At 40.0% G+C, this 144,179-nt stretch overlaps 1 protein-coding gene across 1 annotated transcript; it reads right to left on the bottom strand.

The window, feature by feature from the left end:
• Nucleotides 1–36,298: 36,298 nt before the first annotated feature.
• On the bottom strand, nucleotides 36,299–112,757 carry JPH1 (junctophilin 1; the record flags this gene model as incomplete). Its single annotated transcript, XM_084230241.1, is given in 6 exon segments — nucleotides 36,299–36,379; nucleotides 42,503–43,149; nucleotides 53,840–53,858; nucleotides 53,860–53,986; nucleotides 106,188–106,947; nucleotides 112,379–112,757. Coding segments are annotated over 6 exon segments (2,013 nt in total).
• Nucleotides 112,758–144,179: the final 31,422 nt, after the last annotated feature.

Below are 144,179 nucleotides of genomic sequence, written 5' to 3'. Positions count from 1 at the left end.
TTAGTTTACCATAGTAAATAATCCTCTGACATTTATAAGAAGCATTCTTATTGCAGTCTGGAATAAATATTATGTTGCATGCTAAACTATAAATAGGGTGAATACTGGTGTCAGGTCCAGTTTTTAAAATGCTATGGAAAATAAGTGATCTCTGTCTGGGTGAAATGGGTGTTTCAAGTCCTCTATACCCAAGTGTCCAGTTGCTGGCTCAGGCAGCTATAGCTGCTGTGGAAACTTGATGATTCATCTCACTTTCCAGCATGACTCTACAAGGTAGCTGAAAAAGTGAGTGAATGTTTCTCTTGGAAAAAAAAAAATTACAGAAGAGGAAGGAAACAAAAATTGTAACTGACTTAGGTGGATTCTGTGTAGCATTAAGAGAATGGAGAAAATGGGGCTTTCAACATAATGGAAGTTTGAATTTCTATTTGGAGCTTAGATGATTTAAAGACTTTTGATAAGGAAATCTTGTTACCCCAATCACCTTATTATAGTTGATCTTAGCCTCCACCGTCTGTGTACTCTGCAATATCTTCAAAACTGCGAATCAGATGTAGCAAGAATAAAGTCCAGAGCAGAAAACTGAATGATGAAATAGCATGTCTACATGGAGAAAATTTGTTGAACCCACATATTCAAGTGAAACATAAATGAGGTGATCAATTTTAGACCTAATTAAGGTAGAGTGAAGTGAAGAATGGAAAGAAGAACCAGTCAACATAAAAAATTAATATTCTTGATTGGCAGTTTAATTCACAGTATGTTTTCATTCTGCACACTTTATGACTAGAAAAACAGTAGAGATGCAACAAGAAAAAAGTAAGTGTATGTATGTTTGTGTAATAAATGGCCCGACATTGGTTTCTAAAAAGATATGATAGGATTGCTTCTTTCTCTTGGGAAAGTGAGTTTTTCAACTGCTCCTTGACTTCCCTGCTGTTTGGATCAGAATGCTTCACTGTTTTAAAGTTAGGAATTTTTCCCTCCTTTGTATTCTGTTCATGGAATGGTTCATTACCAGCTTCTTCATGAAGTTCTTTTAAATTTACTATCAAGGGGCTTCGAAGAAAGATTATGCAGGTGACGGCAAAATCATGATACATGATTGTCTGATGGAAGACGAGCTTCCAAATTCTTTTTCACGCCTAACATGTGGTGAGGACACCCCAAGCTTATTGCTTCCCTCACACAGATTTTCCTGGAATGTGAGGAGTTTAAGTGTGGTCAGCTCCAGGTAATCCCTCTCCTGGGGAGTGACCTCCTGCATTAGGAGATGACAGAGCAGGGCAGGGCTAGAATTCACACACTGGTAACCCTGATCCCCAATGAGAGGATCAGCTTTTAATTCTCAGAGGCTGCAAAGGGGTATAGCGTCTCTCTGAGGCTGTTCAAGGTGCTGGCTATTGAAGGTTTCCTTTATGTTTTGGTTCCTGCTGTCCAAGTGCATTTGCTTGGGGAGGGAGCTCCGGGTCACAGGGGTGGCTGAGATGGACTTCCAATGGGGAATATTTGGGCTATCTAGGGTATGCTGCATTGTGGTGGTTGTGAGGATGCCGCCCCCTACTTAGACCAGGGACCTTGAGGGTGAAGGCAGTGTCTCACTGGGGAAGTTGCTGGTGTCCTGCTTTGCTCATTACTGTGAGGTCACCTCTTCAGACCCACTCTATGCCCCTTCAGCAGAAAAGCTGCCAAGGACAACAGCATCATTTTCCAGGGAGCCCTGACCTAGTCACCTATCTTTTTGGGATAGATGATGAGGGACATCCCTTCTTACCTCCCATAGATTCCCACCTGTAGGGAAAATGGAGTGGTTCGGGCTCCCCCCCCCCCACCCCCCTTCCTGCCACTGGCCTCTCAGGCCAGCACCTGTGGCCTTGCTTTCCTCCCTGGGTTCATTGTTGCGCAATATAGTTTGTTAATGCAAAAAGTGCTTGGGAGAGAGAGTACAGGGTTTGCCCAGATGTTCTGGGCTGAGAGGCGGGACATGGGGTTCCTATACCTATGATTATGGGCACCTGGGCCGAGAGAGCAAGGGTGTGTGCCTGTGTGAAAGGAGCTCCTTGGCTCTAGTGTCAATGGCAGCCCCAGGCTGGCCTGCCTGCTAGTCTGCCTATTGTACCTGGTTCCCTGCTTTAGCAGTAAAGGCTTGTAAAATCTATTGAGGGCTCCAAGATTCCTTTACCTGTCTGCCAGAATCGACAGTGAATCCACCCACCCTGGGCCTGACTGCCCTGGGCATGCTTCCCCTACACCACCTCACTGAAAGAAAAACCCAGACTTTTTGCCTTGGCCTCCAGGGTCCTGTGTACCGTAGCCCCTGTGGTTCTCCTTTCCGTCACTCCTTCCATTGCTTAACTCACACCAGCCCACTGGCTGCTTTGCTGATCTTGGAATGTGAGGCAGGCATCATCCTGTCTTGGGCATTTGTGGATTTTGTTCCCTCTGTTCTTCAGACATCTGACCAAATGTCTTATCACAAATCAACCCCCCCTCCCGTGGGAGGACTGTGTATTCCCTGCATACCTTGCCTCTCCTTCACTTCTCACTCTCTAACCCCTTCCTGGTGTTATTTCTTTTCACAGAACTTTCTAGCCACCTGACATATATTGTGTGTTCAATAGGATATGCTAAGTGTCCCTCTCCCAAATGTAAGTTACAGAAGCACTGCCCCTGGGCATCTCCATTGCCCTGAACAGTACATGGTCCATAATAGAAATAGCCAAAAATATTTTGGATTGGTTGTTGAGTGGGTCAGGGTTGTCTTTTTTTTTTTTTTTTGTAATGTGCGTTCACCGTCTGTCGCTATGTGTTCACATTTTACTTTGCAACTTGCAGCAACTATGCTTCACTTTTGGCTGATTGATACCTCCTTACATTTATTCAGCCTTTTCAGTTCCTATTTGACTTGACATTTTTAAAGTAATGTATGCTGTGAAGCCAGTATTATGAACTCTGGAGTCGGACAGGTTTACTTTAACCCCATTTCACCACTTAGTAGATGTGTAATCCTGGGCAAGTTGTTTCATTCTATGGGCCACAATTTCCATTTTAGTTAAATGAGGGTATTAATACCTAGCTATGGGATTTTTTTCCAGAAGTATTAAGTGAGAGAAGAAATGTAAAACTGCTGGCACAGGGCTAGATACACAATCAGAGCTCAATAAATGTAAGCTCCATTGCTTCCTTCCCTCCTGCTTTCATGGTCAGTGACTCCCTCTTCTTGCTTTTCCTCTTATCTCTAGTTACTTCTCTGTCTGCCTTGTACACTTTTCCCCATACCTAGAATCACAATTGTTTTCCAACTCTGTCCCACTAAGCATTTTTTCTCAATTTCTGGCCTGTGTAACCCCTGCTTATCTCATCCACACTGACCCCAGTTACCATCTGTATGTTGATGATTCCAAAACCCTTCCCCTGGCACCTGCCTTTATGGTAAGACAGCTCCACTGTCACCCACTGATTGTCCTATTCCATGCACAGTCCTACAGATTGGAATGTCACTGGGCATTCATCTCTAATCCCCCAGGGTTTAGCACAGTGCCTGGCCCTCAATAAATGGTGGTTAGTATGAATGGTGGGGCTAGTGCTGTTTTAGTGGAGCAGCTCACACTGGCCTCTCTCATCCTGTAGAGCACTGAAGCTAGGTAAATTGGCCTTTGCCAGATTTTGCCCTTGTTCCCCTATTACTTAGTGCATGTGATGGTTTGAACTTGCTTTCGGCTTCAGTTTTTGTTTTCTTTTTTAGAACTAGCTCAGTTTTTCTCCTAAATCAAATTTGAAGGATATATCAGATTCGTTCACCAATAAGTTCCTGTCAAACAGTGATATGCCATCATTACTTCCAGTGAGAAAGTTGGAGACCAAAATCATGTACCAGTTCTGCCAATAAGCAGCTTGTAGAAGTCATGACCTCTTTGACCTTCAATTTTCTCTTGTGCAAAATGGAAAAATGTTCTAAGTATTTGTGAGGATTAACTTAAATAAAGTACATGCAACTTCAAATGCAGGGTAATATCTTTAGAGTGTATGCTACGTATTTCTACATTTTATGCCATCTTGAAGTAAACAGAGACTAATGTCACATGGCTGCCTGCTCTTCCTTTTCTGAATCAGGAGTGTCTGAATCACAAATTGTAAGTTAAGTCTTGAGGAAATAGTGCAGTCCTTAAATAACCCAGAGTATTCAGGGCATGCTAGCAAGCTTTCTCAGAGGCGAGTTCTAAGAATCCCTCTTTTGAAACCCGAAATGGGATTCCCTATGGTGGGCCTGTGAGTATGGGGATGCACTCATTGTGCTGGGTCTCTCAATTCTGTTCTGGGTGTATGCAGGCCATTACCCTGGAACATTCTACTCATGTCTTATATGAAATCATTGGCAATCTCAGATGAAGATGTTGCTGCTGTGATTAGACATCTAGGAAGTTCTGAAAGAATGTTCCAAATATCAAAACCCAGAGTCTGTCTGGTGTCAAAACTACAGACATGAACTTGGAGGCAGGAGACCAGAGCAGGGATTCAGCCTGTGGACAGACCAGTTTATTTGGAAAAATTTACTCCACCATTGGTGCATGTCGGGTCCTTGGCATGTTCTTGGATTTCAAAGAATAAGAAATGGCCTGCACTTGTAGTGGAAGAAATTGGAGAAAGGGTTTGGCATTAGCAGAGTCTGTAGGAAAGGATTGCCCCAACAAAATGGCCCTTCTCTCAATGGCATATACCACAGAGAACCTCAGAAATAAGGGACCAGGTTGCCTTGGATTAGGGTATTTGAGGGAATCTGGCCTGGTCACCACTCCATGCAGCCACTCCCTAGGAACTGTGAAAGTGACCAGATGCCTGTCCTCTCATCTCTGTATCCTGGTGACCTGGCTGTCTCCCTAGGTTCAGAGGAAGAACCGCAGGTACGGGTTGAACTGTGAGGAGCCAGAGTTATTGCTCACACATGTGGTTCTGCTGGATCTGCACCAAAGGTCTTCCCACCTAGAAATAACTTCCCCAGCAACCCATATTATCTGTGTGTTCACTGTTACAGATTTATTCCTTTAGACAACTGATGATCATTTGCAATGTGAATAATTTTGTAGCTACTAACAAGAGCTACATTGATAATCTTTGTGAGATTTTTGTTCAACTATGAACTCATTAAATTCTTACCACAGTCTAAAAGGTAGGTATTTTTGTTATCCCCACTTTTCACAGAGCCAGTAAGTAACTTGTCCAAAGGTCATACAACTAGAAAATGAGACTGGAATCCAGGTTGACTATTAATTCATGCTAATAATCTCTATGCTATTTTATAAAAAGCAGCATTAAGCATTATTAGTATAACTAGTTCCTTAATTTAAATGACAGAAGTTAATTTGTAGTGAGCATTTATAGTCTTCCAGGTACCACACTAAGTGGTTTTTGTTTATTATTTATCATCAATAAAATCCATGAGGGTAGGTGCCATTATGGCTATCATTCCACAGATGAGGAAGATAGAGATTTAGCTTGAGGTCACGTAAGCTGGAAAAGTGGAGCCAGGGCTTGAAAACAGGAAGTTTTACTACAAAACCTGTGAGTCTAACACTATACTGTGTACAGTTGGGTGGGAGCAGATACCTGTGAATGGGAATGCCCAGCAGGAAAGTTTTTGCAGGCAGAGAGCAGGCCCTGGGGAAGGTCAATTTGAGGGCCCTGGAGTGTGCTTGGGAAGAATGGGTGGGGCAGTGGGAAAGCAACATCTCTCTCTCACTCCTCAGCTGCAGCTGGGGCTGAGCTGTCTAGCTCTCCAGTTCAGAATTTGGGGAATAGTTTTTTCTACTAGAGCCTCACTTAATAAACATTCTATCACTGAACTTTGAAGTCGAAAAAGTTAGGAATCTTCTATCTCAACATCCTACCTAATGCTGTAACTTCCCTGATAGATACCAACTCTCTAGATTCTCACTTTACAGGAGTTTCTCAAAATAACCTCATATTATTGAGAGCTTTTATCATAAATAGGTGTTGAATCTTGTCATATGCATTCTCTGAATTATTGATCCGATCATACGACTTTTATCTTTCTTTTTGTTGATATAGTAAATAACATAAATTGACTTTTATTTTTTTATTTTTATTTATTTATTTTTTAAAAAGATTTATTTATTTATACCAGAGCTGGGGTACAGGCCTGAGGCATGGGAGGGTGAGAGGAATCACCAGAGACAGAGTGGGGAGCAGAAAAGGCAGATGGACTTAAGATACTGCTGAGGGGAGCAGCAGGCGAGGTAGGAGAGGTCTGCCACGCCATGTGGGTCTCTCTCTGGACTGCCAGGAATTGAACCGGCGCGTCAGAGTCTGTGGACAGCTTCACAGCTCTGCGCTCAACCTGCTGCGCCACTGGAGAGGCCCTAATTGATTTTTTTATATATATATACTACTTTATTTTATTTTATTTTATTTTTTTAATAATAAATTTTATTTTTATATTCCCCCATACAATTGCAAACCCCCCATTCTGACCCCAATCCCTCCCCTCCCGCCCCCCACCCCCCAAAAAGTGTCTCTGTTTCATAGTTTTTTGTTGATTTTGATTTTCACTTTCTTATAGTTATTCATTTTCCTGGTCCCTTATTTAAGTTTTCTAGATTCCTGCTATGAGTGAGACCATCTGGTATTTTTCTTTTTCTTTTTGGCTTATTTCGCTGAGCATGATCCCTTCCAGCGCCATCCATGTTGCTGCAAATTGCATGTGTTTATCTTTTTTGAATGCTGAGTAATATTCCATGGTGTATATGTACCACATCTTCTTGATCCAGTCATCTATTTTTGGGCATTTGGGCTGTTTCCAAAGCTTAGCTATTGTAAACAGTGCTGCTATAAACATAGGGGTGCAGGTGTTCTTTGGAATTGATGTTTCTGTGTCCTTTGGGTAAATACCTAGGAGTGGAATTGCTGGATCATATGGAAGCTCTATGTTTAGTAGGTCCAGAAATCTCCACACAGCTTTCCATAGTGGTTGGACCAGTTTGCACTCCCACCAACAGTGCAGAAGAGTTCCTTTTTTTCCACAACCTCGCCAACATTTGCTGTTGCTAGTTTTTTTAATATGTGCCATTCTCACTGGTGTAAGATGGTATCTCATGGTAGTTTTGATTTGCATTTCCCTGATTACAAGTGATGTTGAACATTTTTTCATATGTCTGTTGGCCATTTGCATTTCCTCTTCAGAGAAGTTTCTTTTTAGCTCTTCTGCCCATTTTTTGACTGGATTATTTTCTTTGTTGTTGCTGAGTCTCATCAGCTCTTTGCAGATTTTTGTGATCAGTCCTTTATCATTAGTGTTGTGTGCAAAAATGTTCTCCCAGATGGTGGGGTTTCTCTTTGTTTTTGTTATTGTCTCTTTTGCTGTACAGAAGCTCTTTAATTTGATGTAGTCCCAGCTGTTTATCTTTGCCTTCACTATCACTGCTTTGGGTGATGTGTCTGTAAAGATGTCTTTGATGTGCATATCATGTAGTGTTTTGCCTATATTTCCTTCCATGTATTTTAGGTTTCAGATCTTATGTCTAGTTCTTTAATCCATTTTGAGTTGATTTTTGTGTATGGTGTGAGGTAGTGGTCAAGCTTCATTCTTTTGCATGTAGCGACCCAGTTTTCCCAGCACCATTTATTGAACAAACTTTCTTTGCTCCATTGCATAGTCTTTGCTCCTTTGTCAAAGATTAGTTGACTATAAATCTGTGGGTTTATTTCTGGATTTTCTATTCCATTCCATTTTTATACCTAGAATACATTCCACTTTGACATGATGTGTGATTCTTGTAATATATTCTTGATAAGAATTTATTGGTAAGATTTGATTGAGAAATTTTGTAACTGTGTTAATCAGAATTCCCATCTGTTTTATAGAATATTTTCTGGCTTCCTTGAATCATATTTTCCAGCCGGTCCAAGAATCCTCCATCCTGATTATTAATAAGCTAGGGTGCATACAGACATTCCTTAAGTATTTGTTCCCAAGAATGGGAACAACTTATAAATGCTGAGAATCTCAAGAAAAGAAAAAACACTGAAGATATATAGATCAAGGTTCCCTTAGGTTCTCTCAATTTTCCTTTCTGTGTGTCAGAAATAGTGATGAATTATTGCCATTTTTTTTGTTCTCTTGGAAAATTCCATGACTAACTTCACACTGACCTTTTATAATATCTCACTACCCCACTTGTACTACTTAGATTGCTGAGGATTTTTATTAATTACTGCTAATTGTCTATTGGTTAATTTGTCAAATCCTTGTTGTCTGTTGCCATATAGATTGTTGAAGGGTCAGGACCCAGAAGCAATGTGATTAGAAAAGGCTAAGTTTTGATCATAGAGAAGCTGTCTAGAACCTTAAAGTTTTTAGAATGTGAAGGCACTGGATTCTGGGCAGAGAGAACTCTAGCAAATGTTAGAAGATTTTGAGCCACAGCTAGTCAGAACTGACTGACTATTGGACTAGGCAGTAGTATTCCAATATGTGCTTTGTCTTGCAGAAGAGTGGGGTGTGTGTGTGTGTATGTGTGTGTGTGTATGTATGTATATGTATATACATATCCACCCTTGAGTATGCAGTTCTTTAAATCTGGTCCCAAAACATGCATACTTACCTGAATTTTCACTGCTTCTCCTTCCCCATGTCAGAGCAGCCTGGAATGAGGGACAGAGCTCTAGGCCAGGAGGGAAAAAGTACTAGGATCCCTTCTGGGCTCTGCATTGCTCAGCTGGGCAATCTTGGGAACTATAGTTTACCTCTCTGAGTCTCAGTTATTCATTTCTGAAACAAATAGCTTGGAACACATGGCCTTCAGCTGTAGAATTCTGTGTGTACTGTGGGTTTACCATATGCTGGGCATCTTTGTGGTATTCTCATTAAACTCCATTTTCTTTTTTTTTTTTTTTAAAGATTTATTTATTTATTTTATTTATACAAGCACTGGGTACAGTCAGAAGCGCGGAGGGTGAGAGAATTTACCAGAGCGGGGAGCAGAGCAGGCAGAGGGACCGAAGTGCACTGCTGAGGGGAGCAGCGGGCGGCAGGAGAGGTCTGCGCGCCATGTGGGACCCTCCTCCGGTGGCCGGAAAGCACCCGGGGATCGAACCGGCGCTGCAGAGGCTGCGGGCAGCTTCACAACCCAGCGCTCAACCGCTGCGCCACCGGGGAGGCCCAAACTTCATTTTCTTATTTAATTCTTTGTGGAGCTGGTGTCATCCTTGATTTATAGATGTAGAAAGTGAGCCCAGAGAAATTGAGTTACTTGCCTAAGGTCACTTAACCATTTAGTGTTGCAACCAGATGGCATCTGTAGACCTGGCTCTAAGTTCAGAGCTATTTGTCGTTTCCCCAGCCATTCTCCAGCCCTTACCCCATTTTTACATCTGCTTCTCACCTCACTCCTATGTTCCATCATTGGGGGCTGTACCTTGACTTTGGTGGGGAAACCTGTAGATAAGAAAAGGAGGAAATCCTGTCTAGATGAACTGTGTAATCCTTTTTAAAATCCCTATAGGGGCTCCCCGGTGGCGCAGTGGGTTGAGTGCTGCACTGTGAAGCTGTCCGCAGCCTCTGCAGCACAGGTTTGATTCCTGGCTGGCCAAGGAGAAACCCACATGGGACAGCAGACCTCTCCTGCCTCGCCCGCTGCTCCCCTCAGCAGTGTCTTCAGTCTGTCTGCCTGTTCTGCTCCCCGCTCTCTGTTGAATTCTCTTACCCTCCCGCGCCTCTGACCTGTACCCCAGTTCTTGTATAAAGAAATAAATCTTAAAAAAAAAATAAACAGGAGAGTGTTATTTAAAATAAATAAATAAATAAATAAAATCCCTATATCTACACCTTATTCCATGCTGGTACCAGCTGGTCAGCAACATTGAGGGAAAAGGAGAGTCCCAAGTACAAATGGTGAGCACAGAGGAACAGACTTGTTAGCAAATCTGCTAGATTTTCAGAGACTTGCACAGTAGTTGTCATGCTCTAAAATACCGAAGAATGGGAAATGGTTTATGTAAGTGAGATTAATACTAGATTTTAAAATTCTGATTTTTTCCTGATTGTGTCAGGTCTTGGGCAATGGCTCATTCAGCTCACTGACCTGCAGTTTTATCATCTGTAAAATGAGCAAATAATGGTAATTATTTCCTGGGATTTTGGTAAAGATTAATGTCTATGAAAGTACTTTGCAAGCTGTAAGGTGCCAAGCAAATGTTATTATTTTGTAGTAGGGTTTATGCTATATCAGTTACTGGATATAAAAATTGAAGAGGACACTGCTGACAATTAAATGTTGTTTTCTTGAGGCCCTTGTGACCAGGTGATCTTTGGTTTGGGTGTTCTAGCTGCTGCAGGTCAATTTCCTATTTCTCTCACCTCCTGTAGTTGATGTTTACATGTAGAGCCGATTGAGTTGATTTAAGGCACTAGCTCCTTTACTCCCAGGCAAAGCTCTAATCTCCTAGTGTAGATTCTCCTACCAGAGTGCTTCCTAACAGCAGCATTTATTTGTCAGCAACAAGCTGGATAACTGGTGGGGAGAAGCTCCCCAGAGTGGCTTGGCCCAGTGGAGGTTAGAAGCTGAGGGTCCTGACTAACTCTGTCCAGATGTAAAGGGTGAGGGTAGCAGAGACAATCACCCTTCTTCCATTGTTGAGAAAGCCCCAGTTTACGCTGGGCACATGATGGCCAACCCCATTACCGTAGGTGTGGCTACACTTCAGTTCTGTGATGTGAGCAGAAGGGATGAATACAACTTCTGGGTTGTGCCTTTAGAGGGATGAGGTCTTTTTTTTTTTTTTTTTAGCTGTTTTTTTTTTTTTAATTTTTTGACATCATTCTTCATATTTTTTAAAAGATAAGTTTATTTATTTTTAAGATTGATTTATTTATGCATACAAGAACTGGGGGACAGGTCAGAGGTGTGGGAGGGTGAGAGGATTCATCAGGGATAGAGTAGGGAGCAGAACAGGCAGACTGACAAAGTACACTGATGAGGAGAGCAGTGGGCAGGACAGGAAATGTCTGCTGCCCCATGTGGGTAGCTCCCTGGCTGGCCGGAGATTGAACTCATGATGCACAGGCTGCGGATAGCTTCATAGTGCTGTGCTTAACCCCTTGCGCCACCAGGGAGGCCCCATTCTTCATTTTTATACAATATTTGCTTTTTCATCTCAGGTATAGTCCCTGTGGAATTCCCACCACCAATTCACCCGTGTACCATCACCACTGTCCCTTGTGTTCTTTCTACCTCTGTTTTGATCCAACTCCCTCCTCCCCACACTGCAGAATGTCTCTGGTTTATAGTTATCTGTTGGTTTTGATTTTGATTTTATTATAATTGCTTTCCCCCCCTGATCCCTTATTTTGATTCCCTACATTCCTCCTATAAGTGAAACCATCCAGTATTTTTCTTTTTTTTTCTGGCTCATTTCACTGAGCATGATCCCATCCAGCTCCATCCATGTTTCTATGAATGACATGAGTTTATCTTTTTTGATTTCTGAATAGTATTTCATTGTGTATATGTACCACATCTTCTTGATCCAATCATCTATTTTTGGGCATTTGGGTTGTTTCCATAGCTTACCTGTTGTAAATAGTGCTACAATAAACATAGGGGTGCAGGAGTCCTTTTCAATTAATGTTTTTGTGTCCTTTGGGTAGCTTCCAGGAGTGGAATTGCTGGATCACATGGAAGCTCCATTTTTAGCAGTTTGGGGTACCTCCATACATCTTTCCATAGTGATTGGGCCAATTTGCATTCCCACCAGCAGTGTAGGAGAATTCCTTTTTTTCTCCACATCCTCACCAACATTTGTTGCTAGTTTTTTTTTTAATATGTGCCATTCTCACTGGTGTAAGATGGTATCTCATTGTGGTTTTGATTTGCATTTTAGAGGGGTGAGGTCTTTACTCAGTTTTGCCTCTTATTTGTAAACTGGAATGTTGACATGATGGCTGGAGCTCTAACAGCCACTTTATACTACAAAATGGAAGCTGCATGTTAAGAATGGCAGAGCAGTAAGATCGAAAAAGCCTGTGTCCTCAACCCCATAGGGTCATCATTATTAGTAAAGAACTACTAACATATTTTCTTACAAAGGGGAAAAAATGTTCTTTTTTTTAAACCTCTGTTATTTCAATATTTGATAGAGCAACTGTACCGTAGCTAATTCAGAGAAAAAGCGTATTTGGTGCCCTGTAAGGATGGATACCTCTATATATAATGGGAACTATCTGATGAGGTGGTTGTAATTAGTGGGGTAAGCTCAGACATTGACTTTGAAAGATTAATTTTGCATTGCCAGATAATAATTATTGGGGAAGTTGTTAACTTCTCTCTGTCTTAGTTTCCACAACTGTAAAATAATAATGACAGACATAATGGTAACAACTTCTAACATTTTATTGCTTAGGTGCCACTTATTGTTTGAATTAAGTGAAACAAAAGTTTTGAACAAACGTAATGCAAATGTTAATTATTTTAAACTTTGTTATACATACATGAGTATTATATGATTTTCCCATATCGTTTTATTGTTTATTCAATTGCTTATGGTTATTGAATATTCCTGAGGTTTTGCATTCCATAAGAGACCTAGTTCAAAATTGAGCACACAGTAGATAATTATTGTGTGTTAAAGTTAAAACCAATTTTTAAGTGGGATACTTCCATTTACAGAATATTTTTATCTTGATTTTTAAAAATTTTAACTGTTTTATGTATATAATATAAATTTTACCATTTTAATTATTTTTAAGTGTAAAATTCAGGGGCATTAGGAACCTTCACACTGTTAAGCAACCATCACTGCCATCTGTCCCTAGAAATTTTTCATCATCCCTAGCAGCAGCTCCACACTCATCAGTTACTCCCCCATGTACCCCCCCCTTTCCTGTCCCCACTAGCCTCTATTCTACTTTCTGTCTTTATGAATTTGCCTAGTCTAGGTACCTATATGAGGTGAATCATACAGTATTTGTCCTTTTGTGTCTGGCTAACTACACTGGCATAATCTTGTCAAGGTTTATCCACATTGTAGCACATGTCAGAATTTCATTCCTTCTAATAGCTGAATAATATTCTGTAGTATGTGTACATCACATTTTATTTACCCATTCATATATGGATGGACACTTGTGTCATTTGTACCTTTTGGCTATTGTGAATAATGCTGTTATGAACACAGGTGTACAGGTTCTTGATTTATTACTAAAGCAGCAATTTTGATCTCATATCTGGACTGGAAAGCTCTGTTTCTCTGAGGTGATGCAGCACCGGGACTTGCCTGCACTATTCCTGTTGGAGGTATGCTTAAAAAATTGAAAATCACTTACTGATGCCTGGATACAACATTTGGTTTCTGGCACAGTGGTGAGAATGTTCGCATTGTGCTGTCATCTCTCACTTTGCATGGAAGGACTTGAAGGCACAGTGAGAACGTGGGGAGAGTGACACTGCTGTGTGTGGGCACAATGCATGTTTGTGCTCCATGTTAGTTCCTGGATAGAAGAGGTCCAACATGATCTCAGCCTATTGGATGAGGAAGGGGTACCTTGAGTCAGAGACTGGTATCTTGAAACTAGAGGTCAAACCTCTATACCCTGGTCCTGTAAGTGCAGTATGTGTTTGTCCAATAATCCCTTGGTCTCTCAGAGCTGCCTCTCTATTGTAGAAACAGAAACTGATGACTTTGAGGCCGTGTTACAGGAGAATGCCTGAGGAATGTGGCCATTACTCCAACTTCTGAGAAATGCAATCATGAGGATTCTCACTTAGGTCATCTAGCGCCAAAGACATGGCTCCTAAAGCCTGCAGATTTTATATCGGCTGCCAGTGAATTTTAGAATCCGTGTCAACATAGAAACCACTGCGTGGCCTGGGAGTCTCATGCTGATCCTGCTGTCTGGGATATCGGATTCCAGGACGATGGGATTTTGACCGTCTCTAAGTTTCAGGCAAAGTCAGATGAGGACAGCCCAGGCAGGTGTTCTCACATGTCCTTGGTTTTGGGATCTTTCCCTTTGGGTTTCGATCACTCAGTAAAAATTCAGATCCTTTTATGCATTGTGGTTTTAAACTTTCTGTTTTTACTGCTTGCTAGACTGTGTAAAAGGCCTAATAAGATACACCAAGAAAAATAAGGATGTTGGCTATGGTAGAAAAAAAGGACTTACATTTAATTTTTGGTTAACTGCGGAAATAAAAGACTTGGTGGAACAGAATAGCTCCAACTTCACTAACTGGGGTCCTGTGTCATCTATTTGGCTTACTTGATTTCAAACACATAGTTTTTTTTTTTTTTTTTTTAATTTAAAAGTGTATACACATTGCTTTAGCCTAGGAGACAGAGCTTGAAGAGAAGCCTCAGTGCTAGTAATTGGGAGGTACAGTGACATGGTGGCCAGAAAGAGGGCAAAGGTTGTGGAGGGAGAGGAAGAAATATAAACTGTGTGTAACTCTACAGAGACATAGACTGTGGATGCTGCTTCACTGATGGGTTATCTGGTTCTCAGCCCCATGGGATGACTCTGGACAAGATGTGCAGAAGCACCATCCCCTGGAGTAGTCCATCAGGGAATGAATGAGAAAGATATTGACTTGTTGGCGCTCTCCCATCTCTGTTGTTCCCTAAGTTGAAGTTCATCCTGGGGGTGTTTTGCCCTTGCACTCCTAGGTTGGTTCACCTGATCCCATTGCAGCTCTAGAGAAAGCAGACCCCATGGTGTGGTGCTTCATCTGAAGTGGCAGGGAGCTGCCAGAGACCCTGACCTGGGAGAACCAGCCTGTCATGGTGGTGACTGGGGTCAGGATGGGAGGTGGGGCAGGCATAAGAAGTCCAGGAGAGAGCTGAGCTAGAGACTCTGAGGCTGCCTCTAAGATATGTTCATATGGACGTGGTCAGCATTCAAGTGATTCAGGAGAATATCCCATAAATAAGTTTCCTTTCCACCACAGACCTTCAAGTCACTGTCTATAATTGGCCATAACACCCCATGTACACCTAGCGTTCATCGATGTTTATAAGATTATATGGATTAGAAAAAGATTTTACTGCTTCTGGCAGAAACCCCAGTGATATGACTTAAACAAGATGAAAATATATTGTTCTCTGTCATGTGAAAGTTGGAAGAAGGGAGATGAATGACATATTGTGGTTATTATGTTCCATCATATTTAGCATGGTTTCTGTCAAAGTTGCTCTATGTTCCAAAATAGTTATGGGCATTCTACTGTCCTCATTCATGTACCAGGCCAAGAGAAAAAGGAAAAGGCAAAAGGGCATACCCTCCTAGCTGAATTAACCTCTTTGAAGCAGTTCTCAGAGACCCTGCTCTGCAATCCCACTTATGTCTCATTGGCATCTGTAGTACAGATGAGACCTGGAAATACGGTCTTTTTAACAGACACTTTGCTGCCCAGAGTAAATCAGGGCTCATCTAGTAAGAGTGAAGGAGACAATGAATATTGGGTAGACAACTGGCAACCTCATTTCATACAAATTCAGCACCATGGTCTAAAAAATGTATTGTGTCTTGGGTATTACTCCAAAGTAACACATATAGACTTATTCATTTGAATATCTGCTGGCATTCTGTTAATGGAAATACTAAAATTTACCCAACTTGTTCCCTATGGGTGGAGGTATTTTGATCATTATAAACAGCATGTAGTTAACATTTTTATCCATATGTATTTACTTGTTATATCCCCAGGACAAATTTACAAATGAGTACTAGCTGGATCAAAAGACTAGCTGTACTTGACATTTTACTACATATTGTCAAATACTGTTTCAAAGTGTTGGCGTGAATTTATATTCTGCCCAATAGGTAAGAGTGCTTATTGCCTGCCACTCAGATAACATTATTATTACATTTTATGACTTCCTCCAACATAAAAATGGTATTTTGTCAATTTGAATTCATCACTTGTCTCATTAGATTCTTAAAGAATCATAGAACTTATTAATTCTATCTAATACCTGGCCTCATACCAAAAATCAATGGATTAATGCTTCAAGATTCTGCATTTAATGATTAATGAAACTTAAATAATGTTATAATTATTTTAATCAATCAAAAGATTTTACAGAAAGATTTAAATTTGGGGTACACAAATGCTGTGTAACCTTACCACTATCAATACTCAAAACACTTTCATCATTGCGAATGTAAAATTTATATCCATTAAACAACTCTTCTTTCCAACCTCTCCCCAGCTCCCAGTAACCTCTATTTTACTTTCTGTCTCCATGAATTGCTTATTCTAGGTACCTTATATACATGGATATACATGTATGTATTGGATACATGGATATACATGTATATATTGCATACAGATATACAAAATCTGACTAGCTTATTTCATAAAGGTAGTGTTCTCAAAGTTTTCCCATGTAGTAATATATATATCAAAATTCCATTCCTTTCTATAGTTTAGACATTTTATTTGTCCATGAATCGTTTGATGTACATTTAGGCTGTTTTCACCTTTTGGCTATTGTGAATAATGCTGTTATGATCATTAGTATATAGCTATGTGTTTGAGTTTCTGCTTTAATTCTTTTGGCTATACCTAGGAGTGGAATTGCTAGTCCATAAAGTTAGTTCTCTCTTTAATTATCTAAGGAGCCACCAAACATTTTTCCTGCGGTGGCTGCATCATTTTACATTTTACAGCAATATATGAGAGTTCTAATTTCTAATTTCTCTACATTCTGACCAGCGCTTGTTATTTTTCTTTCTGGTTTAAATTATAGCTATCCTGTGAAGGCAAAGATAAACAGCTGGGACTACATCAAATTAAAGAGCTTTTGCACAGCAAAAGAGACAATAACAAAAACAAAGAGAAACCCCACCAACTGGGAGAACATTTTTGCACCCAACACTAATGATAAAGGACTGATCACAAAAATCTGCAAAGAGCTGATCAGACTCAACAACAACAAAGAAAATAATCCAGTCAAAAAATGGGCAGAAGAGCTTAAAAGAAACTTCTCTGAAGAGGAAATGCAAATGGCCAACAGGCATATGAAAAAATGTTCAACATCACTTGTCATCAGGGAAATGCAAATCAAAACTACCATGAGATACCATCTTACACCAGTGAGAATGGCACATATTAAAAAAACTAGCAACAACAAATGTTGGCGAGGGTGTGGAGAAAAAGGAACTCTTCTGCACTGTTGGTGGGAGTGCAAACTGGTCCAACCACTGTGGAAAGCTGTGTGGAGATTTCTGGACCTACTAAACATAGAGCTTCCATATGATCCAGCAATTCCACTCCTAGGTATTTACCCAAAGGACACAGAAACATCAATTCCAAAGAACACCTGCACCCCTATGTTTATAGCAGCACTGTTTACAATAGCTAAGCTTTGGAAACAACCCAAATGCCCAAAAATAGATGACTGGATCAAGAAGATGTGGTACATATATACCATGGAATATTACTCAGCATTCAAAAAAGATAAACACATGCAATTTGCTGCAACATGGATGGCGCTGGAAGGGATCATGCTCAGCGAAATAAGCCAAAAAGAAAAAGAAAAATACCGGATGGTCTCACTCATAGCAGGAATCTAGAAAACTTAAATAAGGGACCAGGAAAATGAATAACTATAAGAAAGTGAAAATCAAAATCAACAAAAAACTATGAAACAGAGACACTTTTAGGGGGGCGGGGGCGTCAGGGGAGGGATTGGGGACAGAATGGGGGGCTGCAATTGTATGGGGAATATAACAATAAAATTTATTAAAAAAAATAAATTATAGCTATCCTAGGAGATATAATGTTGAACACCTTTCCATGTCCTTAGGGTCATTTGTATGTCATCTTTGGAAAGTTACAAACTAAAATATGTTGCCCATTTAAAATTTTTTTAAAATTGTTCCAAAGAGTTCTTTATATATTATGAGTCAATGTTACTTATTTTTACAAAATTTTTAAAAATATATTACCTCATTCTTCATATTTGTACAATGTATGATTTCCCTGTGAAATTCCCACCACCATTTCACCCTTGCATCATCACCATAGTCCCTTGTGCTCTTCCCACCCCATCCTGATCCTTCTCCTTCCTCCTCCCCTACAGAGGTCTCTAATCTGTAGTTGCCTGTTGATTTTGATTTTTACTCTATTATAGTTACTTTTTTTTCTGATCCCTTATTTGGTTCCTCTACATTCCTCCTATAAGTGAAACGATCTGATATTTTTCTTTTTCTTTCTGCCTTTTTTCACTGAGCATAATCCCTTCCAGTTACATCCAAGTTGCTGCAAATGGCATGAGTTTATCCTTTCTGATTGCTGAGTAATATTCCACTGTGTATAAATTGGATCAATGTTACTTATCAGATAGAAGATTTTCAAGTGTCTTCTATCCTGTGGTTTGTTTTATTTTCCCCCTTTTTCAATGATGTCCTTGAAGAACAAAAGCTTAATTTTGATGAAAGTCCAAGTTAGTTTTTTTGTGCATTTTTTATTGTTTTTTACTATTTTTTTGTGTGTTTTTTATTGTTATACTTAAGAACCTGTTGTCTAAGCCAAGATCATTAATGTTTATTCTCATGGGTTTTTTTTTTTTTCCTAAAAATTTTGTATTCGTAGCTCTTACATTTAGGTCTATGATTCATTTTGAATGAATTTTTGTGTATGATAAAAAGTTTGGGTGAAACATTTTATTTTATTTTTTTAAAGATTTATGTATTCATTTATACAAGAACCGGGGTATAGGCCAGATGTGCGGGAGGGTGAGAGGACCCACCAGAGACAGAGCGGGGAACAGAACAGGCAGACTGATGAAATACACTGCTGAGGGGAGCAGAGGGCGAGACAGGAGAGGTCTGCCACACCATGTGGGACCCTCGCCGGCCAGCTGGGATCAAACCGGTGCTGCAGAGACTGTGGACAGCTTCACAGCGTGGCACTCAACTGCCTGCGCCACCAGGAGAGGCCATGTGTGAAACATTTTAAAAATGATTTTTATAAAGTGAAAAGCCCTTCATCAATTTTATTTATTTTTTTAAAGACTTATTTATTTATGCATACAAGAACTGGAATACAGGCCAGAGGTGGGGGGTTAAGATGATTCACCAGAGTGGGGAACAGAACAGGCAGATTGAATGAAATGCACTGCTGAGGGGAGCAGTGGGCAAGTCAGGAGAGGTCTGCTGCACCATGTGGGTCATCCTCCTGGCCAGGGATGGAACTCATGCTGCAGTGGCTGCGGATAGCTTGATAGTGCTGCATCTTAACCCCTTCTGCCACCAGGGAGGTCCCCCCCTTCATCACTTTTAAGCAGTATATAGTCTCCCTTCATTTTAATGCATTTTCCTTCAGTAGAGATTTGTTCATTCATTCTTTCAACAAGAAATCATCAAGCAAATGCCTTGTGTTAAGCTCAGTGATTGAATGCAAAGGGAATAAGGGGTGGTGTCTATTTCCAATGAGCAAACAGCTGGGAAGGAAAAAAGATAAGGTAATCAACAATTATGGTTACTTGGGCAAGTGGTAGGGAATGTTTCTCTTCAGACTAATGATTGATTTAATCTTTGAAGAATGAGGTAAAGTTTGTGATCAGGTATGGTGGGAGGAGGATGACATTCCAGAAAGGTTGAAAGCATGTGTAAAGAAAGTTCTGGAATCTATGAGGAGGCATTTTCAAATGTGAACATAGGTCACTCTCATGTGAAATATTGTATTGGGGATCTGTATTCCCATTCTGATATCATAAATCAGAATGGGAGCAGATCTTGTTTCAGGAAGCCTTTGCTATCATACAGGTAGGCTCAACCAAAGAGAGGTAGAAATGGGGGGAGCTAGGGAGTCAAGCAATACTTAGTAATGTTAAATTAGTGGGAGTTTGTAATGGATTAGACTTGGCCTTTTAAAAGGAGGAGATACCTAGGATTACAGTTTCAGGAAACAAAGGGAAAGGGTATGGGTCACTAAAATGATAAATGCAGTTAGGGACCTAAATGCGGTTTATAAACTTCTACCACATTTTAAGTAAACTTGGACCAGGTTCAACACTTTCAAAAGCCTCAAAGAAGTCTTCTACTCTTCCTTCAAAGTCCAATTTATTTTCTTCCATTTGAACTTTTAAATAGGTTCTTGTACTATTGCTAACACATCATTGGACCAGGTTTATATTCCTTTCTCTCCATCCCTTCCTCTTTCTTTTTTCCTTCCTTTCCCAGCACTCTGGCAAAATTTTGTTGAAGTAGCCTATTCTGGGCCAGGGAAAGAAAGAATCCAGGACTTTATTTCCAGCACTGCATTTTCCCCACTGTCTCTCTGTGCTCTAGCTCTGCTTCTGCTTGGAGAACTCACCACATCCAGTGGTTAACAGAGGAATTGGCTTTCCTGTTGGTCCTTGGTAAGGGCTCTGCATGGAACTAGCAGACAAAGGAAAAGCTGTCATTAGAACAGGAAATGCAGATCATTGGCATGTTTCCTTTCATGGAAACAAATCGCCATTGAGAACAGTCCTTCCTCTGCAGCTGTAGCTCCCAGTACGTGGGTCTGTTCTTTGGGAATTAAAAACACATTGATCTGAGCTGTAAAAGCTGATAGCTAAAGGTAACCCAATTGCATATGTTATTTGACAGACTCTAACTGATGTGTTGTTTGGTCAACAGAACTGCCAGGGTGACGAATGAGCCAGCTTTGTGCTGCTGCCTTTCCTTTGCTGGGACCCAGCATTTCAAAGGCAAGATTATGGGCAGGGATACCTTCTTCTGAGGGCCAGGAAACCCGGGCAAACTGAAGTCAGTGCTTGTTGGTTTCCTTTGTTAGAGCCTTTTGATGTCAGAGTAGTGGAATTTACTTTTGTATTCCCCATAGTACACAGCACAGTATTTTTATAGAAAAAAGGTAATTTAAGTTGATTTGGCTAAGCAATCTCATTCTGAGAAGGTGGTAGCCTGGCTGTGCCCTTGATTTTTCTCTCCCAGCTAATTCTTAGGTGAGCTGATGGGGGCCTGGAGCTGGTGTGTTGGTTGCCCCCTTGAAGGACTAGCCTCTGGCTCACATAACATTGAGTGGACAGCAAGACAGCTGCCATGGAGTTGTGGAGCAGGGCTCAGAGGAGGAACCACCCATAAGAGCACCATGGGGAGGGCTTCCTGGTGGAAACTGACCTCTCCCTGTGCTTTCCTGAATAGAGGGAATTCCAGGTGGTAGATAGTGGGGGGTGTTGCCTAGTACCCATTTTTAGGAATGCGGGACTTACTCCCCAGCTGATGAATGTGCTGAGGAGGAAAGCCCTCAGCTGCTAGCCCTCTAGGGATCTCCCCAGCTGAGGAGAATTGTATCACTCAAGGACCTACCTCCTTCCAGAGGGAGTTCACATCTTGTGATGACCAAGGTGGGGGGTGGGGGCACAGACCTGGTCTTCTTCCCCAAATTGGGATGCTTCTGGAGGCTATCTCAGTCCTCAAGCTTCCCAAGGGTCAGCTGAGGCCCTTTTGGGGCTGCAGCATAGCTCAGCCTCTCCTCTCCTCCTCCTGCCCCTGCTCCTTGAACTTCCAGAGATGCTGTCCAAAAGGGCTCCCTAAGACATCTGCTTTTTTTAAATTATAAATTAAAAAAAATTTAAAACATTTTTTACATCACTGTTCATTTTTAAACAATATTTGCTTCCCCTCACCCCATCAGGTATAGTCCCCATAGAGTTTCCTTCACCAATGCACCTGTGCACCATCACCTCAGTCCCCTGTGCTCCTCCCTCCCTCCCTCCCTCTGATCCCTCTCCCATCTCCTCCCCTGTTGTGTTTTGTACTGTTATTTTTTTTGTACTGAAGACATCTGCTTTCTAACCCATCTCAGTTGGCTTCCTGGAGAACTCCACCTGAAACTTCCCGAATTAGGTAATAACTTGCAGCTTTTATGGCCACTGAGTCCATGTGATCGGTACTATTCCTGGTGAGAGGGCAGAGGCCATAGAAGGCAGATGGCTACCCAAGAGCCCACTAACCTATTATTTTATAGGACCTGTGGCATGTCCCTGTCCCCACCTTTACCTATCTTTAGAATTCTTGTCTGGGAGAGACACACTCTATGACTGGTGGGACAGAGCTAAGAGCATGTGTGAGAGGAGGCGTCAGAGTGTCAACTGGGAGCACCCATATTCTAAATGGCCTTGCAACTACTCTATTGAGTGTGAAGAGGAGAAAGATTGTGGGGGACAGGCTGAAAACAAGGTTCAGTGTTGAACAGGAAGGAGAATCAGAGTCAGAAGGATACTTTAGAGGTCTCAATCTTTTGAGTTTCTTTTCTGCTTGAAAATATGGCTAACGTGCTAAATGAAGAGCTCAGCTCTGCAAATCCTCACCAGGAGAGTTCCACTGTGATTGATTTTTTTTGTAGTGTGGATGAAGGAAAAAAGTTATTCGGTATTCCACTACTTGCCTATAAAATCATAATGTGTCATAGGGCAATCACCCTTTGGAAATGTTATCTTACTATGAAGTACAACATGAGGCTGTCAATACGAGCCTGGAAAATCTGATCAGCCAGGGCTAAATGGGGTCCCTTTGCTGCTGAACAAATCCTTGAACCCGGGAGCCCTAGGGATTTTCTTGAATCAGTAATGGGATAGGGGTGCATGCTGACAAAATCTCTCCCCACTGCCTGGTTCAATGATGACTCAGCACTCAAGTTTCCAGAGTTTCTGAGGGACTCTGTGCCTCTACCCTGAGTTCTCTCTGTCAAATTCATGTCAGTTGGAGGCCAAGACCCAGCAGGGAACTACTGGGGATTGCTCCTGACTCCTCTTCTTTAGAAACCAAGAACATTGATTGGAAAGGGTCTGGCCTGGTCCTGTGAATGCACAGGAGCATGTTCTTATTTCTAATTTTTAGGGTGGTGAAGAAGTTTGTATATATTCTTTAATAAGAAGCTTGAATGTTTGGAGCTAAATTTTAAAAAGATTTGATTTTGTAGGCAATTCCTAGTAGTAGTGCAAGGATAGGGAGGAAAATTAGAATGGTAGAATTGTAGTAACGGAGCTGAAAATGAGGGAGTCATTTGAGACACACTGGAGGCAGAATGTGTGGGAGGTAACAATGACTTCCACAGAGGAAAGCCTAGTCTCACCTCTGAGGGAATGGAAGCTGATAATGCCATGAAAAGGAACTGGGTAGTCAAGTCTCACAAACTCTTATGAGACAGGCTTCAAAAATAGATCTGGTTTCAAATTCTAGTTCTGTTACTATTGGCCATGTGGGTAACATTGGGTAGACAAGCACCTCATAGAGTCATTTATTTTTAAATTTGCAATATCTTCAATGATGATAATTACTTCATGGTTATTTTTTTAAAAGAGTAAGTTAAAAGAGAAACTATCACAAAGCATTTACAATAGTAAACCAGCATGCAATAAGTGGTAGTGACTGGGCAGAGTGATTAGTGCAATTTATGAGGGGGTGTGTGTGTGCATGTGTTGGGTGGTGTGGGCCTGCAGAGAAGGAACAGTTCTAGTTGAGCTGCTCAGAGAAACAGTTCTAGTTGAGCTGGTCTAATGAGGACTTAAGAGTTTGTGCTGATCTTCAGATCTTTGATGTTTTAGAAGTCCAGTCCTTCCAAGCATGGAAATGAATTGCTTTATCAATGGTCTCTTGTATTTTAGAGTAGATGTAAATGACAAGCATGAGTATTATTGATAGTCTCTTTCATAATTACATGAGGTTCAATTATCTTTTACCATTTTAATGCAGCTGGGCTTTTTAAAGGGAGGATATTAAACCATAATATTTATTGTATACTTAAGTTCAAAATTGCTGTTAAGGATCCAGGCTCTTGCAACTTTCTGTTCCCTGTTCATACGGGATTTTGTTCTTATGCTTGTTGTCTCAGGGTTGCAAGATGATTATCATAGCATAAAGCATCACAATTACATTTAAACAGAAGAGGAACATGGAACATCATTGTGTTCTTTGCAATCTATTCCTTTGATCAGATGAGCAAAAAGTTTTCTAGAAAACTCAGCTGAGTTTCATTGGTCAGAGTTAGGTCAGATGGTCATCTCCAAGGATTAACAAAAGACCTGAAGAAAGCAAAAATCTAACAAAAAGGAATCAGATTGCCTGACATTGTCCCCTATCCTAGTGGTAGATTTTTAAGCAGATTATATTGGCATATGATTTTGGCAGTTTACAGTTCTCGCTAATCACCTAAGCATAGGTCACTTGACATTTTCAGGGATGAGTAGGCAATCTCCCTGAAAAAACTGAAAGACCATTTTGACAAGAGATATTTTTTTCTTTTTGGCTCCCCAGGGCCTATAGAGAATTTAATTTCCTTTCTATTTGTTCCTTTAAAAACAAAATAAATAGTGGGTCTCCCCAACTAAGTAATGACTAAAAAAGCTATTTCTGGACTTCAAGGTTAGACTTTGTTGTTGCTTTTTAAATTCATGCATTCAGAAGCAGGCTCAATTGCACAGAAAGCTAAAACAAGGGCATAGCAGCCCCTTGAAGCTCATGCAGGAAGGAGCGTGTGCAGTGGGACTAGAGCTGCCTCTCTTCTGCCTTAGGACCTGATGGCAAACCCTATCTTTACAGGCTCCTCCTTGTAAGGAAAAACTTTCTTGGTCCTTTGCGATTCAGCTGAAGTGGGCATGAGTATTCACAGGTACTTACAGTAGTTGAATTATCAATCCCCTTGTTGTAAGATGAATTAGAAAAATATTATGTTTGTGAGTGATTCAGTGACCTCAGACTTGGTTATAAAGCAAACACCTTTGTAATAATAATAAAAAATCATTGGTGAAATTAATTATTTTTTTTGAAGAGAGGCCATTTTTAAAAATGCAGCTAAAAAAATCTGAGGATGGAGAAATGTGATGGTTGTACTGCAATGTGACTGAATTCACACTGTTAGAATAGTGAAGAAAAGAGCAAATAATTCATCCAAGTGGGTGTTTTCTCTTCATCAGTGTTCTCTTGAACTTCAGACCCACATATCCAATGCCATTCTATCCACTTGCCCTGTCTCACAAATACGTAAAATGTCTACATGTCTAAACTACATTCAGTGTCTTCATTTTACCTGTGTGTTCCTCCTCTCAGCTTCCCTGTCATCACCAGAGGTCCTAGCAAGCAGCCAAGTGCTGAAGGCTGAAACTTGGACATCGTTCTGAACTCCTACTTCGTTCTGAACTCCTACTTTGCCCTTACTCTCCACACCGAAGGAGTCACTTCAGGTTAAGCCTGTTTCCTTCATGTCACACTGGTCTATATGCCTCACATTGCCACGTGAGGCAAATAAGGAATCAGGAACTCTAAGCTCCAGTGAGCTCTAGTACACATTCTGCTGTCCACTAATTCAAATGCCTGAAAAATTTTCAGGTTATTAACAATTAAAAATTTTTGTTGTGGTAAGAACATATGATCTATCCTATCCTATTTAGAAAAATTAAATTTTTGTATTTATTTTCTTACATTGTTGTTATGTTTGGACAGTAGTGATTTCTCCTCTCAGGTGCAGTCCATGTAGTTCTCCCACCGCCACAGCCCCTTATGCTCTTCCCTCCCCTGTTTGGATACCCCACTCCCCCTTCCTCTGCTGTATGCCTCAGATTTTTGGTCAGCTTGCAAGTTTTGCCTTTTTCCTGATACTTTGTTTGCTTTCTCTATATCCACTGTGTGTGTATATATCACATTTTCTTGATCCATTCTTCTGTTTTGAGGCATTTAGTTTTTTTCTCTATTTTGGCAATTGTAAATACTGCTGCAATAAACATAGGAGTGCAGGTTTCTGTTCAGATTAGTGGTTTTGTGTCCTTAGGTTAGATTCCTAGGAGTGGAATCAGTGGATCATATGATAGTTTCATTTTTAGTGTTTTGAGGAACCTCCATTCAGCTTTCCATAGTGGCTGGACCAGTTTCGCATTCCTAGCAGCAGTGTAAGAGGGTTCCTTTTTCTCCACATCCTTACAAGCATTTTGAAAGTTTTTTATTTTGGGCTATTCTCATAGGTGATTGATATCTGGACAGGAAATCTACATATGCTTAAAACCTTTAAATCTTCCACAAAATATTCAACGCCCTTCTCATTTAGCATAGTAATATTAACACTAAGACAAAAGTATTGGGGGGGGGGTGTCATATCCTTGGGGAAGATGATTCTCTTAATTAGTTTTTGAACTGTCCAATAGCAAGGTTATTTCAGTTTGATGAATTCACTTGCCATTCGTATTGGATACATGTATGTGCCAGGCCCTGTTTACTGTGAAATGGGACCAAGTCCCTGCTTGCAAGAAGCATGCAGCCTAGTGGTAGAAAAGATTTGAAAAAGAAATTTATGCAGTGAGGTGCTGAGTCAAGCAATGTGGTCTGGAGTCATTGAAGGGGGACATTTCTTGAAGCCTGGGGAAGTAGAGGTCTGGAATTTAGATCCAGTGCTGGCTCCAAATCAAACTGTATTTCAACAAAGAATGTAATCAATATGGCAGGCGCTGGGTGTAAAATATCTCAATTTCTATTACCCTTGTCAGGTTGAGCATTTTTTCATTTTTTTGACAACTCCCCACCTCCCCCAGTATTTTCTCTTCTGTCTCCTTCCAATTTTTGCCATTTGCGGAAGATCTCAATGTTGAAAATAAACTTTCGGAGGCAGACAAGGAAATTGTCTGATGTTTTTTGAAGGACTGATTGCCTAAATCCTACACATATCTCCTGACAAAAATAAGGATCAAAATGTTTTCTTCAGAGCCCCCTTGTTCTCTGTCAATCTGCCTTCCTCTCTGATAAAAGGGCCTCCTCTTCCAGCTGGGTGGTCGCTGAGAAAGGTCAGTGGGACATGACAGGATCTGTATGAGCAGATAATGTCATAATCTTTGTGTAGTTTTTTTTTTTTGTGCTCTTGTCAAAACTAGGGGAGAATGTCTACACAGATGGACAGAGGGAGTGATGTGTAGGCTTGCAAATGTGAGCACACTGATAAAATGGAAGTGTGTGAGTGTGCAAATCTTAAAAAATGAGGTACACTATCCTGGATTGAGAGAAATGTCTATAGATACTACCTGGATTTGAGGATGACTCATGCATGTCATAGAAAATGCAGTGCTTTCAACCTCAGAGATCAGTGTTCTGTACAAATTAATTCCAAGGCCATATCTTCATGTTTTCTAGCTGATGGCTGTCAGGCTCCAACTGTGCCTGTGTTCTAACCTCTTGATCTAGAGGATAGACTCAGAGCCACTGAGATACAGGGCAAGGAGCACTCAAGATTGGAGTCTGAAGCATGTAGGTGGGAGGGACCCTTTCTTTATCAGTTGTGTTTTGATATACAATTCTCTCCACCCCTCTGGGTCTTTGTTTTCTCATTTGCAAAATGGGGAAAATGCTTCCTAGTTCTGAGTTCTTGGGGTCAGATGTTGGTATTAGTTGTTGTTATGCAGATGTGAGGTGTGTGTGCACATGTATTTCCACTCCTTTCTTCTCTTTACCATAACACCCTACACAGCTAAGCTAAGGGCCATGAATATGGTTGATATTTGATACTTACACATCTGTCAGCACATGAGAGCAGTGGTTCTCAGTGTGGTTTTCCTGACCAGCAGCATCAGCATTATTTGGGAACATGTTAGAAAAGCAAATTTCTACTAATCAGAAACTAAAGGCAACCCAGGTATGTTGTATTTTTTTTTTTTTTTTAATCTTGAGGTGGTTCTAATGCTTGGTTAAAATTTGAGGATAATTGAAATAGTCTCCTTCCTTTCATTGTCAATATTGATTGAGATCTGGTAAAAGGGGAAAAAAAGTGCTGTGTTTTAATGATGAAAAACTATTTCAAGTGTCAGGAGATGACTTTCATCTAATATAGGATTTTCCTTAAGATAGTGAATGAAGGGCCTCCCTGGTGGTGCAGCGGTTGAGCGCTGGGTTGCGAAGCTGCCCGCGGCCTATGCGGCGCCAGTTCGATCCCCGGCTGCTCCCCGGCCACCGGAGGAGGGTCCCACATGGCACGCAGACCTCTCCTGCTGCCCGCTGCTCCCCTCAGCAGTGTACTTCGTTCCTTCTGCCTGCTCTGCTCCCCGCTCTGGCTCTGGTGAATTCTCTCACCCTCCTGCACTTCTGACTGTACCCAGTGCATGTATAAACAAAACAAACAAACAAACAAATAAGTAAAACATGCCTCTTTAAAAAAAAAAAAAAAAGATAGTGAATGAAATGTTTCAAGTTTCAAGAACTCTTTCTTGTGACCCGAGAAAAGCACTCAAGTTTAACTTAATGCAGGTTTTTTTTTTTATTTTTAAACATTGATTTATTTATGCATACAAGAGCTAGGGTACAGGCCAGAGATGCAGGGGGGTGAGAGGATTCACCAGAGACAGAGTGGGGAACAGAACAGGCAGACTGACTGAAATACACTGCTGAGGGGAGCAGCGGGTGAGTCAGGAGAGGTCTACTGGGCCATGTGAGTAGCTTCCTGGCCAGGGATTGAACTCGTGCTGCAGAGGCAGATAGCTTCATAGTGCTGTGTTTAACCTCTTGTGCCTCCAGGGAGGCCCCTTAATGTAGGAGGTAACATTATCTCAAAGTATACCAAGCTGGGATCTGTATGAGCAGCCAGTGTCATCTTTGTATTTGGTGGTAGTTGTTTTTTGCTCTCATCAAAATGAGGGGAGAATATCTACACAGATAGATAGTTATGTGTAGGCTAGCAAATGTGAGAAATGTCTGATAAAATGGAAGTATTTGACATTTTATCTTGATTAATTAGAACAGTGGTTCTCAAAGTATGGTTTCCCTGACCAGTAGCATCAACATTACTTAGGAAAATGAGGTCTTCTCTGTTTTTTTCTATATAAATATAAACACGCAAACTTCTAAAGGATGCTACACTGACTGCTCAGCTCTGGAAGATATGACATGATATTCTGTCATGCTATTATTTTTGATTTGATATATTTTAATTTTAAACCAGAGTCATTTACCTGTATTTCTAGCCACAGTAATTAAGCATATTTCTAGCCACAGTAATTAAGCATGCATCAATATCCTGCCTATAACCGAGTATAATCTTTGTGGCAAGCCTCTGTTTGGCTCATTTCTCATACACCTTAATTGTATCTTTTTGTCACGCAGCTTCTGTAACAGATATTAATGAATAGTTGTACCTAGTGTATATAATGAGTTTTCTGTATTATTAAATACTCCTAAGCCTCTATAAGAGATGCATTGGTATGCATGGGTGTACCTTCTGATGACCATCAGGAGCCTTGAATTTTAATTGTCTGCCTTTTGCTTTTAAGAAGATACTCATTTAGTTGTATAAAGTACAACTGATTCTGTAAGCAGAGTACATTCCTTAGGGCAGAACCTGCTGCTTAATGACCAAAAATTGCATTTAAAAGAGACATCAATTAAGTAGATAAAAGATGATTAAAGAAGACAGTTTAGGTTCCAATCTCTCTAATCTTTCCTAGCTTCATGTAGTAGAGTGATTCCTTTTGGAGAACTGTGAAATGGAATGGAATATAGGAGACTTAAAAGATAAAGAATAATAAGGCAGAGACTAATAGAAAATATCAGTTTAGCTGGGGTCACATAGTCAACTTCTTTGGTAAGAAGGAACAAGGAAATTAGTATGGAGCCCAGAGTAGGCTTGGCATTTGGCTGAGTGGTCTAGGAAGCCTTTGTAGGACATGAAAATTATCTAAGTTTCAATTTATTGATGTGGTACCCTGGGCAAAAGCAGCCTCCATCTTGGGTTCAGAAAGTTATTTCAGCAGTATGTAATAAATGTTTGTTAAAGGAATAAGTTAAAAAAAATGCTAACAAAGGTGAGAGACTTAAGTATAATAGTATTTACTCTATGTCGAGAGTCTACCTTTTGCCAGGGTGTTGACTGATATTATGTACTTTCTTATAAAAACACCGAGGCAAACATTATTGCTCCCATGTTACAGACAGTGAAACGATCTTTAGTGTGTACCAAAACAGACATGTTTAGTGCTAGAAAATCTAATAAATATGGGGATGGCTTGAAGTGTGGCTAGTTCCATAAAAATGGCATCTGAGACGGTGGCAAATCTGAACTTAGGTCTTCCTGTGCTTCTCTATTTGAAGTAGTACCCTTAATTAAGCTGATATGTTTGTCAGAGTGCACTGGTGAGTTGTATGTGTCTAGCATGCTACTGGTCTGGGGAGGCTGACAAGGAGCTATGTATGATCAGGTGTGATGAAGAGCTTGGGTTTTGCAAGGGACTAACCATTAGCATTAGCAATGCACTGAACACATAGGTAGTATTAACATTCCTGAAAGTTTGCAGCACGATAGCAAATATGTTTCTAGTGCTTCCTTTAATATTTATTCAGGCAGCCTGTTAAACGTCAGCACACATACAGGTGGATTGTTAGTAGTTTGTGTACCAATGGAAACCCCAAAATATAGTTGGCCAGGATCTTTTTGATTAGTAATACTCTTTTGTGAAGCAAATGCTAGATAGTATTACTAGGAAAAATGAGATTTTTACACACAAAAATTCTGTTAGAAAAACCAATGGCAAAGTAAGCAAACTTTGGGAAATAATTAAATAATTATACTGGATTCATTGTATCATGACAAACAAATTGGATGTTGACAACCATCAAACCTTATTTGGAGCTGAGACATATTTCATCCTTCGGCACTTTTTTTTTCTGTTGAGATTAGTCCCAAATTCTTACTGGATTTCAAAGAATCAATGAGTTACAACAGACTTACGTGCTACTTGTGTATTCTTCTGAACATTGTGTGGATTTGGAAATCTCTCTAATCTTCTTGAGCTTTTTATTTGGTCCAATTATCTCATCTAAAACTACTTTTAAAATGCTAGCTCTTAATTATTAATTGCTCTTAGCTCTGCAACAATGCTATGTTTGAGCATCTTCAATTTTTATCAACTTCAGAAGCAGCTATGTGACCTAAGGTACTTACTCCACTATTTGGAAGGTGATGTAAAAATATGCCTGGAGTAGGAGAAAATTAAATGACCTTTGGCTTCTTACTTTTGTTTTTATTCCATAGGGGACATTTACATTTATCAAATTTTCTTCCAAATATGTGCCATAGATGGCAGGAATGTGACATGTGTAGCCCAGAAACCAAAGCCCTCCCTTGCATTTCCTTAAGCAAATATCATTAATTCCACTGTTTGATATTACTCTTGATATTTTATGAATGAGTTTGCTTGGGGCAAAGATGGGAACAAGGGACAACTAAATCATTACTAAAGAGTTTATCAGTCGTTTATTTGGAGGAAGAATGATAGATTCTTTAGTATATTTCTTTAATAATGAGCAAATTTTTCAAATACTAGCTGAACAAATCTCAGTTGTGACAATCCCACTAACATTCTACCTAAAATCAGATGTGGGACTTGAGAATATCAAGGAACTTTTATGAAAGATACAAAGTACTGAGAAATAAAGTATCAAAAGAACAACACAGTATTTATCTAAATATTTTAGGCCCTCTATATGCAATTTCTGGGTTCATCCTAGAGACCAAGTCCAAACACATACATTTACAATGTGGCTGACTCCAAAGTACTGAGACATCATTTAAATGCCTACTATTTTTTAGTATTTTATAAGATTTAAAAAAAATCATAAATGCAAAAGTCACAAAATACTGATTGTAATTACATTATTCAGAATGTGTACTAACCTCTACTACAGTTGTATCAGCCAAATGGCTTTAAGAAACTTATGGAAATGGGTGCATTCAACCCACACTGTTACTTCCAATGTCATCAAATTTTCCATCTTTTCATGGTCAAAGAGTATAAAAGTGTGGATTAATGCTAGCCAACATATGAAATGACAAAGATAAATCTGGCACTCTGAGACAAAGATAACTTTAGCTCCATGGCCTTGGGCATTTAACTGCAGGAAATCTTTCACAGTGATGTAAGAATCCAATAAGACATTGACGTGAAAAGTTCTTTGTGAAGCAAATGCCTGACTTTCTACTCAGTTGCTGTAGATGAACAGAAGAACCTCTCAGTGGCCTTTTATTTTCACAGTGAGACTCACTGGTTACCCCTGAAGAAGGGCCAGGATGTGACCTGTGGCATGATTACACTTTATAAAGAGGCTTTTGGTGGAGTTTCATTATATTTTTTAATGTTTGAGACAGTAAGAGGAGTTAAATATTTTCCTAGTTCTTCCAATTTGTAAAAGCTAACATGCACAAAGCAGTTATTATGTGTCAAGCACTGTATTAAGCATTTAACATAAATAAACTCATGTCTTCCTCTCAGTCACCTGTGAGCTCCCTACTACGGTTATGACCATTTTATTTATTTATTTTTTCATTAAGATTTATTTATGTATACAAGAGCTGGGGTACAGGCCAGAGTTGTGGGGGGTGAGAGGATCCACCAGATACAGAGTAGGGAACAGAACAGGCAGATTGACCGAAGTACACTGCTGAGGGGAGCAGCAGGCAAGACAGGAGAGGTCTGCTGTGCCATGTGGGTTGCTCCCTGGCTGGCCAGGGATCGAACTTGTGCTGCAGAGGCTGTGGATTGCTTCATACTGCGGTGCTAAACCCCTTGCGCCACCAGGGAGGCCCAATTATGCCCATTTTAAACATGAGGAATCCAGATTAGAGAGAAGGATTAGAGAGAAGGACCCACAATCAATCATGATCACAACCACAATTTTATCTGTAGTCACTGCTTTCTTCAGCATTCACTGTAATATATTGTTGGTTATCTCCATTTACTTCCATAAATCAGACCCCGTTTAGAGGCTATTATAAAATAGTAACATAACTGCACTTCTGGAGTAAGAAGGAAATGTTGGGAATAGGTGGTTTTTAAACCTGGGATAATCAAACACAGACTGATGAACTGCGACATTGTACTGGTAGAACACTCCTTGTCTACAGCCACATATGAAGTTGGAAAGATGAGGCCATGCAATTTTCCAAAGCAAGGGAGTAGGGTTGTAAGTTGCATGGATGCTGGGGAGCCTGCTCACCGCCACTCTTGAAATAGTTATTGCATTAAAAGGCATGTTGAATATTTTCCAGTTTTCTTAACCACAGTCTTTACCCTAGCTTTGGCGTCAGACTTCAAAATGTGTGGTGTGGACATGAATCTGGAATCAATAATCTTTCTAGCACCCTGTGCTTTTCTCGCTGGCTCCAAAATTATGTCTGTTTTGTGTTTAAGATCTGTCCCAGATTGCTGGGACACAATCATTTAAGTCGATAAATAGGTTAATACGTAGAGGGATAATTTTTGCTTTATTTATATGGGTGCCTTCCATAGCTTAGCCCTCAACAGGAGTGACTAATTTGGGAATTTAAAGAATGGTGGCAGCTCCACAGGAAGTTCTTTTGGAAAAGGCCCTCTTACGACACAGCATAGGCAGCGTGGCTGCCTGTCGAGTCAGTCTTGGCCAGCCCTGAGGGTGGCTTCAAAGGCAGCCCAGAGGCTGGAAGTTCTCAGGCAGTAAGTTTATTCACTTGTACAAGGTGCCTAAGCTTCCAGAAATGTGCCTTTGCACTAGGGGCCATAATATTAAATTATTTGGGGTATGGTGGTAAAAAAAAATTCAAAAGATACCCATGCAGGAAGATTTACTCCTACTTTGAGTTTTCCTTAAAAGCAGGGCCAGACTTAAAATCCTGGATAAGGTACTAATGAAGGCACTTAGCAGAATGATTTCACTAAATTATATGAAAGGTTCAGGATGAAAGGAAGTTAGGAAAAATAGTGCCCTACACACTACATTCTGCCATGTGGCTTCTTTGAGCTCCTGCTCCCCAACCATTTCTATTGTTAATATGTCAACATATTTTTCTCTCAATACAGCCACCACTGAAAAAATTCACATAACTCAAGACAATAATTTACTCACAGAGGAAACAGACCTGCAACTTTATTAATAACCAACTTTTTTATTAGAGCAGATACAGTTGTGAAAACTGTACATTATACATTTTGGTTTCAAGGATTATAAATAAAGGAACTCACAGGTAGGGAGTTCTTTTTCACAGCAAGTAACTTTAAATAAACAAAGTCATGTTTTATTAAGTACATTGGCAGACTTCATGTGCTGTCCAAAATGTAGAGTACAGTATAACAACCCATTAGAAAGAGCCTTTCATGTAAAATACAGCTGTGCACATTTTAGAAAAATACCAACAATTTGAGCTTTGTTTTAAAAAAGCTTATAAATCATACATATATTTATAAATGGAACCAACATGCTCACCTTATAAACATATCCTTTAGTTATCTATTACCCATTATTTCCAAAGCATTACACATTTTAAATAAACACTTAATAAGATTAAATATTTTATTTATTTTTTTAAAAAATCAGCTTTCCCAGCATAAAGATCTATGGGGTTAGGAAGGAGCTGTGAGAGTACCAAGACTGACACAGGAACTTAAATGTTTCTTGGGTAAAAACATACTCCCTAGATTGAAAAGTCAAAGCAAAATGTAAAAAATAAATAAATATACAAGTTGCAATTTTCATTTGCTCTCTTTCTGCTTTCTTCTTTATTCCATATTGGTCACACCCAGGATTCTCAACATATTGTACTTCTGCAAAAAATACCACTGGGTTACTACCCTGCAGGTGACAAAGCATCAGTCAACACCTGTGCTAACATGTGACTTGTCTCTTCTTCATTGAGAAGGTAGCAAATATGGTAAAAAGAATCTGACTAAACCATGCAGATCGTGAAAATATTTAGGACTAGCTCCCTCTCCTCAATGTAATGTTTTATAGAGATTTAACAGGTACCTTTCCTCCCCTGATTTCTTTTTAAATCACAATTTTTATAAACACCATGTAGTTTCTCTAAGTAAGCATGCTTCTGAGTAATAAAGATAAATTATAAAACAGCAAAAAATCATTTTATTTCAGAATAACAAAGGACTGCAAAAGACATATTTAAATAAAAATGTCTAAGCCTTTAAAATGTGAAATGAAATTACAAAAGGACTTTGAAAAACATGAAAGGCATAAAATTGAGAAGCAGTGACTTAACAAACCTTTATGCTCTACCTGAATGTATTCAACAAAAATTTAAGTTGGAAAAAAAAAAAGAGCAGTTATTAATAGCATCTTGCTTAACTTTCATGGGAATTAACATAGCCACTGACAAGATTTTATTTGGTTGTAAAGTACGTCAGCAATGAAACTAGATCCTTTATACACCGATTACTGCAATCCATGCAACATTTTGACTACACTTCTTAGAATTCTGTTGTCTTTCAGCTTTTAAAATTTAGCACCTCCCAGGTGCATAAATAATTCATCTCGATCATGTTAATGCTTTCAAGAGGAAGGTTAATGCCTTCACTTTGCTAAATTTTAAAGATTTTTACAGGCTTAGGAAGACTAAATGACAAGAGAAATAATGTATTGCTATCAAACACATTTACTCCAGAATTCTGTTGCCTCTTTTCCTTGAGCTGCAGCACGTGTGTTTCATCCGCCCAGGCCCGCACGTTGTAGGTGACTATACATCATATTTAAATCAACAGCAAAAATGAACATAGTCGTGCACAAGCAAACGAAACGTTCTCTCCCAGAACATTCCAGGAGATGTTAAAGCAGCAGGTCATGGCATAAGACTGGTGAGTGATGCTGCTACCTATTTCTTCTAATGAGATAGGAGTGAATGTTGGAGCGGCGGCCACAGCAACACAATCCTCCGACCGCATTCCTCAGGCAGTCGTTTGTTTCCCCAGCTCCCTACTAAAAACGTCAGATGGTAAAATAGTAAGGCAGCTGTTGACTTCCATCAAAAAAAAAAAAAAAAAATGCAGCTCCATACATTTCCAGTTTAGTCACACTTGCTAGGACAGATGGAGTAGCCAATGCCAAGAACTTCACCGGATGGGGCTGCTTCAGCAGATTTTAAAAAAGAATGATTATTAAGTTTTGCTCTCCACAATGGCTGCTTGCTTCAGCTCTCAGAGGACCCCAAGCCACAAAGCCTTCCCAGGGGAACCGAACAGGACCTCTGGCTGAATTTTCCAAGTTTCATTTCTCTCGCGATCCCATCCTAATTCCAAGCCTCCTTCCCTGTGTCTGACTGGGGTGTGCCATTTAAAGGGCTGATGACACCACCAGTGTCATGACTTCACTGAAGGGTCAAAACAGTTAAATCATTAAGTAATTATGTTGAATCACATTCAGGCACAGCCAAAATTAAAGTGAAGGACAATATATAGTTGTTAAAAAAAATGTACATTTGACTATGGGAAAAGAATGTTAAATATTGTGATTTTATATAAAAATTAAGGTTATTCTTACCTCTCCTTATTCCAATCAAGTTAGAAAGTGAACAAAGAGAATGGCCAAGCCGATATTCAACAGCATGACGAGGACAATCATGATTGAATTAGGGCCCTGAAAATGAAACAGAACAGCACAAGCATAACTTTTCCAGGGTAATCCAAATATAGGTTAGTTTACAAAACCAGGGACCAAATATATAAAAACTCAACAGTTGCAGTATGCCATGAATTACCACAGCAGCTCCAAAAGGTATAACTAAAAATAGCCAGGCTGTATTTAGATGGAGTCATCGCTGAACTTTCACTTAAAAATGAATCTAGTCTCAATTAATTCTGAAATATGGCTCAAGAAATAATCTTCATTCACCTCAAAATTTTGAACAACAGTCTGGGTGAGGCACAGCTCACTATAATGGGGTTATAGGTCCATGGCAGTTGGACATACCTTTTTTCTTACGGTGTAATTCAGACAAGGAAAACCTATTTCCTAATAAAGGCAGTAAGAAGTGCAGAGTGAAATCCATAGGACAATAAAGCCTCCTAGGTAAAAAACATTCAAGAACTCAAAATGAGGTTCTCTGACTCTCGCTATTCCTGAACTTATGTTTAGATGCTGTTTCCTTAAAGTAAAAACTTCTGTAGGAAATTGAACATTTTCAGTAATTATTTTGCAGGTCTCATTCCTCATATTTCTGTTATTGACTTTAATGCTTCAGAAATCAAGTTATATTTAACAAATCTCAGAATCCTATTTTGATAAATACTGCTGTAATAAATACCAGCCAGTTGAAGTACCTAACCTTTATTTACTTGTTTAAGAAAGCAAAGTAACCTTATATGAACCATCTTTTCAGATGTAACTATGCTTGACCATCTTTATTACAGAGCTATGATCTTGATCTTTACTACTAAGATAGAGTAATTCTTAAATAGCATTAAAAGTATTCTAAACTAGCCCTATGAGGTAGGTGGTTTTACTGTTTTTACAGATGAAGAGAAAATTTTAACTATATTTGAAAATCCAATGACTACATTGAAAATATATTACAGGGACCTCAAGTTTTGTATTGGTGATTTGGGGGGCAGGAATACAATGAAGATTGAAATTGCCATTGGACAGATGCTCATCTACAGGATCTAGGGCTTGAGTTACATGTCACTCAAGGTGGTCTCCTCCCAGGTGAGGTCACATCTTTCTGCTAGAGGTCAGAGCACCCTGTCCTTTACCTATCCTCATACTTCACCATTTGTCATCTCTTGTTTGATTGTTGTCTTCCCCCAAGACTATGTGTTCCATAAGGCAAGGGCCCCGTCTTGTTCACCTCTGTGCACCCACATGTCAGAACTGCTCAGTTCATTCATGAAAACAGTATTTAATGAAAACCTATTTTCCAGCACTTTTGCAGGTGCTGTGGTGTTGCTGTTGAACAGATTCACTGTAAAATGAAGAACAGGATATTAGTATAATCAGGGTGATGGAGAAGAGGAAATAAAAATGGGTGCTTTTGAAATGGGGAGTATTAAGAAGAGAAACCTTAGTTCCCACACCCCCAGTAAATTGGTGGAAAATAAAGATTTATTGCAGGTCTTTTATATGCCAGAAATGGGCTAAGCATTCCTGTGTAGATTGTTCTTGATTTCTTCAAAAGTGATTATTCTATTTTATAGAGCTCTGAGAGGGTGTCCTACCCAAGGCTACTCAGGGAATTGGAATGAATCAGAACTACATTTAAACTTTAGTCTGTCTATGTCAGAGTTGCATCACTATTAGCTTCATAGGACTTCTTTGAAAATACACTTGACCCTTGAATAACGTGGGATTTGAATTGCATGAGTCAACTCATACACTGATTTTTTGCTATCAAGGTATGACTATAGTTCAAAAGTTGTCCTTGAATTTCTGACTGCCCGTAGTCCCCACGTTCTTTAAGGATCAACTGTAATAACTTCTCATCCACTTCTTCAAAACAGGCACTTTAATTTATATTCCATGGATGTTTTTCTGCTACTATGGAATCAGTCTTGATAATGATCAAATGCTTTTTTGGAAGAGTTGTATTCAAAATTGATAGAATAGACCTAACCTCCATAACTACTCAATGTGGCTAACTTAGAACATATAATGTAGGAAACCCCATATAATTCAATTAATTGGTTTTTCGTCATCATCACTCAGCATAGAGACTTGCAAGTATTGGTATGGTATTACTATTACAAGCTTTGGTTAGATTTTGCTCATAAACATGTTAGGTTTTGGGATCATTCTGATTCTTTAGGGCCAGTGGAATTCACAATTCTCAAAGATAGCAATACGAAAGATGAGGAAGAGAATACAAGAAAGTTCAGTGACTTACCATGGAGCCAGACAAAGTAGTAACGGTAAAGTTAGCTTCAAAAGTTTCAAGTTTGTCTGGATCTTTAACTCCCATTTCATAAGTCCTTTATGAGTTTATCTAACCCTTTAAAGTGGTTAGTACTTTGTGTGTGTACTTTTTCCAAGTGAACATACACATATTTTTCTTGCTATATTCTAATAAGCACATATGTAGGTATTCTAGCACACAGCTCCATTTATAAAGCTATTCTTAAAGTTGACTCAGGGACAATGAGGCTAACCCAGCAATAAAAGGTTCAAATAGCAAATCAGGTGAAAAATAAATTCTGGGCTGCCGTGTTTAACAGGCAGATATTAAAACATGACCTTGGTCTTTTTGATACATACACTGGGTACAGGGTGGAAAGCTTTAAGGCGAAGTCTCAGAAATATGACTGTAGTAACCAGTTGTAGATTAAAATAGCAAGTGCAAGTCTTGATTGGAAGAAGCTTTCAGGCAGATAGAAAAGTAGAAGTCAAATGTGAAAGTTTTCCTTCTTTAAAGAGACTTTCACTCATACTGTGAGGAATAAACCTGAGGAATTTTCTGCTGAACAAGTGTAGTTTACTTACATTAAGTCTAAAATTCTCTAAAATCTTGTGAAAAGAGCAGTTGAATTTACCATTAATAGCAACACTTAATTATATATATTTACTGTTGTGTGTCTATGGTTCCATTTGAAATGGGAAATTTCAGATCTCAAACTTAAAAGTGCAGGCAATTTTCAGGAGTAAAGATGCCTCTAGTGCTTCTACGTGAGTCACCCGTGTTGTAAAATTGTACAAAAATTTTGCTATCACAGACTCTGTTCTCCCAGGACATGAGTGTACATGCAACTACCAACAGAGGTATCAGATTCCTTCAGGAAGGTTGAAGGGTACCCCCTGCCGTTTGTTTCCCTTCTCTTACCTCACGTAATTAATTTACTCTGCATTAGCCAATATCCCACAAGATTTTCTGGGAGATTTCTAATTTCTATATTAATATTGAGGGTGATTCTGAGGATGAGCCAAAATTTACTGGAGTATTTGAGCAAACCTATGCTTCAACTAGTACAGAGCTGAAACAAACCAAATAAATAGCCAATGCTTTGCGAGCATTTACTATGTGCGAGGTACTGATAGTCCTGCATCACTTAATGGGAATACAATCTGAGAAAAGTGTCATTAGATTTTATCATTGTGCAAACATCAGAGTGTTCTTAGGCTAACCTAGATGGTATAGCCTACTACACACCCAGGCTGTATGTAGGGACCACTGTCGTAATGTAGTCCATCACTTACTGAAATGGCTTTATGCAGAGCATGCCTGTTATTAATTAATTTCCACACCAACACTCTGATATAGGTATAGATGAGGAAACTAAGTTACTGAGTAGTTAGGAAACTCACCCAAGTCACAGAGCTGGTAAGCAACACAGTTGGGGTTTGAAGGTAGGGAGTAAGGCACCAGAGTCCCTTAGCCACCAGCTTGTACCATCTCATTCCATAAGTTGGTTAACAACAATTCTTGATACAGTTTGAGTCGGAATTGCTATTTGTAGGATGACTAACCAAAATGAATCTCTTAGCTGTCCACAAGGAGCACTAACTTATTCAGTCTGGTTTTCTCTCAAAAGTCTGCTTTAATATGAATGTTGATATGGATTTTCGAGTTCTTTCTAAAGCTCTAATTTACAGTGTCCTTTCTATCCCCAATGTGTACGCACTACTCTTGTTTAAAACGCTGTTCACTGACTACCCCAATCACGATTCTCCTCCTAACTCTGACAAAGAGGGTTATTAAGAGTGGGAAAGGAAGGGAAGGTTAATTATTAAAATCTTCAGTGAAGGTGCCAAGTCAGCCTTGGTTTCCAACTCCCTCACCATCCTCCCAGAGCTGCTCTGCTTCTCCGTGGGTGTGGAAGGGAACCCTGCAGCACTGTCCTGGGGTGAAGGATGCCTGACTGTAAGAATAAGACAATTTTGCATAGACACTTTTTCTAAATGAGGATGTGAATTTACCAAACATATCTAATTAGTGATGTTTTTATTTGAAAGACTATTAACAGGTAAGAGGTAGGTAACAAGATCTCATGTGCAGGACACAGGTAAAATGGAAGCTCCCCAGAGAGTTCTTGGAATCATTGCAAGCCCACTGTTGCGCACCCAAAAGTATGTTATAGGCCTTTGCATTATTGAATTTTCCCTACTAATCAAGCAAACTAATACTCATATATATGTGAAGGTTTATCAACTTGTGATGTAAGTGTTGACAATCAACTGGGAAGTGATTTATTACATTTAACAAATTCTAACAGTGATATATAACAGTTATAAAATCAGGATTTAGACATACCGATGTTAATTTTTTTTAAAGAATGTTTACTGAATGGTCTTTTAATTTGTTTTGAAAACTATTCCCTCCCATGGAGGTTGACTGTTAGGAATTTAATCCAGTTAATCTGATTAGTTTATATTTAGATGAGAATTTGAAAAAAAATGAGAATCAGTGTTTGTAGGTATCAGCAAAATAAGCATACTTAAGAGGTTTCAAACATTAGGCAATTAAAAAGATTAATTTCAAATGTTTATAAGTAAACCTGTGGTTAATTCTCGTTGGCCAAGATTTTAACCCTTACTGTTACGCAACTATGTCTCTGAAATTACTAATAATATTGGGTAGGGTATGGCTTATTCCCTAAGCTACATTTAACAACCAATTCTTGTTCCAAAGACATGTGACTAAGTCCATAGGTCAGTCTGCCAACTTTTTAAATTAGTAATTATTTTTTAAATTCTGAATTTATAAAATCTGAAACTACTAACTGCAAATATCATTCAACAAGTGTCATGGTTGTAGATATTTATTAGTAATAGTTTTCTGGTTAAATAATAAAACCTTAACTGCTCTCAAGGCTAATGATAAACGAGCATCTACCAGAAAACTGAAATTTTTCAGTATTGATTTAAAACCAAAATATTTTTCTTAAACAGTTGAAAAATTTTAATACTCATTTGGGAAAAACTTTTTTTAACTGCCAAATCTAATGGGCTGTCAGAAAAGTCAAACTTCACAATAGGTAGAAAAGATGTTCTTTTATCTAAAGATGCTGACGGTGCTGGGTGTTAAAAGATAGACTAAGCTCTTAGAAAGTGGGGGAGCCGTCTTCCTTGCTTCAGCTGAGTGACCAGCCCTTGACAGGAGCTATGGTTCCCTTCCAGTCCTCAGAGAGTTAGCTACTAGTATGTTCTGCATTTGTGTCCCCTGAAAATTCATTCATTGAAATCCTAATCTCTAACGTGATGGCATTTGGATAAGTGGTCTTTGGGAGGTAATTAGGTTGTGTGGATGGAGCTCTGGTGATGGATTAGTTCCCTCACAGGGAAAGATGCTAGAACTTGCTTCCAATGTCTCTCTGGCACATGAGGACATAGCAAGATGACTTAAGGTCTAGGAACCGGGGGGTAGGTCCTCAGCAGACAATGAAACTTATGTTGAGCTGGGACTCCCTGCCTTCTACAACTGTGAGAAGCAAATATTTGTTGTTTAAGTTATCCAGTCTATGCTATTTTTGTTAAAGCAATCTGAACTATGACAAATCCGCAAAGCTTACACGAAGTGCAGTAACTATGATGGCATAATAAGCTGACTACGTTTTCACTGATTTGAATTGATGTCTAAGGTATGTGGTTGACTGGACACTCAGGGATTTCTGCCTGGAGACCACTGCTGTTTGAGGCGACAAGCATGCTAAGCTCTACTCTCAAGAGTCCTGTGCTTATCTGGACTTTGCTAGCTTAGTTGTTAAGATGCAAGTCACCTAAACCTATCTGAGAGGACTAAAGAGAAGAAAGGAAAATATTTCTTGCACAACTTACTGAATTGGCTTCCTTTTCCAAAGAAGGGCACGATTCGTTGCTTGCTGGATTCTTTGGTATAGCAAGTTCAGACTTCTTAGCTTTTGGCTCAGCTTTGCTTTCTTTGGCAACTGATTTTGTCACAGATTTAGGGGCGCTCCACTTGTTGGGTGATGGCTTGTGCACCAGTGCTGAGGAAGACTGGCTCGATCTGCTGCTTTCCTCTGCTTCATCTGGAGGGTGCTGGGGAGCATTCAGTTTCACGTAGTAGCCATGGTACTGAGAATGCAGCTCCCCGTTACTGGGGTTAGGGACATGGTGGCGGCCGGAGTACTTGGACGGTGGCATGCCTGCTCCCACTTCCTTCGAGGGAGCCTTTGACATCAAGGGCTTATTGACTGTAGCTGTCACCTGCTCATCTGCCACACTCCTTTTGTCTTGGTTATGTCTTGCCCCTGAGCTGGGGTTCTGCTTCTTTGTGAGTTTTGGGGAAGGCTGAGGAGAACGACTCTGCTTGGGACTTGGCTCAGGAGACCTTGGGGGTGTCGTGCCTTTGCGATAAAAATGAGGAGATTCCTTTGGTGTAGTTGGTTTTTCTGGTACCTTTTCTTCTGGATTTTCTTTAGCATCTACACCTTCCTGAAATCTCTGTTTGATATAATCTGGGCCTGGGGGAGAAAAGGAAGGTGATAAACAAAACAATTCATAAAGATTTATTCCTCATGGCAAAGTAACATTAGCCTTTTATCTTGTTTTCTTTACAAGTCTTTGACTAAGCACAGCACATTTCATTCCTTTGAGGAAAGAGATTGCTAAAAAATGTGCTTTTTTTAAAGTTAAGTAAATATCTATCATTACTATTTCTTGATAGCTATAAAATTTAAGCAAGTTTTGACTTCCCTAATAATTGCAGTGTTCTTTTATTTGCAGATTACTGAGGTAAATTTTGTTGATGGAACACTGATGACAATACCATAATTAATCTGTGTATTCAATTTGTGGCATAACTAGACAAATTCTCTTATGTTTAATGTGTTCAAACACTTACATATTAATGTTAGATATACTTAATAATAAAATCTCTGGTCCAATCTACATATACTGTAGGAAGCAGAAATGGGAGCTGCTTTGACAGATCCCCAAAAGTGACAGTTGCCAGCAAAGGATGATACTGATAAAATACTAACAAGAGACCATTTATTTGGTGGTGGGAGGAACTTAGGCAGTTCAATGTAGATTCAAGAAAATTTTTTTCTAAAGTTAGTACTTTGAGCAATATGCTTTAGTTATCTAGAAAAAGTACAATAGTCAATTATATTTGAACAACAAAGCACATTTTCAAATGCTGTTTTCCTTATCTCTTAATTTATCTATCAGTAATAGAACAAGTTGAGAAGACTTGGTCATTCAAGGAATCTGTGGTAAACTTGAAGCTATGTTTTGGATTCCACTGGATGTATTTTTGTTATGGTTGCTGATTAACTCTCAAATGTGAACCTAATCACTTTTGAAATGATGCAATGCTTCTATGGACATAGTTGTCTTAAGTGTGTTAGGAAAGGCATTTCTTACATGATCATATTTTTGCCCTTCTAAGATGTGGTTTAGAGATATATTCATTCAGATTAATCTATAGCTGTTCTTATAGTAATATGTTAAACTCAAGGAATTTACTCAAATGTGGACGTACATTCTAACACTGACTTTCAGATTTTAAAAAATTCTAGCTTTTAGAGGACTTAAGCAAAAGGAATTCAAATTGGAAAAGTAGTATAACTGTGACTATATGCAGATGACATGGTAAAAACCCTCAGATAACAGAGAAAGCCCTCAAAACTCTACTAAAAAACTAATTGAAATAATACATCAGTACAGTAAAGTTGCAGGATAATCAATTTAAGAAAATCAGTTGTTTCTACATGCAAACAATGAGCTAGGAGAAAAAGAAATTAGTACCATATACATAGCAACAAAAGAAATACATAGGTGTAAACTTAACTTGAAGGCTTATATAATGAAAGCAATATGGCATTGCTAAAAGAAAATACAAAGATATGGAAACATATTCCCTGATAATGCATTGGAAGAATTAACATTATTAAAGTGTCCATTTTACCCAAAGCAATATACAGGTTCAATACTATCTCTATCAAGGCTCCAATGGCATTCTTCAAAAAAATAGAACAAATATAAATGAAATTCACAGGGAACCACAAGTGACCCCAAATAGCCAAGACAATCCCGATAAAGAGTGATGGTATCACACTCCCAAACGTCTCAAACTGTAGTAATCAGAGTAGTAACAAAAGCATACACACAGATCAATGGAATAGAATTGAGAGCCCAGAAATAATCTTTAGACAGTTAATCCATGAAAAAGGGGCCAAGAGAATACACTGGAGAAAGGAGAATCTCTGCAACAAATGGTATTGGGAAAACTGGACAGCCCCATGCAAAAGAGTAAAACTAGATCACCATCTCATACCTTACACAAAAATTAACTCAAAATGGATTAAAGATTTGAATGTAAGAGCTAAAACTATAAACTGCACTGAAGAAAATATATGCAAAGCACTCTGGCAGTGATGTCTTTGAACGAAAACGATTAAAGCAAATATAAACAAATGTGACTACAAACTAAAATGTTTCTTCACAGTGAAAGAAAGTACCAGTTAAACAAAATAACACCCAACTGAGTGGAAGAAATTATTTTTACTTCATACATCTGATGAAGTGCTGATATCCAAGGTCCAAAAAGAACTCACACAACTCAACAAAACAACCCAATACAAAAAAGGGGCAAAAGAGTTTAAATACACTTCTCCAAAGAAGACATACAGAAACAGACAGGAAAAAATGTTCATCACTTATCAGAAAAATTCAAAACCACAATGAGATAATATCTCACACCTGTGAGACTAACCCATATCAAAGAGACCAGAAGCAAGACGTGTTGGCAGGGATGTGGGGGAAAGAGAAGCCTTTATACATTGTTGGTGGGAATGTAGACTAGCATTTTCTCAAGATTTTAAAAACAGATCTACCATGTGATTCAACAATTTCACTTCTAGAAATCTACCCAAAGGATGCAAAAACAATAATATAAAGGGATAGATGCACTCCTATGTTCATTGCAGCACTATTTACAATAGTGAAGTTATGGAAACAACCTATGTGCCCAAGGACAGATGAAGTGGATTATAAAAACGTGTATATATACACAATGGAATATTACTGTTATTTGAAAAATGAACTCTTCCCATGCGCAACAACATGGTTGGAAATAGAGATACTGTATGCAAAATAAGTTATGAGGACAAATACCAGATTCCACTAATATGTGAAAACAAATACAAAACACCAAACCAATAACAAACCCTAGAAATCTGCTTATAGAATTGAGGCCACAAGATAGGGGGAATCACAATGGACTATGGTGGAGGACTTTGGTTGTGGTGACGTGCATCTGAGAAGGTGCTGTTTGGCTATTTAAAAATCATTAACAAAGCTAGATTTTTTTTTCCTTTTTGAGGCAAGGGAATAAATATACTCCAAAGCAGTGGTGCCATATTTGCTGCCTCTCATAGGCTTACTGTGGTGCAGCTAAAGCTGGAGAACTCTCAGGGAACACAGGCTGTGGAGTGCTATGTTTATCCCCATTCTTGGTCTCACTATTGCTGCCAGTACCTCCCACAAAGGAGATTATCTGCTCCTCTAGAACCCCAATTTTTAACAGATATTTCCAAGCAGATACCTAAGGTCCTGGCATCCAATCAACCTTAAACTAGGTCCTAGAAAAGATCCCCCTTCCTTGGAACACTGACAGGTCTTGGTACAATACCCTCAACAACAGGAACCTGTCAACCCAACACAGATGTTTGAGAGTCAACCAAAAAAACAGTGGAAAGTTGAGCAATGAGATTCGACACTAACACAAAGCCACTCCACTAAGACTGGAGGAGGCAACTGTTTTGCTAATAATATATAGAAATGAAAACAGAAATATGTTCCAAATGACAGAACAAGATGAAATTTCAGAAGAAGTAACCTACCAGATAAAGAACTGAAAGCAGTGGTCATAAAGATGCACACTGAACTTGGGAGGAAAATGGATGAGCAAAGTGAGAACCTCAACAAAGAAAATATGTAAGCACCAAACCGAAGTCACTAGACAGAAAGCAATAGAAGGGTCAACAGCACAATGAGTGAACTCAATAAGGGTAGGGGAGCTGACCCAAACAGAGTAACAAATAGAAGAATTTTAACAGATGAAGATAGCTTAAGAGACCTATGGTACATCAAGAAGAATGTTCACATTACAGGGTTCCCAGAAAAAAAGATACTGAGAACAAGGTAGAAAACTTATCTGAGCCCCAATCTGGGGAAGAAAACAGATATTCAAGTTCAGGAAGCACAGGGTTCCAAATAAGATAACTCATGAAATACACAGGACGATATAATCAAATGTCAAGTTAAAAAATCTTAAAAGGAGCAAGAGAAAACATATCATATTTTTCATCAGTTTGTAAGCCAGAAGAGAGAAGCATGATATATTCAAAGTTCCAAAAGGGAAAAAGAAAAACCAACACAAATTGCAAAGCAAGAAAATACAATCTCTTCAATAAATAGTGCTGGGGAAACTAATGCAACATCCAAACAAACAAAAGATTACTATCTTAAACCATACACAAAAATTAATTCAAAATAGTTATGATTTCAGTTCTTACATTCAAATTCTTAAATTTTTAGAAGGAAATATTGGTCTTAGTCATGTTTATATGGATTTAACCCCAAAGGCAAGGAGCAATAAAAGTGAAATAAACAAAATAGACTACATCAAACTAATAGCTTCTGCACAGCATAGGAAACCAACAACAAGAGGGCAACTTACTAAATGAGAGAAAATAGTCACAAAACTATATATCAGATAACGGGTTAATATCTAAGCTATATAAAAAATTCACACAACTCAAAGGAAAAAAGCCTGCTTTAAAAATAGCTAGAGGATATGACCATACCTTCCCCTCCAAAGACTTAGTCAATATCTCAAATCACTAATCACAGGGAAATGCAAATCTAAACCACAGTGAGATTCTTACCTCACATCTGTCAGGATGGCTATTATCGAAAAGATAAGGAATAACAAGTGTTGGTGAGTATACAGAGGAAAAAGGAATCCTTGTGCACTGTTGGTGGGAATGTAAATTGGTGCAGTCACTATGGAAATCGATATGGAGATTCCTCAAAAAAATAAATAGAACAACACTATATTCCACCACTTCTACTTCTGGGCATCTATCCAAAGAAAACAAAAACTAATTTAAAAACATACATGCATTTTTCACTGCAGCATTATTTACAGTAACCAAGACACAGAAAGAATCCAAATGTCCACCAATGAATGAATGAGTAAAGAGGTTTTGGTATACTTAAGATCTTCCTTAACCTGTGATGGTGTTACTTCCTAAAAACCCACTGTAGATTGAAAATATCATAAATCAAAAGTACATTTAATACACCTAACCTGCTGAATATTATAGCTTAGTCTACCCTAGCTTAAATGAGCTCAGAATCTTTACATTAGCTGACAGATGGACAACATCATCTAACAAAAAGTCTGTTTTATAATAACATTTTGGGCTATCTTAATGCAATTTATCAAATACTATACTGAAAGTGAAAAATACCTTATGGAGTAGCAGTTGTTTACCCTTGTGATCACATGTCTGACTGGACAGTGTGATTCAATGCTGCTGCCCTCCATCATAAGAATAGTGTACTGCATATTGCTAGCATGAGAAATAACCAAAATTCAAAAATCAAAGTATGACTATATCTTCACTGGATGTGTGTTGCTTTCACATCATGGTTAAGTTGGGGACCATCTGTAGTCAATAGAATACTATGCAGCCATGAAAAATTGAAATCTTGCCTGTTGTGATATGAATGTACTTTGAAGGTTTTCTGCAAAGTGAAATAAATCAGGCAAAATGTATCATTTCAATGATATGTGGAATCTAAAAAAACTATTTAAAATTATGTAGAGATAAACTATTTAAAATTATATATGGTAAACATATATGTATTACTTAGAGAAAACAGATTGATGGTTAACAGAAGTGTAGAGTGCTGGGGGTTTGGCAACATGGGTGAAGGGGATCAAAAGTACAAACTTCTAGTTACAAAATAAATAGGTCAAGATGTAATAATAACACGGAGACTATAACCAATGTGGTATTGCAGATTTGAAAGTTGCTAAGAAAACTTGGTAAATATTTATTTTGATGATCATTTCAGAATGTGTACAAATGTTCAAAATTGTTGTACACTGAAAACTAAAATAATGTCAGTTATAATTAAAACAAATTCCAGGTGACTCAAATGTACCCAGTTATGGGCATTTGAGAACATGACCTAATGCCATTCTTAAATGACTATGTCCGGTTGGAAACGGTTCTAACATGGCATACTCATATGGGGACTGGCCAGCTAAACACAACTGTACTTTCCAGTACAATTAAAATTTCCAGATTAAATGCTTTTAAAAACAAGACATTTATATAGTGCAGAGGACAGAAGTTTTTCCTGGATGGCACACTTTGTGCCTGCTACTTGTTCTTTGTAGTAATTTGTGTTGGCATTGCAATGTCAGCAGCATAAAGTTGATGAGATGCAGCAGTTCATTTAGAAAAAAAAAAAAAAACTAGTCAGAATATTGTCAGGGAAGAAAATTATGACAAGTTTCAATAGTTGGTGCAGTTTGCAATTTCATCTTTTTTATAGACTATATCGATGAACCTCCCTTTACCTTCCCTGAGAATTCATAGTGGGGAGAAGTCAGGTTCAGATACAGGACACCTGCTCACTGACACAAAACATTTAGCGCATGTCATCTACCAACACTGGAAGGTTACTTGTTACAGTTGGCATAAGGCTCTGAACAGATATGGCAGATGGTAACAGCAGGGTACCCAGCTAGTTCCTCATAGGTGAGCCGGCTATGGGCAGGAGCACTAAGAAGATTCCCTCAAACAAATGATTACAAGGGCAGTGCTCATAGAAACACTCTGTAGCAACATCAGAAGTTATTAAATAAAATAGGACCAGATTGAAAGACTCTAAAAAGATTATGGAACTGGTAGCAGTATCAAGTATGTTCTATATGGAAGGATTGCTACATTCCTATAGGACTTTGCTGTCCCAGCTGTAACAATACTGCAACTTCTGTGACTATAGTGGCTGTGTTCTTGTCTGCAAGCCATGGGACACCCATTCCAGTTCTGTGCACATGATTAGTCTTAATTCATGCTTGTGGAACTGAAATATATCAATATAACTGGTAAGAATAATCAGCAAACTCATGAATTAAGTTCATGTCAATTAGTAGATTTTCCATTTCCCTTTTGTTGTAAGAAAAAATATGTTGAATTTTGGGTTCTGGAAAGCTAGTTCAGGAATCATCAATTCCATGTTTCCCGTTTCTTAAAAATATTACATTATTAATGACAATTATATAATGAAAACGTGCTTTGATTTATAGATTTCTAATTCATACAGGAGATATAGCTTGGTTAACTATGGCCCAGAATAACTGATATTAAAGACTTCCTTTATCTTGAATAATACACAGTGTGTGTGTGTGCATGTACACATGGTATTAAGGATTGAATGTGTCCCTTTCCCCCACCAAATCATAGTTGAAGTCTTAGGTCCCAATGGGTACTTGGGAGGTAATTAGCCTTATGTAAGATACTAGAGCCCTTATAAAAATAAAGACACCAGCTCTCTCTTCCCTTATATATGCACCCAGGAAATAACCAGGAAAAGACGGCTCTCAGCAGAACCCAACTGTGCTAGCACGCAGATCATGGACTTCCAGCCTCCAGAACTGATAAGTAAATGTCTGGTAAGCCATCCAGTCTATGGTACTTTGCTACACAGTCAAACTGACTAATAAACATGCTTAACAGGGAAGACAAAGCTTTTTGAGGATGCTGTCTATCTCCCAAGAGAGTTTAAAGTAATAGATTTACCACATTCCAGGGCAGTGTTTCCCACACTTTTAAAATCTATGCCCAGTCCTACATACAAATGACAAATGTAAAATTTTACACCCTTAATATTACTTGAAATTGCAATATCAGGACAGAGTCATAAATCACTTTCCCAATCATCCTTCTCATATATCCCACTCCCCATTACATTCTTAGTGATCACTATCCAAAGTCCATTCTCAGAAACCTGATTTCATAAGCACTTCCAAGAAGAGTTATACCTTGGGGGAGACTCACATGACCAAAGGTCACCAGGACAAATGTATCATAATAGAAGACCAATTAATTAATTTATAATGAACAATGTAAATATTACACAGGCCAGAGGACTTGTACTGAAGCCACTAGTGCAAGTTCTCCCTATTAGTTGATCTCCATGAACAGCTCAACCAAAATTAGATGGCTACTGGTAAAAGTGGTGTCAGGACAAGGAGCATGAAATGAAATATCTAATGGCATCAGACTGAACTGGCCTGATGCATGTATCCTATTGGATGATCTTGCCAATAAAGTCATATACCATTGGCTATAGTTGCTTGTGTCCTTCTTTGTAATAGAAACTTCCTTGCTGATGCAACTGGAAGACCCCAAGGCTTCAGCCATTTTCTCTCTGTAAGTGCTTGGCTAGGCATTTCCAACTTTTTGCCTCCTGACTTTTTCTATTTCAAGAAAATCGTGTAGTACCATTTTGAAGTTAGGGACAACCTCATTTCTGAGTTCTTGGAGATGACTCACTATATTATTTATGACAATTTAGGATTGTGTGCATATGTGCAATTACCTACATACACATTCACATGCGTCCATTTGTATGCTTATTTTTTGTTAGGATTGAACTCTGATGTGATAAAAACTAGAGAAAAAACACTGCCACGTGGGATGGTTTTAACTGAACTGGAGAATAATGCAGTTTTGCATTAGAAATGTCAGAGAACTGGGCCTCCCCGGTGGCGCAGTGGTTGAGCGCTGGGTTGAGAAGCTGCCCGTAGCCTCTGCAGCGCCGGTTCGATCCCCGGCTGCTCCCTGGCCACCGGAGGAGGGTCCCACATGGCGCGCAGACCTCTCCTGCCGTCCGCTGCTCCCCTCTGCAGTGTACTTCGGTCCTTCTGCCTGTTCTGCTCCCCGCTCTGGTGAATTCTCTCACCCTCCCGCGCTTCTGACTGTACCCAGTGCTTGTATAAATAAATAAATGTTAAAAAAAAATCTTTAAAAAAAAATGTAAGAGAACTACGATGGCAAATATCTGAAAATATTGCCAGGTCCTAAAAAATAGGTAACTAACCATGAAAAGTGTTCAAAATGTAAGCTCTGAGACATCCTTCTTCCCAGGATTAATGACTTCTCTGCATGACACATGCATTCCAAACAATGGAAACATTTTTATCTGAGATATGTAAATTAAATGAGCAGTCTGACTTACAAAAAGTACTTGAAAGCCTCTTTAGAAATGCCTGTTTGATTTGATCACACTGTAAATACAGCATGGAAAGCATGAGTTATGCTCCCTTGAGAAGATCAATACTACTTAGTACAGAAAAGGCTTTCTATACAGTTGCTGAAGGAAGTGTTGGCTGTGGTCAAAGGAGATTGTAGCCCTCCATCCCCCCCTCAGCCCTGGTCTCAAATAGACCAGTTGTCATCTCCTGCTACTGTGAAGCATTCATTACTGATGGACAACTTGCTTATTATGAAGCTGTTTTAATTAGGAAAGGGTAGGATTACATTTTCCCACAATATTTTTTTCTCTTAAATGCTTCTGTTCTATAAAAGGCTTTTAAACTATTTAGTCTGGGAAACTAAGGTGATCTTCCATATCATTTACCTCTAGGTAACACCTAAAAGAAATCTATAGGGACCCTATTCTCCAACAGAATTCACAACAGAACCAAGAAATTACCATCTGCAGACAACAATAGTTTGTTTGCTTTCAAAACAACTCAAGCTCAGGGCTGCTTTGTGAAGAAGCCTGGTCTCCTGATGGCCAGCCTGTTTCCCAGGGGCAGATGCAGGACAATCCCACTTGGGGAGCTGAACCCTTTCTTAAACTCTAAAACCCTTTAACATGTAGTTTGTAATGTACTAATTAACAGGTTCCAAGGAAGTGTGATTTTACTTCACACCAGAGGTCACTAAAAAAGAGAAAGTTTCCCTTCCCTAATAAAATAAACATATATATTACATGATTAAGATCTCGCCAAGAGGTTTAAGAAAGATACACGTGAAAGAAAATACCCATTATCACTAATTGACTCCCTTGTCTGAACTACTGCAGGATTCAGTGACAACTCCATATTGGGCAATCCAACTGGTCTTTCATAAACTGAGGTGTCTTTAATGTGGCCTCTGTCTTCATTCTTTGCAGAAAAAAAAAATCACTGTCATTCCCTTCTCATTTCGCCATCCTTCATTATAGTCAGATTTCTCACTTTTATATGGATCTTGCTATTCTGTTACCTTTGATTTACCTTGTTCATTTATTCACAACAATGCTCTGTGGTTTCCAATGTTGTATCTTCATTGGAACCAAACATGTACTGAGCATACATGATGCAGCATGATTTAATACAAATCGATGTGGAAAAATTCTTATCAGGAAAATAGAAATGTTGATATTTAAAACATTTTGGTCTCTTCACCCAGAAATCTGTTGAATTGTCAATCACTATATTGTTATAAAACAATGGAAAAACATAAAAACGTGGCTATTGTTATCAATAATGGTATATTACAGAAAGAGATGGCGACATTCTACAGAAAACCACCAGGAGGAGTGAGTTAGATATTTAAACCTACGCGAATACTTGTTGCTATTTTACATTTGAGAGGCAGATAATAGGACTTATTTTTTGATGCTGTCACTTTCATCTACCATGACATGCATTCTTAACCTGTGCAGAGTAGTCTGTCTTTAGGTGACATACTTTTTCCTAACCCTGCTGCTGCTTTGGTTATGCTATGACTGTAAAACAGGTACTTACTGGTTCCTCTCTTCCTGCTGTTACTGTTGCAGGTGCCTCTGAATTTGGGGTATAGTTATCTGCAATGGTCAATAATACACAATTTCTTCGAAAGAGATCTTTCTTTTAGATTTCTGTCTCATTTATTGCTATCAGCTCAAAGTTTGTTCTGTGGATGGGAAGGCAAAAAGGGATATATGCCAAGGACAAATCCAAATCTGTGGTGCTACCACTCCAACTTCAGATATTGTACTCTACCCCCCCCCTTTTAAAACAGTATTGCTGGTATTCACAAAGCATAGAACTTTAAGTCACAAGGAAAAGGAAACAACAGGCAATGCTCCTACCTGTCCCATTACAGGACACCTGTTTTACCTGGTTGGTAGAAGTCAGGAGACAGCTCCCGGGCTACAGCTCTGGCGATGTCGCACTCCTGCCGGGCGGCCAGTGCAGCCTGGTCAGCGGCGTCAGCTTTTGCTCTTGCATGTGCAGTCCTATATGGAGCACAAAAGGCAATCAGCATGTGTGGAACTGGAGGGGATCATGCTAAGTGAAATAAATAAGAAGGAGAAAGACAAATACTGACTGGCGTCACTATATGCGGAATATAGATAAATAAAAAGGGTCAGACAGAAACCAGTAATAAACCCTAGAAATCTGACTTTAGAATTGAGGCAACCAGGATAGGAGGGGAAGGGCTGAGATAAGGCTGGTGAGGGGATCCAGTGGAGGACTATGGGTGTCTTGGTGGTGGGTGTGGTAACATACATCTGAAGAGGTGTGATCTTATGGCTCTGAGTCACATACAGAGTTGTAAACCAATGTTACCTCAATTAAAAAAAAGAAAGCTATAGCAAGGGCAGCACCTGAACATCTGTTAATGACACCTGGATAAGCAAACTGCCACCCCAGGGAAAGAAATGACAACTGTGACCACAGCCAGACAACAGCAAGTTTAGCTGTTGTTATATAGCTGTGATTATTCCAATAAGGTAACATGGATGAAACTACCTGTATGTTGCCACATTCCTCCTTTCAAGGAGGACATGAATTAGAGCACATGAATTAATGTTGTATTTATAGATATAATTACTATGGTAGAATTAAGATTGTTTCTATAAGAATCTGATTAAGAAGGGTCTATCCAGGGTGTATGCGAGTGGAGTAGCTCTTGGGGGAAAATGTAAAAGTTTGATTTAAGGCATTGACCAGTTTCCATGGTACAAATATTCCCACCAGGGTCAATTTCAAGATACCAGTGTGACTTGTGGGGCTGCAAAGAGATACACTCTGCTGCTCTCAGCAGCCAGTTAAGAGCTGAACTGCTCTAAGAATGTGTTCAGGAAGGCTCCAGTCGTCCACTTAGACTCTTTAAGAGTGTTTCTCACACACCACCAGAGGAATATGTGAGGCAGAGTTGCAGAGAAGGAAAATGAATCTTTGTCCAGCCTCACTTATAGAAAGCACTTATTTCAGGTGCAACACTAGGACCAGGAAGCAGGCAGTAGGAAAAAGGACAGTGAAAAAGAGGTCTCCTTGCCCAGCAAGAGGGGATTTTGGAAGGTTATGACTGAGAATTTTGGGTCACCTATTTCCAAAGGGGAGGACCTTGTCTAATTAGTATTTACAGGATGATCTTGAGCAGTTGTGCTTATAATTTTGCAAACTTTGTATTTTATTAATACTAGGCAGAGCTAGAAATAACTGACCATAAAAGCTTATCGTAAAAGAAGTGCTTGCACTTATTTCAGAGATGGCAGGAGAGTAAGAGTTGGGAAATGGTGTTTGCTCTAGCTGATCAGAGGAGAGGAAATACAGGTGACAGCTTGAAGAGGACAGCAGAACAAATATTTGAGACTAGACAGCAGGAAATAAAAAACAGGGAGGATAGATCTGAAATGAAACCATGGGGTGAACTAGTAGGAGGTACCATTCTCAAATTACTTTCTCTACCTACCCCCTCTCATCCTGTGTTCTCACTCCTGGGTCCATTTCACACCCACATACAACCTAGCCAAATTTAGGGGCTTGATGTACTGCAATATAAACTTCATGGAGATTGGGATTTTTAATTTTTTGGTCCTCTGCCATATTACCAATCATAGGAAACTGCTAGGCACATAGTATTTATGGAGGGCTCACTGTACGATAAATGAAACTATCTTAGGAACAGTTGGATGGACAAAACTACGGAGACATTAGAAAGATAAGTGGCTGCTAAGGTTCAGTGTAAAAATGGGGAAGGGAAGAACAGGGGAGTGAAACTATTGTGTATGATACTGGAATGAGGAGATACTAAACATCATGCAATTGTCAAAAAACCACTATGCTTGCACAAAGAGTTAACCCTGATGTAAATTATGGATGTTAGTTATACCAAATGTACCCATAAAGCAAGATGTGGGGAGAAGAGGTATGTAGGAATTCTTTACTTTCTGCTTAATTTTTTTTTGTAAACTTAAAACTGTTCTATAATAAATTCTATTTTTATAAAAAAATTCTATTCTTAAAAATTAAAATTCCAATTATCAAAGTTGTTATTTTTGAATCATAGAGACTGTTTTAGATTATATCTGTCAATAGGTTACCATGAAATATGAAACAAAAATAAAATGCAGAGGGTAGGGACACATTCCCACGTGACTGGCTGTGGTGAAAGCCCAGCGGGAGTCACTCCGATGATGGGCGGTGAGTCGTCCTGTGTGTTGTGCCTGAGAATCACTGGATGCCTCCTGTTTTGTTTTTTCAGTTTCTCAGAATCTCAACTCCTTTTATCCCCCTTAGAACTCTTTAAATCTGCTATTCTCAGCTAAAGCCTAATTATGTCTAGGTATCATAATTAATGAAGCCTAAGAGTGCAGAGTCATGCTGCCTTATAATAAAATCTGCTAGCCCTTCAATGATAAATTTTCAAAACTCAAGTACAATTTACTTTGATATAGTCACAACCCATCACCATAGTCAAATAAAATGAGTTATCTCTACCACCTTTTAAAATATGCTAAACTACAGCTAACTGTTCTGCAAATATATTTTGGAAGCACAGCATCAGTAAAAGATCACTTGTGATTTTTGGACCTTTATTTTTTTGCTCTTTTCTGTGAGACCAAACGGAAAGAGGGTCCTTTGCCACCTAGTGTTCCTCTTGTGTCAGTCAGTGCTCAAGCATAACTCGCAAGGTGAGTCAAACTACATTCAAAGTAAAACCAGGAGTCTGTTCAAGATCTTTCAATAGTCCTGGATCTGATGAAGAAGTAGAAGAGAACAGGAACCTATCTGAGTTTGCTGTTGTTACCCAGCTTTTTGTGACCAGGTCATTGATATGTTTAGATTTTTTCTAAGAAAGATCTGGGTCTGACCCTGGCTCATGTTAGTGAATTCATGTGTTCAGTCCCAGGCTCTGGTCCAGAGCAATACACAGTCTCTTTAATCAGTCAACTGATAAGACATGCCATTGTTCACGGATGGGTGGGATGGCTAGCTGGTTCAGGCTAGCTGGTCTAGGGTACTAGCTGAGACAACCCAAAGTGGAGGCCCTGCTGCTGCAGCTGTGACATGGAAAACACACACACACAAGGAACACACATGCCCAAGAAGCAGCCCTTCATTTACTCAAGAGGCAGCTGATATCCGGTAAGTCTTCTTGAAGCTCCAAATATCGATACTATTATCTCATTTACTTTGCCACATAAAATGCAGTAAAAAGCAAATTCTTTCTGCTAGGCATCAGCGGTTAACTTTCTGTTAGGGTGATTAATTTTTACAAATAAAAGTTTCAACTTGTGGAGAGTTATTAGGTATGGGTGAAGAGATAGAGAGAAACCCAGGCAGCTGGCTCAGCTCACTCAACAGCTATGTGACTCCCTTCTGGACACAAGCCCTGCAGAGGTCATGGGTGAGGTGCTGAAGCAGTAAATGTGGAATTTCTGAATGTTAGACATCACCTATACTCAAGAATTGAATTACAAATTATTTTTCCAATCGGTAACTTGATGAGTGTGTTTTTTGTTCTTTAATGACTAATAATGTTTTCATGAAGTCTCAAGTCCATTTACTCAGAAAAAAATAGCCTGGCTTTCCCAATTTTTTCCTAAACATGATGCTTTTACAAAAGAAAGCATTATCGAGAATACATTGAACATGTTCAGCATAGACACTTTCTGCTAAGGCACATCCGATGCCAGGGATGTCTGTGCTGACTTGTGTCAATCTTTTCTACATCTGTTCACTGACATGGCTGATAAAGATTTTTAGCAGAATACCCGTCCATTCTAGATTAAGGTAAAACAGCATACAACAGTTACACATTTTGCAGTTTCTACTTTTTACACTCTCTCTTATGAATAAACTGCTTCAAAAACATGCTCATTTTAATTTCTAAAATTTGTAATATATTAAGTCAAAGTTCACTAATATGACTCTTAAAATTTGAGGCAGAGGTATAATCTAATTGGTTCAGGGGCTGTACATGTGATTTGCTTTGATGCTCAAATGTTTAAAGGCAACTGTTAGCAAAATTTAAAAATAAGGACAATTATACTTAAGAATCTCAGTTGATAGCAACACTATTCTCCTAGTCACTCAAGCCAAAATCCTTGAGTCAGCCTTGATGCTGCCTTTCTCTGACACACCATATCCATGGTCAGCAAATCCAGTTGGCACCACTTTCAAAATATATCCCCAATCCAACCATTTCTCATTCTCCTCACTCTAGGTCAATCACTGTCATTACTCACCAGGACTACTGCCAAGGCAGACCTGACCTCCCTGCTTCTATCCTTACTTACCCTTCTATTAATATTTCCCTTCTGGTTCTCTTGCAAGTGCCTGACAATAACCAAAACTATTTCCTGGATTATGGCATCAAGGACAAGAAAATACAAAAAATTATGACCTGTCAGCCTTCCTTCTGGACTGTGACAATATTCATCTATGAGAGACCTAGATTTACGGAAAACAATTAATTAGCACATACAATTGTAGTCCTTTTTATGAGAAGCCAGTATGAAGCTAAGAATACTCTTGATGTGAACAAGGACTAGGGGATCCACAGAGCTGAAGCAGATGCTTTCTCAGTTACTGCACATGTCTTTCAATCTTGGTTGAAAGATTTGATACTCTGGTTAAACCAACCTGGTAAGGCTCAGCATATACTCTTTCCGCTAAGGTACATGAGGGTCCCTCAGATGTCTGTCCCAACTTCTAACGTTCAGACTTATGTCCATTAACCAACATGGCTGATAAGAAATTAATCTAGGCTGAACAATGGTGCTGTTAAAGCTCCATCCTCAGTAAACTGGGTTTGGAAAGACTATGTCTTATGAGTCCAATCTTTTTACTTACTAGTTCTTGAGTGTTAGTTTTCGTCTAATTTTTTTTTTTTTTTTTAAAGACAGGACCTGGAAGAACAACTTCAAGACAAAATTCCTATCGCCTGATTTAAAATAAGTTACATCATCAGCAAATATCTGTCCTTTTTGCCAGGGCAGGAGTTTATCTCTTCCTTTCCTGTAAGTGAGCTCAAGTTATTTAGATATAGAATGTAAACTAAGGGGCATCATATCCCATTGAAGTTTGGTATTGGATATTTCCAGAGCCTAAATTTTCACACAGATATGATGAAACAGGCTTTGAAAGCTTTAATAATGGCCAGACACTAGGCTGAGGTGAGCCTAGGTCACAGACAATTTTTGTCCATGAGATTAAATATTAAATCATGTAACTTTAGCTATTAAGAAATACCTTCATAGAACTGTAATTCATATTATACCTCTGGTGTTCTATCAAGGAAGAAGCAATATTCACACAAACAATGTTTATATGCCTTTTGTAAAATGCTGTTCATAATGTCTATCATCATGTCTGTAAAAACCTTTGTGACACATTTTTCTTAAGTGTCAGGAAAAATTTGGTCTTTGATGATAAACTGGGGGGCTTTCTTGCATTGTACAATAAAATCTATGTAATGGTTGTTTCACTTTTTGTTAAGGATACCAGGAAAATGGGAGTAAGATTCTTCTCAATGTACATGTATGGTTCTCTTCTCTGACTATAGGACCTTAACATTCCCCAGTATCAGGAATGGTTTTATGGGTGTGACTCATCATAATATCCTGCAAATCCTTTTTTTGAATTCTGGAAGATCTTTATTGGGGAAAAAAATTGCTGTATCAATCAGTTCTTGTTATACTAAGTTTGCTGAGCTCTAACCCCTCTCAGGGTCAATGTCAGGACACTAGAACCTAGTATTCAACTTCTTTCAGGATTTTTTTCCTATATCCAGAATATTTTCAAGTTTGGAAAATAATTACTTTTTAATTACTTTACAGACTTTACTCACTAACATATGATCAAACTTAATAAGCTTAAAGGCTATATTCTTTGGATAGGCTAGGTAAAAAAGCACATTTCGAATCCTCAGATGGAATATGCCAACTAATTGGCTATCTTACATTTTATTGAGTTTTATAAAATTTATCTAAAATTTACCTCCCCATGTAATTTATGCATTGAGAAAAAATCTGATATAAAAAAATTAAGGACTATTTTAATCTTGTAATAATTTTTAGACAAAAGTCCTTTTTAATGAGGTCATTCTAAAGCTCAGAAACAGTACCACTAAATAAGATTAAAACTTCTTTAAAATATAATCACCTGTACCCCATGGCATGGGAGAAAATATTGCTGATCCTATCTCTGATAATGGATTAGTATCCAGAATATATCAAAATCAAAAAACCTCATTAAAAAGTGAGCAACCGACTTGAACAGACACTTCCACAAACAAGATCTATATGGCCAGTAGGCACAGGAAAAGCTGCATCACTGGTCAAACTGATCACCAGGAAATACAAATCAAAATCACACTGAGGTATTGCCTCACGCATGAGAAAGGCTATCAAAACCCACCAAATAACAAGTGCTAACCAGTATGAGGAGAAACTAGAAACCTGTACCCTGCTAGTGGGGAATAAAATGGCTCAGATGCTGTAGAAAACAGGAAGGTAATTCCCCCCAAAATTAAAAACAATAATCACATAATCTATCACTTCTACTTGGGTATATTACCAAATTAGTGGAAGCAGGGTGTCAAAGAGATATTTGTGTAAGTATGTTCACAGTAGCATGATTCACAACAACCAAAAGGAAGAAGCCACTCAAATGTGCCTTGAGTGAGGAATGAATAAACCAAATGTGGTATACAGCGATGTAATATTACTCAGCCCTAAATAGGAAATTCTGACACAGGCTGCAATAAGGGTGAATCTTGAGATTATGCTAAGTAAAATAAACCAGTTACAAAAAGATAAATTTTGTATGATTCCATTCCTAGGTGGTACCTGGAGTAATCAAATGTAGAGTGGCATAAAGGAGGGCAGCCGCCAGGACCTAGGGGGAGGGGAAACGGTCTCACATACCAGGGGCAGAGCTTTAGTTCTGCAAGATGGAAAAGTTCTGGAGACTCAATGCACAATCATGTGAATGCACCGACACTACTGAACTGTCTATTTGAAAATGGTTATGATGGTAAATTTTATGTTACCTTTTACAGTAATTAAAAACACAAAGCAATCACACTATGTAGAAGTATTTATAGAACATCCTATATGTCAGAGGAAGTGAGGAGACCAGAGGTTGGGCTCTCAGAGGGACTTAGAGGAGCAGCAGCTGCAGTAACCCCAGCCCTGGCCTGCAAGTGTCTAAGGAGGAACAGCCCAAAGGAAAGCAGTAACTGGTGGATATTTTAAGGGAAAACTGTCACAACTGTGAAACTTGAGGGCAGCCTCCAAGTCTGTTTTGCCAGCTTTTAACAAAAAGTCTGATGCAGAGGTGGACCTCAATACTATTTGGTAACCCCCCAAGATTTCTGACTTGGTATCTAGATAAATGGCTTTACTACAGATAGATATTGTGCAGGTAGGAGGGGGAGATGCCTTGGAGGTGATGACAAGCAGATGGTGACACTGTCACACAAGTAGGATTCTACATGACACTGTCATTGTTGGAAATATGAGGCTGAAAGGCAAAGTAAAGATCAAAGTTAGAAAAAGGAATGTGGGCATCATGATCATGGAAGATGAGTTCAGGAAAGGTGGGTGAACCCATCACATGAGTGAGTCAAAATGGCAAACTGAAGACTGTAATGAAAGCACTCTAGGGACTCAGTGTGGGAATTAGTAAATTGAGAGGTGGCAGCATACTGGCAGAAGGTGAACTTCCAATAGAACCATTCAAAGTTCTTGTTCCTGGATAAATCTGATGCTCCTTTTAGGAGTTAAGTGGGCCAGATCTGAATTTCTATCTTTTCTGGGGCAGCTGCATGGACTGGCTGAAATTAAGTGCAGACAGAATCCGAGGAAAAGATGGCTTGTTGATCTGTTGTGTGCTGCAGAAAAGTGAGAAAAAGCTGTATTTGATGAGAACTTTCGAGAGGGCAGCTCTCACATAAAGGTCACTTCAGAAACCAGACTGAAGGGGGTCAGCAAGGAAATGAGCAGAGGAAGTAGAGGAAGCAGGTGTGGGCTACTTGCTAGAGACTTTTGACCCAGAAAGGAAGGAGGAAATTTGGACAGTACCCAGAAGGATTAGCTGGGTCAAGGGACAAGATGTTTTACTCCTATCTTAAGAAAATGAGAGCAGATCCTGCTGAAAGGTAGAAAGAAAGACACTCAGAGAACCAGAAGAAAATGAAGATGCTTTGAGAGGGTGACAATTGTTGGAGTCGGGTTGTGGATAACTTGGAATAAGGAAACAAAAAAATAGTAATGGTGATCGGCTGATCCGATGTCATAAGGTTACTGGGAGAATCCTAAGCTTGAGAGAGACAGAGTGCTGTGTGCTATAGAACCACACCGACCTCAGTTCAGACCCAGTTTATCAGATGGTAACTGGGTCACTTTAGCCTCAATTTGCTCACCTAAAATGGGAATGTAATGATCTTTAAGAGTTTTCCTGGGTCAGAATTGATTTATATGAAGTACTTAGTACTAATTTAGGTTATTTAGTCAATTATTATTAGTCTTCTGAAATTTAGTGGTGCGAGGGCTTAACAAGGTGACAATGGGGAATCAGCATGTCCAAAACGCTAAGGAGTAGGAGAAAGGGCACTGACACTGCTGGCTGGGATGACGCAGACCTAACTTCAGGTCTATGCAATTCTGCCTTTTTCTAATAGGGTTGTTTTCTGGGAGAAGCAGGGATGGTAAAAGGTGGCCTTGATGGTACAGGGTAGTGACTTGAGGGGGGAGGAGGAGGATGCAGAACAGCACAGAGCTTCCGGGAGAGAAGGCACGCAGCCCACAGTGGACTTTGGTCCAGATAAACTACAGAAGGGTTAAGCTAGGATCAAGTAAAGAATGTGAGGACAGTTTGACAACTGCAAAATCGTGTAAGTGCAGATTATTTAGTTTTAAGATGCTTTTTAATTGATGGAAAGAAGGTTTTTGTCTTTCCTATAGCAAATTTCATAGAAAGTGCCTTTGCTTGGCTAAATTTGGCTTACTGCTAAAGGATGAATCTTCAGTTCAAGTTGTTAGTAGGCTTTTGGTAAGAAGTAATTTTAAAAGGGTATCATACGGGCCTCCCTGGAGACGCAGCGGTTGAGCGCTGGGTTGCAAAGCTGCCCACAGCCTCTGCAGTGCTGGTTCGATCCCCGGCCGCCAGGCGAGGGTCCCACATGGCACGCAGACCTCTCCTGCTGCCCGCTGCTCCCCTCAGCAGTGTACTTTGTCAAGTCTACCTGTTCTGCTCCCCGCTCTGGCTCTGGTGAATTCTCTTACCCTCCCACGCTTCTGACTGTACCCAGTGCTTGTATAAATAAATAAATAAATCTTAACAACAACAAAAAAAGGCTATCATACTCTTTGAAACAACACTAGTATAAACATTTTCTTTTATTGCTGTAGTAGACACATCTGGATGTGCCTAATAAGGTATCTTAACAGGAACTTTGCAACTTTTGTAACCGAGACACATTCTGGGCAATGAAATTATGTCAATGCTATAATTTCTGTATCAGTGTTGCTAAACGACTTATCCTTTACCAATGGTCCACTATGGGTACAATTAAAGTATGACAAAGGATTAGACTAAATGAGGCTATCCAAAGGTCAAAACACATGATGACGGCAGCATTCAGGTAAGGGACAACTGAGTGACTGGAACACGGGCAGCCTTAATCTCCACAAATGCCCAGTAACTGTATACTCTGGTATACAACTAGCCCATTGTATAAACATTTATCCATTTAAAAAAAATTAAGCAAACATTATTGACTTCCTAAAAATGACAGAAATTCTCTAGAATTCCTTGAAATCAAAGTTGAACATATTGTTAGGTAATAAAATATCCATTTTCTCTCTTCTACTAGCTAAAATGTCTCTCTCAAAAGCTCAAATTTACAAGTTTACCATTTCAGTTTGTTCTGTTTCACATGCTGTGAAATTGTAGTGTTTATGAGAGGCCTGCTCTGGGAGGCATGCTGAAATAGTAGCAACATAGTTATTCTGTCTCAGCAGACTAGTGTTCCCTTCATGTTTCCTGGTAGGAATTGTTAATTACATTTATTTCATGCCTGGTCCATAGCATGAAATCCATTCAATAGTTCAACTAAAAAGTCCCTGACTATTTCTATTTTCAATCTCTAGTTTGTTGCTGATGCAACAGATATTGGGGACAATAATACAATAAGCACAAAGGATTTACTCTGATTTATGTTAACCTTCTGGTTTTGAGGAAGTGGCTCTTGAAAGTTCTGCTCTACCAGACAGATTAAAAAACACAATTAGAACTGGAAGGGCCTCCGAGAGCCCACAAAGTTCCTCCCTGTGGTTAGACAATTACCCTCTCTTCTGTAGGGATTTGAGATTGAGAGAGTCTAGGAAAATATTCAAAGTCACAAAGCTAATTTAGCAGGGCAAGCAGGCAGAACTTGGGTCTCCTAACCTTTAGGACAAGCTGGTTGATTATGGTGCAAAGAGATATTGTCCTACAGTCTTCTAGATTTTGCTTTAACAAACACTCCATTATTTATTTAATCTTATGGCTATAAATTTTTTCTGCTATAAAAATTCACTCATTCATAATTCTGTCTTCTTATATTCATTCTTTCTTTTGAGTCTACTGTGTCTATTGCCCTCTTTATTTCTTTATTTGATTTTTTAATTTTAATAGATTTATGACTCTCATCCATTTACAACTCTAAAATGTAAATTCTGAGCTTTCTTCTCCTACATGTTTTTTAAACCAGTTTTGGCTGACTTTCAAATGAAATAACACAGTTTAAAAAGCATCTTACTAAAGACTAGAGAAAAGATTTGGTTTTCATCAAGGTTATTCTTTAACAAGAACATTTTTAGGTGGTGTTAAAAATACTACAGATTCATCCAACTCATAGTTGCCTTCCCCAAATCACCAAATTAGTAATTAACGCCTCCGAGTTTTAAAGGAAATATCAGAAGATCATCTAGTTCATCCTGAAATCTTTAAAAGTTTTTTTCTTCACAAGAATCTCAAAATATCTGTTGCTTTTACCTGTTTTCAGCATCTGCTTTGTTTAACTGAGAATAGAGACTTTTCATCCCAAAACTCAACAGATAAAATAGCTTATCCAAGGATATTGAGAGAGATGAGGGCAGAAACAAATTTATTATTTTTTAAGATTTATTTTTTTATTTCTACAATAGCCGGGGTACAGGCCCGAGGTGTGGGAGGGTGAGAGCCTGCATCAGAGACAGCGTGGGTAGCAGAACAGGCAGAAGGATGGAAAGCACTGCTGAGGGGAGCAGCGGGCATGACAGGAGAGGTCTGCCAGCGCCTTGTGGGAATCTCCCTGGCCATCCAGGAATCGAACCTGTACTGCAGAGGCTGTGGACAGCTTCACAGCACGGCGCTCAACCCGCTGAGCCTCTGGGGAGGCCCCAGAAACAAATTTATAAGCCACATGACTGATTTTCTGTGTATGTCTTTAAATAAAAATAACATTTGGTACAATTTGAGGGCAAAGGCAAGTTCTGAACATGAGTATATGTAACATCAAGACAAAAAATGTATATATACTTCTTCATTAGAGATGGTGGTAGAAATGCAAGGCAGGATTCAAATAAAGTAAAAGGATCATGTTAAATTCTGGCTCAAATAATAAGAATCCTTTCCTCTGGTCCTGAAATATTGTCAGCGACCTGTTTCAGTACTGCATCCTTCCAGTGCTTATAATACTTGGGATATTCTTGACCAAGAGCCTGCTGCTTTCTGGATACCTACTCTAGACATATTTTGATGAACTTTTAAAATTTTTCTTGATAGTAGAATTAATGGACTCTGGGGCTGGAGTGCCATGCCTCAGTGGGGTGCAGACTCCTGCTACAGCCATGGTGGAATGTGGGGTCTGCCTTCCTGGACGCCATTCCTTAGTGACAGATGCACTAACCCAATAGAATGACTCCTCACTAATCTGAGATTCAGACAGAGTTCAAATAATCTCAAGAAGAATTCCAGGCACAGAGAGGAATGCTGCACATCCCAAGAACGAGGGGTAACTTAGGATGAGATTTACACTTAGGTAAGCATTTTTCTTGTAGCCCAAGAATTCAAAATCTACTGACTGCCATCCTGTAATGGGGAGAAAGTCAGAATGCAGTCTGGAGGGGTAGGAGGTGTTACCAGCCCAAAGCCTGCCCTCCCTCGGTAGAGGGAGATCCAGTGTGAGCAGAAAGGTCAGGGCCGAACCTGCTCCCTCGCTGGGTTCTGACAGCTGCTCTAGAGGTCTTCAGGCTTACTTCCGAGCACCAGGCTCTACTTTCCATATTTTCTCAATGTGCTATGGGTTAGCCAGCAGCAGGAGCAGTACAAGGAATAGTTCTTCCTTCCTTTTCAATATAATCATAGCCGTCTATGAAGTGACAGCAGACTTGGTAACAAAAGGATGTGCCTTCACGTTGTGGCTACTCTGCTCTATCTGAAGCAGGAACATGGAGTATCCCCTTGCACTTAAGGCAGAGGATGCTGTAGCCATTGGAGGTTCTCTAGGATCCTGGTAGAAACGGACATTATGTATTTATAATTTTGGACCCAAATAACGCTGCAGTGGACATGATAGGAGGCTGATACTTCACATTCTTTGCTTTTCCCTAGCAGGAATGAGATGGGGCACAAAAAACCCTGTTATAGCTGCAGTTCCTTTGAAGCTCAAGGTGGTGAGGGACATCAAGAAAGGAGAGGCCTAGGGCCTCCCTGGTGGCGCAGGCGGTTGAGCGCCGCACGGTGAAGCTGTCTGCAGCCTCTGTAGCGCGGATTCAATCCCAGCTGGTTGGCGAGAATCCCACATGGCGCAGCAGATCTCTCCTGTCTCGTCCACTGCTCCCCTCAGCAATGTATTTCGGTCCTTCTGCCTGTTCTGTTCCCAGCTCTGTCTCTGGTGAATCCTCTCACCCTCTCGAGGATCTGGCCCTGTACCCTGGTTCTTGTATAAATAAATCAATCTTTGAAAAAAAAAGAAAGCAAGGAGAGGCCTATAGAAGTCAATCATAACATCAAGAACAAGGCAATTCCTTTGGGAGTACATCCTGCTATGTCCCCCCCTGCAATTCTGGTGGTGAAATTATAGCTTCTTTTCCCTTAAATTTCTCCCTGACAGATGATCTCTGCTGGCAACAGTTAATTGCTAATGTGAAATTTTCCTGCAATGTTTTTCTGAGATATCATGGCAACAGCAGCTCAAATGAGTGATCTGGCAAAGTGGAAAGAAGAGGGTGGTGCTGCTGGTCTGAGGCACAGGCTCTGTCACACCCAGAGCACCAAGACTCTGCAGTCAGTCACCACAAGGGACATATTTTAATATGATGAGTAACTTGGGCAAGTTAGTTGTTCAGCTACCTTTTCCATGATTCCAGAAAACAACTTACTGACGTTGGCTCTGAAAGTGCAAAATTACTTTTTGACACAAACCATTTGCATTCTATATGTAAGTATGTGATATACACACATCTTATTAATGTGATTGGAATATATACCAATACCAGCAGATGTTAAAAATGCAAAAGTTTTTACTTAAGGTTGGTTTGTCATCACTTGGGGCAAATACTAACTGTCCTTATCTGCTAATAAAGTGTTTGGGGCTTTAGTTGAATCCCAGGAAACATGACGGAGTTGGAACCAATAAAAACCAAATACCAACTAATTCAGGAATAATTTAATGGGAATATTAGCTAAGACTGTTGTACCCTCTACTAACACAGCCCTGGTAACTAGTTTAGTCAGGGCTGCTCCTATTTTTAAATTATAATTTCATTCTGTATGGCACCAGGTTTCCTTGTCAAATAAGGCTTTATTACGGGTTTATTGTGTAATTCAATTCAAGGGTTAAACATGTCTTCTATGCCTGGAAAGCCTAACTGCAAGGGCATGGTGTCCTTGACTCCTGATGAGAAATCAAGATTGGAATTCAGTAACCAGATTTTAGTTTTAAAATAGTAATATAACACATTTTATTCACCTTCTGAAATAGCCTTCTAAGCTTCGCAGTGCTTTAACCAGTCTTCTCTTTTACACTCTGGGAATTTACATTGACCTGAAATATCAGTTATAAAGCAGGACTGCAGGAGTCCTTAGCTGTGTGGTCAGCCTGGCCTGTCCGGTGCAGCTCAAAAGCCCGTTTTTCCGTCCCTTAGCCAGCTCTTGGCAAAGAGCCCCACTCCCTGCCATTTGCTACTTGTTCTGGGCTATTTTAATTCTGGACAAGTTGTGGTAGTAGGCTATATTTAAATTGGCTTGCTCTGTGAAGAAACACGGCAAATGCACGTGGCACTTTTCCCTTTTTGACATAATCCAATTGTTCTTTGGCTTTGAATCAAGTGTGTGAGGTTCTGTATCACACACACTGGCTCAGCTACCACCCCCCCCCCCACTTCCCAGGGGTTTACTGCCCAATAGGTGGGATGGGGGTGGTCTTTTGGGAGGGATCAGCTATGACAGGGACCTGTGGGGCAGTCACTGAAAAGTTAACAGTAAGCTGGAAAAAACTTGAATAATGAACAGTAAGTCAAGACGCCTCTAGCTCTGACTGAGCACTACTGGAATATTGGCAGAATAATTTTTCGAAGACCAATTTTCAGATACGAATTCTGTAAAATATAATGCATTCATTGAGAGAGTCTTAAGAGAAGCTGCACACACATAAAAAGAGAGCTTTCGCAAATTTTCTGAGTTTTCAGAAGTAGACATTCTCTTTTTGGACCTAACGCAACATATTTTTAATTGAAGTAACACTGCATTCTAACATTAGAAAAGTTTCAGCTGTTCATCACTGAGACTCAGTCTGTGCATATATTACATTAAGGTCACTGCTAAAATCCTAAATCTGTGTGGTCATTCTAGCCTGCAAAATCTCTACCACTGTCCCCTTTCCCCTGATTTTCCCAGCCCCCTTTCCTTCAGAAGTGAAATTCTAAGAAATGCTTGGTTCTATTCTGCCCTTCCCCACTGTGCCCAACCCCTGCATTGCCTCAGTTTATACACTTCTGTGCTAGACCAAGTTCTTCTGTACTTACAAGTTCTTAACTGGAGTTATGCTGTTGTTTCAAAGAGGAAAATGTCCCTAATCACTAAAAGTTAAATAAAATACAAAACAAAAAAAATCTTTCTTACAGAACTGTTGCTTGAGGTCATATAAACTTTCATAGTTCAAAGCTAACCTACAGTCAGAATCATGAAGAATCAGAAGACAGTTCACTTTTAAGAAGTACTTTACAAATCCAGGACTTTTGCCTTAACACCTTACCAGACAACTATTGGTACTGATATGCTCATTTTGCTGGAGTAGAACAAAACCCAGATTAATTATATGGCCCTATTCAAATAGCCAATCTAGAGAGATGAAGTACAGAAACCAGGGTTTCTGCCTATTTACTTTTGAGATATTTACTTTCACTGCTTGGGCTATTAGGATTTATATGGTGTCGGCAAAGATTCTATGTGGCTTCTTGTTGAACAAATTTTACTACCCAAACAGGTAGTAAAGAGGCTTTTATTTTCTAGAAAAGGCAAGAAAACCATTTTAGACATATTGTGTTACCAAAGTATTCACTCACACAGACAGTTGACTAATATAAAATCACTCTTAAATGTCCCTAATAAAGCAGGGGCCATTAGAAGTCAATTTGATTACAGGTAATCGGGGCTATAGACTTTGAAACTTATCTACATAGTAGAAAAACCACGAGATGAAGAAAAAGGATCAAAATAGAGATGCCAGTTTTTACTAGAAGGCGCACAAGTGTTACTAAATATATTATGCTCAGAAAATCATGAAAACACAACTTGAAATAAATCTGATATTACCCTTAGTGCTCTAAATTTCAGAGAGCTAATTCCATATTTGAAGAAATAAAATGCAATCTTCTTTCCCTAATGGATTCCCAGATTCCTTGGTATTCCTTTAGGCAAGAAAATCACTAGAGGTCTTCCTAGTTTTTCCATTCTTTTTCTGTGACATGGTCCAAGCTCATTCTTAAAGGCAGCATGACAATGAAAAAACATAAGCAGCTCTTATATCACAACTGTGCATAGCTATTCAGAATAAATCATACATTTAACAAGTCTGGATCAATATTCTGCCTGAAAATGCCACCAGTGGGAGTAAACTGTGGCTCTATCACAGGTGGCAAGAGCAGAGTATCCCTACAGGAACTTCAAATCCCTTAATGTAACTATTCTAACAGTGCTCAGGATTTCCCTCCCATCATAGCACTGGGAGGTGGTCCAGCACTGATGGATAAACAGAGCTTTATGAGCATTTTCTTAGGTCAGAATCAAAGCAGGAAAAACACCAATTCTGGTCTTTTACTTTTTAATAATTTAAATGAGCAGTGGCAACTTTAAAGACATTTTTGATAACTTCCAAATTTCTAGTTCAACTTTTATTATACTTCCCTGTGATTACTACAACTAACACACACATACACAGATAGATGACACATATGCCAAGATGAAAATAAACAAAGGACTGTGTGTCATTATTCTAAGAATGAGAGGATAAAGAAGAGAAATTATACCCCATTTCTTAAGGAGTCCAGAAAGAAACCCTGGGTGATGGGAGCTGAAAACAAGGGGACACAGGCCAGATTTCTGGATTTTGGAGGGGATGAATGGATGGGCCAGGTCCCAGAATCTGAGGCTGCAAAGGTGGGAGCAGGATAACTCTGTCCTCTGTGGCCCAGAGGTCATTCCTGCCCTGGCCTGGTGGCACTGACAGAAGAAAATACAAATGAGAGTGCAGACTCTTCCTAGACAATTCAATGGTTTGTAATCTACAAAGTGTCGCCATTGGAAAAAATGTAAACCCTTTGGATATATTTATTGTATTAATTTAATCAAGCAAGTAAACATTGATGACCGTGATGCTAATTACTGTTAGCATTCACTGAATGCTTTTTATATGCCAAAGTGAACTTGCATTATCTGTTCTAAGAACTCTACATGTCACAGCTACTATGGTTCAACCCCACCCCTATACACACCCCAGTCAAGCTGTAGACTTTTCCTATGGTGGTCTTTCTTTTCAGTCTATCCATGAATATTGGTATTCTTCATCTGAAATACAAAAGATGAAGATGTTCTTCTAGACAGGAATTTTTTCTTAAACTAACAAAAATATTTCTCATTTTGGCATGAGTTGGTACTTGTATATGTCCCCTCTTACAGTGACATATGTAGTTTAAATAAAAGAATAAATTGATGAGATCAAGTTACAAATGATTGTTAGTTGCAATCGCTTTTCAAATGATTTTACTGCGAGAGAAGGGTTTATCAAGTTGCAACATCTCCCTGAGGTCATGGTAAGATTCGTTGAGGCACTGCTTGCTCTCTCATTGGGGTTTCAGCATTGACACATGCCAAGTCTCCTAAAATCGGCACTTCACACCATGGCTGTGGCATATGAAGCCTGCTGCCTGCCAGGCCACCCTGAGGCCTCTTGCTGTCTCATCCTAGTCCCGGCTGTCCCCTGCCATCTGGAGGCACTGACTGTTCACCCCCCATCCATTGCCCTGGGCATGCCTTCAGGTGTTTTTGCATTGGTAATATTTGGCACTGAAAACCAGGTACCTCAATCTACAGCATATTGTTACAAGCAGGCATAAATATACTTTCGATTAGATTAGCATAATGGAAATTTCATGGTCTCCGTGGACTTCTCTATAGATATAGACGTGTTGTTTAGGATTCGTAAATTTCAAGAGTGCCAAACTAAAATTATCTCTTACATCATATTGGAACACACTCAAGCTTCAGTTTCTTGATGTTTGTCTAATCCATTCCTATAGTGGTTGAATTCTAGAATCAAACAGACTGGATGCAAATTAGCTCTTATCACTCATTGGTCTGTTACCCAGGCTAATTTATTTAGCCTCACTATGGCTCAGTTTTTCCATCTATAAAATGAGATTAGTGGTAAAACCTACCTTGCAGGGTTGGTATGAGAATTACAGATGATAAATGTAAGGCCCAAAGAACAGAAAGTGCAGGAAAGCCAGGCAGAGAATATTCAACACCATTATAGGTAATATTTACCTATTTGGCTAGAGAACTTGAAAATATATTCAGTTTCTGAATACATAATTCACATGGTTCAATAAAATATGAAAAATAACAGCAAAAATCTCCTAACCTTGTCCCTCACTGTCTCTGGTACCTAGCCACTGCTAACCACGTTGCTGTTTCTTTAACTACATATAGGAGGGCCTCCCTGATGGCGCAAGGGTTTAAGACACAACCTATGAAGCTATCTGCAGCCACTGCAGCACGAGTTTGATCCCCAGCCAGGGAGCTACCCACACGGCACAGCAGACCTAGCCTGTCTTGCCCACTGCTCCCCTCAGCACTGTATTTCAGTCAATCTGCCTGTTCTATTTCCCACTTTGTTTCTGGTGAATCTTCTCACCCCTACACCTCTGGCCTGTACCCCAGTTCTTGTATGCATAAATAAATCTTTTTAAAAAATACATATATGAAAAAAGTAGTAGAAAATGCTATTTTCTTTTTCAAAACCGAAGGAAGTGATATATGCAACACTTCTGTAGCTTCATGAAAATCAACCAGAAAAGAGGGACCACACAGGGTATAAGGCCTTCTTATACCAGGCGATGGACCCCTCGCCCAGCATGAGAGAAGCAGTGAGAGGAAGGGCTCTGGTGAAGCAGGTCAGCGGGTTCTAGTCAGAGGACCTATTTTTGGGTCCTGCTCCTGCCAATATGCAAGCCATGCAACCCTGGGCAGGTTAGAGAAAAGTCTTGGAGGCTTAGAACTGCCCATCAACATTTTTGTTGTGGAGATACAAGAGAAAAATGTGTGAGAGTTTTGTAAATTTTGAAGAAGGACACATACACACACATGCAGACATGAGCACGCATGTGCACATCATTACTACCAAATCTCCACTCTCTCTACTGGAAACATGTGGATGTGGAGAACATAAATTCTCCCTTTCTGACCTGTGACTGGGTGCATGACATTCCTTGTCTAAGGTCACAAAGACCTCCTATTCTTTTAGGGACAAAGATCCCTGGTAGAGTGTGCTCTGTGCCTTAGATCGACCTTTTCCAAGTTGGGTTCAGTTTCTCTGATGTAAAATTCTATCAACAATAATTTTTACCCGACACTAGGAGGCAGGAGGAAAATGAGGAGTAGATGATGACAGTGAAGACTAGTGGTTTTTGCTTCCTCCAAAGCAGCCAAATGTGGGCAGTCCGTGTGGCTGGGGGTACATTCCTTTGTGTTCCTGACACTGGCTGCAGCTGGTGTCCTCACTTCTTTGGGGGTCTGAGCCCTGGATGAAGAGAAGCTCTGTATTGGGTTTAAGAGATTTGGATTCTGTTGCTGATTCCTTACTACTTAGGATCAGAGGCCCCTCACCTCCCTGTGATCTACTAGTTTCCTCTTTACAAGTTTAAGGGGTTAGAACAGAAATTAATATACTTGCTCTACCCCGTATAAATCAAAGGCCGATGCAGTTCTGGCTCACAGGTGCCTCTCTCCATCTCTCCATACCGTGACTGTCCCCTGTCTCCTTCCAATAGCCTTTCCATAAAACCTGAGCACTCTGAGGTCTGAAACTATAGTTTGAAGAGTGCCAGAAAAACAGAGTTCTAAAGTCCCCTGCCACTTGAATATTTAATAAATGTGGTAGTTATACTTTTATTTCAAGGGACATTGCTTATTTTATGTAAGTAAAAATTAGGCCTTTTTATTTTTTAAGTGATAATAGTCTTCCTGCTAAATGTGATCAATTTTTTGGCTTAGGTAAATAAAGTTAGATTCAAGAAGGAGAGGTGAATTACCATCTAACTAGAAACCTCCTACAATTTGAATGATCAAGAACCTTTATCTGCACAGCAATCAAATCATCTGTGGAAGGTAAAACATGAAGCTGTATATATAAAGCTCAAATATCCTTAAGGATTCAGGGTTGATAATTTTTCTACATGGACCTCTAATGCTAGCCACAGTTTTGCAGCATTCTGTAATCTGCCAATTAAACCTGCAATAATTAATCACTGTATCAACATATTTTATTAAATCTGAAAACTGAGAAAGACCTTAGAGTCGTTTAGTTCCAGCTCACTCATATATATCAGGAAGTTCAGATCTAGAGCACTTAATGTTATACCACAGAGTCACACTCACATACACCCACTATGGAAATGTGTGCATTTTATGAACCCAACCTTCCCAGTGCCAGCAGTGTTGGAGGCATGATAATAGAGCAATGGAGGATGGAAAATGTAATAATCCTAGAGAGATGGGCACAAGGTATCACTTTACCTGCTTTAAGCTGGTAAAACTTGGGGGACCTGCCATTTTCATGGGACCATCTGAGACCATCAGGTGCAGGGATAGCTGTTCTAAATGTGATGGCCAAGAACTGGGCTACTCTTCAGCAAAGCAGACAGATATTTTCCAAGTATCTGTTTTTACATAATTGTCCTCCTAATGCATGCACCTTTCTTGTTGATGAAAATGAAATGATGAAAGTGATGAAATGTAGGGGGAACAGGAAGGGAATAGCAAGAGAAAGGAGGATGACAGGGAAAGTGAGGAGGTGGGTTCAACAAGGCAAAGCCCATAATGTGCCCACAAATGTGCCAGAGCTAATTTTAACAATGAAGAATGACAAGACCCCAAGAAGAAACAAGAAAATTAAAAATCTATTATTTATATATTAATGCAACGTGTGTGTAAATATACCAACAAATGCATCCACTCTAATAATAAATAAATGTACAACACTACCCTGCAATTATTCAGCACCTATATTCCAGGATCTTTGCTAAATACTGCATGAACAAATTCACTGTGAAGTACTCTCATGAGAGTCTCTCTATTATGTATAAAGGGCCATGTTCAGATAGGGAGTGGTTTGTCTAAGGACACAGCAGAACTGAGGCCTGAACTTGTGGATGTTTAGTCAAAAAGTCCCTGATCTTTCCTCCACATTATGCTGCTGCTGACCTGGAAATAATTTAAATATTATAGGGAGGACCCTGCCAGCTTGTGATAACTGTTTGCTGGTTGGTTTTTTTGGTTTTTTTTTTTTTGGTATTTAAATCAAATATAATTCGGATAAAATACCTTTAAGTTGATCATTCAGATAAAGATTCTTATCAATTCTTGGAGCCACAGACAAAACTAATAATCAACTAGAAATTAAGTAGCATCAGTTAACCAACTCTGCTTATCATTGTCCTCTCTGTATCAGAAAGTCACAAGCGGTCCTTGGGCATTTAAGGCTTGCCTTAATATAGTAGGAGCAAAAACCCTACTGATCCCTCAGAGAGCCAATCTGGTGAAGAGAGCCGAAAATACTAAGTGGACAGATGTGTTTACCCAATTATTTCAGTTGAACAGACCCAGTCTCAGTACCCAACACACTGAAATAACCCCATTCTATGGCCAGGTTTTTAATTAAAGTATGATAAGAACATTCTGTTTTCATGAGGATTTTTAAAAGATGCTCAATGTTCTTCGGATTGCTGAGAACCCAAGTACCAAGCCCTCGCTCACCGCAATATGTGCCGGATTCATTCTCATCTGTCCTGTGTGGTTAGTGGTGGCCACTCTGCCTCTGACCTAACTCAGCCCATAATTAGCCCCTCACACTCATGCTGCTGTGATCTTAGGTGGCTGGATAAATCTTAAACTCAGTTGGATTTCCCCCTCCCACACCCTGCCCTTTTCTTATAACCACAGATGCCGCCCACCACCAGCTTCTCCTTTCCTAGGAGAGCTTGGCAGCAATCATCTGACACTGCAACAGACTGAAAGATGGGGAGAGGACACACAGAAATGACCAGGCTGGCTCTAAGAAACCCACAGGAAGACATCTGAGCAGTTGGCTAACCCAATCCGAGATGAAGAGACCGTTCTAAAGTCCCACAGTGCAGGAATCACACATGATGCATCTCTTACATTAGCTCACTGAATCCTTTCCATTTCCCCACCAGGAGGCTCTATAATTATCCTAATTGTATTGATGAAGTAGCCAAGGCTAAGCTGGAGTCAAGGCGCCAAGCAGTCTTGACTCTGAAGTATCTGTTCTTTCCACACTCCACAGCCTTAAATAACATCAGTTCCCCCTCACCAGTCTACACACTTCCTCCAAGTTTTGCCTATTAAAGACCTGAACTATGATTAAGAAAGATGTGTGATGATTTTATTCTAAGAAAGACGACCCAGGAGCTATGTGCCCAAGTACAGAGTATATTCCGTTCTCTACCAGAAAGTTTTGCTTCTGTGCCATTAGGATGGCGATGCCCATATCATACTGTGGTGGGCACCACCAGCGTTTTGCACTGTAGAAAAAATTTGAAATGAAGAAACTTTTGAAGGCATATATTTGAATTTAAATAGGTACTGTAACATTTTACTAGAAGTACTTCCATGAACTGCATCTTGGTTCTTAAAGACAGAACACAATGCTTATTATAACACTGCTGGTGATGGCGGGTGTGAGAGGCAACCTAAGTGTCCATTGCTAAGGGAATGGTAAGCAAAATGGGAGTCTGGGCACTTCAGAATACCACACAGCGGTCAGCACCAATGGCCTACCAATGAATAATTTAAAAAGACATTTTATAGAGCCCTCCCTGGTGGTGCAGGGGTTAAAGACAGTGCTATCAAGCTATCACCAGCCACTGCAGCACAAGTTAGATCCCTGGCCAGCCAGGGAGCAAATCCACATGGCGCTGCAGACCTCTGCTGCCTCGCCCGTTGCTCCCCCTCAGCAATGTATTTCAGTCAGTCTGCCTGTTCTGCTCCCCACTCTCTCTAGTGAATCCTCTCACCCCCCCACACCTCTGGCCTACACCCCAGTTCTTATATGCATAAATAAACATTTAAAAAATACATTTTATAGTGGCAAGGGAAAAAAACACTAAAAAATTATATAACAATATAAAATGATATAATTACCCTTTAATTAAAAATATCTCCAGAATGTTCCCTTTTATCATGTATTAGTTTAGTTAGAAAATCCTTATGGAGCACCCAGCATGTGCCAGGCAGTACCAGTAGTGAACGAAACTGGCATCTTTTGCCCTGTTAACTGTCCAACTCCATTGTAGAGTCACAGATGGTAAACACAGCAACCAACAAATAAGTATATTGTAAATAACTGTGAGTGCTTTGATGGAAAAGACCAGGCAATATGAGCAGAGAGCTCTCAAAGAAGCCACACAGAGGATGTGACTTTTTGACTGTGATAGGCAGGATGAATAGAATTTGGCCAGAGGAATAACAGGGAAGGCTTTCTAAAAAATGGAATTTAGGTAAAAAGACCTCGAGGTAGGTAAGAGTGGCACTTTTAACAGTTTATCAAAGAGTCAGGTTGGAGAAACACCAGGGTACTTAGAATGTGGTGAGTTGGCGGGGGGTGAGTGGTGAGAAGCTGGATGTAGAATCAAGCTGAACTTTGGTCACATTAAATTAAGTCTGTGCATGTGGACTTAAATTTGAATGCCTGTAGGCAGGGCAGAGTTCTTCATTTTACCAAAAATCCCATGACTCTTTATTGTGTCCTGTCTACTGGACTCATATTTTTATGTTACCTTTCCACTTCCTACTATCATTTGAGTTTTCTTTCACCTATCGTATTAATAGTATGTGGTTTTGTGAGTAGAAAAGAGAATGGTCAAGTGCTAAAGTTGATGAGTGTACCTTTAGGAAGAAGCAATAAAGAATCTGCAAAGAAAGTGAGAAATAACAGTCTAAGTCTCAAATGGAAATGACTTCAAGCAGAAGAATTTTCTATCTAAAATTAGTGAGTAGTAAAACTCTTCAAGATCCAGGTCAAATTCCACCTTCCTGTAAAGCAATTACCCAAAAGTTTCTATTATTAAGAACACTAGCTTTCATTGATGTATCTTTCCCATAAAGTTTAGTGTTTGCCCTTGATTATATTTTTTATTGCTCTTTATTTTATTTATTTATTTTTTATTGCTCTTTTAGAGTCCCTCCTGACCTAATCCCTGGTTCCCCAATGAGTTATAAACCCTTTGAGGTCTGCGGAAAAAATGTAAACTGTTATTATATTAACTGTAAATAAAAGAAAATGAGCAATGTGACATAGTGACATTCAAGTACACTAAAACTACAGAAAACACTACACTTTTCCATGTATGCAGAGTCAATGATACATAATAAATATCTACTACTGTGTGCTGATAGAGGAGAAAGGAATGGGCCTCGGTGAACAGATACAGGGGAAAAAGAGAAAATGAGAGAAGAGACTTGCATCAATGGTTGTATCCGGAAGGCCAGGGGCTGAGGGCTGTGGTTTTATCAATCTTCTACACTGAAGGCTTAAGAAAATGAAAGGGGGTGGAGAGACAGAGGTAGATAAATAGAGGATGGATATAAGTTATAAATCCTTCTCAGAGCTTTGCGTCCACAGTCATCTTTACCCTTCAGTTCCGTTTTTATTTTATGACGGTTATAATAATATACAACCATCAGTTCTGGGAACCTCCTTAATGCATACATGTGCACACAATTGCTGTGCTGCCCCCCACCCCCAAGTCCTGCACAATCAAACCTGGATTCGAAAGCACAGTTTGTAGGCTCGAAGACTAACAAACTAAAAGTGGTTAACTTGTTGGTATCTGAATTGAAATCTTGGACTGACTTATAAAAAATTGCTTCATTTTCTCTTTGTAAATATATAGACGGGTAAAATCTAAACATGCAGAACACAGAGATCAAAGAAATGAAAAAGGAGGGGTGCTAATAAAAAAAGGATGTGATCAAAGTTTGAGTTTTCCTCCTTCTACTCTCTTCCTTTCCCTCCCTCCACCCTCTACCCAGTGAATCTCACTGGTGGCAGTTGTTGCAAATCTTCCCTTGGACCCCAGCCTCTGAGAGTCCTGTCTTTTAACTTCAGGCAGTATGCAGAGCCACAACCAGAGGCTGGAGAAAAAGCCATTGGGAGCCAGGGGTGGTGAATGAACTCCTAAACAAACTCCCCACTGACACATCACTAAAAATAAGTATGCTTACATGCATAACACATTTTTGGAACAGTAAACTGAACTCTTTCATCCTCTCTAGACTTAATGTTTCATATTCAGCTTCACAGAAAGTAAAATGCAGGTGCAACAACTCCAAGCCTGCTAGGTAGTAATTTTTGATGTATGTGATAAACTCACATCTGCCAAGAAGTTAGGGAACTGCAGAGAGTGGACAGGCACCATACATCAGATGGGCGTCCGTATTCCAGTCAAACGCTGATAAGGCTCACTTGGGCATTGCCTTATTTAGTCAGGCTTCTCTGCCGAAACACCGGTGCCCAGTGACAACTGCGCATGCTTTTACCAGGCTTCTCCTTTCAGTCATTGGTGCTGACACACCAATTTAATAAAGTGTCTCTGTGATTTAAACAGTCTCTTGCCTTTCCTAATGGCAACTTTTCTTAGATTAATGATATTACAAATAAATCCAAATATCTTTACTTGGCAAAGAATTCTCATTAGGAATACTGAAAACTGAGACCTGTTCTTAAGGCTTCCCCCCACAACACTGAACACATTATGCATTTTGTTATTGGTTTGGAAAGACTGCTATATTTTTTTCAAAGTCTATTATTAGTACTATTTCTAACTGTATTATTCTTTTTTTCAAGACAGGCATTATAATATTGCAAAGCCATATATTGGAAGTATTAATTTGATCTAGACCTAATTTTGCTCTTAATTGTACAAATATATATGAACCTTGTAATCTATATACACATGCACACACATATGTACATAGGCTATGCTATACATTTAAATTTACTTTCTACAAAATTACAGCATATGATCCAGTTTTCATTGCTTACAGAATGAGGAAGTTCTTTAGGTACTGATAGGGGATGAATTCCAATATGTATTGTTAATTTAAAAACAAGGTATAGAATGGTGTGCATTCTGGAATACAAGTCTTGAGCTACAATTCCATGCTTTAAAAAAGCTTTAAAAATCAAAACTTTCTTTTTTTTTAAGAAACTTCTCTGAAGAGGAAATGCAAATGGCCAACAGCCATATGAAAAAATGTTCAACATCACTTGTAATCAGGGAAATGCAAATCAAAACTACCATGAGATACCATCTTACATCAGTGAGAATGGCACATATTAAAAAAACTAGCAACAACAAATATTGGCGAGGTTGTAGAGAAAAAGGAACACTCCTGCACTGTTGGTGGGAGTGCAAACTGGTCCAACCACTATGGAAAGCTGTGTGGAGATTTCTGGACCTACTAAACATAGAGCTTCCATATGATCCAGCAATTCCACTCCTAGGTATTTACCCAAAGGACACAGAAACATCAATTCCAAAGAGCACCTGTACCCCTATGTTTATAGCATCACTGTTTACAATAGATAAACTATGGAAACAACCCAAATGCCCAAAAATGGATGACTGGATCAAGAAGATGTGGTACATATACACCATGGAATATTACTCAGCATTCAAAAAAGATAAACACATGCAATTTGCAGCAACATGGATGGCGCTGGAAGGGATCATGCTCAGCGAAATAAGCCAGAAAGAAAAAGAAAAATACCAGATGGTCTCACTCATAGCAGGAATCTAGAAAACTTAAATAAGGGATCAGGAAAATGAATAACTATAAGAAAGTGAAAATCAAAATCAACAAACAACTATGAACCAGAGACATTCTATGGGGGTTGGGGGGCAGGGAGGGGAGGGCTTGGGGTCAGAATGGGGGGGTTGCAATTGTATGGGGAATATAAAAATAAAATTTATTTAAAAAAATAAAAAATAAAATGATAAGTTCCTACTGAAAAAAAAAAATTCTTTTTTTTAAGTTTAGTACCCAAACTTATTTGACAGCACCATCTGAATGTAACTTATGTGGCGCTACTATGGCTCTTATTTATCCCACTTGGTGTAAATAGTCGGTTTCCCTGGAGAATTTGTATGTTTGATGATTTGGTGCAGCTCAGATCCCCTGGGGGGTTTTATGTAATTCATTCTATAGGCATCATATGGCTTTTCTAAGATTCAGTAAATTCTGAAACATATCTGGACCCAAAAGTTTTTTGATAATAATTACAGACTTGTAGGCTGTAACCATTTGTGTCAAGGAAGCTAATATGTCTATCTGAATATATGAATTATTAAAAAAATATATAAAGATACTACTACTAACATATATAAAGACAACATTTGTTGTCTTCTGGGAGAAGAACTGGTCAGTTGGAGTCAGAAGTGGGAGGAGGATTTATTACAGTCTATACCATTTTATAACTTTAAAATACTGAATCATGAACATGTTCGCTATTAAAAAAATAAATAAAATTAAAATAAAAACCACCAATCATAAGCATATGACAAGAGCCTGGTCTATTTAAAACATAGTCTGTTAACAAGTCTTCAATAGGCAAGGTTTCACACCCACTGTCAGTGGGTCACTTTGATCAGCCTCCTTAGTCACCATGAACTTCAGCTTCTCTTGACTCTCATTTTAAGCATAGCCAAGTCTTTCCAATGCTGCTGACTCTTCTTTCAAAATACTGTTTACAGTTCATTTCTTAAATGAGGCTTCTGCCCCCTAACCCACATGTGGTTACCTAAGTTATGGATATAACTCTATACAACTCACGTAACTGGCCAGATACATATTTGTCTTATCTTTTATATTACATTGGAAATTCATGAAAGTGGGTGCAAAATAATCTGGCTTTAAAATTTTTCACCCACACTAGCTTTCTTGCATTGATGGTTTACTATGCTATGTATAAACTTGGTCTGCCAATGAAGCTTCTAGGCTTGCCCAAATATTAAGTGATAAATATTAGCTGAACTGAATTAAGGCTATAAAACAAAAATCATTTCTGAGGAAAGCTTTATAAAGTGAAATGGAAAATACGAACAAGGCATGCTTTTGAAGACTCAAATACCACCTGTAATGACTAGAGGTAATGGCCACAGCAGACAAGATGTTTTTGTGAATTTATAATTTCCAAGTGCTGATATGTGCGCTGATGGTGGAGAAAACCCAGTTACATTTTGATGCTCTTGCATCTACAAGAAATGGTCTAGTAAAAGATAAACTCATGCCCATTTGCAGCAACATGGATGGAGCTGGAAGGAATTTATGCTCAATAAGCCAGAAGGAGAAAGATAAATACCAGATGGTGTCACTTATATGTGGAATATAGAGAAACCAAACAAAGGGTCAAATGAAGACAAACTTTAAAACCAACCCTTGAAAACTGATCAGAGATCTGAGGCATCCAAGTGGGGAGGGTAAGGGGGAGGGAGAGAGGGAAGGCTAAGAATGGGGGAAAGGAGCACAACGGACTGTGGTGGAGGGCTATGGGTGCTTTGGCGGAGGATTATGGGTGCTTTGGTGGAAGACTATGGGTGCTCTGGTGGAGGGCTATGGGTGCTTTGGTGGAGGGCTATGGGTGCTTTGGCGGAGGAAGAGCTACTCGGTCCATACCTGAGAGGAGAAACCCTACGTTGTCAAAATATTAACAAAGATGTCAAACAACAGTACTTCATTAATTAAGAAAAAAATGGCGATGAGTGTAAGGTTGCATTAGTTCCCTGAAATAATAAATAAGCTATCTACTGATTGTGATGAGACCAAGGACCTAATCTAAGAACCAAAATCTACATTGTATTAGTATACATCTTCAATTCAACAATTAGTCCAGTTTCTCTTTTTTTAAAAGACAGACAACAGAGACTTTTGAAGAAGAGTAACATTACATCCAGGCAGGTAAAATTTCTCTCTGACTACATATTTCATTCAAGTCTACTGTGTTCGAATTCTGTATTCAAAACAAACAAAAACACCTGCCCAAAATAAAATCTTATTTTCTCTAATTTTTATTCTTGGGAATTAATAATACTAAAGAAACTCACTGTTGAGCTGTGTCTGTATAAATGAAATGTCTACACAGATTTCAATACAAATATGTACTTATTAGAGATGAAAATCAGCTTTTTCATTAATGCCAGAAAACCTTGGCAGGAATTCCAGGTCATCATTCTCATTTTACAGATGAGAAAACCAAGTCCAGGGAAGTCATAGTTCACTGGATGTATTCTATCTGCTATTCAGTGTAAGGTACACAATTATTAATAAGAATTGGCTGGACTTATTGAAATAAACTAAACATGCATGCACAGTGGATGGGCACACACCCACACTCTAATAAGTAGCAAACTCAGGTCTGTACAGAAAGCAGAGCAGAGAGCAAGATGGAAGGAGCAGGAGAAGACAGCCCTAGAGAAACTTTGGCAGGAACAGGTTTCATCTTCCCATCCTCCATGGGCGGCTAAGCCTCCACTCTCCTCTCCAGCAGAATTTCAGCTGCACCAGCACTTCTGCCTTCCAATCTTCAGCTAACTTGTTTGCTGACTTCAGGACATGGCAAGCACCCAAAGGGTATGGGCTGCCTTTGAAAACCCATTTCCCGAACATAAACCATGTCAGTAGAAGACACTCTCAGTTAAAATCCATTAAATCAATTGGGATTACAAATGACTTTAGGGTAGAAATAGGCCAGGTAGAGCTACTCATCCAGAAGGACATGGGTGTTAAGTCTAAAGGTGAATAAGGGAGGAAACACTGGGAAAAAGACCAAAGTGGCCAGAAGGCAAGAAAAAAATGGGCAGGATGGTTAAGGAGATGGTTAAGGAGCATATGAGCATTCAAGGAAATGCCTCATGAAGAAGGTGAAACACAAAGAAGGTTAAGCCTATAGATAATTTTTCGAGAGATGCATGTGTGCGTGATCCTTAGTCAATCCTAGCCATGAAGGGCAGATTCACATCCTTGTAATAAGTCCTTGTTTATTTGAATGTTTGCAATAACATTTTGAAGCTGTCTTGGCCTCAAAATGACTTTCTAACTACTCACTTCTTTTGTGCATGGAATGAGGATTTAAGTAAGAGTTTGTTACCTGGCAAACACAAACTCACCCATATGTGAAGGGCATGGACGAGCTACTCTGAAAGATACCAACAAACCAACTCCAAGAAATACATCTTTGCTATACCACGGGATCCCTTAACCAAGCTACCTTCAACGAGGGGAAAATATATGTTCTTCAGAAATCTTACTGGAGAAAATGGACCAGCAGGGCAGTTAGGTCTGATTTTCATTTCTTTATAGGATTAAAAGGAAATAAGTGGCTATCAGGGCTCACATCACGCAGCCGTGGCTGTGAGGGTCTGTTTCACTCACAGACATGCCAGCAGCTACAGCATAGACCCCTTTAGAGAAAGTCACACAAATCTGCTTAGTGAAAACAGTAAGATGGTCTAACAAGATTTAGAATGGTTGCTATAGTTTTGATTTAATAAAAAGGCTAAAACCCCAGAGGTATTTAATTGAAAAATGCACAATCATCACAAACTTCCAGTAGCACACCAGGAACTGGGAAAGTTATGAGCTATTCTCCACGTTGCCCCTGTTGTCCGTCCCGCTACCCCACGTTAGTGCCGTCTTTCTCATACTGTTCTTCTGCTTAGAAAGCAGTCTCCCCCATTTCTGCTTGTCAAATCCTTCTTGTGGTTCAAGATACAACTCTGTATAATGTTATAAACTGACGTTACTTCAAAGGAAAATAAACCCCCATTCTCACTCCTGTCCCAGGAGACTTTTCCAGATGCTCTCAGGGAAATACACCTTTGCTTTTTTACATTTTGTCCAGAGCTGAGAAGATTGTGAAGAGTATCACAGATTCTCTCATGGCATTTACTCTTGTCCTTGAATTACAGGGATGTGCTAAGTTCTACTACTAGAGAACAAGCTTGCTGGGTGGCAGGGTTATCTCTGGCTCACTTCTTAACTAGCAGCACTTACTCATGGAAGCACTAAGCATTCACTGTAATAAAGGGGTGGTCTGTGCCTGCCACAATGCCCAGGGCAAATGGCTTTGAGGGGACTGACTCTAGCTCCCCATTTCTGACTTTGTGCTTCTGATGTCATTTTGCATCTCTATATGGGGCCAAAGGCTGGTTTTAGCTATTTCTTAAACCTAAACAGATACACTTAGAAAAGGACATAATGAACACTTTTAATAATCTCATGAGAGACATTCACACTGTTTGTTGACCCCTGAACAATGTGGGTTGGAATTGCATGGGTCCACTGACAAGCATATTTTTTTCTATCCCAAATTCTGCACTTACAGATTCAACCAACCTTGTATTTCTATTGGCTGAATCTGGGCATGTGGAGCCTGAGGACGTGAAGGGAATTATTCTCAGATTTTTGACTGCATGGGGGCGGGGTGCCCCTAACCCGTCATGTTGTGCAAGGGTCAACTATAAAGAGAATTTTCTATCTAACGTTATATTCTCATTCTTTAAAGTCTACCTATTTCTTAAGCTGACTGAAGCAATATGAAGCAGGAATGTAGAAGTGCAGACATGTAGGTGGGCAATTGTTTAAAAAGAGAGAAATCCAATCAAATCCTGTTTAGTAAGGTGAGACCCAGGACAAAGACACAGGTGTTCAGCTCAAAGCTGTTTAAACTTCCAGAGCAGACAGCACAATGGTGAATCAGGTCTTAGTCTGAGTCTCAACAAAGAAACCACATCACAAAAATCTGTCTTTGTATCTACAGCTTGCATACACCCTAGAGTGATCTTCAAACCTTCAAACAGGTATGGCCATGGGCACTGTAATATGGGGGTTTCTCTTCACATTTGTATGTTATGTATTAGGAGAAAATCATTTATCCTGTTTGAGAATTTGGGTGAGAATCTCTACAGCCATCTTTCCAGTGAATTTGGCTAGCCCAATAAATGACCATGTATATTATTTGAACTTCATGAAGATAGTGCTTTAAAAGAATTATATCCTTGGATAGACCCAACAAAGCAGAATGAATTCACCAAAAATCTATGTGCCCCTAAATAAGAGCAAAAGCTCAAACCTGCACAGTGCTCTTGGGTCCAGGCACCATTCCAAACATTACTGATGGATGGTGCACCCTTCCTAATCCCCTGAGAGGCACCACTACTTATCACACCCATTTCACAGATGAGGAAATTAAGGCTTGCAAGAGGTCAAGTTGTTTGCCTGAGGCTACTTAGTTAAAATGTGATAAAGGCTGGAATTTGCTGTTTGATGTTTGTGCACTTACTTACTAGACCATACTGCAGAAAGATTTCAAAAGAATTCCCTAAGGCTCTCTGGACAAAAATCAGGCTGTCAGGTGAAAGATTTATTTGAAGTGTTTCCCTTTTTCTTCCTTCTGAAATTCTTTGCTATGCAGACAGCTCACATTCACTTCTTCCTTGATTTTCTGGCAACAATAATTGAATTAGAGTTCACTTCCAAACCTCTCTTCCCAGGAACAGACAGACCAAAAAGAAGGATGCTACGCTATGAGAGTTCAAACTATGGAACAAGAGACAGGCACATACCACCATCTGTGAGATACTTCTGCCAGAAATAGGATAGCCTGCACCCAATCGTTGAAAGATCCTGAGGAGCCAACAGATACCCATCTCCTACCTGTGAACCTATAGCCCCTGGGAGACATGGGGACTCCTTGTGGACCACAAACCAGAGCTTTCCTGGGCTGCAGGGGAAAGCTGCATTCACCTGTCTGCATTCTTAGATCTGCCTTCCAAAACATGATGCAGGCCTCACTCTGGTCTGTGCTGGGGGAGTCCTGGGGGTGGTGACCTGCAAGTCTGAGAGAGCTCCTGGTGGGAACTGGTGAAGACCCTGGAACCAACAGCACCAAAACAGGAGCAACACAACTGGTTGGAAAGGGAATTTACGTGAATGGGCTCCACGTCCAGGCCCTGGGGATTTGCCTGTAATCTGACTTGTTCCCATTGAAGATAAACTCCCCAGTCCCGCTCTTTCTGCACCTCTTTCAGGCAGCTAATATAAACCTACCTTATTCACCTCCCCAGTTTCAGTTCTAAGGGAAACATTTGAATGCTGTCCAGCTGGACGGGAGAGGAGCCAAGATGAAGTCGGCCACAGGGAATGAAATCGGGCCAACAGCAGGCCTGGATGGACCTGCCCAAATTCACACACAACAGAGCCAAAGTAAGCCACAATGAGCACCAGTAAAAATCCTACACCAACCTCCCTTCTCTTAAGAATTCTTCCTCTTCCTTGGACAAATTTTCTCTCTGGTGATGCTCTCACACATCGCCTCAACTGCCACGTTTAGCTCTTATTTAATTTCCAGCTGCATTGCTACTCATTGACATATCCATCTCTGTTACCCAGTTATAAATTTCCTGGAGGGGACCTCCATGGTGGCTCAGGCAGTTAAGTGCTGCACTGTGAAGCTGTCCGCAGCCTCTGTCTGCAGTGCTGGTTTGATCCTGGCGGGCCGGCGAGGACTCCACATGGCGAGGCAGACCTCTCCTGTCTTGCCCGCTGCTTCCCACAGCAGTGTATTTCGTCAGCCTGCCTGTTCTGTTCCCCGCTCTGTCTCTGGTGAATCCTCTCACCCTCCCGTGCATTTGGTCTGTACCCCAGTTGTTGTCTAAATAAAGAAATCTTTAAAAAAAAAATACAATTGCTGTTTAAAAAAAAAAAAAATTCCTGGAGGATCAAGGCCCTATCTTTCTCACTTTTGTTTCTCCAAAGCACCTACTCCACTTGCTTCCTACAGATTATCCATTGAAATGATGACAAAATTTACTTTAACATGAAACATTTACCATTTACTTTCCACTGCAAATTTATAAACTCATTTAACCCTTACAATAATCCTGAAAGTAACTATTATGGATCATTTCCCATTTCAGTTTCTACTGATGCAGTCAACAATTACTGAATACTTCCATGCTGAGTTTTGTGAAAAGATAGCCCTTTCCCTCAGAGAGTTGACATTTTGGGCCAAAGATTGATGAGAAAACCAGTAGGTATTACATGATGTGATCTAGGAAAGGACACGACACCTAATCTGGGTGGATGGTTTCTAAATACCTGGAGGAACCAAGAGATACTTCAAGAGGTGACTTGAGCCCTCCTGAGGAAATAAGTAGGTGTCTCCAGGAATGGAAGAGTTCCTTCTAGTCTAAGGTGATCTTTTCACGATCCTCAGCATGGATGTATTCAACGATTGTTGGTTGTATTGATTTATTTAACACCCATAGAGTGTGACATATCGTGGTTGGCAGGATTCATATACGCTAATTTCATTTACTTCTCCAACTTCATATGAACTAGATGCCAAATCACCCCTTTTGGGGGATAAAAATATTAGGCTTTAAAGGCCATGTAGTTAGGCAACATTTGAAGAAAAACTTCCCCTCAGCTCAGTCTGGTAAGTTCTCAGAGGCTTTCTGTAATCCTTGCCCCCAACCACACGGGGCCAATACCAGGAGGAAGAGTGGAATGTTCTCCTTCAGGTGGCCTGCAGATGGATCTCTTGGTTCTTGTTCCTGGTCCCTGATCTGAACCTATTCGGGAAAGGAGTGCAGTCTCCAGGTCATGAGTCAACCGGAGCTTGAAAACTGCAATTCATTCATTCTCTCAGATTTCTTGAGTATGCGTCAGAAATCAGTATCACTGATCATGAAGGACTTTCTGTAATGAATGACCATGTCCACTAAACTTAAGAAGTTTTATGTAGGAATCTCAGAGCTTTTTTAAATCGATGTAGTATTGAGCTGAGATATGAACTACTAGAAACTCTATTCAAATCTTAGCCTTGCCCTGCAGATTCTAAATCTCTAAGGAAGAATACCAATTAAAAGATTACAAATCAATCAAAAATATTTAGAGTACCTACAAAGTCTTGACCACCTGTGCTAGTTTAAAAAAAGGTTTTTATTAGTTATGTAGTATGCAATAATAAGCATAAAGTAGGCCACTAAAGTCTAAAAATGACCCATTCATGATTATCATTTTCTTTCCAGATGTAATATAAGTAAACATTTTATTCTGAGTATAACCCTCAGAGTTCTTACTAAAAATGATTCTAGTTAGCTTTAGATTTGTGCTTAATTATTAGGAAAAACTTTTCTTCCTAGTAATTAAGTTCAGTACTTATTCAGACTTCTGAAATCCAAAATTTCAGTGAGAATTTCATACTAACCACAGAGATTTGATTACATGAAGAAAAGGAGGAACAAAAAATTAAGAGAAAAAACTCCTGAAAATGTCACAAGAAAATCTAGTTATGTATAACTTATACCTTTTACATCTCTCTCTAAGTGAGCATCTCTATATAGATGAAAACTACTAAGCATGATTCAGTGCAGTCCATGATTTTGAAAAAGCAATTTATACCTGAGGAGTTCATGATATAAAAAAATTTGTTTTGATTCATTTAAAAAATGCTTTTCAATAAATAAAATTTTTTTTTGTTTTCATATTGCCCTGTTTTATGAAATGCAAGAGAAACTTTTGATGGTACAGAACAGAATATAGGACATGTAACAGTTTCTTCTTAGTAGAAAATTACACCGCTTAACAGAAGCCTAGGACCTCATCAAGTACCTCCCCAATCTGCCTGTCTTCTCGCAGGAAGGGTGAGTTCTCAGGCAGTTAACTGGACACAGCCGTGCATGGAGGGGGGCTTTTATGCAGGCACTTGACACTGCTAAGTATATGCAGAAAGGATGGACTGTGCTCTTGGTGGCAAGGTGGATTCCCTATTATAAATGAGAGAGGGGGCATCAACAGAATCAACCTGAATGAGTTAGAGACCAGACAAAGAAAAGATGTAGATGGTATCATGGAACATAATAAACATAAAACTGACCCTACCTTGGTTTTGTTCCTAAGCTGAACCTGAGTGCTCCTGGCAAGACTCCTACCTCACTATTGTTTTCTGTGCTGCTGTCCTTCTGGGTAAGATCTGGGGTGTTAAATTAGCCACTGCAAAGTTTTCACATTCCTTAACCAGTAGCAGGTATTTTTTTATGCAAGCGTTGTGCTTATTCTCTTGATTGATTTTGTATTTTCTACTGCAAGAAAGTTACAGATTTTAGTTTCATTCTTTTATATGACTTATCAAAGATGACAGGCAGAAGAGTTATGAAAGTTCTGACTCCTATATGGCTGACCATCTGGTACTCTGATGGCTACTGTACTGCTGGAGTTAGAAAAAAGAATTTGCTCATTTGACTTTAGACAAAGAAATTATGCAAATAGAGATGCTAGCTATAACCACAATCAAACCTTTTCAGTATCTTTCTTTTCTCATCTTACTAAAAAATAACTGTTTCCATACCATCGGTCACTATCCCTGACTCCTAAATTTCTCTACCCCAGCCCTCCCTACTCACATTGCTAACAACTCTACTATAAACTGCAGTGTAAATCTTTGATTGTGATGTTTTCACTTCCTTTGGAAGCTCTAAAATGCACAAGGCTTTGAAGTACTATTCTTACAAGAATCTCAGCTCTGATTTGTCTCTCCTCACATGTCCATGAATTGAAAGTTTCATTATATTCCTCACCAAATTGTTTGTCATTAAACACGGTTGACCTGTACTCTTAGCTAACTATGTGAGATCCTCACAATTTTTTAGATCTCTTTATTTTTTCCCTTTTCTTTTTTTATTTTTTACATCATTGTTCATTTTAAAACAATATGTTTCCCCCCAACCCCTCATGTGTAGTCCCCATAGAATTTCCTTCCCCAAACTCCCTACTTCACAACCAGTCATGCACAAGATAGGTTCTTCTTTATAAAATTCAAGGATCCTGTTTTTTATGTCTTGGTGCATTTCTTCATGTCCTTGATGGCCCCGAACCCACTCCTGCTTGCTGCTGTCCACAGCTAAAATCACTGTCCTAGATGTTGTTTTGCTCATGTTACTAACTTCCTCGGAACTCTGAAAGGGTTTCCACTTGTGTGTTGCATAACACCTGATTAGTGCTTTTAAGATCTTTTAACAGTCAGCACCCTTATCTAATTGTCCTCTTCTGTCGCCATGACTCAGCGATGCTCCACACCACCGCAAAGCAAAAACACTGCAAGTCCTGGATTATACACACCAGCGAGATGGTCAAAATCCAGAAGGGTTGTGAGTGCCCTGTTGTACACACATTTATAAGATTTCTCAAAAAGGATGACACTCCAGAGAGTTGTATCCAGTGTCTCTAACCTCCTGCTTTCCTTTTCTTCAAACCAAAGCATTATGTTTGAGGATTTTCAGGACTACCATCCCTATCACTCTCCATGAGTTTACTAACTTTCTGGTTACTAACTTTCTGATCATCTGTCCTGGTGATAGGATAAGGGTGAGAGGGAAGTGTTTGCCCAGAGAAGATCCTTGTTTTCAGGCTCTGTTGGCCATGGGAGTTCATCAACAGGGAACATTAGAAGATTAACAAGGCTGTGAAGCTGAAAGATTTACTGCTGCCAAGCATAAGGACAGTACTGCCCACAGAGGTCGAGTGTTAGTGATCTTTAGGCACTGAAGTACCTTTCACTCTCATCAGGCTGTGAGTCATCAGATACCTGTTGTTCCCCCACCTGGCAAAATCTCCATTTGTCTCATGTCAAATTATTCCTTAGCTTCCCTTCAAACTGGGGCTCAGGCTCAAATTCTTTTTTTTTTTTAAGATTATTTATTTATGCATACAAGAACTGGGGTACAGGCCAGAGGTGCAGGGGGTGAGAGGATTCACCAGAGACAGAGTTGGGAAGGTAAACAGGCAGATCCACCAAAATACACTTCTGAGGAAAGCAGCGGGGGAGACAGGAGAGGTCTGCTACCATGTGGGTAGCTCCCTGGCCTGCCAGAGATCAAATTTGTACTGCAGCTCAACAGTGCTGTCTTTAACCCCTGCACCAACAGGAAAGCCCCTCAAATTCTTTATGAATTCACTTCAGAGCAATTCCACCTGGCACCAGAAACACCAATTATACTGGAAACTCCTTTCCTCATGATCTAATTTCTCTCCCTTTTCGTACTTCTTGGCATTTCTTTAGGCCCAGCATTCCTATGTTTACATAGATCCACAAGCATACACATTTCTACAGACACTGTTATGGGGGATGTTTGAGACTTGCTTTTCTTTTCTTTGTTGCCTTACGCCTTCTAGTTCCCTTGAAATATCTTTCAGATATTATTGGGCACCAAATACAGTCGAGTCTTTGTAACATTACAAATATAGCAACTGTAATTTAAAGAAAACTTTTCAACAATAAAGTTTAGTAACTGAACATTAACACCACAAAATTAACACTTAACATTCTGAAGCAAGAAAGAAAGGAAGAGAAAGAAAGGCAGAGAGAAAACCAGTCCCTAACTATGCTCCTTTTACATGTTTGCAGTTATGGAATTAAACATTTAGGGACTTCTCACTCTATTTTAATCATTCCAATAATGGGATGAAAGCTATTTTTGTGACAAGTAAGAAGAACACCAATTTTGAAAAATATGGAACAAAAAAGCCTGGCATAATTTTGAAAAAAAATGTCAAATTCATACACTAACATGAAAAAAAAAAAAAGCCAAACATTATAAGATATGTGCCTTAGTAAAGATACTTATGAACTGCTTCATTAATAAGTTAATTTATTCTTTTTTAATCCCTGTAAAATTGACCTTATAGATATATACAATAAGCTGCTTTTTGTATGAAATGAGACAGACCATTGATGCACAAATAGCTGACTGAAGTGTTACTATGTCCTTTGAATGAACTTTATCTCCAACCAAGCCTAGGCTTGTGAAGGGCTGGGCCGCTGCTTCCTTTTTCTCCCTTCACATCCAGCACACTACTGAGAATATAAGAACTTATGGACACTTCAAAAACAGTTTTAGTTTCTTGTTCCTAACAGTTTACACAGTGGACATGGTCTCTTTCCATCCACTGTCTTCCGATTAAGGACCAAGTCTGGAGTTGGAAAAGTGAAAATGTTAGTGATGTTTCACTATATTTGCTAACTGAATAATTTCTACAGGAAACACTGGTAGAGTTATGTGAAGTCAGGTGCAATAGAGGAAAAAAGAGGGAAATTTACACAGCAATGGAGGGCCAGATTTGGGTTTTCTTTGACAGTCATGTCCAGCTTCCTTCCACTTTTATTCTCTTGTTAAGAAAGAGACCCTGGAGACCTTGAGAGATTACTTGTTTGATATGTTTGAAATAAATCATTCATACTCTAAGAATGAGTGAATGTTTTCACTAATCTTATTTAGGAACATTGGCAAATAGACAAACATTTAGATTTGCCTCTGTTCCTCACCCATCACTTCTAGCTCATCAATTACAGCTAATTTTATCCCATCCTTCTTTTGAAGCCCTGCCCTTGACTGGGTCTTTATCATCTTCTTCACAGACCAGGCTCCAGTCTTGGACACACTTGAGTCCATCTCAAAGGCTGATGATGACTCTCTGCTCAAGTCCCTTTAAAACGTCCCCAAGGCCAGTGTGGAAAATCCAGTCCCCAAATCTTATGACCTCATTTCTGATCCAATTCCAGTCTACACTTATGTGTGCCTGAGGATAACCTGGGGAATTTGGTAAGTACAGACTTCTAGTCTCACCCACGGAAAGGTAAGTTCAACACTGGGTGTAGAACTAGAAATATTGGTGTACCCCTTGTGATCAGCTGTGGCAGTGGATGGCCCATACCTGGAGAAACCCCACTTTTCTACTATCCAGCTGCTTATAGGAACTTGCCCTTTACATTGACTCTACTTTCTCTTCCTACTGTCAGGAGTAATTGCTACTCACTCCATGGCTCAGACTTATTTTCTTAAATCCCTTATATATCTGGCATTACTCCCTTGTGTTTTCATAGCTTTTTCTCCTTAAATTTACCATACTATTCTGACATTATCTGTTTATGTTATTCTTAATGACAAAATTTGTGGCTGTTACGTGAATATTGTCTGTTAAGCATTATGGCAAAATGACGAATTATATCACCAAGTAGTACGGCTTCCAGGCAGATCTTCCTTTATGAGCTGGAGAGCACATTGGGAAAAGAAAGTAATTCCTACCTCAATTCTCAAAACTCAGTGGAGGTTAAAGGTTCAGGCTCTGATGTTACACTGCCTGTGATCCACCCTAGACAGGTTGCCTACCTGTCTAGTGACCTTCCTATGCCTCAACTTCCCACCAACTCAAAGGGGTGCCATGTGCTAAGATGACAGACATTAAGTTCACAGCCTGGGTCTAGGTGTCCAGTAACCACTTACAATTAGGGTCTGTATGTAACTGAAAGGTAGCACCCCAACTGCTATTCTTAGACCAAAGGGGGGAGGGCAAATGTGCACTAATGCATAATATACATGGGGGAACATTTAGCAGTGGTCACTCTGCTTCTACATCTGGAAACACTGACAAAAATGAATGGAATGCAAAATAGCTAACTTTGATGTCTGAGTCAAATATTACTAATGAGCTCCTGTTATTACCAAAACCCTTAACTTGTAGACTCTATACAGAAGTAATTTTAGTTAAAATTAGGTTGATACATAATTTAAATGAAAATTATTGAAAAACTTAATTTTTAAAAGAAACCACTAGTCATATTCCCTTTAGCATTATAAAATTCTTATCCACTTTATGTACATTCTGTTGATAGCATTCCTCTCATGAGGGATAAAATTACTTAGTTGAAGAAACATTTTGTTAGGTTTTAATGTGGTGCCTGACAGCTATGGACCTTGAGTATAAGCACAAAAGACTAATGTGACTAGGCAAAAGAAGGGGGTCTGGTGGGGAGAGCTGCGGTCAAAGAGCCCAGCAAAATGTCTTTGAGAAGTTCAAAGTTGGGGCTAGTTGCTTCCTGGTGAGTCCCTCCAACCTCCATTCCCATTGCACTCACAGCCCCTGTCCACTGCACAGGCGTGCTACAATCTACCAGGATATTTTCTTTTAATGACAGGTTTCGTTTCTTATTCATCTCTGTATTCCCAGGGCCTAGTGCCATATTTGGACAGAGCTGGCACTAAGCAAATGTTTGCCAAATGATGTTTTTTTAGTATAACAATTTAGGAGAGTGATATTTTGTTGCAGTATTTTGCCAAGAAAGAAAAAGGCCAACAGATCTTGCTCACTGGATGGCTTGAACACAAATCATAAAAAGCATAATTTCATCGATTCTAGAACAGGCATCCTGATACCTGGATTGCACTGACACAAAGGCAACAGATTCTCAGTCACTAAATGTCAGAATTGCTTTATTTGTACTTCCTAAAAAGAGCTGCATCTTGTATCACACGGGTGGAATTCCTTTCTCAGGGTGCCTCATAAATGGTTCAAATCTTTCTGCATTCCAGGCCCATGTTCCACGCTATCTTTGGGACATCATCTCAAAACTCAAGAAAACAAAAGTCCAGACTCATCTTCCTCCCTAGCCCTGTACTTTCTTCTTTGGTCCCTGTCTGAATAAATAACAACATCTCCCCAGGTCAGAAACTCAGAAGTCACTCTGTCTCTTCCTTTTCTAGGTCCACCGCACTTGTCTAACCAGTCATCAAGCCTTGTGAGTCTGCTAGGGAGGCTCCCACCCATACACCCAGCCCTCTGTTAGTGCTTAGCTGAGCCCCACTTTCTCTTATCTAGATCACTAGGTAATGGATTACAATTTAATTTTTCTCCAGTTTTACTGCCCCAACTCTTCGCAAACCCTATACCACCTGCAACCAGAATTATCTTTCTAAATTTGATCATGTAGTTCTTTTTTTAAAAAAAGATTTATTTATTTATGCACATGAGAGCTGGGGTACAGGCCAGAGGCACAGGGGGTGAGAGACAGAGTGGGGAACAGAACAGGCAGATTGACCAAAGTACACTGCTGGGGGGAGCAGCCGGTGAGACAAGAGAGGTCTGCTGTGCCATGTGGGTATCTCCCTGGCCAGGGATGGAACTTGTGCTGCAGTCGCTGTGGATAGCTTCATAGGTTGCATCTTAACCCTTGTGCCACCAGGGAGGCCCTGATCATGTAGTTCTTTTTCTTCAAATTATCAATAGATTTTCCCTGTCTGTGAGACAATGTCTGAACTCCCCTCCTATGGTTCAGCAAGACCCTGCTTGCTTCACCTCATCTCTTCCCATCCCACCCCCTAGCAGTCTCCAACCATACCAAACTTCTTACAAGTGGGTCATTACTCTCTGTCCGCTCCTCCAACATCCTCACATCTGTGGCTCTCCCAAGCTAGGACAATGATGGGACTGGAGGGGATTATGCTAATTCAAATAATTCAGAAAAATAAATGCTGGATAGTGTCACATGTGGAAAACAGAGAAACAAACAAAAAGGGTCAGATAAAGCCAAACCAGTAGCAAACCCTAGTAATCTGACTGTAGAATTGAGGCTACCAGAAGGGTAGAGGAAGGAGGGAAGCAAAGTGGGGAGAGAATACAATGGACTATGGTTTGGGACTATGGGTGCCTTGGTAGTGGGCATGGTGTGCTAATATATACACCTGAAGTATATAGCCTATACTTCTAAATCATAGGCAGTCTTGTAGAATGATGTTACCTCAAAATAAATAAAACACTCCTGTTCTAGCCCCAGGCTCTGATTAAGATCCCTCTGGGTACTACCTAAGTTCCCAGCAACGAATCAATCTTCCAACAGGTCCAGTCTGATTAAAAAAGACTGGGTCCTAATCATAATTTTACATTTACATAGTATGTAATCGATTAATGTTACAAAGAGTCATTCAAATTATATTTCACTGAGCTAGAAACCTAAGTTTATGAAATAGGCTTTCTTGTAACTGAATATCTTTTCTGTGAATTCAGGCCAGAGTGTTAGCTGATCACAGACCAGGGCGAATGCTCTCAGGGTGCTTACATCACTGCATGATCACCTTCCAGCCCACAGCTGATTTCCCCAATTCCTGAGCTGAGCCAGAGGGGTGGGCACACGTGCCCAGGGCTGGGGTGGCGGGTGGGAAAGCACACTGTATGATGCTTCTCTGATCTCTTGAACCCTAAACTGCGAGCCCCCATGGGACACCTCTTCAACATGTTTTGACTAACAGGCTCCTCACATGTATCTTAAACCTTTCCCCTATTGGACAGAAGTAAATGTATGAAATTTTGAAATACTCATTTAAAAAAAAAAGTTCCCACACCCATGTAGAAAATTAGGGACTTGACAAAGTAAAATTTTTACCTTATATAAAATTTTTTTAAAACAAAAATAAAATTAACCTCTGAGTTGTTTGAAAAAATGCTAGAAAGTGAATTAATATACTTGGCTTGAATTAAGTTTCTTTTGGCACCCACGGAAATCCTAAGAAGATATGACTTCAAAGAATTGTCCTATTTTGAAGGTAATCTTGACTCCTTATTAAATTTCCTATAAAGCAGCTTATTTTGAATTGAGCATATTATTCAAATAAATGTGAAACACCAACTAAAATAGAAGGGCAAATTATTAAAAGCTTATTTGGTTTTATTCTCAAGAGGCGGCTGTACTAAAGCTTAATGACTTACATAAATACCTTTGGCATTTGTTGGATCCTGTTCCTAAACACAATGTTCATATTTCATCTATAATAAGAAAAGCATCTCAAAGATTTGCAAGGCTCTAGCCTTGCAAGCGTCCAGTTTGGTGTCTTGAGTAAAGTGAGATTGGCAGAGTCAGCTTAATCCATAATGGAAAGTTGTGAGCTGGGCGCTTTGGCTGCCTGGCAGCTGCTAGTCAGAGGAGTCTACTAGCTATGTTCCCAGCACACACTACCCTATCTCTTGCCCCAAAACAGTTCCTCCAGGTCAAAGCTAACATTCACTTGGATCACATGGATAGAACATGAAGGCAATCATACCTCTAGCTTTCCAGACAATACTATATAGTAGGGTTGTTTTCATTAGAAATGAAAAGATACCACACAGAAATTGCTGCTTGAATTCTTCATATTTACAGAATCAGGAAAACGTTATATTTCAGAGCTAAATGGGATACAGTCAGCTGAAATTTATACTGTTTAAGCAAACTCAGATTTCAATAGTTAAAACATGGCCAACATATGTCCCAAACCCTACCTTGTGATCACCCTGAAATTTTTTTCCTCCAGTCTTCACCATCAGTTTTTACCAAGTCTCTGCAGCATTGACACTACCTCTGATTGCATTCACATTATATAGCGTATCTTCTCCCTGCTTCATCAAAGTGAAGAGCCATGCCTACCTGATTCTGGGATTTAAAAAGTATGTTTTTAATGGCCTCAAAGTCTTGATAACTATATGTGATATTTGGCCTCAGACTTATCTTCACTATATGTATATGCCTTGAGCCTACTTGTTAATCATTAAACACATGAGTGCTCAGTTTCTCAGTGGGTCTGAATTGGAAGGCTAGAGAGTTTTGGAAGAAACATCTTTAGAAACAAGAGGAGAGTTTCTGAAGAAACAGCTTTAGAAACAAGTTAACCTCAGAACATTTTACGAGGTTCTCATAACACAGTATGTCCCCATGTTATGGGTAATCTGTTAAGTGAAGAAGTGGTACATCATCATGGCTGATGGGAGAAAGTGGGGGGAAGCAGTTTCTCTGTGTTCCCCAGTTATGCCTCTGGACTGCCATTCTTAATCCCCTGCTTGGGGGCAGAACACAGCAGATGCCTGGGTTATCTTTCTGGTTTCAGCTGCTCCCTCTGCACACCCACACAGAGAATTCTCAGTGACTGCTCAGTCCATCGAGAAGTCCTGGGCCCTGGACAGGCAGAAGTATCTTTCTTTAAACAGCCAGCAGAAGAATGTGGTACATATCAGAGCAGACTCCTCACTCTGCCCCCACTGGAAGTGGGCATTCTTTGGTAAAGAGGAGAAAACATGTATTTAAAATTTTTATGTGTCATACAAAAACTATAGTATACATAAAGGATAATGATGACCTATGCTGACATACCTAAGCATTATAAAGATAAAAGCTTTACTATACTGTACTGTTTCCAAAATAGTAACCCAGGATAGCTGGAATAAACACACATGCCATTTCCTATTTATTTTCTTTTCAGTCCTAACAAATAAAATTGCCAGGCCTCTCTGATGGCACAAGGGGTTAAGTCTCAGCACTATGAAGCTATCCACAGCCAGTGCAGCATGAGTTCGATCCCTAGCCAGGGAGCTGACCCACATGGCGCAGCAGACCTCTCCTGTCTCACTGCTGCTCCCCTCAGCAGTGTATTTCAATACATCTGTGTGTTAAGCTCCCCACTCTGTCTCTGGTGAATCTGCTCACCTCCATGGACCTCTGGCCTTCACCCCTGCTCTTGTATGCATCAATAAATAAATCTTTTAAAAAAAATAATAGAATAAAATTGCCTGTTGATGGTACATTGGCCTCACAAAATGTAAGGCTGGGCATGGGCGAGCCCTGATACACACTCCTGTCTGCACTCCGTTGGTCAAGCTGGGTGCATCCAAAGCCCAGCTGTTGCTTATCCCTGATTCTGCTTCCCAAGCCCTCCCTTCCCTTCCTATTTCCATCTTTACAACAGTCTGACTTTTTAGTTTTCCATCAACTTTCACTTTCCCAACTAGGACTTGTAGGGGGAACACATTTTCTGAGACATTAATTCAACTGTGTGATTTATGGTTTACAAAGCCCTGTCATACCCTTTGCTATTCAACCACCCTTTTCTGTATTGAATAGGCAGTAAAGTATGATGGAGACCTCTGATCCTTCATTCTTATTGAGTGAAGGGGTTTCTTCCAGCAACACAGGTAAAATCCTCAGACCCAGTTACTGGGCAGAATCAGCCTTTTCTCTTCTCCCAGACCCTTCAGGAACACCACTCAAAGAGAGGACCAAGATGCCATCCTCGAGGAAGAAGGAACGTTTGGTTGAGAGCTTAGTGGATGCCAGGCAACTTGCTACACTTTCTCCCAGAAGCAGGTAACTTTCAAACTTTGAAAAACAGATTTGGGAATCTGCCAAACCTGGAAATAAAAATGTTTCTTCTGAAAAGCAAAACCAAAACCAAATACCAACCCTCTGTGAAGAAAGAGGGTATTTATCAGTCTCCATTCACAGGTAACTTTTGTACCTCTGAACCTGAGTGTTTTAACCAGGCCTCAGATATGTTTGCAGAAGGGCTGGTTGGTAACAAGTTGAAAAGGCAGCAAAGGGAGATGTGGACAAACAGGAGATCTAGCTAGTGAAAACAACCAAAGTTCTTAGCTGTACATTCATTCCTACATTTGAGCTGATTTTTGCCTAAAATTGCTTTACCTACTTAATAGACTCTTCATTAAAATGATGTACAAAACATTACAAGGAATCTACCTTCCTGCAATAGTCACTTATGCTAATAACTGAAAATTAACGAGAGCCCAAAGACATTCATAGAAAAAGTCATCTAAAATTGTTTTCAAATATATGACATGACCACTAACATTACAGAAAATATAGATACAGAGAAACTAAGATTTTCAGAAGACAAAAATCTTTAACAGAATTTAAGAATTTCAAATCCTGGCCCTTTACCATAACTTGGTAGAGATTTGAGGGTTTTTTCCCTCTAAAATTGGTAGTAATAAGTTTAATTTGATCCAAAAATATGCACTGACTCATGAATGACTTTGGGTTTTAATTATGAATAGGTGAAATGTAAATCAAGTCAAGTAATTTGGTAAGAGGCTCTTTCATTGAATGTGATTATTTGATCTTAAGAAAAATGATTCCCTGAAATGGTAGGACAAGAAAAATTCCCAAAAGGAAATAAAGACAGCTGGACATTCAGCAAATTTGATTTTCAATAAGTTCATGTATTCTGACATGTATTTTGATGATGTCAAGGATATAGGATAAGTCAGAGTTGCCACAGTTGTATAAGCTGACTTCCTGGAGTTTTTATATTTGTTAAGAAAATCACTCACATACATCACTGGACAAACTCAGCACCTTAAAGAATGGGTATAACAGTATGACTTCACCTGAAGCTTTACTCTATGGCCATGCCTTTGTTTATGTCACTTTAATGATGTCGACTTATCCAAGAGAAAGAAGACCCTTAACACAGATTTTTCATTTTCTTCAATTTCTTGACTCTTGTGAGATTACAGCATGCCGAATTATTACAGCTAAGTTTCCTTTCTTAAAACTGTTTATAAATGTCCAGCAAAATGGAACTACAAGCACTGGCAGCGCTGATACCCTAAGTAGATATTTAATTCATTTAATTCACTTTTCATCGAATAAATATTTACTAGAGCTTTTACTAAAGTGTCCTGATTTAAGCAAGCTGCTGGGTATACAGAAGGGGACAAAGCCCCCTTAGGGTGGCTTTGATGAACTATGATGACAATTTAGGCTCGTGGAGGGATTTGACTGAGAGGGTGGCAGTGATATGGGAGGGTGTGAGGTCAGGAAAACTCTTCTGTTTAGAGGGGACCTATGTCTAAACCTAAAGAGGTGCCTGCAGGGCTGGCAGGGGAGCCTCTAAGTGTTCCTGGCAGATGGAACAAAGACCTTCCTCAGAACTGAAGCAAAGAGGCTGTGGCTGAATCAATCTGGATATGGAGGCAGGAAGAGTGTGCTATGAGACTGTAATATAGACATTCTAAAGAAAAGGACAGAAATAGTTTTCAAAAATCCTACTGGGAAAATACATGTCATTTTTAAAAATTTTAGTCCAAAATTGGCAGACATGGAATCCAACCTCTTGTTCTGAAAACAGATGCAGCAAGCTCACTTGTACACCAGATCCCCTGAGCTTGAGGCCCTCCACATTCCAGCTGGTTGCTTCCATGCCCCTGTACAGCTATAGTGTGACCTTAAGCACAGGAGGCTGGGCAGGGGTGGCAGAAGGTTCCCTCCTGACATTACTCCTCTAGGGGCTGCTGCTACCACCTGAAGAGGCACTAACAATTAGAGAGAGGTTGACAAGAGCACAACCCCACCCTGCTGGCCAGTCAGCCCCAGCAGGACACTTCACAATGGTGCTAGAAGCTGCACATTCAAGCACAGGAAGTTGAGCCTCCAGGGGGCTGGCCACCATCTCAGCCAATAGTGTCAACTATTCCATTCCACTCTAACCTCCTGCTTTATTTCCTTTCTTTTAATCTGTCTGATACCACAAAGCTAGTGCCGACACCTGTGGTTCTCAATAGTGTTAGGACAGTTTGCTCCCAATCTCTTCAACACACATCTTTCATACTTTGGTATACTTATTTCTTCGAAGGCTCAGACTATACGAAGTTCTTCTTTTGTCTACAACCCTTGCTAATTATCTATCCATTTGCACAGAAGTGTGGTTCTCTTAGAGCCACTTGGTATTTGCTACCTCAACCAAATGCCTTCACCTCAAAATTCCTCCTTAATATGTATTTCTTCAGGAACAGTAATTTGAAAATCTCTTCTAAGGAATTATTAGGGTAAAAAAAAGTAATTTCCCCAGAAGAGAACTATAATTACATGAGTGGAAGAGTAGGGTGATCTTGGTTAGAATCCTAATCTCTTTGCCTCTGAAAATGAGTGGCTTAAAATATTCAGAGTTGCTCTCTTATCTTTTGAACATTTCTCAAAAAACAAGGTTAAGATACTTTCTCAATTCTCCTGACCAGGACGAAGAGGAGGGGAGTCAAATATTTTGTTAAATCTCATAAATATAGTACTTTTTGAATCTGAACAAAAGCCTAAAGAAAGGTTACTGGCATCACTTACAGCTTTAACTGCTAACTGGTTAATAAAATATTGACAGCTCCTAATTCATTATCTGCTGTGTTATTTATATCTGCTGTTAAATCACCCCATATTCCCTAATCGATAGGAATTAAACAAGGGCCCATAATAAACCTTCAAAAATAGTAAACGCACTCTTGTGTGTTTACTCAGGAGGAGCATCACGCCTCTTACTTCAAGGAAGCAAAGGAAAACTCCACATATCTACCAAGTTTTTGTAAGTCTTTGGCACAAAAATGGTTGGTTCCATGTCTCCTGATTTCCCTGTGGAGACAAATCTGGATGATGCAAATGTGTCCCCTCAGGACTAACTTGAGGCTTTGCTACTAGACAAAACAGGCTGATGGGACTTAAGAAACAAAAATTTCTATAGTATAAGAAATAACAGTGATAGAATGATGATGACCACTACCTGGGAGGAAAACTGAAATGGTCAGTAACTATTAATTGATCATCTTCCTTTGTTGTTAAATCATGAACCAGTGATTTCTTATTCTGCCATTACCTGGACAGGAGGAGGGAAATAGGGTCACTTTATGTTCTAAAACTTCTGATATTTTAAAAAACAAAACCATTAATAACAACGGCTAGAGGGGCAGACAGGAGTGAACAGATAGGCATTTCAAAGGGCCAGGGTTTATAATAATAATATCCCTAAAAGTGCTTCCCCCCATAGGCAGCCATATCCAAAGCCCTAATAGAATCTTCTCTTCAAACACTTTTTAAAAGAGGATATAGAACTTTAAATTAGTTATTATAAAGGACATGTCAGTCCTCCAGCTACCTTCTATAAAATCAAGGCACAGAATTCTGTATCTTAAGTAGTCATTAAAGCAAAATATCTGGAAAGGGGACTAAAGGATGAAAGTAAGAAAATATAAAACATTGAACATATAAAACATTTAAACTTTTTTATCTATTGTGTCATCCAAAAAATATTTTCTTTTTACTGTGGCAAGAACACTTAATATAAGTTCTATCCCCTTAACAAATTTTTAGGTGCATAATACAGTAATGTTAACTATAGCTACAAGGTTCAACAGCAGCTCTCTGGATTTTATTCTTAAAAGCTACTTCCAATTTCCCTCTCCTTCCAACCTCTGGCAATAACCATTTTACTCTGTTTCTTTTACCTTGACCATTTGGAGATACTTCATATGTGAAATTACGCATTACTGACCTGTGATTGGTTTATTTCAGTTAGCATAACAAATTGAGCATTTTTTAACCTAAGTAAAATCTCTATGAAATTAACTGGATAAAAGTATAATACAGTAAACTAAATATTTCTTGATTATAAACTGTATTACACAGTATTCCACATTACATAATATTACCCCCAAAAGACTTTCAACAGAGAGAACACGGCTAGGAGTTGGGTTAGAGTTTTGATTTGAGTATAACCAAAGATTGTATTTGCATCACAAAGAGTTCCCTATCATTACACAGATTTCTCAAATTTAATAATAAAGTGAATTATTAAAGCAAGTACAGACATTTACTATAACTTTCGGCATAGGTTTATTCTCCATCTGCCAAGACTGAACTGCCTCTAGTATATCACTGGTTATGAGATGAAAAATAAAATGGAAGAACCCAGGAGCACATTTAAAAGGAGAGGTTAGGTTAATAAAAGATAGTATCACCGGCTTGAGAAGGGTCAGAGAAGCTGGTGGGAGAGATGTGCCAGTATCCTATCTACAAGCAAACCAAAAAATAATAGAAGCATGGCTTGATGATCAGAGTAAACAATGATCTAAAATAAAGATGCTTGGCAAAAAAGGCATTTCATGAAGGTTTGTGTTAATAATGAATATTAACTTTATTTATTTATTTTTTTTTAAATAGAGGCATGTTTTATTTATTTATTTATTTGCTTGTTCGTTTGTTTTTGTTTATACATGCACTGGGTACAGTCAGAAGCGCGGGAGGGTGAGAGAATTCACCAGAGCCAGAGCGGGGAGCAGAACAGGCAGAAGGACCGAAGTACACTGCTGAGGGGAGCAGCGGGCGGCAGGGAGGTCTGCGCGCCATGTGGGACCCTCCTCCGGTGGCCGGGGAGCAGCCGGGAATCGAACCGGCACTGCAGAGGCTGCGGGCAGCTTCGCAACCCAGCGCTCAACCGCTGCGCCACCATGGAGGCCCATGAATATTAACTTTAAAATAGGATTAGTTTAGGATAAAATTGGAAGGCTTTTAATGTATCTAAAAATGTCATAAGACTTCTTCTATTTTCCAATTAGTGTTTCAGACACTCAGAAGTAAACAGTCTCATCAAGAAGGGGCATTTAAGACATACATACATCATATTCTGGAAGTATTAAGATGAGCCATATCAAATCACTGTGGGTTTTTTTTTTTTTTTTTTTTTTTTTTGGTAGATGAAAAGTTCAAATACCAGAAATTTGCTTTGGTTCAAATAAAAAAAAAAATGGGACTCATTAGTTCAATGTTAAAAATTAAACCTGAGGCCACACTAATATTTTGTGGTTTAAAAGGAAGTTCATTTCTGTGAAAGAATATTACTGAAGAAGGAAAAGGATTTTTAATATCCTACATTAAGTATATGTCTCAAGTCACACAAAACTGGCCAATCAGAACATCTTAAATTAAGCCAAAAAATAAAAATTTCCATGTATAACTATTCTTTTTACTTTCTTTTCTAACATACAAAATTTATCCCTAATAAAATGTTATTCCCAACAGATTTCTCCACACCTCTCTGGATCCCTAAACCCAGGTACTAATGGCAAAACTTCAAGCACACTGTCCTGTGCCCACATACACCTCAATTCTCAGCCTATTATGCACCCGCTTTCTCTGACTCACTACAGCCCTTTTCTACTGCTCTACTTTTCTTCCAACCTTGGCACACAGCACACTGACAGTCCCATCTGTCCATGTCAGGTCCCCCCCCACCCCTTTCCTTTAACACACCAGTGATCTAATCTTTCCTGCATAGAAAGTGGCCATTCTTGTGAATTTCACTTCCTCTCCCTTTCCCATGAGTGTTGTGATTATAAAGAACACATGGTAGATTTTGTCATATAACTTCCCACTTCTGCCATATCTAGATCTTTGTATCTTTCTCAAAAACCAATTTCACCTACAAGTCATCAATAAACAGAATTTGAATTTCATAAATTACAGTGATTTTCTAAGAAGATTTATACACACCTGCAACTTAACTATTAGAATAAAGGGACTCATCTATACTAGGAATGTTTCCATGTAGATGGATATTTTCTTTATGACACAAAGCACAGTGTACTCTGTGGCTCCATTTCAATGACATAAAAAAAAAAAGCTTTCTCAGGAAAATGCACACAGGATCTGACTGAACTCTATTAAGTATTTGGGAAGTAGTTTATAATAGGAAGGGGACCTCAATGTGCTTGCAACAGTTTTTGCTGATGGTTATTGGAACAGTGCGTCTCTGACTGGCATTCTAATGGATTAATCATTTTCCAGGTTGGGCAGTTGTAGGACGGATTTGGTGAGGTCACCAACAGACCGACAAACATTAACATTTGGTATTCCACTGTTTTGAACAACCCAGCAAAGCCATACACCCAGCGTTTACATACCTTGAATTTGCTATTTCCACTTTGGTTCTCGCCATGGCGGCAGCCCTCTGTGCACCTTCAATTGCTCTGTCCACCTTCTCCCTAGTTTTTGTATTTCGTATGGGTATAAGTTGCTTCCTTATTCCACGGACCAGGATATTATTTTTGTACTTTCCCTCTTCTTTAGAGCCGTCAGGAAACACAGTGCAGCCATATCCATGCCTCTTGTTGTTTGCCCACTCGCCTTCATACTTCATGCCATTGGAGCGCTCGCTAATGCCAAAACCATTGCGCTTGTCGTTCTTCCATTCGCCCATGTAGGTTTCCGTGGTAGTGGCATCAACGTGGTCTTCCACGGGGCAAAAATCACAATCTATGTCGCCGAAGCTGATTGTGGAGTTGGCATCACTGGAACTAATTCTGCTCATAGCCGCGTCGCTGCGGACAGAGCTGCGCTTGCTTGAGATGGAAGACTTGGATTCAGACTTGCGAAGTTTCATGCTTCCTAGAAGGGAGCCCCTTCGGAAGAGGCCACCCTTCTTCTTGCCTGGGAGCTCGGCGTCTGCGTGGAAATTGAGCACAAAGCCACCGCGGGTACCCGCTGGGCTTTCAGCTGCGGCCGCGGCGTCGTGGAGCACGCTGCCATTGCTCTGCTCGCTGCGCAGCGAGGCCAGCGAGGTGCGCAGCGGGGACCGGATCACTGTGGCCATGCCATAGGGCACGCTCTGGCGCACGCCGTAGCCATGTCGCATGCCGCCGGCCCACTGGCCCTGGTAGGTACCTTGGAGAGATCACAAGAAACCGAGCGTTAGTGGAGGGGGCAGGCACGGGGGTATGCGCAATGATCACCTGCAAGTCACCAGGCCAGGCACTGGGAGTACCTGGCGTGCAGAGCAGGCAGGCGGAATGCCATGCCTCTCCAAGTCAACCTTTAAGGGATACTTTCCCTCCACGTGTGAATTCCCGCCCTAGAATTTTGTGTCTATGGCTGTAATGTAATTGTACTGGATTTTCCAATAATCTGGTCATTTCCATTTAAAAATTTGTATGATCATTAGAAAATAATTTTTTCTCTCCTGAAAGCAACACTTCAAAAACCCGTCTTAGGAAGGTAGATGAAGAGAGTTCTCTTTGTGAACTTTATTCTCATTTTAATAATTTAGCTGAAAAACACAAATTGACTTTTAGGTCTATCAGTACAACATTCCAAGAAGCTCAGAGAGTTAAAATTATTTGTGATCTGAATGAATACTTGGGACACCGGTCTTTAAACAGATTACCTTAAAATTTGTACCATTTTCATCTTTTTGGGGGTTAGGTAAACTAAAATTCAAGTTTATTATTTAGATGGGCTAAGACTGATTTGAAAACACTATATCCTGAATATAGGAAATTAGTGCTAAAAAAAAGGGCAATTTTTTAACATTTTGTATTTCTAAGTAAAAAGGTTAATCTTTGTCCCATATGACTTAACAAAATTCTTCTTTCTCCTGGTCATTCTCTTCTTGGATTTTCCCAGCCTCTGCCACCACACTGTCAATCACATCATAGACTAGATACATCCTGAGGCCAGGAATTAACTCCTAAGAGGACACAAAATTTTCCAGACTCATGACTTGGGTATAGTGGTCTGTAGGTGTTTGATGACTTAAAGTAAACATCTACGTGGCTAAAAAGAGCACTCACCCTGGCTACTGTAGAAAACAGATAAAAGCTGAGATAAGGTCAGAGAAAAGCTTCCACTCTTAATGGTATGGAATTCAACTCAGCAGTGTCTGACAGTGTCCTTTCAAACTTTGTTGACATCAGATCATTTTTTAAAAGAATATTATGCCCTTTCAGGAATAGGATAATCTCCTATACAAAGCATTTGTTTGCAGTGAATTTTTCTATAAAATTAGTAATGACATTTAGAAAATAAACTGGCAGAGCTTTTAAAAATAACGTTAGGAGAAACTGAATGTTAAGATTAGAGGACTTAGAATTTTCTTTTCAAAATCAAGGCCATCTCCTTTAATTAGAGGTAAGTTTTAAATTATTGTATCCTCCCCAAAGAGGCAATGTGGACATTTTATGATGCAATTACTCTCTATTACTTACTCAGTTATTCACCATTTTGTAAAAATTATGACTACACTCTATCTAGACTTCTTTTAATTTCAGATTATGTAGATATACTTTGCAGTTTTCATTTTCTATTGCCACACACAGATCTCCATTGCACAGCACACAATTATTAAATACTGAACAATAATGTGAGTGGTTTTATATCACAGTATTAATAACATGGGCTGCACTTATATATTAATAATCTGATGGCTCCAGAATCATAAGTTTTGATTAATTTGAAGACTACCTTCTCTTTCTCTTTGTTCTGAAATATTACTGTTAATGTAAGCATACACTAGCAGGGACACATTGAAATACTAAAAGGGTCTGGTATCTGAATGTCATATTCTGGGTAGATGTGAAAGCGTTAATCTTTAATCTATGACCTACTGAGGTGGGTGGGAAAGAGCTTTCCCAAAAGGAGAATTCCCAAAGGATAAGCTAGTTATAAAGAACATTTCAGGTTAAGAAGCTTCCTCCTGAATATTAGCCACCTCCAAACACCATGACTACCTTAATGGAAGGCAACTGAGTTATTAGGAAATTTCAGTTTTGATTTTTCCTTTCCTCATATAAATCAAATTTAAATTCTAGGGTAAAGATTATACAGCCTAACTTATGTGTATTAAAACAAACCAGCTTAGTTTTATTTTGTTTGTTCAAATAAATGAAGAATGCTATTATCATTTCCTTTTAACTTTTTTTTTTTAAGATTTATTTCATTTATGTATGCATACAAGAACTGGGGTGTAGGCGAGAGGTGTGGGGAGGGGGTGTGTATGAGGATTCACCAGAGTCGGAGAGGGGAACAGAACAGGTGGATTGACTGAAATATACTGCTGGGGGGGAGCAGTGGGTGAGACAGGAGAGGTCTGCTGCACCATGTGGGTTAGCCCCCTGGCTGGGGATCAAACTCCTGCTGCAGTGGCTGGTGATAGCTTGATAGTGCTGAGTCTTAACCCCTTGCATCACCTTTTCTATTTAATGATAAGTTAATTTGCTAGAACAATTTCCAGGGTGCTGTTTGATATCAATAAATAGACACTTTTAAAATGCAAGCATAGTAAATGTTTCATTCATAGTAAATGAAAGAATATGAACTAGTTTCCTTACACTACTATCTCTAAAAGTTAAGACAAGTCTTTCAACTTTCCAAAGAAATATTGCTTGCACATTTAAGCAGCTTAAAGCAACAGCAGTAATTAGAAAGTTAGGTCTCTGCTTAACTCTCAACTAGAGAGTGGGGGCCACATTCCTCCAATTTAAATCCCTGTTAAATCCCTGTGTATGGAGGAATTCCTAGAAACCAATTTACAATCAAACTGCTAGCTCACTTCAAATTTAAAACAGATTTACTTTATTTAATAAATAAACCTAGAAAACAGGCCTTTCTTGAAGCAAGTAGGTCCCACTGTTGCTCAAATAAAGTTCTAATTTGCACCTCTTGATTCTTTAAATATAGATACATATTTCACAAGCGTCAATTATTTTTATGGGTTTTCACCTGGAAGCTGATTTTCAAGCTATAGTCATTTTAATGGCAGTCTTGTAGTATGGTTCAGAATGAACTCCAGTCAAATTCAAACCGTACTCTGCCAAACTTAGTTGCATGCTATGAATGGGTGTATGCAAATATGCAAATAGCTAACAAAACAATGTGACTTCCAAGATATTTTCAATAGTTTTATGACAGGTGAAGAAAACGAAGTGCAGCAGATGGCAATTTGCACAAAGCATTCTGGGTACCCAGACTTGGGTTTCACTAGTATGGCACTAATTTATTCTTAATATTCCATGGGTTTCTATGTCAGCAACACTTCACACACAAATCACTAATAAAATAAATGAAGTGATGTTTCTCATGTGGAGTTACTACTTCCTTCCTCCTCCAGTTTAATGTCACTGCAAAATACATGGAATTAGTCTCCTTAAATCTGACAGAGGGTGTACAGGGTTGGGCATGTGGTGGTGTGGAGGGGGGAAAAAAAAAACAAGCTAAACAACTCCTAAAGAATAGGAAAGGTGTATTTTTTACTTTGTCCAAACCCCCTGTATGAGATAAATTATGACAATACACTTCCACTTAGACCCCCCAGGTTTATGATTAAGGCTGTTCTAACTAAATGGAAAGACGTGAAAGAAAGTAGAAAATTGACTAGCTCAGAGTAGTTTAACTCAAGTTATTTTTAAGAGGTTCCCCTCCCTACCCCATTGGTAGCATACTCAATTTTTTTTTTTTTTCTTTTTGGGAAGAAAAAGAAAACCACAGTCCTATGGTGAAGCCAAATTTTAAGGTCTTTTTAAGTTAGTTTTAAAAAGGCAGATTATTCTTTAAAGTCATCCTGGATACCTACTGAGTCTCTACAACACATAGACAACTTTTACTGTACTATATATATTTTTTGATTACTAGGTATAATGTGTACTTTAAACCAAAGGTTTGTTTAATGACTAGGAACTTTCAAGGAAGATGTATTTTTAACTTCCCAAGGTTATAAAATAAGGCACACATCTAAAAAATAAATTTTGCATTCCACTTTTGAGCATGGAACTTGGATTGTAGAGCTGGGGCCTCTAATAAAATTCAGTCACAAGCTAATGTGTTTATAGGGCTGTCAACCAAGGCACTCTAAGACTATTCAGAACATTTAGGGTCCTAATTAACTACCGTGCAACTCAGGATTCATGCAGCCCATATGAAAGTAGTAGGGAAAGTTTTCCCCCTCTCTTTTAATCCATGAGAACCATATCCTTTGTTTATACTGTAGGATGAAAGGATGTCCTTTTAGCAAATCCTACCATTCTGCTGTTTTGCATTTGAAACACGGTTCAAGTGTTCTGAGTAAGTGAAGTGTACAAATTGTATAAGCTTTTATATAAGCAAAGGCATAACTGGGGTTGCAGTGGGCTGGAGAAACTTTTAATTGGATCCTTTTAATATCCTCCAACTCTAATTCCAAAGGGTGACATAGCCTTCTAAACATTTTTCAATTAAATATGACTGCTTATTATCAGAAAATGTATTTTGCCAAAGCATAAGCCATTCATCTTTCTCAGCTTGTTCACAAGGAAATTCATCAGGTTTTGACACCTGTTTCCATAACGTATACTTCTTTCTAAATTAAAACAAATAAAGGAACTCTGCACACACAATGTCTCTTTCAAATACTGTTAAATATTAAAAAGAAGGGAATTCTGCTCAAAGCTAGCAAACTCTTTATCTCATACATCTCACTACAAGACAGTAATCAGTTCTGTCATTCTCTGGAATAAACGTAGCTGCTAACTTAACTACAGAGCATACCTTCTTTCAATTCAATTGTATTTTTAAGTACAATTCATTTCTAAAATGTTTTCCTAATGATTTATCCAGAGATCTCCATGTCGGGAAAGAGTACCCTTTTTTTTTTTTTTGATAGAAAAACAATGCTTTAAGGAACCGAATGCCAACTACGAAGGAAAATTCCGTAACCTCTGGCCCCCACCTGCATGAGGTGGTCTCTCCTCTTCTATAACCACGAAGTTTTCAAACGCACCCCCCATAAACGGCAATTCCCCAGCATCCTAGTTATGGGGTTCTGGCTTCTATCTTTAGGCGCTTAGAGGACCAGAAGCGAAATACGATTCCACGTGAAACCAATGCCGGGAGCGGTCAAGCACCCACTGCCAGGCTCACCCGCGCAGGGCGTCCGCTCCAGCTACCGGAGTGGCAATTTCAAACCCGGCCGGGAGGAGGGCTCAGGAACGTAATGTGACGGGCTCAAGTGACAACGTCCTCTCTCCAGCCCAACCCTCCCGGGCGGCGCTCCCTCCTGCCGGCGGAGAGGCGCTGGCGCCGGCCAGGTGCATTCACGCCTTGCTCCCGCGGGTGTGGACACACCGCCGGCTCCACGAACCGGGTCAGCTCGAACCCTCGCACACTAGTCGCGCGTCCTAACGCACCCTTTGGGGGCGGGCGGGCGCGGCAGGTGGGCGGGAGTCTTCCCAGGTGTTTTGGCGGGTTTCCGGACACGTGCGCCGCGCGTCCTCCCCGGTCGCCCGCAGCCTGTGCCAAGCCCACCGCGCTCTCTCCGAGCAGCCGAGCCGCCTGCGACGCCGCTCACCTCCGTCCCCGTAGGTCTCCACGCCGTACCCGTCCTGCAGCCCGTTACTCCAGGTACCCTCGTAGCGTGCGGGGGTGCACAGGCTCTGCCGGACCCCGTAGCGCCCCTTGAAACCATGTGACCACTCCCCCCGGTACATCCACTTGCCCTTGGTTTCCACCCCCAGCCCGTGCCGCTTGCCCTGCGCCCAGTAGCCCTGGTAGGTGTTGCCGCTGGGCCAGGTGTAGCCTCCGACCACCTCGAAGCCGTGCGACCAGGAGCCCGAGTACTCGCCCTGGCCCTTGGGCCCCGTGCAGATGCCATGCCCGTGCGCCTTGCCCTCCTCCCAGCCGCCGCAGTAGGTGCCGCCATCGTCGAAGTCGAACCTTCCGCCCGTCATTCGGGGGGCAGCCCCGGCGCGCTCCCCGCGGGGGCACGGGCGCGGGCAGGGCCGGGCACGGCAGGGTGTAGCTCTGGGGCGGGGGCCCAGCCGGCGAGCTCGCGACAGCGCCCCGGGCTGCTCGCGCCGCCGCTCGGCTCCAGTCCGACGCCGCCTCCGTCCTCCCCTCTTCTTTCGCCGAGGCCGCCGCCACCTTCCTCCTCCTCCTCCTCGTCCTCCCCCCCCTCCTCCGCCTCCTCTTCAGCCGCCGCCCCGGCCAGCGCCGCGCGCGAGAGGACAGCCCCGGCTCCGGAGCGGACCTTCAGCTGCTCCCGCCAGCCCACGTGAGCCGGGCGCCGCCCCGCGCCCGCCCCTCGTCCCCTCCCCGGGCGGGCGCCGAGGCCCGGCCCCGCGGCGCTCCCGCCCCCCGCCCCGGGCCCTGCCCCCCACCCTCCACCCCGCGCCCCGGAGCCACAGCCTCCCAGGCTGGCGGGACCGTGCGGGGCGCGGGGGGCCGCGCCGTGGGACGCCCGCGGGAGGGCGAGTGCCCGGGGACGCGCCACGGCCCCTGCCCGCAGCGGAGCGCGCGGCTGCTCGGCTGGGGGCTGCGGGTGGGCGCCGAGCCTCGGGGGCTTGTGTTTGGGGTTTATCGATGTGGTTGAGCTCCTGGGAGGCCACGTGTGTGTCGAGGGGAAACTCTTGTGTGTCTGTTCATGTGCGGGGGTTTGTAGTTGCATTTTTTTTCTGCATTCCAACTTGTGTACTGTTGCATTTGTCATGCTCAGCTGTCATCATGAATTAATACCCCCAGATATGTGTGCATATGATACAAATCAGCCGCAGCCTGGCTGTGATTGTGCAGAATGTTCTTTTACACCTACCCATTTCTAAACACATGTGTTTGCGTTTATTTAATGAAGATGCAGGGGGGGGGAGGAACGCCGTTTGAAAGAGCATAAAATAAAGTGGTTATTTTATTTGTAATGATGAAGAGGGTGTTTTTAATGTCTTTGCGGGAGCCTGGGAGCTTTCCTTTTTTTTTTTTCCCAGAGCCTACTCTCCCTAATGCTTCATTTGTTCTACAACCTTAGAAATTCTTGAGCTATGTAGACAACAGGCAGACTGCTGAGTTTGTGTGTATTGTATGAGTGTCTGGAATGCACACCTGGTACCTCTTCACTGGTATCCACAGTTTGAGAAAGTAAATAGACGCTTTCAAGGAGGACTATGGTAAGTAAAACTCTGTTCTAAACTTACAAAGAGTCTGTGACCTACAAAACTGGGGACAGGTGTCAGCTGATCTACTTTCCAGCTGCAACACTGCTTTGTTGAATTCATTTTAGACAATTCTTTTAAAAGTCTGTTTCACCATCTTCCACATGGGAATGGCAAGGTTTGCCTCTTCCTTTCTGTGTGAAGTAATAACTGAGTATATTGTGGTTACAGTGCAAAGCCAAGAATTAGAGAATTGGTAATAGGCAAGTTCAGTTGGCTGGTATTGCCTTTGGTGAAAGCTGGTGTGGGTCTCAACCTCACCTTCAAAATACCCACGGGAGGTACTTTTTTGGGGTTGAGTTTGGCCTTTCAAGGACAGTTTGCAGAATATTTGTGGTATTCCCTATGCTGAGAGGCTTTGGGGCTGTTGAGGGAGCACCAGAGGTTGCCAAAGTATCTCTCATTAGGTATTTGATAATCAGATAAAAATATAAGGACTAGTGTCAGAGGCGGCAACAGGGAAAAGGAGATGATAACTACATAGAAAAAGAACTGACATTGACCTTGATTGCCTCTATCTCATGTCAGGAGCTGGCTTTTTCTGCTTATCTGACTGAAATACCGAAAGAAAAATCTCAGTTTACACAGAACCAAATTACCAAAGAGAATTAGAAGCCCTCATCCATGGTGCTACCTGCCGAGTTGCCAGGAATAGTGCTTACCCTAGTGGCCTGAGATAATTATGCATCTTGCTCAGTGTCTTGTGCTGGACTGGGGACTGATTTAGGCCACTGGGCAAATAAGCCCAGGACTTTGGAGCTGGCCATAATTCCTTTTCTCTGTTATGGGATGCACCCGATTTGGGAGCGAACAAAGACACATTTCTACCCGTTTTGGTGCCTCTGTTTGATATGAGAAGCAGTGTGGGTGTTTAAACTAATACTTTCCTCCTTTTCGATATTCTTTATGGAGTAGACTTTGTCCTTTGACTATTTTCTTTTCTTTTATGGATCCACATAGGAATATTTAAGAACACTTAGATGTTTTTGTTTGCAGGCACACATGTAAAAATAACTACTTTTGCTTTTCATAATCAGCTCTCATGCAAATAATGGATTTTCTGGAATTACAGTTCAGAGCAAGCTGCTGGCTTCTATAATGAACATCTAGTCTATCGCTCGTGAATGAGCAAAGGATGGTGGTGCACACATATCTGGGTAGAATGTGAAGATTTGGGAGGAAAAAATTACAGCCATTTATCTCTTAATCTTTGCCACTGCTGTCTCTAATAGATTTCTTCCACAGAATGGATGTTCATTAAGAGAATTTACTACCAGATATCTGCCATTAAATGTCAGCAAATCTTAATCCTAACCCAATGCTGCTATTGACTCTTTTCATGGAAGACAATTATCAGTAGTATTGAATTTTGGGTGCCTCACTGAATAACTTTTGCAAAGTCGCCACACAAGCCATGCTTCCATTTAGCTGCTTTCCTCACAATGGGATGTTTGCCCAATCATATTCATGTGTTAAAAAATGTAAGTACTCAGGTTCAAAGTTAATGGTTGGGGGAGACTAGTAAAGATAACCAGGAAGAGGAAGAGGTGCTGATCTTGATAGCATAGCAGACAGGCAGTGGAAAATGTTGCAGTTCACCAGTCAGGGTTTGTAATGTCCTTATTTTCCCTCTTACTCTGAACCTTTGCCCTGATTAAGGGCGGGGCGGGGGGTTTAGAATTTAGCTTTAAGAAGGGATTAGTAAGAAGAGAATGTGAATGTTGGTTTGACAGGTGGGGTGGGGGAGGCCACTAAAGCCCAGGGGCCAACAGTCACTAACAGTTTGTTTTCCTCCATGTTCAAAACCCAGCTATTAATGATTTCCATCATAAAATTTTGTGAAAAAAAAGTAAGTCATTTTGATCCTGCCTGGAAACCACCACATATTGGTGAGGATGTTTTGCTTAGAATTTATGTATTTTTTTTTAACAAAGGCATGTTTAAAGATTTATCAGTGATTTCATTGTGTTTACAAATAAGAAGTACTGGGAATTCTTTTGTTAATAAAAATTTACCAATAATAAAACAAATTTGTAGGTATTAATTGTCTAAAGGACATGATTCAAAGTGTGTAAGAAAGCACATACAATTAAAATTACTTGGTATAATATGTAAGTCAGAATGAATAAGCATATTAATAATAAAACATCCATAAAAAATTGTAGACAGTATGTAGACAATATTTCAGAAGAGGAATAGTTTTCCAAAATTAATGGGTCTTCAAAATTTTGAGGCTGATTGTTATGTGCCAGATTCTGCACTATTTCCTTTACATTAATTAACATGAATTAATTCACTTAAATCTTATTATAATTTCTGTGATTAAAACTAGTATTTTAAGCATGTTACAGAAGAAAATAAGGTTCAGGACATTTATGTGCCCAGTATCATTCCAGCTAGAAATAGTTGACCTGGGATTTAAACCAGGTCTGTCTGACCCTAGAAGTGGTTTCTTTTGTTACTTTTTCTGGAGTAGAGGTAAGTGCTTTCAAATAAAGGGAGGGACTCAATCTGGATAGAGAACATGGAGAGGTGGTAAAAGTAAGAAATGAAAAATATATATATATTTTTAAGAACAGCTGCCCACATGAATGGTAATGTCTATCTAGAATTAAAGAAATGGAGAAAAAAGAGTAAGTTAGAAAGGTTCATTTAGAAGAAGATGATCCAGAAGTATACCCTAGAGGAGATGTTCAGTAAGCAGTTGGGGATAGAGGTCGTGAACTAAAAATAAATTGGTGAATAAATAATCCTAAATTTTTTCCTGTCTCATGGCCATTATTCAGTGGGGCCTTTTTTTTTTGAGACTTATATTGTTCAGCTAAGCCATCAACAGCCCTGCCATCTTCTCTACTCACTCCCTGGTGTTCATCCAAGACTAGTGGTTTACCTACCATTAGTAGGCCACACACACATCATCCCAGGCAGCTCATCCTGGCTTTACAGTCCAGTGCCTTTCTGAGTGTAATGGCCTTTATCTTAAGATCCCTCAGAACATTTCAAATCTTGCTTTGATCCAGACATAGGCCAACTCTGAAGACTGGAGTGTACAATCCCACTCTTTGACAACCTTCTTTAGTCTTTCCCACTCACTAAACAAACCGGCAACTCTTACATAGTCTCTACTCCTTGGGCACTGTCCTCGTGTCCCTTCCCTACCCTGCCCAAAGGTCCTAGAGAGTCATTCCCACCACACTGTTGTTTCCATAGTGACCCCTGATGCTTCCGCTTGCCCCATCCCCAACCCTAAGCCACTATTTCTCATCCCCTGTTCCTAGGAAGCCCCTTTAGAGAGAATCATTTTCCAGTTGCCTTTGCAAATCATGATGCCAAACCTCAGGCTAGTCCCTCCACACAGCACCGGCACCACAGGTTTCTTCCCAGGCAACTTCCAGATGCTTAACTCTGTCCTCAAGTCTATTTCCTTACTACTGAGCAGAGGCCTTATCTTCTCCCTCACAGAAGAAAAAGAGCTTACACTTGGGAACACATTCCCTCTCATCAGAACTTAGTATTTGTTCTCATTCTTTTCCCCCCTTTTCTCACTAAAACACAGAGGTAAAGGTGTCCTTTTTCCTCTCTCGGTCCTGAGTTAATTCTCTCTCCTTTGAATATGCTTTTGATTTATTTCTTATACTCCACAAATTATCTCATGTCCTCTATGTAAAAACAGTCCTAAATTCTTGGTCCTGCTGTCATTTCAAGTCTTCTTTTCAAAACCACAAATCTTTTTGAAATCATATATTATAACCATGTCTTCATCTCTCCACCTCTCATTCTCATGCCACTTGATTTGGATTCTGTTCTCACTAGGCTAGTGAAGCTTGTCTAGTCATTAGGGACCTCTTAGTTGACAGATATAATGGCATCTTTTCCGTTCCTATCCTGCCAGTGGCAGCTGCAAATTTGATACTTGTGTGCACTTATCTCCCTCAGCTTCTGTATCTCTCCCACCACTTCAGCTGTCTCATTCCCTGGGTATTTTCCTTCTTATCCCTTTCCAGTTTCCTTAATTTTAGGCTATCTTTTGTGTTCTAAACATTGGCTTCACGGTACTAGAATTTTGTGTAATTGCTAGAAACATGTTGGCTTATCTTGTACAAGGCAATCCTGCCATAGGGGCTAACACTCTAATTTAGAAATAGTCTAATTCCAATGTAAAAACACCAGCTGAGCCTTATTTAAGTCTCAAGGGCAGTACTTTGGTTTCTTCCCATGACTTGTCCCTTGTGACTGTCTGCGCTTCCTACTGGGCAGTTGTCCACCTAGACTTAGTACACGTATCCAATGCTGAAGCTCACAGAGAGGTGCTGGAAAGTCTTAACAGTGGAAAAGGTAATGGCAGATTAAAGGGAGACTCGAACAAGATAGAACGCTTGAAGACTGTGGACTGCAGGTCTGTACTGAAGACGTGGTACCTGAAGCAAGCCATATGAAATGTATGTACAAATGGATACAGAAATGCATGTGAAAATATGATTACTGTGTTAGGTTTGGAGACACAGAGAAGGCTCAGACCTCTTAAGTGCATGAAACATCTCTAAATAGGCAGGGATTAAAAATAATAATAAAAGTAAAATAAAAGTACAAGGGAGATAAAACTACAATGAGCAAGTAAGTGTCATAAGAGTTTGGAAGACACAATAACAATGTTGGTGAGGATGTGGAGAAAAAGGAACTCTCCTGCACTGCTGGTGGGAGTGCAAACTGGTCCAACCACTATGGAAAGCTGTCTGGAGGTTCCTCAGTCTACTAACAATGGAGCTTCCATATGATCCAGCAATTCCACTCCTAGGTATTTACCCAAATGACACAGAAACATTAATTCCAAAGGGCATCTGCACCTCTATATTTAGAGCAGCACTATTTACAATAGCTAAGCTTTGGAAACAACCCAAATGCCCAAAAATAGATGAAAGGATCAAGAAGATGTGGTACATATACACAATGGAATATTACTCAGCAATCAAAAAAGATACATATGCAATTTGCAGCCACATGGATGGAGCTGGAAGGGATCATGCTCAGGGAAATAAACCATAAAGAAAAAGAAAAATACTGGATGGTCTCACTCATAGCAGCAATCTAGACAACCTAAATAAGGGAAAAAGAAATAACTATAAGAATAACTTAAAAGAAAAAGAATAACTATAAGATAGAAAAAAATCAAAATCAACAAACAACTATAAACCAGAGACACAGTATGGGGGGGCGGGGAAAGGAGGGATTGGGTTCAAAATAAGGGGGGTGCAATTGTATGGGGAATATAAAAAATAAATAAATTATTAAAAAAGGAATTTGGAAGACAGGCTGATTTTTGTGAGCTGCTGTGATTGAAACTAGTTTTGGAAGTTATGGGCATATTGTTTCTCTGCGGATAAAGAAGAAGGGGCATTCTTCTAGACATCTGTAAAGGAATGATCTTGTATGAAGAGACACTCTACAGACAGAAGAATGAGGAGAGCCCACAACTGTGATTGTGAGATAAGGAAGCCTCTTGGAAAAGAGGTACCTGCCACTGAGGAGACATGATGATGACAACTTTATCTGTCTCATGCTACACTGAAATCAGAATAATGAAGATGTAGCTAAAGGCATCCCAGAATTTGAAATAGCACAAATTGAGGTTGCAAGGAACTATAAGAGCTTATTTAGGCATGTTGGTATTAAGATGCTAGAATTTGTGAAAAACGATCAAATGGCCTTTTGGCCTTTTTATAAAGGAGGCTCATGGTCTTGCTGAAAGCCCAACTAAGGAATGAGTAGCTGCTCAATGGCAGATAACTGAAAGAGAGTGAGAGCGAGAGAGAAAGAAAGTCAATTACTAAGCAGTGAAGGAAATATAATTTATCACTGGGATTTCCAAGAGCTCTGGCATGGGATTCGAAACAATAGCCAACAGCCAACAATAGAAAGGACTTCCTGTTTGCTGAATGACATGGGAATGCTTTATCCTTACCAAGTGTTGTTCCAGTCCACATATCACCTCAGCCACACACACCTCAAAGCCCTTGTTGGATTCTTCAGATACTGATTGCATTCCAGATAAAGCTTAAATTCCTCTCCCTTAACATGCTGTAGGATTTTTGTCACTCTTGCATTTCACTTATTACTTTCAGATGGCAAGCAACTTTTTAATGCTTACTGACAAATAGGAGTACTCCGTGGGGTGGCCACAGAGGTACAGTGCTCAGATCTCCCTAAAAGAGAACTCACAGTGAGATCTCCAGCTGCAATGATTTCAGATCTGCTACCGTGTTCATATCAAGGACACATTCTGCCAAGGACTTCCCCTCCAAAGCACAAGGAAAATTGCTACATCTTGTGGTACCTAATACAAAAAAGAAAGCAGACCACCTGATAGATTTCTTGAATTCTAGAAGCAACACATAGCACACATAGAAACTGCTCTAGGCTAGTGACAAGGAAGCCAGATTGCCTGCTTTGAGGACTCAGAGCAGAGTTTTGCAGAAGGCCCAGGCTATGGTGCAAGCAGCCCTGCCTTTTTGGCTAGATGATCAGGCAGAATTTTGGTGTTGGTATTTGGTATCCATGGTGAGAAAAAGATACAATAGATCTTCGGAAGAATATATATTCTCAATGGAAGAACAATACACATACAATACACATATTCTCAATGGAAGACTGTATGGTAGACCCATGTGCAGGTCTACAGGGATCTGAGGCAAGGTCGTATTATCTGCAAAAGAGAATTATATATCTGTTGAGAACAGATCCTGGTAAGTTACTTGTCCTTAACAGAAAAAGAATGCTTTCCCTTGAGGCATCTAGTGATCATCCAGAGTTTCCCATTATAACCTGGGTCCTGTTGAACCTGCCAAGAAAGTTGGACAGACCCAGAAGCAGCTTGTTATAAGATGCATCAAGTGTTATAGCCAGGATCAAGTGCAGCAAAACCCGAGAGCACAAGTCAGCTGCAAGAACAGGTTATCCAGACCTAGTGTTGTCCCTAATGTACTATTACCCCTTCCCCACCTTTCTCCTATAGAAAGATTGGCCTTCTACACAACCAGCTGAGGGAGGTGGCTAAAACTCACTATGTAGATGAAACTGAAAATGAGTGGAGGCTGCTTTATACCCACATTTAGGAGTAGTCTTCAAATTCTCTAGGAAGGGAAGAGGGGGTGAAACTGGTCATCCATTTTTTTGTGAAAGGAAAAGCAGCCTGACACAGAAGTACATGTAGAAATATATGTGTACATATATTATTTATGCAGACAATGGTCACCAGCCTGGCGATTTGATCAAAGGCCTGGAGAGAAAGGACTAGAAGACAGGAGACATGGAGTCTTAGGCTACAGACACATGGAAGAGCATATAGAAGTGGGTACTTAGTGTGAAGAGCTTTGTGCTATTTGTCAGTAGCCCCCCTGGAAAGGGTCCTGACAGCCTTAGGAGACAGCAGGATTCAGCCAGTTGATGTCAGCCAGCCTTTCTCATCAGCTATTCCAGATCTGGGACAAAGGGCACATGAACCTAGTGGTCTCAGTGCAGAGATAAAGGTTATATATGAGCTCAGTAAGAAAGAAGGACTCCTACTATGAAGTGTCCAGTCCACCAGCAACAGAGACTATTCCCTGACAATACCAATCATCCACTTTGAGGCAAATTGACTCTATTAGTCCTTGTCCATTCTAGAAGGTCCAGTACTTTGTTCTTTGTAGAAATACAGGAGGGAATATGTTTGCCTTTCTGTCCACAGAGCCTCAATGTTTATCATCACTATCCAGAAGCTTACAAATTGCCTGATCTATAATTATAGAATTTCACCCTCCAAACAATCAGGGGACCCACTGCACAGTGAGGGCTCTGTGAGCTCTGGCATGGGATCTAGTGGTCTTGTTACATAATGCATTGCTGCATTCCCTCTTCTCTATGAGAAGCCAACCTCATAGAATGATGAAATATGTCCTAAAGGATCAGATAGAGTTCTAGTTCACTGATAATAATCTGCAAATGCAAAATGATGTACAAGACTTCTACGTGGTACAGTATTTCTCCCAGTAGGAGAAATATATAGGCCTGGGAACAAATTGGCAGAAGCAGGAATATCCTACTTAATATCATATCTGATGACATAGTAAGGGCCTTTGTCCTTCCTATTCCTGTAACTCTGGGCTCTGCAGTGTCCCCAGTGGGAAAGCACTCTTGCAGAAGAACAAAGTGACACTATTGTTGAGCTGCAAATTCTGGTACTTGGCAGTCCCATTGTCTCTTTGTGACATGGAGCAACATATGAGAAGAGGAATCACTGTACTGGCAGGGATAATTGACCCTGGTGAGCAGGAGGAGGTTTTCTTTTTTTTTTTTTTTTTAAAGATTTATTTTTATTTATTTATTTTATTTATTTATACAAGCACTGGGCACAGTCAGAAGCGCGGGAGGGCGAGAGAATCCACCAGAGCCAGAGCGGGGAGCAGAGCAGGCAGAAGGACCAAAGCACACTGCTGAGGGGAGCAGCAGGTGGCAGGAGAGGTCTGCACGCCACGTGGGACCCTCCTCCGGTGGCCGGGGAGCAGCCGGGGATCGAACCGGCGCTGCAGAGGCTGCAGGCAGCCCCGCAACCCAGCGCTCAACCGCTGCGCCACAGGGGAGGCCCAGGAGGAGGTTTTCATACAACTGGGACAGAAAGGAAAATGTAGAATCTAGGTGAACCATTTGCATGCTTCCTGGTAGTCTTACAAATACACACATGCAGTAGGCCCAGTCTGAGAGGTACATGACTTGCCAAGGATTCAAACCATCCATAAGTGAAGGCTTCAGTCACATCACCAGGTATGCCACAAAAATCTACTATGATAGGGCCTCCTTGGTGGCGCAAGGGTTAAGACACAACCTATGAAGCTGTCTGCAGTCACTGCATCATGAGTTCGATCCCCGGCCAGGGAGATACCCACATGGCGCAGCAGGCCTCTCCTGACTGGCCTGCTGATCCCCTCAGCAGTGTATTTCAGTCAATCCCCTGTTCTGTACTCCACTCTGTCTCTGGTGAATCCTCTCACCCCCCACACCTCTGGCCTGTACCCCATTTCTTGTATGCATAAATAAATAAATCTTAAAAAAAAAAACCCTACTGTGATAGCTTATGGTGAAGGGAATATAAATGGATAGAGGAAGAGTGAAAAGATAACCGTCTGCAGCCACAAGACCAACTGCAGAGACAGGGGAATCTTATTTACTCCATTGATTTCCCTTTTCTAAGCTTTTCTTCAAGAGAGGCTCATAGGTTCTGCTCCCCAAATATGCATGGAAAATACTGTAGCATCCATGACTGAGCACTGCTCAGCTCTTCCTTCAAGGGAACTTACTGCAATGAGGTGAACAGCCTCCTTCCTGCACCTCTGGATCCCGGCAGTGTCATGCCAAGGCCACGCTCTACCTGGACTGTCCAGCCAATGTCCAAGCACAGTGGGATTGTTAGGAGTTGGTCCTGCCTGCTCAATACAGGACTTTTCTGGCTGGTTCATATTTTCTATGCTCCCTGTCTACCTGGGCAAAACTTCCTCAGGGCTATACTATGAAGTGAAGTTCTGTCCTCTCTTCCCTCTTTCCCAGGTTTCATATCTCTACCTCTTCCCCTTCTTCTAGGCTTTATCTTTCACATGTGTTCCCCCTCCAAGCAAATTTCTTGTCTGTCTAACTCTGTCCTGGCATATGCTTCTTGGAGGTCTTGAATGATATACCCAGTGATGATTTAAAACTAAATACACACATTTACATTTACAGCTGGGTCTTGGGCAAAGAGGGATGAAAGTCTGAGTCAGGAAGTAATTAGAGTGAATTGAAATTAGGACTTCTTTGTCCTTAAAAATGAGGAAGGTCTCTATTTTCTTGGAAAAGTCCCCAAGATCTATTAGGTAGGAAAAAAAGCAAGATACAGAATAATGCATGCATAATACTTAATTTTTCTGTATTTTATGTATGTAAAAGCTTGTAAAGATATGAAGAAAAATATAGGGGGTGGGTATGGCAATGCTCACTGAAGAACATTTTATTTTAATTTTGAACCTTGATATTGTAGTACCTATTAATAATGGAATCAGAATGATGATCTTGGACATCTCTGCATGTTATTGCTTTAAAAAAAATTAATCCTTTATATGTGACTGAGTAAAACTGCCAGTTGGCCAGTGATACAGTAACGTGTATAGCAGTGAGTAGACTAATGAATTTTAGGGCCCTCTAAAATTAGTGTTCTAAATAAATAAATTAAAAATTAAAAAAAAAACCCAGTCTGGGTAATCCAGATAGCATGAGCGATTTCTGACTCACCAACAGGTTGGATAATTTATGAACTGCCTATCTGACTGTGACAGAAGTGGACATATAGATACTTGCAGCTGTATACTGGTGTATCAGTCCTGCTGTTTTTTGTTGGTTTAAAAGTTTTACTGCTTCTAGAATAAGTATGCACCACCATTTCCTTCTTAAATGTTATAGCCTAAGCTAAATGAGGCCTCATTTCCACATTTCAGATCTATATTAAATATTCCTCTAGGACTGATACTTCAACAAAGTACAAGTAAGGATCCCTTTGTGAGCATTTTGGAAAAAGGCTTGATCAAGCGCTTCGCCTGGCAAAGTCTCTGCAAGTCCCCATCACATAGATTCTGAGAGCTTCCCCAGTGGTCCTCAAGTATTTCTCTAATGAACAATCATTTCTGTAGGGAAATTTATAAAACTCCCCTGATGACAATAACTAGGGGTACTTGTTAAATATATACATGTCCAGATCTCTCCCTTGGTAAATCTGATTCAGTGGGTTTGAGCTGAGCCTCAGGAATCTGTTTTTTATCTTTTAAAGATTTATTTATGCATAGAAGAACTGTGGTACAGGCCAAAGGTGTAGGGGTTGAGAGGATTCACCAGAGACAGAGTGGGGAACAGAACAGGCAGACTGACTGAAATAAACGGGTGAGGGGAGCAGCAGGCGAGGCAGGAGAGGTCTGCTGTGCCATGTGGGTTGCTCCCTGACCAGCTGGGGATAGAACTCATGCTGCAGAGGCTGAGGACAGCTTCTTAGTGCTGAGACTTAACCCTTTGTGCCATCAGAGAGGCCCCAGGAATCCATGTTTTTAATAAAAATCTGAGCATTTTTAAGGGAAACATTACTGTAGTGTAATCCCCTTGGGTAGACTTAGATTCTATAAACTGAGAAACTCAAAGTTGCCTGATACTAGTGATCCTAATTGATCTTTCCTGCATGTATCCCCTATAGTTAGCTTTACTAATTATAAACAATTTAACAAACAAAATTCAATATACTATGTAAGGATAAGTATACACCAGAACAGAACACTTACAAAATAAACCCAGATCCTAACAAAAATCTGACAACTCTAGATCAAATCAGTTAGGCTAAGATCTTCATTCCTTGATCAGTGTCTTTGGAGAGTGAACTCAGGAAGTTGTGGTATCTTTAGGAATCACTGGCCTTGCACGTCTCCTTCACCCTTCTTGGAGAAGTGGCAGGACACAGGGCCTTGGCTAAGCTGGGAAAAAAATTAGGGTTGTTACATAGCAAGGTACCCCTATCTCAGGCTCCTGGGTAATCAGAGGGTTTAAAATTACAGCTTTGATCCTGCTGGCAAGTTTCACACAGCCCTGGCCTAGCTGGGCACACAGGCCTGCCCCATGCTTCTGATAATAACACATTGATTAGCTGCTTTTCTTGTCTGTCACTCCTGGAGGTGTACAACAGCACTGAGATAGAAGGGGCTTAGGTAGAACACACAGAAAGAGGCTGTACTCAAATGATCTCGGGACCACCTCTTCCAGATTAAAAAAAAAAATTGTCAGATAAAAAAAATCCATTCTCTATTATGAGCAAGTGGTTACGTGATTACTGAATCATATGTATCTTAAGATCAGTTCTGTCCAAGTAGTTATGAGTTTGGCTAAAAAAAAAAAAAAAACTACAGCATTTGAATGTCACTTTCATACTGGTTATGGTGTAGATTTTGTTTTTTATTAATATGAGGAGGTTGTAGGTAAGTGATATTTCAGCTTGTGATTCTCTTTCATCCCAAAGGTCATGTTACTTTTCCTGAAAATTTATCATCTTCTTTTGAATTGTACCATATTAATCCTTATGTTAAAAAACCTTAAAATGTTAGAAAATGTCTTTACTCCTCTTTAGATCTATTTCAGTAGTGTGACTATAACCTTCAGGTTTTCCTTTCGAAATTTATTCAACGTATTTATACTGAATGCCTTTAAATGGGATGCTCTATAATGGGTATGAATTCATTAACAATGCAAACTCTATTAAAATTCCAATGGCATTTTTTACAGAAATAGGACAAATAACAAGCAACTATAAACCAGAGACACTATGAGGGTGGGGGCGGGGAGAGGGGAGGGGTTAGAGTCAAAATCAGAGGGGTGGGAATTGTATGGGGAATATAACCAAAATGAAAATGCATACATTGTACAAAAATGAAAAAATGATGTAAGGATTATATAAAATAAAAGATATTAAAAAAATAGGACAAATAATTCTAAAATTTGTTTGGAACCATCAAAAAGACCCCAAATAGCCAAAGCAGTTTTGAGAAAGAATAATGAAATTGGAGGTATCATATTCCCCAATTTGACACTATATTACAAAGATATAGTAACTTAAACACTAGGTATTGTCATAATAATAGGTCTACATAGAACAGAAAAACAAATTAGAGAGCCCAGAAATAAACCCGTTCATATATGTTTAATTAATTTACAATAAAATAGCCGAAAATATATAGTGAGGAAAAGATGGTCTCAAAAAAACGTATTGGGAAAACTGGACCACTAATCTTAATAACCACATACAAAAATCAATAAAAATGGACTAAAGATTTGATTTAAAACCTGAAACTATAAAACATCTAGAAGAAAATGTAGGCAGTAAGCTCATTGACATCGGTCTTAGTAATTGGATTTGACACTAAAAGCAAAGTTAAGAAAAGCAAAAAAGAAGCAAGTGGGACTATTCCCAGCTAAAAGCCTTATGCACAGCAAAGGTAGCTATCAACAAAAAGAAAAGGCAAATTATAGATTGGGAGAAAATACTTGCAAATCATATATCTGATAAGAATACCCCCAAAATATAAAGACCTCATACAACTCAATAGGAAAAACCCCAAAGAATCCAATTTAAAAATAGGTAGAAGACTTGCATAGACATTTTCCCAAAGAAGATACACAGATGACCAACAGGTACATGAAAATGTATCCAACATCACTAGTCTTTAAGGAAATGCAAGGCAAAGCCACCATGAGCTATCTTATGCTGGACAGGATGGTATTATCAAAAAGACAAGCAATAACAAGTGTTGGTAATAATGTGGAGAAAGAGGGACCTTGTGCACTGTTGGCAGAGATGTAAATTGGTGCAACCACTATAGAAAATAGTAAGAAGTGGGGCCTCCCCGGTGGCGCAGCAGTTGAGCGCTGAGTTGCAAAGCTGCCCACAGCCTCTGCAGCTCTGGTTCAATCCCCGGCCACCAGGCAAGGGTCCCACGTGGTGCGCAGACCTCTCCTGCCACCCACTGCTCCCCTCAGCAGTGTACTTCGTTGGTCTGCCTGTTCTTTTCTCCGCTCTGGCTCTGGTGAATCCTCTCACCCTCCCGCGCTTCTGACTGTATCCAGTGCTTGTATAAAAATAAATAAATAAATCTTTAAAGAAAAGTTGCTTGTTATTTGTCCTATTTCTGTGAAAAATGCCATTGGAATTTTAATAGAGATTCCATTGTTAATGAATTCATACCCATTATAGAGCATTCCATTTAAAGGCATTCAGTATAAATACGTTGAATAAATTTCAAAAGGAAAACATGAAGATTATATTCACACTACTTCAAAAAATTCAAAATAGAATTCTCACATGATCTAATAATTATATTTCTGGGTATATATATCTGAATTTAAAAAAGCCTCAAATCAAAAACAAACACTAAAACCGTCTGCACCCTCATCTTCATTGCAGCATTATTTACAGTGACCAAGATATGTATATAACCCGAGTACTAATCAATGAGTGGTTAGATGGATAAAAGAACATGTGGTATATGATAGAGGATAAGGATAGAAAAGTTGGAAAGGAGGTGCCACAAGACCAGAAACCTGGCTCACACAATGCTGGGAGCTGCAGGTGGGGGTTGATGTGGTTAAACCAGCTATAGAAGCTAAAAATTCTTAGGCACCAAGGCACAGACCCAAGCAAAGTGTCAGATGCTGTTAGTATCATAGGTAAAGACAAAGGTAAAGATATGGAGATTGAGAGTCATTGTAGAATCTCTAGTCCTTTCAAATTCTACATAGTTATCCACAATCAACAGCAAAGAGATCACTCCGCAAAGGAATGAGCACCTCCCAAAGAAAAGAAGATTATTAGTGCTCTCTCTGCACTGGGCAGGACAGTCCTCCTGCCCGCCTGTGACTTTGCAGGTGTTTTTTGCCAATTTTCTCCTTCTGCATGGCAGCAGCCAGCAAGCGAGCGAGCGAGCGAGCCAGCCAGCCAGCCAGCCAGCCAGCCAGCCAGCCAGCCAGCCAGCCTGCCCACCCATGACCTCCCTCAGTAGGGGCAGCTTTCCTCAAGGCTGCCCACCTGTGACCATGCAGGCCTCTCTCAGCAAACCTGTCCCTTTCAGGGCAGCTCTTTCTGTCCACTTGTGTCTATGCAAGTGACCTTTCTTCTCTCCCTTTTATAATAAACCTGCCCTTTTGGATATAGCTAATATGTCTGTGTCAAGGAGAAACTCACCTGGGAAACTTGCCAGTGCTGGTAAAAGGGGAGCGCTGGTGAAACTTTCCCCAGAGTAAACCCAAGGACCCCACTTCCTGAGCCCAACAACTCCAAAAATAACTTCAGTATATATCTACAATGGAATATCATTCAGCTATTAAGAATGAAATCTTGCCTTATTCTGATCACATGGATGGATCTTAAGGTACTATCCTAAGTGAAACAAATCAGGCAGAGAAAGACAAATACCATATGATTTCACTTATGCATGGAATCTAAAACATTTCAAAAAACCAAACTCCTAAATACAAAGAGGAGATTGGTAGTTACTACAGCAATGGGTGGTATGGGCAAAATGGATGAAGGAATAAAGGTGGTTAAAAGGTACAAATTCCAATTATGACAAATAATTGAGTGCAGCACAGTGAAGCTGTCCACAGCCTCTGCAGTGCCGGTTCGACGGCCTCGGAGCAACCCACATGGCGAGCAGACCTCTCCTGTCTCGCCTGCTGCTCCCCTCAGCAGTGTTTTTCGTCAGTCTGCCTGTTCTGTTCCCCGCTCTGGCTCTGGTGAATTCTCTTACCCTCCTGTACTTGTGACTGTATAAATAAATAAATAAATAAATAAATATAAATAAATAAATCTTTAAAAAAAATTATGGAAATAGAAAATAGAACACAGGTTGCCAGAGGATAGATGGAGGAGGAAATGGGGAGTCTTTAATGAGTATAGAATTTTAGTTTTGCTAGATGAAAATCTTCTAGAGATCTGTTACAAGACAATGTGAATATAGTTAATGTTACTAAACTACACTTAGAAATGATCAAGATGGTAACATTTTATATTCTATGTTTATCATATTTTTAAATTTAAAAAATGGTTAACTATATTATGAAAAATTTCAGATCAATAAAAATATACTACCATAAAATATGGGGGTGTGGTGGTATATAAAAAGTTTAGCAAATAGGCAATTAACTGTTGAACCTGGGAGGTGGGTACATGAAGAATCATGATATTATTCTTTCTGCTTTTGTGCATGTTGTTTATAAGATTTTTGTACAATGAAAAGAGAAGTTGTGCTTGTAAAACTGTAGCAATATATATAGTCAGTTTTCAGAAATTTTCTTACTCTAAAAGGCTAAAATTAATTAATACACCTTGATAAACTGCTTATATATGCTGGTTTGGAGTGGATAGGTTGCAGAAAAAGAAATCGGGACTGCCAAAAATAGTCAGAAATTGTTGGGAGCAATGATGTCTAAAGAAAAACATTAGTGTAGTTGTTCTTATTAAATAATATTCTGCCTTTTAAAATATGTGTCATGCCCAATAACTTAAAGTCCATGAAAGAGCACCAGGAGAATGAACACATGATAGCCAGGGAATTAATGGATAGGCAGACTTTGCCAGCTAGCATCATAAAGAGATAGATTTTTATTTTTGTCCTCCCCAGTCACTGTAGTTTTGTGCCATTCAGAATTGTGTATTAAATATATGTACCACCAGTGAGAATGGCCCATGTTAAAAAAACTATGTTAAAAAAAGAAAGAAAGAAATTAACAAGGATGTAAAACAATGGAACTTCATTAAAACAGTAAGTTCTGGCAAGGGTGTGAAGAAAAAGAAACCCTCTTACACTGTTGTTGGGATTATAGACTGGACCAGCACCTACAGAAAGCAATGTGGAGGGTCCTCAAAAGACTAACAATGGATCAGCAATTCCACTTCTAGGTATCTATCCAAAGAACATAAATACACTAATTTGAAAACCTGCACTCTTATGTTTATAGCACTGTATTTTAGCAGTTTATAGCAGTGTATTTCAGGCTATTTACAATAGCCAAGGTATGGAAACAAGCTGAATGCCCCCAAAACAGATGAGAGGATCTAGAAGATGTGGTATGTATGTACAATGGAATACTACTCAATGATCAAAAAAGATAAACTCATGCCACTTGCAGCAATATGGACAGAGCTGGAAGGGATTATGCTAAGCAAAATAAGCCAGAAGGAAAAAGATAAATACCAGATGGTTTTACTTATATGTGGAATAATCAAACAAATGGTCCTTGAAAGCTGACCAGAAGGGGGTGGGGGGAGGGTGTACTGAAAGGTTGGGGGGAGGTGAGGGAGAGCACAATGGACTATGGTGGAGGCCTGTGGGTGCTTTGTTGATGGGAGAGCCCCAGAAACCACACCTGAAGGGAGTGGTTTTTTGACAGGAGAGGTACTGTCAAAAAAAAAAAAAAAAGAAATTAACAAGGATGTAAAACAATGGTACTTCATTAAATAAACAATTCTAGAGAATGCTAATCACATCCTAGGCTATGTGAATGGCACCCTCCTGGAGAAATGGAGAGAGAGAGTTCATTCAGCCAAATGTAAGTGGGTCTTGTGTATATAAATTCATTGTCAAAATGTTCCCTAGGGATATTTTGATTGACAGAAAAGTTATAAACAAACAAACAGAACCCAGAGTTTTATGTGGCTCAAACTGAGTCTACATCTTATAAACACAGAATAATTAAAAGTGAATATGATGGAGGAGAGAACAGAAAAGACTAAAACCTGACTCACACAAGGAGGTGGAGGTAGAGGAGATTAATGTGACCATTAACCCAACTATAGAAATCAAGATCTGCCAGTGCCTTATCACGAGGAATAAGGCCCAAGCAGGTATCAGACTGCTGTAGGGAGTGTCTGGAACACAGACCTGAGGGTAAAGATCTAGAGATTGGGCCCATCCTGGATTCTCACTGTTATCCAAAATCAGCAACAGGCCACTCCACAAAGGAGTGAGCCCCTCCCAAAGAGAAAAAGACTATGAGAGCAGCCTCTGCACTGGCACTGGGCAGCAGTCTCTCTGCCCACCTGTGACATGCATGTACTTCTTTTCATCAACTCTGTCCCTCTAAAGGGCAGCAGCCTTCCTGCCTGCCTGTGACCTGTACTAGCCAGGGCTTCTCCTCACTGACCTCCCTCAGTGGATATTGCCTGAAGGCAAAGTCCTCAAGGCCACCTGCCTGCAACCAAACAGGCCTCTCTCAGCAAACCTGTCTCTTCTAGGGCAGCTCTTTCTGCCCATTTGTGTCTATGCAAGTGTACTTTACTCTCTGTCTTTTTTTTTTAAGATTTATTTATTTATGCATACAAGAACTGGGGTGCAGGCCAGGGGTGCAGGTGGTGAGAGAATTCACCAGAGACAGAGTGAGGAGCAGAACAGGTAATTGACTGAAATCCACTGTTGAGGAGAGCAGTGGGTGAGACAGGAGAAGTCTGCTGCGCCATTGTGGGTCACCTCCCTGGCTGGGGATCAAACTCGTGCTGCAGTAGCTGTGGATAGCTCCATAGTGCTGACACTCAACCCCTTGTGCCACCAGGGAGGCCTCCCACCCTCTTTTCTAATAAACCTGTTTAAATATAGCTAACATGTCTGTCTCGTGGAGAAACTCACCTGGGAAACTTAGCGCGTGCTGCTGAAACAGGAGCTCTGGTGAAACCTTTCCCAGAGTGAACCCAAAGATCCTGCACCCACTACCCACTGACTCCAAAATCTATATCAAATTTATAAGCAATTGATTTCTAACATTCAGGAGCTGAGTTATTAGCTAGAACGAAATATTCATGATTATTGAAACAGTTCAATTAAAGAGTGCCTAAATATTATAAAACAGGATCTTTGTGCTCCTCCTTTGCTCCAATGAATGTACTTAAAATGGTTTCTTCACATTAAACTGCAGTAACAATTTAGTACGGTGGTAATTACATTAAAAAAAAAAAAAGAAAATGAATTTCATTTAGATTGCAAGTTCAGTCCATTGTTCCATCCTTCCTTCCTTCAATCTGTTACAGGGCAGGGAGAAGGGCACCCCAGACCCCGCAAACCTGCCTATTTTAAATGGGTTCTGCCATCCGCCGCATCAACACAAAACATATGAGACTTTAATGGGAAGGAACTTTAATACAACTAGGAAACAAGACAGGAAAGGCAAAGAATCTAGTTTCTAAATCAAGCACCCAAAGTTACTCGTCCCCTCGTGGGTAAAACTCCATCCACATGGGATTGGCCCAGAGCAAGGCCCCAAAGCCTGCCATAAGTCTAAAGCATCTTCCAGTGGGGACCCACAGAAAAGGATCAGAAACAACCAGACAAGCCTGGGAGGAAAAGAGCAAAATCAAAACCAAGATAAAAGCTGCCATTGTCTCCTCCCCACGGGTCTCACCCACGTCTGTGTCACCCAGTCCACGACCAAAAAAGGCAAGCGCAGTTTCTTCATGTGTCTCTTGGCTCCATGTGCCCCCTTCCAGGCCTTCTTCCGGCTCCATTCTGCTTCCTTCCTTCCTCAGTCTCCTCTGCAGCTTCTTCTCCTCCCTTTAACTCCACCCTCCTTTGGGTGGGGCAGGAAACCTGGAGCTTCCATCTTTCCTGGGGACCACCCCATTACATATCCATCCATCCATCCATCACCCACCCATCCATCCATCACCCACCCATCCATCCATCTGCCCAGATGCTTCTCTAACAAAGAGACTTATTTAAGATAAGCTCTGAAATGTGGGTAGGAGGTATTGCCTGAAAACTAAGTTGGACATCAGCTGGGGAAGAGGAAACAAGTCAGATATAGACAAAGCTTGGCACATAGAGGAACTGACAATGGGACTGTGTACTTGGCTTCATTGAGCTAGGATCTTGGTGAGAGATGATGGATGGACGAGGAGGGAAGCAGGAGCCAGCACTTATTTGTGATCTCATTCCAACAGCTCACTAAGAACAGATGACTGTTGACAGTTTCCTCATAGTTGTGGGAAGAGGGAAAAGGAAAAGGGAAAAAAGGGTAGTCTTGGAAAGAAAACAGAAAAAGGGTGCTAGATGCTGGTCCCCCTCTCTTGATTCTTATATGTCGCCTGAAACAACACATGCCCCCTCTACTACGGGATAGTAATGTCCAAACTTAGGGAGTGCACAAATAACTTTTTAAGAAAAATGAAAAATGTATCCAGGTTCCTCTCTCCCATGGTGGTTTAATTTTATTTAAATATATAATCACTTCATATGTGTACTTAATTTATAAAATAAGGTATGCACTTGCATGCTTATAGTTTATTTACAACATAGAACCAATGTAAATTGAAAAGAAGTGATATTCAAATTAGCAAACTCAATTTAATGTGACAGATGATGTTTTGATGAAAGGAAATTGCTGCTTGCATTTTAAAAAGTTACAGCACTACCCACGGAGGCACAGAGTTTCCTGATTGAACACAAGCATCCTGCTATACTCTTCTATGGGATCTAGTAGGAAGCCTTTCTTTTTACAGTATACCCGTATATACCACTTGGTGGTTGCTTGGTGGAGATACATCATTTACATGTTAATTCTGCCTCTCTTCTCAGGTCAGGTAGAATTACAGTTGGACTCTGCCAAAGTCAGCTTAAACTAACACATCAGCCACCAAAACTAAGGAACAGTCCATGAAGATGGGAAATCTAGAGAATTACCAGAACCTTCAGAACACATGGGTCAACTCCCCTGGGTATGTGGACTTGTGCTTGGAAAACAATTCTAAATATGAGAGTGGTTGATTTCCAGAGGAACAGAGGGGAACCTTGTCCTTTTCACATGCAGATGTAGGGAAGGATAAATGGTTCCTTCTAGCATTCTAAAATGGGATCACTGGAATTTGGTGGGGTCAAAAGGGATTGTTCAGTTTTGAGTGTAAGTGTAACAGGATGGTCCCCAGGAAAGGTGGAAGCTCCAGGTTTCCTGCCCCACCCAAAGGAGGGTGGAGTTAAAGGGAGGAGGAGAAGCTGCAGAGAAGACTGAGGAAAGAAGGAAGCAAGATGGAGAGCCAGAAGGAGACCTGGAGGAGGCACATGGAGCCGAGAGACACGTGAAGAAACTGTGCTTGCCTTTGGTCATGGACTGGGTGAAACAGATGTGGGTAAGAGACCCGTGGGGAGGAGACAATGGTGATTTTATCTTGATTTTGATTTTGCTCTTTTCCTTCCGGGCTTGTCTGGTTGTTTCTGATCCTTTTCTGTGGGTCCCCACTGGAAGATGCTTTAGACTTGTGGCAGGCTTTGGGGCCTTGCTCTGGGCCAATCCCTTTTGGGTGGACTTTTACCCACAAGGGGATGGGTAACTTTGGGTGCTTGATTTAGAAACTAGATTCTTTGCCTTTCCTGTCTTGTTTCCTAGTTGTATTAAAGTTCCTTCCTATTAAAGTCTCATATGTTTTGTGTTGATGCGGCGGATGGCAGAACCCATTTAAAATAGGCAGGTTTGCGGGGTCTGGGCTGCCCCTCTCCCTGCTCTGTAGCATAAGGAGGGGCGAGTTTGGGTGCAATCACGGAAAAAGTCCCTGTAGTTTGCTTAATGGTACTCAGGACTGATAAGATTAGAAAGAAGTATCTGAGAGGTTTTTGCCTCTTGGCCATGTGACTTAGAAAGGTTTACAGCATTAGCCTCCCAAGTCAGGTTTACAAATGGATATACTGTGGTGTGGGAAGAAAATATTAAGAGCCCTGGTAAATCAGAACCCTGGCCTTGGGCACATAAACAACTGAAAGATGTTTGGGTGGGGCATCTGTAAAACTGAGAGCTCTCCAGTTTGTATAATTTGCCAATTACAAGGAGCAACCAATAAAAACTGCATTTCTTGATAAGACAGAAAATGGTATAGTAAGCAGATCAGATTAATATATTTGAAATGTGAACTAAAGTTTTGCTGCTGCAAGGCATCACAAGTCTTCCTGTCTACCAGTGATGTCCATTACTTCAGAGTGGGCAAGGTACTAAAGAGTAAACTTGAAACTTCCAACTTGAAAACAAACTTTAACTTTAGGAGAAAATGATATACATGATGCCAAAACTAGTATCTGTAAGATGTCAGCTTTGTGAGAGAGAAAAACTATGTCAGATTTATAAAAACCATCAGTTGGAGAATGGAACACAGGATTTTTAGTGTGGAAATTGGATTAGAGAGTTTTAGGAGATGACATCAAGGCATTTTGGAGAGGTCTGGAAAAGGTGGAATAGGATAGAAATTCCCAGGTATATTCACAGATATATTGAAAATTTTAGGATGGAAGACAGAAGACACATTCCACTTCCTCCTAGACATGTGAGATAAGGGTAGGCAGTGGTCATTGAATAATTGGAACCAACACAGGACAACCATATTAGGACAGATAGGGTGTTTGGGAGAGCACCCATAGCTCACTATGGCTATGTAGTGGATACTGAAGTCCTGCTCAGATTCCCTTTCTGGATCAGGTGCTCACTCCATCTGTTCCTGTGACTTCTGGCAGCTGATGCCTTGCAGCTGAGTCCTTCTCGAAGGACTTTCCTTAGCCCAAGAAGGCCTCCTAGACCAAGGTCAGGTGAACTTCCTAGAGCAGCCCACCTCCAGTGACTGGTCCCTTGTGGAGGAATGTAAAGTTTTAGTCCCTTTGCCTCAATTGGAGCAGGAAGCCTCAATTTAGAAGGCTCTAAAAAGCCTTCCCACCTCCAGAGGGACCCACACAATCAGCTTCTTTGCAACTGCATGGTAGTTCTAACTACCTCTGCTCAGTCCAAATTCTTGACCAGTGTTATTCTAGAGAACACTTGCCAATAAACGTTTCATAGGTATATCTCAAAGTCTGTTTCCTGAGTAACAAAACAGGTCTCAGAAATCTTCCTAACTCTGGATACAGAAGAAACCTGGGATGAGTTCTCCTGACCCAATATAGTCAATAATGACTGGCAGGCTTCCTGTAGGTTACTGTAGTGAGGTAAGAGGTAAATGTCACAAGGGCAGAGATTGGATGGAAGACATGGTTGAATTTTGGAGGGCCAATTAGAGATTGAGTCAGCGTTGGAAAGAGAGGAGTGGATGGCTGCATGCAGACCATGTTGGAAGGACTGGCCAGGAGTGAGTTCAGATACGAACATTTCTGTAGATGCTGCAGGGCCAGAGGTCAAGTCCCAATGATCTAGCTGGACAAGACACCTCAGGAAAGACCAGAGGACCAGAGAACATTGTCTAACAAGATGCCCCTCTCTTCAGCTCAGATGAATACTAAGCCACCATAAAATAAGACCTGTTCTCCACCTCCACTTCTACCACCAGAAGGTGGGAGAGGAATATTTACCCCAAAGAGATTTGTGTATCAGAAGTGGCTAAGTTACCCTGAAAGGGACACAATTAAGAGTTTTTCCACCATCAGTGAAAATGGGTGCAGAAATATTCAACTAAAGGGTCTCCCTGGTGGTGCAAGGGTTAACATCTCAGTGCTATCAAGCTATCACTAGCTACCGCAGCATGAATTCGATACCAGGCCATGGAGATAACCCACATGGCACGGCAGATCTCTCCTGTCTTGCCCACTGCTCCCCTCAGCAGTGTATTTCAGTAGATCTACCTATTCTGCTCCCCACTCTGTCTCAGGTGAATCCTCTCACCCCCTGCACCTCTGACCTACATCCCAGTTCTTGTATGCCTAAATAAATAAATCTTTAAAAAAAAAGACCTATTCAACTAAAAAGAGGTAGGGAAAGGCCAAAACACACAGTGTCAATTAAGGAAAAAAGTGGTATATCTCTTTCACTCTTTCAGGACTAAGAACTAGACCTTCTTCTAAGTGCTTTTGGTAAGGAGCTGGAGGAAGGAAAGGGCACTATACCTAGTAGAGGAATCTGCACATGCACACTCTTTAACTAATATATGACTAATGATCTGTTTTCTTTAAACTGATACTCTTGCTTTGAACTGAGATTCCTGCCCTGATGATGCCTGAATGAGTGCCTGACATTGATGCCATGAGAAATAAACCAAATGGGACAGGCTGTACCAAGGTCAAGATAACTGAGAAGCTGATACAAAATGGGGGTGGACCCTATGTTTATAGCAGCACTGTTTACAATAGCTAAGCTTTGGAAACAACCCAAATGCCCAAAAATAGATGACTGGATCAAGAAGATGTGGTACATATATACCATGGAATATTACTCAGCATTCAAAAAAGATAAACACATGCAATTTGCTGCAACATGGATGGCACTGGAAGGGATCATGCTCAGCGAAATAAGCCAAAAAGAAAAAGAAAAATACCGGATGGTCTCACTCATAGCAGGAATCTAGAAAACTTAAATAATGGACCAGGAAAATGAATAACTATAAGAAAGTGAAAATCAAAATCAACAAAAAACTATGAACCAGAGACACTTTTAGGGGGGCGGGGGCGGGAGGGGAGGGATTGGGGTCAGAATGGGGGGCTGCAATTGTATGGGGAATATAACAATAAAATTTATAAAAAAAAAAAAAAAAGAAATAGATCAATGAAGAATAGTTAGATTAACCTAATTTTTCTCATCTAAAATTTGGCAATGTAAATAAATAGGTCTGGGAAGTAAAATACTACATGGTCACTATCATTAATTTGAAAGTTGTGCTAAGAGCAGATCTTAAAATTTCTCATTATAAGAAAAGTCATTTTTGTATCTATGTGTGGTGTTGGAGGTTAACAAGACTTATTGTGTGATTATTTCACAACATATATAAATAATCATTTTTTTGTAAACCTGAAATCAATGCAGTGTTATATGTCAACTACACCTCAATAATAAAATATATACTTCAATAATAAAAAAAAAAATGGAGGTGGAACGTGACAAACATCAAGAACAGCAACTATGAAAGGTTGTTCTAATGGGATGTTTGCTTATTGACTGTTTTAACTCATAAAAAGGCCAGCTTGAGATGAGATGGCACAATGGCCCTGCCATCCTCTCAGACCAGTAATCATGGGAGAACAATCTCTTCAGGGTGCTCTACCCTCCATTCTCTCAGCTCAATGGCCAGAGATCAGAAAAATAAAAATTCTTATAGACTCAAATCCTGTCCCTGCTTATTGACTTTTTTGGTAGTGACAGGCAGCAGAACCCAGCCTTATTCCAAGTAACATTTTTATTTAAATATTTCTATATTACTTAAGGAATTTTCAAGTGAAAATTAGCCAAGCCAACAGTTGAGAGAACAACTTAAATACTGTACTGTCATGGATGTTGAAAAGGTATTTCTCCAACCTGTAGCCAGAAATACCCAGCCCTGGTAGACAACTGCTGATACAGACAAGTTCAAGGTGAACTGCAAGGAATCCAAGGGAAGCATGCTAGAGTAAGGTTAAACCTTCCTGCTCCAGAATGAAAACAAAGTTCCTTTCCACCCTTTCAATCCTTTAAACTGTGTTTACATCTATTTTGCTCATATAATTCTCACAACAACCCTATGAAGGGTCATTATTATCATTCTAATTTCACAGAGGGAATGGAGGCTTGCAGAGACCCCAACACTGGACCATGGTCAAGCAGATATCCAAACACAGGCAGCTGGCTCCCGAGCTTGTGCTTGCCACACCAACACCCACTGCCTCCCCTTCACTCTCTGTCTCCCCGTATGTTACAAAATGGATTTGTGGAAGGGCACAGGGAAACTAAAGAGCCATTTTAGCAAAGCTAAAGACCCAGCTATTGCCAAGTATAGATAATTAGCTAGGTCAGTACAAATGTGGAGGAATCATGAGCATTGGTGGAAGATTTCACCTATTGGTAACAAATGGGGGTTTGTGGTAGAATCAGATCACTCATTTGGTGCATCATGTAATGTGTGTGGTAATTAGTTATTTATGTGCCTAAATCCGTCTTTTAGAGAATCTGTATATAGTTATTTTCCAGAAGCTGTCACCTGTGTCCTGTATCACTGTGCCCTTACAGGAGTTTCTGTGATTTTCCATTAGGTCCCTTTTACGTCACCAAAGAAGAGTGTCTTAGTACGGACAAGTGGAGGGACTTAGGCAAGTGAAAACTCTTCAAGTGTTCTGGTAACCTTTGGACCTCAAAACACTCAATAGTGGAAAACTCAACATTTGCCAAATTTCCAAGCAGTGTTTATGGGTCAGGTTGTTCCCCCACCTTTGTTCATGTCTTCTTTCCTTAGCAAAGTTACCACAATAGCAGTTTATCATAACAGTGGGAGGCAAACAACACACAGTTAAAATTTGGGACTACAGAATTTAAAGCTTCTGATGACCTACAACAAATAGAGTTCGGAATACTTTAGAATTTCTCATTTTAACTTTCCTCCCGATAGAATCTATTTGTATCCCTGGTCTTAGCCTTGCAGACTTGGAGGGAGTGGTGAAAGATGAACGGGCAGTGCTCTGCCACAAGGGGAGAAAAACGTCATCTAGCCCCCAGAATAGCAACAGCAATAAATATGGTCATGTCTCTCTTCTGCTGAGGCTGAAACGACAGGATCACATTTACGGCACCCAACAGGCCGACTGGCTACAAGGGGGCTGGCTCAGGGATTTGGAGGAAACCTGTACAAAAGTCCATGTTAAAGGAGAAGCTTGACTTTGGAGCTGTGACTTAGTACACAAGGAAAGAGGACACTGATCCTACTGTAGAGCAAGAGGGGGTTCAACACCCTTCTGGCTACAGGGGAGTTGATGCTTTCGAAATCAGATTTCAGGACAGCTGGCTCAGGGCTCTTGAGAGCTGAGCTGAGAACTTCCCTGCATGTCTGCCCAAGAACTTGCTGTTATCTGCAGCTGCCACAGCCATCAAGGCACATGCGTAATGAGGAAGGTGAAAAAGCGGGCTCTCATTGGTCATCAGTTATTTAAAGAGGGCCACGGATTTCAGCCACTTCATTGTACAGAATCAGCACATTTGCCCTGGGAGGTCTTGGAGGAAGACCTCCTGCCAAAACTCCTCAATTCTCTCTTTGCAGACCAAGCCACTGGGTGCTGGCTGTTTCTGGTGTTCCTTGTGTTTATCTTTATCTGGCCTTTTCAGATTGATTTATTTTATATAATATATACTCATGTCTCTGGTTGGGGTTTTACCTTTACATTCTTTTGCCACTTAAAATTGGAAGAACAGATTTTTTAATTTTCATAGCTTGCTTTTAGGCTGAAAAAGTTTTAAGTTGATGTATATATATTTTATTTCCCCCCCATGTGTTTTGGAAATCACAGCCATCACCTAAATTTGACCAGTCTTCCTTTTTTCTGTTAAACTTCCATTCTTTAGAAGTACATAATATCTTACAAAGTGCATTTCCTTTTCTCTGTGATCTGTGTGGTTCCTGGTCTCTGTGACCAGTGTCCAGTGTCAAGCAAGGGGTCACTTGGAGGCAGGTTCACAGTGGCCACATGACACTCCTTTCTCTCATGCAGCTTTAACAGGCACAGACTCAATCCCCTGTTTCCACTTGTCTCTGTGACATGCTTGGATTAAAATTAATCTTTCCCCTAGACAATACATTTGCTTTTATTTGAAATAAAATATAGTATGTAAAAAATTAAAGCAAATCTTGCTTTAGACTTGGCATCTCAATGTAAAATTCAGCACTGTGTTCTGTTGTCACTGTTATCTTATGCTTCTTTAGGATCTTATTAAGACCAACAAGATAAGTGAAGTAGTTTTTATAGCACCAGCTCTCATGTTTGTTCTCTCAACGTTCCTGGTGACATTGGATGGTTAAGAAAAAAATCACCCCAGTGTGCTGCAGTGGTTCCAAAGGCACATAGATGACTCTTTGGTGCCAGGATCTGCTGCCGCCCAGAACTTTATCTTGTCCTATTTATACATTCACAAAGCAAACTCTTACTTAGCTCACCCTTGCAACATTAGCATTTCCTTTTTTAAAGCTTCTGTCTCTGAATTTTTATGCCATTTTTCTCATGTGGCCAGAGACAATACAGGCACAAATTAATTCTTTCACTTATTATTTAGTGACTAAAAGAGCACAAAAGTAAGGAAAGGACATTGGAAAAATAAATTTCAAAGTATTATTAAATATTCTAACTTGAATTACAATGATAAGCCTCAAATGATCTTAAATCCCTGGAGAGACATTTAAACATTAAGAGAATGATAAAATAAGGGGTCAGGAAGATTACCTACGTCATTTAATGGGAAAGAAGGAAAAGGCAACTTCCATGGTGATGATAGAGTTCTGTCCTTATGGTGAAAGGGTAAACTATACATAAGCAGGAACTAAGAGAAAGCTACAATTTCAGGTCTAAGTGTTCTCTGTGGATTATGCTTTCTCTAAAATCGTGTCTAAATATCCTACTGGCTTACATAGTTGCAAATATTATAAATAGATTTCTTTATTATTGTTCCATCAATGAAAGAAATGTTAGTGATAGTATTAAAAACCAACAGAGCACATTGGCAAATATTTGTGTAACGCTAACTTAATAATCAAAGTGGTATTTAGTGATCTCCAGTGGGCACAGCATAATGTCCAGAAATGAATTTATGTGGAATTATGGGTAGTCTCTAAGTATTTAATAATTTCATTAGGGAAAAAAAAAACAATTTCCACCTAGTACTGATCATTTCATATGTGTTTTTAAAATATAAATGCCTAAAATTCACATGCAACTATTAGAAAGAATTGCCAAAATAAAATTTCAAAGAACAGCCAATCTAGCAGCCAGCTCCTCTAACTAGAGAATATACCATATAAGTAGTTATTTTTACCATTCTTTCATTATTATGTGTCATAATTTTTACATACCCTATGCCAACCATTGTGTTAAATTCTTAGCATTTTAAAGATCACAATTAATCCCCAGTATGCCCCTATGAAGGTGGTATGCTTTTACCTGGTTTATAGGTGAGGAAACTGTGCCCGTGATCATCACACAGCTGGTGAGCAGTAGAGCCAGGATTTGAATCCAGTTCTGACTTTTGAGTCTACCTCTTACTTCTTGTTCTGGAATGGCATGAAAAGCCAAGTTTAAGTGCTGAAAATACACAGACAAATATAACCTCAGGCATTACACTCAATGAAAGGATCCCACAGGACTGAATCATCATGTCCAAATCCTTCATTGTACAGTCAAGAAACCATACAGAAGTTAGACTGTAATGTAATACATAAGGAATGGCAGACTCTAGAGTAGATTCGGTAGTGGTGGCTTCACAGAAGCGGTGGGTTATGGGAAGTGCACATAGGATTTGGAGCTAGGAGTCTTGCCTTTCAGTTCCCTCTCTACTAATGATGAATGAGGTAGTTAACTTTGAATCCCGGGGCTGATTCCTTATCCCTATGAGGGGAGTTGTTGAGAAAATCAAATAAGTATTATTTTTAAAACACTTTGTAAACTTTTAGAAGCAAAGTTGGTATTAGGGGTATATTGGTACAAATTTGTAATAGGTATTGAAGGATATTCTTTCTACTCTGGTCTTTAAGGTTTTTATTTTTTAAGAACTCTCAACAGTGTTGGCCAAAATTTTCTGAAACAAAACACTGACTAAAGGAATAGGTAATGTTTGCATACAAGACTAGTAAAATACAACTGATGATTCTCTGCCTTCATATGCTAAGACTGCATCTTGTGGTGGTAAGAATATGACCTATAGACAGACTTCTAAGATTGAATCCTAGTTTTGACACCAATAATATGAGTTGGTTGAAATTTCTTGACCTTCTGGTGCTTCAATATCATCATCTATAAAATTGGGAAGACCTTTCTCCCAGTTTTAAGGGACTTTTCAAGTGTTAAATAGAATATGTGTAAAAAAATCCTTGACATAGTTTCAGACACAGAGTAAGCACTTCAGCACTTCAAAAAATGTTAGCAACCATATGCTACACAGGCACCTTTGTTTGAATTGCATATTGGTCCTTATTCATGTCTGTATTCTGAATTGTACATCATTCAGCAGAGTAGAGGTGTCAAATTCTTACCACCAGAAATATTACCCAAAGTGAATTTTCTATTAAAAAATAAATAATTTAGTGTATATTAGTCATCATGCTTTGAGAAATTAGAAGGTTAATTAAATTATTATAAGTCTACAGTGACCTCACAGCTGAGTTAATAAGCTGCAGTTGGTATTAAATATTATTTGCTCTGAGATCCAAGAAAGACCAGAGGAAACATTTTAGAGTTTCAAAGCAAATCTGGGCTATTCTAAAGTCATGGAAGCTTTTACTTAGAAGCCTGTAGGAAATAATCTCAATTTTTTTTTTTTTTTTAGGAGAAAGTGAAGGAATCTTAGCATCTTGAGCCTATAAACTTTAACTGGTGGCTTGGCATCATGGATATTAGAAGGCTGTTTTGTGGTCCCAACTGATCTTTTCCTCCAGGCATCATAAGTCAGACTTTGATTTTTATACACTATTCTGCTCTACAAATTTTGCAGATGGGGCAAACCAGGGACTGAGCATTGGGATGGTTCGTAAATTATGCCCTAATTTGGTAGTTCTTAAAGTTAATGTTGATCAGGAAAACTTATGGATGTTTTTCCAAAACTGAAAAACTAGAGGCTTTTAAAAATACCAGTTACTGGTTTTCACCTCTAAAATTTCTGATTCAGTCAAATGTACATGTCAGGGAACCACACTTT

This window comes from Talpa europaea (assembly GCF_964194135.1).
Source record: "Talpa europaea genome assembly, chromosome: 3".
Classification (NCBI taxonomy): Eukaryota; Metazoa; Chordata; class Mammalia; order Eulipotyphla; family Talpidae; genus Talpa; species Talpa europaea.
The sequence above is the reverse complement of the archived record's forward strand: the minus strand, read 5'-3'. Positions and strand labels throughout refer to the sequence as shown.